Here is a 123,235-nt window from a genome sequence, read left to right as displayed (position 1 = left end):
GCAGTGCTCAAGGCTTTAGTCCTGGCCCTGCTCAGTGATCACTCCTCCTGCGCTTGGCGAGGAGACATGTGACCCTGTGGGGTGCCAGGCATTGACCCGGGGCGGCTGCCAGGAGGGCAGTACCCTGCCACCAGACTCCTCCCGCCTGTGACAGCTGATGTATCTTTACCATCGTCCACTTTCTAGTCACTCCGCCTTTCACAGAGAATTCCCTCGTGTTGGGCTCATCACTGGAGCATTGGTTACTTGGATGTGAATCTGTGTGGGGCTTGTCACCCATGGGGTTCCCTTGGATTATCTGGCCCACTTACGGGAAACCCCTTGATTCTATCAAAGGTCTTTCCCAGTCACCTCCCTCTGCGTGAAAAGCTTGCTGCCAGGGTTCTGGGATCTGAAAACAAAATGGGGCAGTGGGGGGCCGGGAGGGAGGTCTCGGATTTGTTCATTGTTATCCTGGCCTTAGTTTATCTCTCCTAGCTCAGGCCGGGAAGTCTGGTTTTCCAGTGGGAGGGAGCGGATCTCTACAAGGAGGTGGGGGTTTCTGCGTTCTTAGGGTGCCAGTCGCTGCCTTTGGGTGGTGACTTGTATCTACACTGCTGACAGCTCTGCTTTGCAGCTTTGAGTATTGTCATGCTATTGGGGTGTTTTACCCAGATCACCTGTTGCCACTCTTTGTACCTCCAACCCCCCCTCCCATTACTGGTTTCGGTAGGATTTCAGGAGGGACTAAGAGATGGTTGATTCATAGGCTTTGTGTGTGTGGGGGGGATACTTGGTAATGACAGCTTGGGCGGGAAGCGAGGGCAGGTGAAATACAGCCCATTACCCCTCTAGATTTTGGCCGCCAAAGGTCACAAGTTAGTTTACTAATTTATTACAGAATCAATCATGTTTATCTGCTGAGAGTGCTGGCGAGTTTTGTACTTTGGTGTGTGGGCACTCGTGCAATGGAACCCAGACTCCTCACCCCGGAGCCAGCGCTCCGGGCCTTTCGCAGAGCCCCTTAGAGCTCCCATCGACTCTTGAAGTGATGTGAGTTCCTTAGTGTGCGATTTGAGTTCAAACACTGATGTAGTAGATGTCTGCTACCAGGTGAGTCTGTCTCTAACCTCTGGGGTTCTGGGTTTCTTGTCTTACTTTCCTAAATGTGTGTATTAAAGGTTGTAAGTCTTTGTGGAAGGACAGTCCTCATTGGAGTTAACAATTGTGCATACATTTGTGTGGAATACCTGTTTAGGTGCCACTCAGATTGAAATAATTTGGAAAAATATCAGTTGGCTGTAATTATTAGGGCTTTTTATTTATTTATTTTGATGTGCTTGTATTTCAAGTTTGGATATGTTCCTTGGTGTTACTTTGTTATTTAGAAGCACTGTATGTTGATGGGGCCTGAGAGATAGTACTTGCACGTGCACGTGGTCGAGCAGGGCTCACTCCATGGCATTCCGTGTGGTCCCCTGAGCACTGCCAGGAGTGATTCTGAAATTGTCGAGAGCTATTGGTAATATACTAATTCTGTAAGTTTGGGTGGAGGGCTTTACTGAAATACCACCACCAGGATAACCTAAGGATGATCCCCAACTTGGTAAGTGGTTATTTTTTTGCAATGTTGAGAAGATACACACTTAACCTCTGGCAGTATGTAACCTGAAAGTCTGCATTGGTAATAAGGTTACAGTGTGGGGTGAGCTAATACCCAGTTATTCAGATTAAAGCATCTTGGCTGGATAATGTCCTGCAAGTTACCTACTCTGGTGAATTGGAGGAGGGATTTTTTTGTAGTGTGACTTTTACAAGGCCATTTCTATTCGAATTTGTATTTGGTGCCTAGTGTTTTGTTTGGCAGATAGGGTCTTAGCTATAGTAAAAATTTATTGTTGCTCCAAGATGGTGAGTGTTAAACATGTTTCACGGGATGTTTGCTTTCTACTTTTGTCTCATGGACAAAGGTACATGGTCTGTAAATTTTAATGCCACTCATACACTATCTTGAAAGGGGAAAAACCAGTTTCGGCACTGTAATGTGTACAAATGATAGCAGTGCTTTGGTGAGTGGGTTCAGGAGAGGGGGATGATGCAGATCGGGAATATGGTGACTTGTTCCTCTTATTTTGTTTGATTTTTTTGGGGCCAGATATGGCGGCACTCAGGGATCACTTCTGGTGGGGCTTGGGGGACCACATGGGGTTCTGGAGACCCAACCTAGGTCGGCCGTGAACTCGGGTCGGCTTCATTGAAGGCGCACCCTACCCCGCTCTGTTTCTGGCCCTTGGTGTTTTTTTTTTTTTTTTTTATTCTTTTATTGAATCAGTTACAAAGCTTTCAGGTTTTGGTTTTGTTTTTAATATTCTGCGTGGAACATACTCCTGTTGCCGGCATGTACCTCCACCCCTCTTTAGTCATTATCTTAACTCACCGTAGGAGGAACTGCTAGTCTGTTACTGATGTAAAAGACTGACACTTGTGTTTTATATCCCCTTGTTTTCCTCAACACTTTCAGACTGAAGGTTTATAATTTCAGCAATTTCCCATTATTGCAGCCCTGGTAAAGTCTGGGATCCAAGGAGTTTGAACTTGGCGAGACAGCAGTAGGTTCACTGGTACATGGTTTTTGTCCCCAGTAACCCCTGTGAGGGCAGACAGATGTTTCGTGGGTGGGAAGGGATGGAGTAGAAGGGTGTTCTAAGGAGACGGAAAAAGCACATTAGAAAAGGTGAAATGCTTTCTGAGATAACCTCGAGAACAGGGTGCTGTTTTTACAGCAGTCCGCATTGGCTTAGTTGTCGGGGGCTTCCTGTGTCTTCAGAGAAAGTCCATTTAGGTTTGCATTAGGAGAAATGGTGATCATTAAACAGTGATATAGAGGTTATTTGGTTTGTTCATCATTCTTTCAAATCGCAGTTACTTGATGTGGGCAGGTCAGTACTTTTAAGGTTTTTTTCTTTTGGTATTTTATCCCCCCACCCCCTTTAATCAGGCCTTATTGTGTTTGCACGTTAGAATTTTTAAAGGTTACTTTCCTGACTCTTAAAACACTGGGAGAAATTTAAAGAGGCATGTTAATCCTAGTCCCTACGTGTGACATTGAGTATGTTCCTGGAAGCCGCGCTTGAAAGAAATTGCCTGAGGAAAGAAACCATAAAATTCATAGGGCTTGTTTCATTACACTGGCAGTGAAACACTTGCCAGTCTTTGGTGACATAGGACTTTTAAAAGTAGGAGATGACAGTCGGTATTACGTTATAGTTAAGAGATTGGCTAAGGCAATAAAAAACTTGGAAATGCTCAGAAATTTGTTGTAAATTGCTATCTAAAGCATGCTACTGATCAATTAGTTTTATGTATACCTATCAGCATGTCTTCTAGTACCTGGTTGACTTGATTTTAAAATAACTTGATGTTCTGTATCATTTAATATTTTCAACACATATTCCCCAAGCAAATTCTGTCGGAACCCAGCGTTTCCAGTTCTAGAAGCCTACTTCTAGGACCCTACGGCATTTATAGTGGGCTTGAATGGGGTTTTCATTTGCATTAAATTTTCTTTTCTGAAAGATTACTTATGTTCAAATTATATGTAGTGCTTTTGTCTTATAATTAAACTCTTACAGCACTCTTGCAATTTTTGCACTGTCTTTTTTTTTTTTTTAAAGACCTCCTTTTGATGAGTATCTTGAAATAACAGGTCATATTTTAGTTGAAAAAAGTAATGCCACTACCATCATGTTAAAAATGACAAAACGGGCCCGAGAGTAGAGTGGCTAAAGTGGTTTCCTTGCATGTGGCCAAGCAGGGTTCAGCCCCCAGCATCCCCCAAGGCCTCCCTGAGCACAGCCAGGAGTGACTCTTGAGGGTAGAGCTAGGAGTAACCCCTGAGCACTGCCTGGTGCTTCCCCCCCCAAAAAAAAAAAAAAGACTAAACTTGTAAATGCTAGGATTCTTTTGAAAGTAAGTATGCATAATGGTGTTCAATAGTACGTTAAAGAGTCTCTAAATTTGACAGAAGAAACAGGGAGTGCTTAGATTTCTGCTTAGTGCTTAGATTGTGGTTTGCCATTTTTCTAAAAGATGCTGGGTTTTGCATATTCTAGGCTCTGCCATGATTCTGTGAATTGATAGGAATTTAGGAGACAAGTTGTAATATTTCCAGATTTATTAGAATGTAGCATTTAGCAGATTTTAAACATTTGTAGTAATACGTTCATTGAGGTACACCTTCAGATGAATGGTTCAGAGGTCCAGCTCAACCATTGATTGGCCCTGTGATGTCAGTTAACATAGATTAACTTCTCTTAAGAATCAGTTTTCCCAGGTATGAAACTTTTTCTCTGATCTGGGCATTCTAAGTGCTTTGGGATAAGAACTCAGATTATAGTGTGATCAGACACAGACTTGGAGACCTCATCCCACCGTAAGCAGAATCTTGAGATGGCGATTCTCATGCTGACGGCTGGTGACCAAAGCTTTCCGTCGTTGGGATCATGGAGAGGTGTGGAGGGCCTGTCCCAGAGGACTGGTCTAAATGCCCACCCTGCCAAGCTTGTTGGCAGCACACAGCCGCCAATCGTAATGAAACGTGGGCCCCGTTTCCAGCTCGCCTGAGCACTCCTGACGTTTGCTCCTATAATTCTGGTCTTCCCATACACTTGTGAAGCCCACGAAACATAGATTTGAATAAAAGTCGTGTAAATTTGCCGACTAATTTAGGAGGGTGAGATAAGCAGAGGGAGTTGATGGTAGGTTAAGCTGGTTCTAAAATCCAGTGTAACAACCCCTTTAGGGAACAGGAAATAGTTTTGTGGGGAATGGAGGAAAAATATATTCTCTAGTATTGGGATTTAAATTTCTGGTGGTTATATGAAAATCCAACTGGGTATATCGAATAGTTGAAAGATGATTTGGGATTTGGAAAAGAGGTTGACGGGCAACATGGGAGTGAATTAAAGGCACCCTGGAGAGGTAGGAAATGAAAAGGACTAAAGGCCGAACTAGTCTGCAGACCTCTGGCCTCAGTGAGGGAACTGACCCAGATGCAAGGAGGTGGCTTGAGCAATCCCTTTCCTCTGAGCACCCAAGACACTGGGCAAGTGCTGGTGCTTAAATTCCCTTACAAAATGGAAGTAATAGTACAGATGTCAGGCTGTTGTCAAGATTTACTAATATCTAACGTAACTACATACCTAAATCCCTCTCTTAACCTATGGAGTTGCAGTGATAAGCCAGTGTTGATTATTACTGTTCTGGAAGTTATTTTCTACCCCTGCAGACTGTTTAGGTAGATGTTCTTTTACCATCCCCCCCAAAAAACCTGGCATTTTAATTTAGGGTTTGTAGGGTTAGGAGAGAGTGAGTGTGAGTGTGTGTGTGTGTGTGTGTGTGTGTGTGTGTGTGTGTGTGTGTGTGTGTGTGTGTGTGTGTGTGTGTGTGTGTGTGTGTGTGTGTGTGTGTGTGTGTGTGTGTGTGTGTGTGTGTGTGTGTAGGTAGGACGGACCATTACTGACCCTTCTATAGAAAGCCATTCGTTACTTTTAACTTGAGTTACTGTTATCAGTGTTACAACTTTAGAATACATGCATTCTAAAGTGCAAAGCTGCTTTTGGTGCAGAGTAAGAACCCAGTAATATTTGCATAAATGAATGAGAAAATCTAAGGTTGCCTTCTTTATTTCTGCTCAGGTATTTCTGAGGAGGGGTAATTAGCACAAATAGCAGGGGAACATTTCTTGGGAAACAAGGGCTTTTTCCTGGCAATTTCCAGTAGTTTCTAAGAATGTGTGTCCCCCGTATTCCTTTTACACTATCTAAGTCTACCTAGAAAAGCAGACATTACATGGGGCTTAGTGCCTGGAGCTGAGGCACCCTGGTCCTTTGAAACATGCAGGGTAGATGAACGTGTGGAGGTGCGTTCATTTTTAGGTTTCTGAATCTGGTGTCCTAAGACATGAAAGCTAGGTAATACTAGGATAGTGAAAACTAGTGCTCCCTGGCCATAAATGTAGTTTCATATTAGGTAAATTTTGTGAGGGCTTCAAAAATAAGGGCAGCAAGACACATGGTTTCTTTTTTCAGTTTATCTTCAAATTCCTGTTTATATCCCCCACCAGAAACATCCTACCAGTCTGGCAAAAAAAGTAAAATGCAACTGATTTCTGTGCACAGTTAAGTTATTGTCAGATAAAAGTGGATGCAATAATAAAGGGATTTCATAGCTACATACCATAGACAGTGTCTTAGCTGTATGCTTTTGTGATCTTTAATAAGTCACTGAACTGTTATTTCTCCAACCCCTTCCCCCAAAAAAAACAAAACAAAACCTTCTCTGTAAAGAAAAGATCACTGGGCCTGGAGCACTAGCATAGCAGGTAGGGCTCTTGCCTTGTATGCCGCAGACCCAGGCCTGATCCCCTGAGTACCACAGGGTGTGGCCCCAAAACTTAATATATATAGAACACTTAGGTTGACTTACTAGTTTTTGGGGGCCATACCCGGTGGGAATGGGGGATCACTCCTGTTGGTGTCAGGGCCTGGACCAGGTGGGTCCCCTGTGCAAGCAAGTGCCTTTGCTCCTGTGTTTTTCATTTATTTATTTATTTTGCTTTTTGGGTCACACCCAGCAATGCACAGGGGTTACTCCTGGCTTTGCACTTAGGAACTACTGGTGGTGCTTGGGGGACCATATGGGATGCTGGAGATTGAACCCCGGTTGTCTGAGTGCAAGGCAAACGCCCTACCCTCTGTACTATCACTCCAGCCCCTCATTTTTTTTTCTGGCCCTGACAGTAGTTTTTCCATTTGTCACTGTAAGACAAGACACCCATTCCTAGAATACTTTTACATTTTTTTAATTTTAATTTTTGCTTTTGCTCTTTTGGTCACACCCAGCGATGCTCAGGGGTTACTCCTGGCTCTGCACTCAGGAATTACTCCTGGTGGTGCTCAGGGGACCCTATGGGATGCTGGGAATTGAACCTGGGTCAGCTGCGTGCAAGGCAAACACCCTACCTGCTGCGCTATCACTCCAGCCCCTCATACATTTTTGTACATTACACTTTTTTTTTCTTTTTGGGTAACACCCGGCGATGTTGCACAGGGGTTACTCCTGGCTCATGCACTCAGGAATTACTCCTGGCAGCGCTCAGGGGACCATATGGGATGCTGGGAATCGAACCCGGGTCGGCTGCATGCAGGGCAAATGTCCTACCTGCTGTACTATCGCTCCAGCGCCACATTACACTTTTTTGAAGAATCACATTTACATTTTAAGAATGTACTTTGTGAGGAGCGCAGGGGTCCTGAGCTGGAGGAGTGGGCGTGCTACATATGCACGCAAGGATGGCACTTGGCCGTCAGAGTGAAGACTAGTACTAGCCAGGGAGCCCTGTTCCTTGTCCCTTCCCCACGGCTCACTACATGAGTTACTTATTTTTGGTGGGGGTGCAACCAGCTCATTTCCAGCTCCCTGCTTAATGGTCACTCCTGGTGGTGTCTGGGGGACTCTTCGGGCTGGGGATTGGACTGAACCAGTCAGCAGTGGGCAAGGCAAGCACCTTCATTTCTGGATGACGTCTCCAGTCCACTAACATACATTTTTTTTTAAATGGAAAAATGAGTTCACATGTGATTCATTAAATAAATAAAAAAAAACTTAAATGAGTGCGTGAATTTGTTACCAACTACGGAGGGAAATTGGATCCTGTGGTTATTGGACGTCATTGCTCTCTGGTCACTGGAAAGTGTCACCTGACGGTGGAAAGTAAGTGGGGTAAGATAGCACAGGGCCTGTGATTTATTATGAGAAATTACATGGCTTTCTAGTTGTTTTAAACTTTACCCAAGGGTATGCTTTGCATAAAGTAGAATTTCTTTATTTCAAGTGAAAATATGTAGAAGTTAATGTCATCTGTAGAGAAAGAGAAAGATGAGAAATATTTCTAAGAATTTTTAAGCTTAGGGTGATTTTTGACTATGAAAATGGATTGAGTCAATGCAATAAAAGCTATCCTGTACTACTGAATTATAGTTAACACTTGACGTTCCTACAGTGGACATTACAATGACTGCCATTAACATTAGGTCCATTTTACAGATGAGAAAAGGGGCTTTTTTCTTTTTTTTTAAATTAGTAACTCGTCCCAAATCACTGAGTGGTACACGGTAACACTCTCCCTGGGCTGCCAAGTACAGGCTGGTTCCAGGGGAACTGTGCGTGTAATCTCAACCGAGGAAGGAGAGGTTGGGGCCACAGCGAAGAAGTGAGAAGAAAGAAGTCCCAGAAGTGGGAGAGGGAACAATGGCAAGCCGAAGGCACTGCAGAGGGCAAGGCGGCACTCCCACCTCCAGCGCGTCCAGAGAGAAGGCTTCCGTAACCGTCGGCTCCCAAACTCTAGAAATACACGTAACAGTTTATTGGTACCTGTTGGGGAGGGGGAGAAAGGTCAGGTTGGAATTATTTTTGTACTTAAAAGAATGATGATCATTAAAAGGAAAATTGCCAGAGTGACTGTTATCTTTTTATAGTGTTTCCACCATATCCTCTTAAGAATCTTTGTTTTCTGAGGTTCTTTGGCCTGAAATAAAAAAAAAAACACATTTAATGCAATGTTTCTATTTCTAGGTTAGTGGGCATATTTTAGAATTTACTAGAGTTATCTGGGCTGGAGCGATAGCAAAGTGGGTAGGGTGTTTGCCTTGCACGCGGCAGACTCGGGTTTGATTCCTCCACCCCCCTCGGAGAGCCCGGCAAGCTACCGAGAGTATCCTGCCTGCACAGCAGAGCCTGGCAAGCTCCCCGTGGTGTATTCAATATGCCAAAAACAGTAACAACAAGTCTCACAATGTAGATGTTATTGGTGCCCGCTTAAGCAAATCGATGAGCAACAGGGATGACAGTAATACATTGTTAGCAGAGTTTTCTAGAACAGGTTTTACTTCCTTTGATCAATCCCCAAAAGGCTTCATCATCCTTCACTGGAGAGATGGTGCCGGGGGAAGGTGCTTCCGTGTGATCCACCTGGGTTGACCCATGGCATCAGACTGGGTTCCGCTCGCACTGCAGCAGTGTGCCTTGAGCACGGCTGGGGTGTGGCCCGACTCCCAGCACCACTGCTGCTCCCCTCCCCACTGCCATCACCAAAGCCCACTTCTCACAGCTTTCCTAGGATGGTGGGCCACATGCAGGCCTCTTTCGTGCTGCATTCGGCTGAACTTGGGTTAGACTGAATGTTGTGCCATTGAACATCTGAGCTTCAATTTCCTTATCTTCACTCCATGAATTTTACTTAAATGTGATTCCTTCCAGCTACTTAAAGCTCCATCCAAAAACCTCTGTTCTGCAATACATCATTTACCTCCAAACTACTTAATTCATACCTACATTATGCAATTTTAATGTATTGTTGGTCTACAATGAAAGCTCCTTTGGTAACTACATAAGATTGTAATTATATTAATCTACAGTGTTATATTTTTTTACAGGCATTCATACTATAAAGGCTTGGGTCCTGGTACTACTCAGCTGATCACATGACTGAAGTATGACAGACTATAGGACAGACTTGTGTTTACACACAAGATAAACAGTTGATTAATCCCCAGCATCTGACCTATGAGAGTTAGGCCGCATAAATCATTATGCAGTCCAAAATGTTCCCACGGGGCCGGAGCCAGAGTGATGGTACAGCTGATAGGGTTTTGACTTGCACGTGGCCATCCTGGGTTCAATCTCTGGCATTCCGTATGGTCCCCTGAGCACTGCCAGGAGTGATTCTTGAGTGCAGAGCCAGGAGAAACCCCTTAAAATTGTCAGGTATGCCTGCCCCTATACCCCTCGCCCCCACCCACTACCAAATGCGTCTAGGTTGAGACTGGTCTAGAATAATGTCTGACATGTACCGGATGCTCAGTAAATACTCGTTAAAAATATAGCTCTTCAGTGGGGCTGGAGCGATAGCACAGCGGGGAGGGCGTTTGCCTTGCACTCAGTTGACCCGGGTTCGAATCCCAGCATCCCATATGGTCCCCTGAGCACCGCCAGGAGTAATTCCTGAGTGTAGAGCCAGGAGTAACCCCTGTGCATCGCCAGGTGTGACCCAAAAAGAAAAAAAATATAGCTCTTCAATTTTTTTTTCAAGGTGTAAAATTTAAAAAGAATTTTAACTACTTTTATTAAGAGACTGATTTACAAAGTTGTTCAGGCATACAATATTTCAGCACCGATCTCACCACCATTGTCGCCTTCCCCCCCACCAGTATCCCCAGGTTCCTTGACCCCTGGCCTGTCCCCTTGGCAGGCACATAACAAATTTATTTCATATTACTTGCTCCAAAAAAACTTAAAAGAAATGGCAAATAGAATTACCAGAAAACATATCAATAAAAGTCTATTTGTGATGATTGATTGCTATATGATTTCAACTTAGGTAAATAAATTCAAATCATTTAATGCAATATAGTTTATAGTCTCACAGAACTAAATTTTTGATAATGGCATCTAAAATATACTGTGTTCGGGGCTGGAGCGATAGCACAGTGGGTAGGGCGTTTGCCTTACATGCAGCCGACCCGGGTTCGATCCCCAGCATCCCATATGGTCCCCTGAGTACCGCCAGGAGTAATTCCTGAGTGCAGAGCCAGAAGTGACCCAAAAAGCAAAAATAAATAAATGAATAAAATAAAATATACTGTGTTCAATTTTATTTTGCATTTGAATCTTACTGTGGCAATTACCATGTCTACCCTGCCATAAATAAAACCTTTTGAAATACTCTGTGCTAATACCTTTTAGAGTCTTCATGAAATAGTCTACCAGTATAAAATTTAGTAAGAGTGAAGAGAATTAAGAATAAATGTAGGGCTTGGAGAAATGGAGGGGCTGGAGCAATAATAGTCCAATGGGTAGGGCATTTGCCTTCACTTAGTCAACCGGGGCTCGATCCCCGGAATCCCATATCGTTCCCTGAGCACTGCTAGGAGTAATTCCTGCGTGTAGAGCCAGAGCCCCTGAGCACCATTGGGTGTGGCCCCCAAATTAAAAAGATGTTGATTGTAAAAGTATAAATAAGGTTGCAAAAGTACAGTGTTTCATCCCAAGAAAGGGAATATTGGTTTTATAACAAAATATAGATATTGCTTAAGGGCCTATATTAATAAGTAAATGATTACAATAAAAATCTGATGAAAACACCTGATCATAGAAAGATACACATATAAATAAGATGTTAATTCATTTTTGAAAATGAGTAACTGCCCGTAGCAAGCTATGAGTAAACATATCTTTCTTGGGGCTGGAGCGATAGCACAGCGGGTGGGGCGTTTGCCTTGCACTTGGCCCACTCAGGTTTGATTCCCCAGCATCCCATATGGTCCCCTGAGCACCTCCAGGAGTAATTCCTGAGTGCAGAGCCAGGAGTAACTGTTGTGCATCACTGGGTGTGACCCAAAAAGCAAAAACCAAAAAAACAAAAAAAACCCCGTATCTTTCTTAGTCTAGTAATGGGTGACCATGAGTAAGTACCATACTCAGTGCCACATGTCGGGGAATCAGTCCTGTAGAGAAGCTCTTTTAATTCTTACAAAACTGGTTTCAGGGCTATGAACACCCTATGTTGTTTCCTGTCCATGAGACCCTATCATTTCTTCAAATCTGAGTGATCATCTAGCTGGACAGTATTCTTGGTTCAGTATTCATTTTGTTGAGCTTTTGCACCTTATCCCTCCATTTCCTTCTGGGTCACAGAGACTCACTTGCTAGGTCTGCTGTGCATCTTACCGGCTTTCCTTCGCTTGGTCTTTGCTCTCGCTGCATTGAATATTCTGACTCTGGATTTTGTCATTTTTAGTAACGTGTCTTGGAATTCTCTTAGCTGAGTCTATTTTCTCTTGGATCCTTTGGGCCTTGATCTTGGTGCCTACAATTCTCAACTTTCGGAACTTATTATTGATGATGTCTTTGATTATTTTATTGAAATCATATTTGCCTTCAGTTTTTCTGCTCAGCTTGTTATCCTGCTCTTCACAGCTTCTGTTGACTTTTTTTTTTTAATATCACCTGCCAGGTTCTTCATTTCTGCCATTTCTGCTTGAAGTAGTTTTCTCACTCGGCTCGTATTTTCTTGTGCTTTGTTAACGATCTGTGCCGTGGTTTGAGCTCACTGAGCACCTCTGCCTCAGTGCTACTCAGGTCACCGGTGCCAGTTTACTGAGCAGGTTGGAGTGTGTCTCCAGCGATACTGTTTTTGCGGATTGAACTCTGGGTGCTTCTGTGTATCCCCCCTGGTTTTCTAGTGTTCCTGCTGGGTTGGGGTTGAGTCTTGACAGTTCCCTGGCAGATGCTGAGGGGTGCGACTGGGACTTGATCTCTTTCTTCTCAGTCTTTGCTGAAGAGCAGAAAGTCTTAACTGGGCAATGGGTACTTTGCTGAGTGATCTGTGCGGCCACATCTGTGGAGGTGCTGGTATCGGCAGGAAGGGAAGGGGCTCAGCCAGAGACCAGCTCACCCTGAGTGGGGAGCAGCAAGCAGGTTGGCCCATTGGCTTTTCATTTGTTCATTATTCTCTGAAATGTAGGAAGCATTTGGTTCTTTCTTTCTTTTTTTCTTTTTGGGTCACACCTGACGATGCTCAGGGGTTACTCCTGGTGGTGCTTGGAGGACCATATGGGATGCTGGGAATTGAACCTGGGTCGGCCGTGTGCAGGGCAAATGCCCTCCCCGCTGTGCTATCACTCCAGCCCAGGTACTTTTTCTTTTAATTCCCCCCCCCTTTTTGAGGGGGACACACCCAGCAATGCTCAGGGGCTCCTCCTGGCTCTGCGCTCAGGAATTACTCCTGGCGGTGCTCAGGGACCATCCGGGATGCCAGAGAACGAACCCAGGTCGGCCGCGTTCACAGCGGATGTGCTCCCTGCTGTCCTATGGTGCTAGCCCCGCATGGTTCTGTCTTATTTTCTTTTTAAAATTGTTTTGGTTCTGAGGCCATACCCTGGGGTGCTCCAGATTGACTCTGCTCGGCAGTCACTCCTGCTAGTGCTCAGCCCGCAGGCTGTGCCAGAGCTCGGACCCAGGCCCTTGCCAGGGCCCTTTGTCTGGCCCGAGAAAGCACACTCGAGTTTTCTGTTTCCAGCCGTGGAATACAGGACTGAGCCCTTTCCCTAGCTGCAAAGCCCCATTCCCCACACACCTTTGCCTTTTCCTCGGTCTCCTCTTGATTTAACGACAGTTTTTATTACTATTATCTGAACCGTGGAATTGGCTCATACTGACTTTATCACTTTCTGGTTTCCCTGGAGCTAGCTGTTAAACCATTTTTTCCACTAAAAAAAAAAAATTGAATCAATGTGAGGTACCAGTTACCAAGTTGTCCGTGATTGGGTTTCAGTCGTACGATGTTGTAACGCCTGTCCCTTCACCAGTGCACATTTCCCACCAACAATGATTTTCCCCCATTTGTTAGTTTTTATTCTACCAACTAGTAATTAATCTCTAAAACCTCCCGAGGAGCTGAAAAGGTATCCTCCATTCTCTTCTTTCTAGACCCATGCTGCATGTCCCTTGAGAAGTACGGTGTGTCTTCAGTGTCTGGTTCTGTCCAGAGTTTTGTGACCCCGGTCAGTCTTCATGATGACGCCTACTTGCTGTTGCAACTTCTCTCCAGCACTTCCGGCTTTACTGAGGCTGGGTACTCAGTCTGTTTTCCAGGGTTCCAAATTACTGACATTTCCTACTGTTGGGGCTGGAGCACTAGCACAGCGGGTAGGGCATTTGCCTTGCACGCGGCCGACCCGGGTTCAATTCCCAGCATCCCATCTGGTCCCCTGAGCACCGCCAGGGGTAATTCCTGAGTGCAGAGCCAGGAGTAACCCCTGTGCATCGCCGGGTGTGATCCAAAAAGCAAAACAAAACAAAACAAAAAACCAAAATGACATTTCCTACTGTTGTCATTAAAAAAAAAAAAAGCAAGTGGTTTATATATTAAAATTCCTAATTATGCTCTACCTATCCTTTTGCTGGGGTGTGAGAGGTGACGGAGATGAGTGTGTGTTTGAACTGCCAGGTGGAAGCCCGCGGCTGCAGGAGAGGCTGTGTGCGTCTCTGAAACCGCGCCTCACCGCGGCTGGCGCTGACGGTCGTGTCGGAGGGACGAAGTCGGCAGTGTGAAACAGATGATTGTTGAAACTCACGAGCGCGCAGACGCATTCTGTAATCTTGACAGAACAAGAATTTTGAGGTGGTGTTCGTGTCAATATCTTTACACCAACCTGTCGTTATATATTACACTGAGATAGTCTTGGGCAGATAGTAGATTTGGCACCCTACGTGGTGAATGGGTACACGTCTCCCTGTTGAAGGTGGGTCTGCATCTTTGGGGCTGAGTATATAAATTACTTTTAATAGATTTTTTTTTTTTTTGCTTTTTGGGTCACACCCGGCGATGCACAGGGGTTACTCCTGGCTCTGCACTCAGGAATTGCCCCTTGCAGTGCTCAGGGGACCATATGGAATGCTGGGAATTGAACCCGGGTCGGCCACGTGCAAGGCAAAGGCCCTCCCCGCTGTGCTATCGCTCCAGCCCCCCTTTTAATAGATTTTTAAAAGTGATCCTCCCTTTGTCCCTTCCTTCCTCCCTCCCTCCCTCCCTCCCTCCCTCCCTCCCTCCCTCCCTCCCTCCCTCCTTTCTTCTTCCTTCCTAGCAGTGCTTAGCTCAGGGGTCACTCTACACTGTGCTCGGGATAACTCCTGGCGGTACTTGGGGGACCTGGGAGGCTGAATGCAGAGCATGGGATGCTGGGGTTGAGCCCAGGCAAGGTATCTCTGACCAAAAGGGTGTGTTCCTGCCAGCAGTGCTCCTGGGGCTACTCCTGGCTCTGCAGTCAGGATCACTTCTGGTGGTGCTCGGGGGACCTTCTGGGTGCCAGGCACTGAACCCAGGTTGCCGTGTGTGAGGCAGGCACCTTACCTGCTGTGCTATCTCTCCAGTCTTCTTGACAGAAAACTTATTTAGGATCCTACTTTCTTACAGAAAACTTACTGGCCTTCTTTCTTTTTATTTCTCAAGAACATTCAGAGCGTTTTATTTTTTTTTTTAAACAAAGAGATCGCGAGAATAGAGAGAAAATTAATTTAGTGAGAAAAAAAACCTGGGTGTGTTAATGATGGGTTTTTAAACATTTAATTTCTGTGTGAAAATAATGTGAGAAAAATGATAAAATACTTGAGTCAAACTCTGTCTTTTATTAAGCTGCTTCCACTCAACTTCCTCAAAAAGAAAGTGTCTTTATGTACTCATGAGAGTACATAAAACATAAACATAAGTGTAAATGGTTTGTTTGAAAGACAAAGCAGTAAAATGAAATATAATCTCTTAAATCGGAGAGCCCGGCAAGCTACGGAGAGTATCAAGCCTTTGAGGCAGAGCCTCGCAAGCTACCCATGCGTATTGGATATGCCAAAAACAGTAACAACAAGTCTCTCAATGAGAGACGTTACTGGTGCCTGCTCGAACAAATCGATGAGCAACGGGATGACAGTGATGAATCTCTTAAAATGGTTTTCAGTTATAAATTTCTGGGATGTTTGTGTTACGTCTTTCCCTGTAAAAAAGACAGACAAACATAAACTAGATTCGATGGTACTGTGATACTGTGACCCCGGAACACTGCCTCCACCACTTCTCATAAAATGTCAAATAAAATTCAACTGTGTAGCTCAACTTGGAAGGGGGCCGGCCGTGGGGCCAGGCGCAGAGACCCGAGCAGGCTGTGAGAAACGGCCTGACAGGAAGGTCCTCTGGCCTCTGCCCCGGGCTCAGCGCCTTCAGGAACAGCGGCCTTGGCTTCTGGCTCAGGAATGAGACCAGTGGCGTCACACGCGTTTCCCTCCCGACTCAGCAAGAGTCAAAGCTTCCCTTGACTCTGTCTCCCTTCAAAATACACCCCACAGCCAGCCAGGGCACGTTGACTGCAGCAACGCCATGGAGTCACCTCCGTCATTGCCATTCTTGGCGCCTTACCTCTGGCTGAAAACCCAGATGCGAATCATCCCGTTAACCTAAACGATTTCCTCTGTCGTTTCCTTTAGTGAAGACACTACAGCTCCCCAGCGAAGGCTTCAGCTCCTCTTCTGGAGCGTGAGAGTCGTTTCTGGTCAGTCCCTGAACCAGAGACCTTATTTCTCAGGTTTCCCCGTGCCACCAACGCCCTGCCCTGCTCTTCTCGGAGGATGCAAAGCGGTGAGAGTAACTCTTACGGGGCTGGAGTGATAGTGCAGCGAGTAGAACATTTGCCTTGCACACAGTAGACCTGGGTTCGACCTCACGCATCCCATGTGGTCCCCTGACTTCTGTCAGGAGTGATTCCTGAGTGCAGAGCCAGAGGTGGGCCCTGAGTATCACAAGGCATGGCCCAATAACCAAAAAAGAAAAACAAAAAGATAAAGAATAACTTTTACCAACAGATAATAAGAGTGTGAGTAGAAGTGATGGGTGTTACGTTTGGGCAGAAACTACCAGGCAAAAGTATTTTTTTTTTTTTTTTTTTGCTTTTTGGGTCACACCTGGCGATGCACAGGGGTCACTCCTGGCTCTGCACTCAGGAATTACCCCGGCAGTGCTCAGGGGACCATATGGGATGCTGGGATTCGAACCTGGGTCGGCCGCATGCAAGGCAAACGCCCTACCCGCTGTGCTATCGCTCCAGCCCCGGCAAAAGTATTTTCTTCTTCATTCCCTTCAACCACTGTTACTTGAAATTGAAAGGCAGTACTGGGGTCACAACACGGAAAGTACTGGGTTCTTGGGCTACTGTGTGGAGCTGGCCCACTAAGGCTGCTCTGTAAGAGCCTGGGACTGTTGTTACACAGTCAAAGACATCTACTGAGTGAAGCCATTGAGGATTCAAGGTATGTTGGTAAGGCTTTTGTTTTACTAACTAGCGTGGGAATGGTCAGCAGAATGAATTTTGTTATTACACAATTGAAATTAAAATTATTCCTAGTTATCAGGTACTGGGCAGTGGAAAAAGTGATGTGAGATGAGAAGAGAAAGACTAATGCAGAACAATATATAGTAAGTACATAGCATCTCACCTTCGAGACGCATTCTTTTGAGGTGACAGTGATGAGACTGAATCCAAGAGGGCCAGCGCCATAGTACAGCAGGGAGGGTATTAGCCTTGCATGCAGCCGGCCCGATTGCACCCCCAGCATCCCATATAGTCGGTCCCCCAAGCACTGAGCAATTCCTGAGAGCAGAACCAGGGATTAACCCCTGAGCATTTCTGGGTGTGACTCAAAAAGCCAAAACCGAAACTAGAGCAAACTAAACGAAACCCTGAATTCAGTAAAATACATAGGAGTTAAAGGTGCAAGGTTAGGGAAACGTCGGGAAAAAAAATCTCATGTAATCCAATCCCTTCGGCTGGCAAAATTACTTAGGAAGTGAAGGAATTTTTTTCAGGAAGAGCTAACTTCTTTACCTTTTCGTTTTTGTGTTTGGGCCACACCCAGTAGTGCTCAGGGGTGAATTCAGGCTCTGTGCTCAGGGGTCACTCCCGCCAGGCCCATGGGACCATCTGGGATGCCCGAGATGGGACCCGGGCCGGCGGTGTGCAAGGCAAACGCCCTCCCCGCTGTGCTCTCTCTCCGGCTACTACGCCCCACTTTACATTTGTGGATTCTCTGTAGTCTAGTCGCACCCAGAAGTGCTGAGGGTCGCAGGGCCACCCCAGCCGATGGTGTGTCGGACACTCTGGGGCCCTGGGGCACACTCGGAGCCTGAGACATGCCAGGCAGGTGCCAACCGGAGCTGCCTCCCTGGCCCTGCTTTTATAGGCTTCTGTGGCTTGTTAAAGGTCTCTGTCCAGATCTGAACGTAGATTTAATAATTAGGAAGCATTATATATACTTGTTTTCAGTCAGGAAAAATGCTTTAGATATCATTCTTTCTTTCTTTTTTTTTTTCTTTTTGGGTCACACCTGGCGATGCACAGGGGTTACTCCTGGCTTTGCACTCAGGAATTACCCCTGGCTGTGCTCAGGGGACCATATGGGATGCTGGGATTTGAACCCGGGTCAACCGAGTGCAAGGCAAATGCCCTACCCGCTGTGCTATCTCTCCAGCCCCTAGATATCATTATTTCTATTCAGTATTTTCAACTGGATACTCTAGCTAATGGAACAGTAGACCAAAAAAAATTGTAAAAAAGGAATATATTGAAGGCCAAAGAGATATAGGACAGAAGATACAGTGCATGCAGCCCACCTGGGTTCAATCCCTGATACCATATATGGTTTCCCAACACTGTAGGGAGTGATCCCTGAGCACTACTAGGTATGGGCCCAAAAAATTATATATGCATATATACATATATATTTTCAAGTAATTATTACATCCCAGAATTCTAAAAAAATGCAGCAACACTATAGGCGAATAATGTTACAACAGAGTTCAGCAAGATAGAGATAAAAGAACTCAATATGCAAAAATGACATTTATTACAAAAAAATTCCTATTTACTAAGAAATTTAAAAAACATGTACTATAGAAAATATACATTTTGTAAAATTCACTTTTTGTTATCTGACCATAACAAAAAGTTATTTATTTATTTATTTATTTTTTGCTTTTTAGGTCACACCCAGCAATGCACAGGGGTTACTCCTAGCTCTGCACTCAGGAATCACTCCTGGAGGTGCTTGGGGGACCATATGGGATGCCGGGGATCGAACCCGGGTTGGCCGCGTGCAAGGCAAACACCCTACCCGCTGTGCTATCGCTCCGGCCCCCAACAAAAAGTTATTTTTATCACTTTTTTTTAAATTTATTTTATTGAATCACCAAGTGGAAAGTTACAAAGTTCTCAGGCTTATATCTCAGTTATACAATGCTCAAACACCCATCCCTTCACCAGTGCCCGTATTCCACCACCAATAAAAACAAAAACAAAACAAAAACAAAAACAAAAAAAAAGTATACATCCCACCCCTCACCCCCCAGCCCCCCCCCCCCCCCGTGTGTGAGTGATAATTTCACTTCCTTTTCTCTTTACCTTGATTACATTCCAGATTTCAACACACAACTCACATTGTTGTTAGAGTTTCAAAACAGACTCACTATTTTTGTTGGAATTTATCCCCCCAAAATACAGCTCTATTGACAAGGAAATATTTGATAATAAGTTTTCCACTGATGAGAATGAAGAGATAAAACCGAGGCCGCGCGGTTTACAATTTCTGTATTATAGTAATTAAGTCCGTGGAGATTTAAGTTGGAAAATGAATCATTTCCCTTCCTGGAACAGCCTGTAGCAAAAGCTTAGTTCACAGTCTCCATACATGGGTGCAAGCACTTGCTGGAACCCCAAATCCTAAATTGTCTCTGGTTCCCGCTCATTCCACATCCACCGGCTGTGCAGAGGCATGGGCACCCGGGCCGAAACTTGGCCGGAGCCGAGCACTGGCCCTGGCTGGGACTGCCCCGGTATCCCGCGGCTGTTTCAAGTTCAAAGCACTTTTTTTTTTTCCGCGCCAAAAGTTCATACCTTCTCAAAGGACCCACAAAATGTCGGACACCACGCCTTCTCCCGGAGGGGAGAGAGACCAAGAAGGAAGGATATTTCCTCCGTTAGCCGGCGTGGGGCAAAAGCTTAGTTCACAGTCTCCATACATGGTTGCAAGCACTTGCTGGAACCCCAAATCCTAAAGCTGTCTCTGGCTCCCGCTCGTTCCACATCCACCGGCTGTGCAGAGGCATGGGCACCCGGGCCGAAACTCGGCCGGAGCCGAGCACCGGCCCCGGCTGGGACTCTATTTTTATCACTTTTAAAAAATTACTTTTCATTGTTGTTTTGTTTTTGGGCCACACCCAGCTGTGCTCAGGGGTGACTCCCGGCTCTGTACTCAGGAATCACTCCTGGCAGTGCTCAGACCATATGGGAGGCCAGGGATTGAGCTTGGGTTGGCCAGGTGCAAGGCAAGTGCCTTGCCCTCTGTACTATTAGTCTGGCCTAAAATCAGAAATTTTTAGGAGCTAATTTAAGAGTATTTGTGTATCTAGAGAAGTGAAAAGTTCTTAAAGTAGACATAATAAACATCAACCATAAAGGACAAGGCTGATATATCTGGGTGTGTAAAAGTCAGACTTCTGTCCTAAAAATGATACTATATATAAAGTGAAAGCTTAGGCACATACAGAAAGAACTCTTTTATAAAATATAAAAAGTCTCATAGAATTCAATACATCAATTAATTCTCTGTTCTAATAGTTATGTGCTAGCATTTGTTACATACTCCAGATAAGTTATTTTTAAAAATGAAAAAAAAAAATAACCCATTTGAGAAAAGCATGTCAATAGGAAATTCAGCGGAGAAATTCTATTTCCATTATTTTTTTTGTTTTGGTTTTTGAGCCACACCCAGCAGTGCTCAGGGGTTACTCCTGGCTCTGCATGCAGGAATCACTTCTGGAGGAGCTCAGGAGACCATAGGGGGTGTCGGGGATCGAACCCAGGTGAGCCTCGTGCAAGGCAGACGCTCTTACGCTGTGACATCGCTCCAGCTCCTCCAGCCCCTGTTTTTCTAAAGATCATAAATGACGGGCAGGAGACCTAGCTTGGGCCGGCTGGAGCACAGGCCTTGCATGCGGTAGCCCTGGGTCAGGTTCCTGGCACCACACGATTCCCCGAGCACTGTCAGGAGCTTGTCTCTTTAACCAGGGAGCCCAGAGTATCCCCGGAACACTGCTGCCTATAGCCCAGAAACAGAAAAGGAAAGAAACAAATACTTCCTCTTCTCAGTATTTTCATATCTATTTTGATGTTTTAGAATAATTCTAATAATTTTCATTATCATGGAAGAATATATGTAATGTTTACAATAACTGAAATGCATTCTCAAGAATGTATTTTGTTTTGTTTTGGCTTTTGGGCCACACCCACCGGGGGTCAGGGCTTACTCCTGGCTCTGCACTTAGGGATCACTCTGGCAGGCTTGGGGGATCATATGTACTGCCAGGAATCAAAGACTGGTTGGCTGGGCACAAGGCAAGTGTCCTACCTACTGTACTATTCATTATTCGCAAGAATATTAATAAGTATGATGAGAAAAACCTGTCATCCCATTGCTCATAGATTTGTTCGAGCAGGTACCAGTAACGTCTCTCACTGTGAGACTTATTGTTACTGTTTTTGGCATATCCAATACGCCACGGGTAGCTTGCCAGGCTCTGCCATGCGGGCGTGATACTCTTGGTAGCTTGCCAGGCTCTCCGAGAGGGGTGGAGGAGAAAAACCTACGGCCATTAAAAAATTTATTTATTTATTTTTGAGTTTTGGGCCACTCTTGGTAATGCTCAGGGGCTACTCCTGGCTTTGCATTCAGGGATCACTCCTAGCAGTGCTCTGGGGACTGAAGGGATGCTGGGGATTGAACCCAGCTCGGCCATGTACAAGGCAAGTGCCCTCCCCACTGTATTATCGCTTCAGCCCTATAAAACATTTCAGACCAAAGAAAAAGTATACCAAGAGACAGTTGCAAGAATGTTCATTATGATATTGTGGTATTGTTCATAACAAATGGATATTGGAATCTATATGAAAGTTTATTATATTCATCTGGAAACAGGAACAGGCATGAATAAATAACACTACATCTCAAGAAACGAGGCAAAGAATGCCAAAGGGAGCTTAAAGTAAGTAAAAAAAAGAAAATAAATCTGAACAGATATCAACAATATGGAAATTTAAAAACACAAACATAAGATCACTGAAACCAAAGGTTCGGTTTTGGGGAAAGAATTCATAAGATTGACAAGAGCCCTTGTCTAGACTCACAACACACACACACACACACACACACACTCGCATGCGCACACACACACACACACAAAGATAAAGTTCTGATAAAATCAGATCCTAAACGAAAGGGGGACGTGACCAGTGTGCCTGCTTGCCTGGGAGGCAGGAACCATCCTACTCTACTGTCTCTCGGACCCATCTACTGCGTTCCTACGTATAAACAATGGAGAAGAGAAAGAAACTCAGAACAATCCCACTTATGATTCCGTTAAAAAACAAAACAACGCAAGTATCAGGAATCAGTAAAGGTTAAAGATACTTAATTAAAATGATAAATCATTACTGAAAAAAATAAGATTTGAAGAAATGGAAACATATTTCTAGTTTATTCATGGGAAGAGTCAATACTGTTAAAATGACCATCCTACACAAAGTAATTTATAAATTAAATTCAATGCCCATCAAAATTCTCTTGGAAATCTTCAAGCACTTTAGAGCAAAATGCTTCTAAAATTCATATGGGATGATAAAACAATGCTTAGAATGGCCAGAGCAATTCTGAGAAAAAAGGAGACACAATCTCTGACTTTAAACCATACTGCAAAAAAAAAAAAACAAACAAACAAACAAAAAAACCCATACTGCAAAGTTTAGTTATCAAGCTGATCCATAGACGAAGTCACAGTAGAAGCCACAACTATGTGGTAGTGGAATAAAGACAGACCCTTAGACTAGTGGAGTGGGATTGAGAGTCGAAGGTAAACACGCCGGTGGAGGGATAGTTAATTTACAACAAGAAGGCTGGGCATGAAGTGGAGCAAGGAGGGCCTCCTTAACAAATCTTGTTCGAAAAACTGCTTAGCCTAACGGAGGGGTGGGGATCGGGATGTGTGTGGGTAACTAGACCCCTACCTCACACCACATACACAGTTAATTCAAAATGGATTGAAGGGCCGGAGAGTTAGTACAATAGGTAAGTCGCTTGCCTTGCATGCGACACAGCTGGGTTTGATTCCCAGACTTGTATTTGTGAGATATGCAGAAGAAAACACAGGGAGAAATCTCTATGACAGGCACCCTGGAGGAGACTACAGCCAGATACTCCACAGGCAAAGGAAATAACAGAAGTAAACAAACAATGCTACTACAGCAAACTGTTACGCTTCTCCACTACAAAAACAAATGAGCCCCCCTCTCCGGAAAAAAAGATTCTACTAAATGGGAGAAAATATCCTCACATCATATACCTACAAAAGGCTTATAGCCAAGTTAAACAAACACACACACACACACACACACAGAGATACAGACACACACATTGACAATAAAACAAACAAGCCCATCCAAAAACAGGGATTAGAGCTGAACACATACTTCCACAAGGAAGACATAAAGACGACCAACAAGTATGTGAAAGGGTTTTCCTTGTCACTGATTATCCAGGGAAAGTAAATACAACAAATGACATTGAGATATCAGCTCACTCCAGCTACAATGGCTTACAGAAGAAAGCCTAGAAACAATCAGTGCTTGTAAGTATGTGGTGAAAAGAAAGTTCTTACTCACTGCTGGTGAGACTATAATCTGCTTCGGACTTTATGGAAAACAGTGTTATATCTCTCAAAAAATTAAGAGTAATACTTCTGTGTGATCTAGCAATTCAGCTTCTGGGCCATGTACCCCAAGAAAAAGAAAAAAATACTGATTTTTAAGGATATATGCATACCCATGTCTACTGTAGCACTCTTTAATATCCAAGGTCTGGAAACAACCCACGTACCCAAGCAGAGATGAGTGGATAAGGAAATTTTGTTATATATACACAATGAGTCCCTCTCAGAGAGCCCGGCAAGCTACTGAGAGTGTCCTGCCTGCATGGCAGAGCCTGGCAAGCTCCCCGTGGTGTATTCGATATGCCAAAAACTGTCACTGTCATCCTGTTGCTCATCAATTTGTTTGAGCGGGCACCAGTAACGTCTCTTATTGAGAGACTTATTGTTACTGTTTTTGGCATATCCAATACGCACGGGGAGCTTGCCAGGCTCTCCGAGAGGGGCGGAGGAATAGAACATGGGTTGGTTGCCTGAAAGGCAAATGCCCAACTGCTGTGCTATCGCTCCAGCCCATGCCAAAAACAGCAACAAGTCTCACAATGGAGACGTTATTGGTGCCCACTCGAGCAAATCGATGAGCAACGGGAGGATAGTGCTACAGTGCTATTCACAATGGAGTACTACTCAGCTAAGAGAAAATATAAAATCTTAGTTCGCTGTAATCTAGGTGGAACTGGAGGTTTCCGCTAAATGAACTGAATCAAACAGAAAAAAGACAATACACAATGGATTTGTTTCCATGTGTAGTATAAAAAAGCAGTGCTGGGGGCTGGAGCGATAGTACAGGGGAGGATGGCCGGGGTTCGATCCCTGGCAGCCATCAGGTCCCTCAGACCCACCAGGAGTGATCCCTGAGCAGGGTGAGGAGTAAGTCCTGCGCATGACCAGGTGTGGTGCCCCTCCAAGAAAATACACCAACGAAGACATGCAAAGGAGTCAGCCATTCCCAGTGGAAGCGAACCCTAAGACTCCACAGCAGTCTAACGAGCTGGGGGTGTGCTGTGGTAGGTTGGGATGGACAGTGGGGTGGAGGGGCCCTGGGTCGGTGATGCAGGGGTGCTGGGATTCTGGAGGTGGGGGTAGTATGGGAGCTCAGCGAGTATAAGACAATAGTAATGCTATGGTTGGGGCTGGAGCAATAGCACAGCGGGTAGGGCGTTTGCCTTGCACGCGGCCGACCCGGGTTTGATCCCCAGCATCCCATATGGTCCCCCGAGTACCGCCAGGAGTGATTCCTGAGTGCAGAGCCAGGAGTAACCCCTGTGCATCACTGGGTGTCACCCAGAAACCAAAGGAAAAAAATAGTAATACTATGGTAAACCAGGGAACTTCAATGACATAATTAATAAAAACATGGAAAGGATACATGTTAAACACATGATGTCATTAGAAGCGAAGTCAATACATCAGAGCCGGGTCTGGGGAGAGAGCTCACAGGGCTTGGGGTGCATGCTTTGCAAGAGGTCCCCAAGCTCCACAGGGAGTGGCTCGACTGAGCTCAGAGAAGAGGCTCAGCACGGCCGGGGGTAGCTGGAAACCCAGCACATAGACCTTTATCATGTCATAAATAGCACTGGAACACCGTCATCCCGTTGCCCATCGATTTGCTCGAGAGGGCACCAGTAACGTCTCCATTGTGAGACTTGTTGTTGCTGTTTTTGGCATATCGAATACGCCACTGGGAGCTTGCCAGGCTCTACCGTGTGGGTGAGATACTCTCGGTAGCTTGCCGGGCTCTCCGAGAGGCGGAGGACTCGAACCCGGGTCGGCCGCGTACAAAGCAAACGCCATACCCGCTGTGCTATCGCTCCAGCCCATCATAAATATAAAAGATATAAAAGATGTAAGGGGCTGGAGAGAGTGCAGAAGGTAGGGTGCTCGCCCTGCATGCAGCGTTGACCCAGGTTCCATCCCTTGCACCCCATACGGTCCCCCAGCCCCGCCAGGATCCCCGAGTGCAGTGCAGACGCAGGAGTAAGCCCTGAGCTCGGGACATAAGAGATGTGACTTAACATTATATAGGTAAATGTACAGGCATGCTGTATATCAAATGTGGTGAATCGTCCAGTCAAAGCATGCGTTCAAGTAGCCCATATCGAATTCACTGTAACGGCTCTTCTGTGAGGGAATCGGTGGGCTGGGAACCAGGCAAGGACTCTGATTACGTTCATAAATTCATTCTTAAATGTTCCAAAAGCTTCTCAACATGTTAAAAATATTTATTAACTGGGGCCGGAGCCATAGTACAGCAGGTAGGGCGTTTGCCTGGCGTTCGATCCCGGCATCCCATACGGTCCTCCCCCGGCACTGCCAGGAGTAATTCCTGAGTGCAGAGTCGGGAGCAGCCCCTGAGCATCGCTGGATGTGGCCCCAAAAGCCAAACAAATAAAAAACATTTATTAATTGGTGTTTGTTTGTTTGTTTTGAGTCACGCCCAGCTGCGTTCAGGGCTCACTCCTGGCTCTGTGCTCAAGGATCCTTCTGGCGGAGCTCAGGAGACAGGAACAGGACCAGGAGGAAAGGCTGCGTGCAGGGTGCGGCACTGTCCTTCCTGCCGGGCCAGCCCCCGGCCCAGCTCCTTCTCTTCCAGAGGTACCAGCCCAGCCGCGCGGAGGGCGCCGGGGCCATGCACAGCGGGGCTGTGGGGGCGCCCTGGGCCAGGTCGGGGCTAGGGCCTGAGTACGGGCCCTGCCCGGGCCTTCCCACCGAGCTCTCTCCTGGCCTAGAGAGTTCTTGCTTTTAAGACCAATGACCCAAATCAAATGTGGAAAAATATTAAATCCTGGCAAAACGTCATCTAATAAGATGCTTTTTTTTTTCTTTTTGGGTCACACCCGGCGATGCACAGGGGTTACTCCTGGCTCTGCACGCAGGAATCACCCCTGGCGGTGCACAGGGGACCATATGGGAGGCTGGGAATCGAACCCGGGTCGGCTGCGTTCAAAGCAAACGCCCTACCTGTTGTGCTATTGCTCCAGCTCCCCCCCCACCTTTTTTTTTTATCACACCTGGCAGTGCTCAGAGACCACTCCTGGCAGGCTCTCCGAACGACGGTCGGTCACATGCAAGCAAACGCCTTACCTGCTGCATTATCGCCCTGGCCCTGATAACTTTTTAGTTTTAATAGAAGAACGTAATTTTCGCAGGATTCTAAAGCCATGGTCTCTGAGAACCATTTCCTGCTTTCTAATGGAACAGGGGCTACAGAGCTGTGCAGGGGAAAGGCGCCTGCCTTGCGCCTGCAAACAGAGGCTGCGGCTGGGGTTCAATTCCCAGCACCGGAGACGGTCCTCCGAGGACAGAGCCAGGAATAGCGCCCGAGCACTGCCAAGTGGCTGTGCAAGTTCCCGACTACAATTTCAAAGTATTTGTATGACTGTAGACACTACTGAGAGTAACTGCTTGTTATCAGACTTTATCCATCTACCGTGGTAATATTTTAAATTGCAGCTAGTTTTCTGCAAATCTGTCTCCGACAGTCGCTTAAAGCTGTAGCAAGTATCTTATTTTATTCTTTTATTCCTGAAGATGACCAGCATAATACCTTGTACGTAACAGGCCTTCCAAGAGCAATTGTTAATACATATTCAATGAATCTAAATATTTGGCCTGGCTTGTATTATCCACATTCCCCTGTTATAACTGTCATCAAGTAAAACTGCAATGCTAGATGTTAATGATTTATTTTACTAATTTTTCTTTGCACATTATATAAGCCCGTGTGACCTTAATTTGTTTCCTTTTATAAAAATAATGTAGAGGCTTGATTTGCTCAAATAAATTGTGAATAGGGAGTAAACCAGTGTTTATCTGCCGTAACAGTAAACCCACACCAAAACTCAGTTTAATCGGCATGAAGATAAACCAGACACGCAAATGAACACAGTTTACACCTCTGGGGGGACTGTTATCAAAGATTGGTCTTAACCAGGAAGGAAGCCCCCGCAGGGTGTGACACTTCTGTGCCCACGACCCGGGGTACTTACAGCTCTGGGGCCGGAGAATCAGAAGGCCCGGGGTGAGAATGGTCAACAGGCACCTGCTGGTGACTGCTTGCAGCCTCGCTGACCACGCGCTGGAACTGACCCTTCTGAGCCAGTGTTGGGCTGAGCTGGCCAACGAGCAGAGCGCTGGCCGCTGGCTCTGGCCCATGGCACCCCCGCCTGACCGCAAGCCAGCCAAGCACGTTATCACCACGGGCATGGACCCGAGGACAGCGTTGCCTGTGGGCAAGGGGGCGCCAGCTTGCTGTGTTCCCTGGGGGTCCGGTGAGCGTGACTGGGACTCCAGCTGCCGCCCAGGCCTGCCCTAGCGCCACCACTGGGGCCAGACCCGTGTGACCACAGACTCCGGGGACTGCCCAGGTCTGCGAGAACTGGGCACGGCCGCCACCATCAGGCACTTGCCTGCCCAGACCAGCTCGGCCTCAGCCTGGCAGCCAGTGCCCGGCTCCGGAGCGTTACCTGTTTCCCATTTAAAAGGGCCCAGAGGGGGCTGGAGCGATAGCACAGCGGGGAGGGCGTTTGCCTTGCACGCGACCGACCCGGGTTCGATCCCCGGCATCCCATAGGGTCCCCCAAGCACCGCCAGGGGTAATTCCTGAGTGCAGAGCCGGAAGTAACCCCTGAGCATCGCTGGGTGTGACCCAAAAAGCAAAAAAAAAAAAGGGGGGGCCCAGAAGGTCGAGTCCCGAGATTTAAACATCCCCGAGGTCACCTCTAGACAAGACCACTGACAGGGAACAAACGAGAGACGAATGGAACCCGGGGAGGAGAAGGGCCGCATCAGACCAGAGCTGCGCTGTGACAGAGCCAGGACCCACAGCAGGAAGGACGAGATGGACAAGTCCCGGGGGGCTGTGCTCCCACCCAGGCCCCTGCGCTGCCTCTTCCTGCAGGCTGCGTGCACATACACTAAATTTTTCTTTTTTTGGCGGGGAGGGGGGATGGGGGGAGGCAGGGCACACCCGGCTCTGCGCTTGGGAATCACTCCTGGCGGTGCTCCCGGGATGATATGGGATGCCGGGGACTGAATCCGGAACGGCCGCGTGCAAGGCAAGCGCCCGCCCCGCCGCGCTATACCTGTGCTACCCGCACACGAGTGATCACGAGCCCGCGCCCACGGCGGTGGGGACGGTGCAGCTGACTGAGCCCTGCAAGCCGAAGGCGGCAAAGGGTCAGTTCCTGGTGCGGCCGCCGGGGTTGAGGGCAGCCCTGCCCGCTCTGCTGTCCCGCGAGGCTTGGCATTAGAGCCCGCTAAGCCGGGGAGCCTAAGCGGCACTGAGAGACGGAGGGGTGAGGACCACGGCCCCTCCGGCGAGCACTGGAGCCGGGAGGGCGCAAGGCTTGCACGAGGCATCCCATACGGTGCCTCGAGAGCGGCCAGGAGAGAGTCCTGAGCGTGGAGCCGGGAGGAGCCCCTGAGCACTGCTGGGGGTGCTCCCAGAACAAACAGAAAGTGCTGCGTGAGCACCGCAAGCCGAGAGGGGAAACCCTCGGTGAGCACCGAGGCTGGGCACACAAGCACCGCCCCTGCTGGCACGGTCCCAGGAGACATCAACGCGGGGGCATCAGAGCCGGGGCGCCTGTGGCCCCGCGGAGGGAGGGCTCCAGGGAGGGCGGGGGAGTCCGAAACCAAACGCAACCTTCTGTTCTTTGTAAGAGACCCACTGGAGTCCCCCAGATAAACACAAGCACGAGGGGAAAAGCTGGGGACAATCAGACAGGCAAAGGGTGACCCCAAAGGCAACGGCAGTCACACGGTATCAACTAAAATCCATTTTGAGGTAAACGAAACGGCAGCAAGTGACAGGGCCTGGCCTTAACGATTAAGGGATCAGTCATGCAGAGGGCCTGACATGCATCACTAATGTAGAAAGCCAGATGAAAGCGTCCTGCTGACATGGTCTCTCTGGTGCCCTAAGTTCATTTTCGAGTGTTCTCTCTTCTTTTGCTCCCCTGTAAATTATTTGCTGAATAAGCAAATGTGTTTCTAAACGTTCTTATGCAAGCAACCAACCGCTAATTAAAGAAGTGCGTTTATTCGGATTGTTTTATAGCGCGATTCCTCTAGTATTTTAGTTGCCTTTCAAATATTTTGGGATAAAGCTGAGGTTTGGTGACAAAGGAATGCCTCAGAACGTGTATGGTATGTTTTTGCTTTGGGTTATTTTTTTTTTCTTTTTGGGTCACACCCGGCGATGCACAGGGCTCACTCCTGGCTCATGCACTCAGGAATCACCCTTGGCGGTGCTCAGGGGACCATATGGGATGCTGGGATTAGAACCCGGGTCGGCCGCGTGCAAGGCAAACGCCCTCCCTGCTGTGCTATCACTCCAGCCCCAGCTTTGGGTTATTTTATCTCCAGTAGTAATCATTTGGCTTAGTCAGCTACCTGAAAACCCAGGTGTGAATCACTTACCATTGCTTCAGTCTCATCTGTTTGATTAGTGTTGATATTCAGTCTTTCTTCAGTTTGCAAAACTTTATCGCCACTTTTGCTTTTTACATCATGTTCTTGAGTATTCAGTGTGAGTATTGAGCTGTCATCTTCATTGTTATTGCATTTGACCTAAATATAAGTTAAATATAATCTAAATTTTATTTTCCACTTGTGAAATTTAGTATTCGTAATAAATGCGTTGATAACATACCTCTCCTCTATTTCAGCATAAGGAAATGACTAAGGCTTTAATTGTTAAGGTTTAAATGATTAAACATTTCACTATCCCATATCAATCTTCAAAAAAAAAAGAGGGGCCAAGGGACAGGAGAGACTACATAAATGTACTCAATCAAGCATGGAGAGTACAGTGGGGAGGGCGTTTGCCTTGCACGCAGCTGACTTGGGTTCGATCCCAGCATACCATATGTCCTTGGAGCACCTTGAGGAATAATTCCTGAGTGCAGAGGCAGGAGCAACCTCTGAGCATCACCAGATGCTCCCCCTGAAACGCCCCCTACCCCCCAAAAAACAAATAAACCTCAAAACCAAACTAAACCAACAAATTAATATATTCAGTCAGCAGTGCAGGTGGTTATTTATTGACTTGTCTTTGAGGAAATTATTTATTGACTCATCTTTGTTCTCCACCTACTCATGCTTCCCTTCCCCTTAAGCCCTGGTGACAATTGGTCTTTTTGCCCTCTCCACAGTTTTGTCTTCTCTAGAATGTCAGATAATTGGAGTACACAGAATGTAGAGGAACATGCAATTAAGATTCCTCTATGTCTTTTCATGACTTGATAGCTCACTTCTTTTTAGTGCTGACTCAGAATCTATTATTTTGCGTTTATTATTTTGTGATTAATGAAAGAATATCTTAGTTGCTTCCACATCTGGCAGTCATAAATAACGCTGCTATAACATCTGAATGCAGGTCTTTTCATGAGCAGATGTTTTCAACTCTCTTGGATAGATACTAACTAGGAGAATGATTGAGCTGTATGGTTAGAGTATGTTTAATGATGTTATAAACAAACTGTCTTTCAAGGAGCCTGTTCCATTATCACTCATAATGAGAGCTTCTGTTGCTGCACATTCTTGCTAACACTTGGTGTTAAATTTTGGCCATTCTGATAGCTATGTCAGGGTATCTCGTTGCAGCTTAATTTGCAATTCCCCAGTGACATATGATGTGGAATATCTTTTTGTACACTCACTTAGTTGGCCTATCCTTTTGTTTATTGGCCTCACCCAGAAGTGCTCAGGGATTACTCCTGGTGGAGAAACGGGGCATAACCTAGGTGATGCCAGAGATCAAACTGGGTCAGCTGCTTGCAAGGCAAGTCTTACTTGCTTCATTAACTCTCTAGTCCTTGTCTATATATTTTTTTGAGGGGGAGGCTTTTTTGGGGTCACACCTAGTGATGCTCAGGGGTCACTCCTGGCTCTGAGCTCCAGGCTAACTCTTGGGGGGAATCACTGTGGATCGAACCTGGGTTGGCTGCATGCAAGGCAAATGCTGTACCCACAGTACTATTGTTCTGGCATCTAGAATTCTTTTTTTTAATTATCTTTTTTGACTTTTTGGCTCAGACCCAGTGATGCTCAGGGCTTTCTACTGGCTCTGCACTCAGAAATTACTCCTGGCGGTGCTCAGGGGACCATATAGGATGCTGGGGATCCAACCCGGGTCGGCCCCATGCAAGGCAAATGCCCTCCCCGCTGTGCTATCAGTCTGGCCTGTGTCTAGAATTATTTCTTGTTATTTTTTCCCCTGTTCTTTTGGTGATACCAAGAGGTGTTCAGGGGCTACTCTGGGCTTGGTGCTCAGGGTTTGCTCCTGCTGTGCTCCTGGCGACCATGGGGTGCTGGTGATTGACCCTGGGCCTCCTGCGTGCAAAATATGCACTGGCCCATTGAGCTATCCCTGAGGTCCTAGAATTCTCTTTAAAATTAGTCTCCCCACTTCCCTTCTCTTTGTTGTTTGTTGCTGTGACAGCCAGGAGTCATGCACACTATTGGTTAGGGTGCTTGTATGTTTAGTTGTGGTGCTTGGAGTCGGGGGGAGCACTTTTAATTGCGATGCTGGCATACATGTTCACCAGGAATCACACTCTCTTAGTTGTGATGCACACAGACATTCGGTTTCCTGTGCTTTGGGAACGGGTGTCACTGTGGGTCTCACACAATTTACTGCCCAGCTGTAGGACTTGTACGTGTTTAGCTGCAGTACTTGCTGAGAGTTACTATATGTGTGAATTCTTCCTTGTTTAAAATACATTTTATTGCAACAAGATGTCACAGAATTAAAAAAAATCATCTCAAGTTTTATACAAAACATATATATAAGAACTTATTTGCAGGGCTAGAGTGATAGCACGGTGGGGAGGGTGCCTGCCTTGCATGCTGGCATCTCTTAGAGCCCCCTGAGCACCAATAGGATGGATTAATCCCTGAGCACTGCTGGGTGTGGCCCCAAACCCAATATCAACATCAACAACAAAAACAAAAAAAAAATCAAGAATACATGCAATTGAAATACACATATTTAAGTGTTACGCTGCATTCCATAACCTCCTACAATGAAAATATTCCATTAGGGAGTGGATGTTTTATTTTGAACAATTGATTTTGTGTTGAAGTTTACAACAGCATGTGTCTCAATTTCAGGGGTATAATATTGTCACATCACCTCCCTCCCCAAGGTGCAGGGTCCCCCACCACCCTTGGATGTTGGACCCTTTCTCTCCACCCACACCCACTGGTAACCAAATTCTGTGATCATAGTCTAAAGGTTCATTTTTTTCGTTTACATTGTCTATTTCCTTGCTATATTTCTTCATATACCACCTGTCGGTAAGATCACCCGATATTTTATTTCTCCAGTGATTGAAATTTGTTGAGTAATAGGAAGCTTACTCTCCGAGTGTTTGAGTTTCCCTCAGTTTTCTTTTTATGGTGAATTTCCACCTTCTGGGCATTGTGATCTGGGAAGAACCTTGATGTGGTTTCAGTCCTCCTGACGCTGAGGATACGTGTTTTGCACTCCAGCGTGTGCTCTATCCTGGGCAACGCTCCGTGTGTGCTGGAGAAGGACGGGCATCCAGTTCTTTGGGTGTGAAGAGCATTTTCAGTAGCCATTAAGCCCAGTTCTTCTAACTCCTCATGTCAGACTCTTTTTTTCCTTGGTGACTTTCTGTGTAGTTGATCTGCCCGGTGGTGTTAAAGTCTCCGACTACTCTTGTTTTGTCAATGTTTCTTTTCCTGTCGTCAATACTTCTCTCAATTCTATTAGTAGTTGCCTTTTAAGCCTTGATGCCCCTTCATCTGGTGCATTATAGACTAATAAGTGCTAAGTGCTCCTGATGTATTGATCCCTCACTCGATATGTCTTAACTGTCCATATATGTAAATGCTTCCTTTGGGGGTCTCAATTCTACTACATTGGGCTGTGCGCTTGCTTCTATTCTGATACGATGCTGTGTTTTATAGCCACAGATTTATAGTCCAGTTGAAAGCCAGGGACCGTGATGTCCCCAGCCTTCCTTTATGTCAGGATTGTGTTTGTGGTTCCATGCGAATTTCAGTAATATGCTGTTACTCTGAAGAATGCCACTGGGACAGGTGTTGCATTGCACCTGTGTAATGCTTTGGTTCATTTTAATTTTTCTTTTGTTTGGAGGCCACACCTGGGGGTGCTCAGGGATTACTCCTGGCTCAGTGCTCTTGCCATCCTTCCTGGCAGTGCTTGGGGACCATGCGGTGCAGGAGCTCAAACTCAAGCCTCCTTGTAAAGCATGCACGCAGCCCACTGAGATACCACTCCCAGCCCCATTTAATTTGTTTTAAAAGGCTTCTTCATTCAAATGTGGTTTTTACTTTTTAATATGCCTTTGATTTGTGTGTGTGTGTGTGTGTGTGTGTGTGTGTGTGTAAAGTCAGGCATGTACAGGGAAAAAAAGAAGAGTTGTAAATATGCTTTCAGTGGCATGGCAGTATGGTGTGGGCTGAGGGCAGATTCTGTACTTCTGTGTTTCGGTCTTAATGTTTGAGTCTCAATCTGTTCTTCTCGACTACGAACTTGAGAAGTACTTTTCTTTCTTTTTTTCTTACAGGCAGATTTTTAAAAATTATTTATTTGTTTTTGGGGGTCACACGCGGTGATGCTCAGGGGTTTTTCCTGGCTCTGCACTTAGGAACTGCACCTGGCGCTGCTCGGAGACCATATGGGATGCTGAGGATTGAACCTGGGTTGGCCACACGCAAGGCAAACGCCCTCCCCGCTGTGCCATCACTCTGGCTCCTGATAAGTGCTTTCCAGTCCCTTACCTCTCCACCTCTTTGGCAGAAGGGTGTCTAGAGGCGCTGGCGTTGGCCGTCTGACTTCCCCCGTGGATTTTGCTCTGATCACCTGACCTCTCAGCCCCAGCAGCTGGAGGGAGTTTTCTCAGATTCCCACTTAGAAACACCTGGAGGACTCCGGGAGTTCTGCCTTCTCCTCCCCTCCCTTCTCCCCTCCCCTCTCCCTGCCCTTCTCTTCCCGCCCCTCTTTGTGCCGTCTCCGACCCCTGCCTGGGCTTTCTAAACTGGAACTTTCTCAAAGCGTCTGCACAGCTTGTCGATCACAGTTCAGGTTTTCCTCCCCAGTTACTGGCTGACGTAGAGACTTCTGCTCTTGCTGGTCTCTCTGTTTCAGTAAATTGTGATTGTATTCACCGATTTCCTTCTTCAGTCTTGGGGCAATTGACCCTACGATCCTGCTTCTGGGACAGATCTAAGAACAGTTGTTGATTTCCAGTCTGTTCAGCTTTTTGCTTACCGTAAGGATGGGGTGCTGACCTGCCGTTTCCTTAGATGCCGTTGTACTGGAAGCCATTGGACATCTCCTTTAAAATGTCTTCCCTTGGGTCACAGAGATAATACAGTGCGTAAGGGACATGCTATGTGTGTGGCTGGCCTGGCCGGGGACACATTCGGGACCACATTTCTGGTACCGAGGGGGGTCCCTGCCATGAGTGGTCCCTGAGCACAGAGCCCTGAGCATCACATTTGTGACCCAAAAAACCAAACCAAACCAGATAAAAATGCATTCCCTACACCTAAAGCTAATATAGTTTTATATGTAAATAGCCAAGAAGATAAAAACCAGTTCATTATCTCACACACCAGAATATACTAAGAGTTATGTTAAAATGATAAAATGGCAAGTCACAACAAATTCGGAGTGCAAAACAGAGTCAACGAGCCTATTATAAGACAAAGCAGGGGAAATTATTCTGTTAAAATTAGGATAATTAAATATCCATGTGGAATACAATGGACCCTACTTCATACTATGCATAAAGGAAATTTCAATTAGATTAGCAATTGCGTATTTTTTCAAAAAGTCCGAACAAAAAGCTTCCTGGAAGAAAGCAGGCTTTCTGCGGTGCTGGTGACTGAACCCAGGTCTCATGCTCATGAGACATACGAAGCTACCCTGGAAAATTTAGAATTTTTTTTTTTTTTGCTTTTTGGGTCACACCCGGCGTTGCACAGGGGTTACTCCTGGCTCATGCACTCAGGAATTACTCCTGGCGGTGCTCAGGGGACCATATGGGATGCTGGGAATTGTACCCGGGTTGGCCGTGTGCAAGGCAAACGTCCTACGTGCTGTGCTATTGCTTCAGCCCCATAGAATATATATATATAAATATATATATACTATATATATATTTTCCTCTTTTGGTCACACCCAGCGATGCTCAGGGGTTACTCCTGGCTCATGCACTCAGGAATTACTCCTGGCGGTGCTCAGGGGACCATATGGGATGCTGGGAATCGAACCCGGCTCAGCTGCATGCAAGGCAAACGCCCTACCCGCTATGCTATCGCTCCCACCCCCCCCCATAGAATATTTTTATAACAAAAGAGTGGAGAAGATCATTGAAGGCACAACATCATGTCCAGAAAGTGCAAATGTAAAAACATGACAAGTAAAACATCATTTAGGGCACCCCTGTAGTGAAAGTTGTCATAATAAGGTAAAAGACAAATGACAAACTGGAAGAAAATGTTTGCAAACTATGGAACAGAAGGAGTTGATCTCTACTACAGAATGAGATTCTATTTATCAATGAGAAAAGATGAATAACCCATAAGTAACCCATAAGTAAAGAGGTAAAGTACCTGAACAGAAACATGACTATACATATGAAAATATGCTCAGCTTACTTAACAGAGAAAAGGAGACTTAAACATATGTTATCATTGATTTGAATGAAAACAGTTGTATAATTATAGACCAGAATTTTTACTTTTTTTCAGTTTCATAAATGAGCAAAGATATCTGTGTGTATGTATGTCTGCAAAAGTGTGCCTGCATAAAGGTAATTATCGTATCATTGAGATAGTTTAAAATGTAGATATAATTCCGTTAACTTACAGTATAATCGATAAGCCAACTATGGCAGGATATAGTGGTTAAAAACTCGGTTAACTTTCAGCACCTGTACTGCAAACCATAGTGCCCAAAAGGAGAGAGCAAAAGCGAGTGCAAGAGGCGAGAAAGCAAGAGAGACAGAAAGAGAGAGACAGAGAGAGACAAGAGATAGAGAGAGCGAGATCGAGAGCAAGAGAGAGAGAGAGAGAGAAAGAGAGAGGGAGAGGGAGGGAGAAAGGAAGAGAGAGAGAGGGAGAGAGAGAGGGAGAGGGAGAGGGAGGGAGAGAGAGAGGAGAGGGAGAGGGAGAGAGGGAGGGAGAGAGGGGGGAGAGAGAGAGAGAGCGGGAGGGAGGGAGAGAAGTGCCTGCCATAGGGCAGGCTGGGGGTGGGGGTGGGTGGGAGGGAACCCGGGGACGCTGGTGGTGGGAAATGTGCACTGGTGAAGGTCTGAGGTTTGGAACTTGTATTACTGAAACCCGATCATAAACAACTTTGTAACTGTGTAGTTCACTGTGATTTAATAAAAAAAAGGAAAGAAAACCTGGTTAACAATCCATACTAGTAATAATCAGTTAGATATAGTGTCACCACAAGGACAGTAGATATAAGGGCCAGGGGGATTGCCCCATAGCTGGAAGCCTGCTTCCTGAGCAGAGGGGAGAAGGCAGATGGAATAGAGAAGGAATCACTAAGAAAATGATGGCTGGAGGAACCAGTTGGGATGGGAGATGTGTGTTGAAAGTAGATAATGGACCAAACATGCTGACCTCTCAGTGTCTGTGTTGCAAGCCATAATGCCCAAAAGGAGAGAGAGAGTATGGGGAATATTGTCTGCCATGGAGGCAGGGGGAGGGTGGGAAAGGGGGGGTATCCTGGGGATATTGGTGGTGGGGAATATGCACTGGTGGAGGGATGGGTGTTTGATTGTTGTGAAATTGTGACCCAAACATGAAAGCTTGTAACTATCTCACAGTGATTCAATAAAATAAAAAAAAAAGATACAGTGTCACAATAAAAACAAGCTTCCCCTGTAGTATCTAACAGTTTACTGAACACTTACTATGGACCAGGGACTTGTCGTCAAAATTCCCTCTCCTTTCCCCTTCCTGTTGCTGCTCTACCGGGCTGGGGTGCTGGGATTGGGAGGGCAGGGAGGTCACTTTGTTGTGATCCTGGCCGGGGGTCAAACACTTAATTTGACTTATTTCCTGCTTATTCCTGGTTCTGTGTCTGGCGGGTCGCTCCTGGAGGTTCTGGGGGACCAGGAACCAGGGCTCCAGCCTGCGAAGCATGTGATCATGCAGTTAACTTCTTTGGGGTAGTTCTTTCTTTCTTTTCTTTTCCGTGTGTGTGTGTGTGTGTGTGTGTGTGTGTGTGTGTGTGTGTGTGAGTGTGTGTGTGAGTCTTGGTGCTCACACGTTCAGGGCTGTGACATGCTGGAGGGCCCTTTCCGATCACCCGCTCAGTGCGTGGGCAGGGGGCCGGGGTCTCAGCCCGTGGCTGACTGCTTGCGAGGACGGCGCCTCTCCCCCACGAGCCCACCCTTGAGCCCACCCTTCCGCCCACAGAGGCACAGCGTGAAGTACTTCACTCTTATTGGGTCATTCAGTTCCCAAACCAGCATTCGACATAGCAGCACTCACTGATTATTCCTTCATTTAGGGTGCGAGGGCTTGAACCCTGGGGGTTGTGCCAACACACATGAACCCTCCACCTCTGAGCCAATCACCAGTCCTCAAAGTAGGGGCTGCGTGGGGGCCGCCCTCCTCCCCTTTGGGGTGGGTTGTTCTTTTTTTTTTTTTTTTTGGCTTTTTGGGTCACACCTGGTGATGCTCAGGAGTTACTCCCGGCTCATGCACTCAAGACTCACTCCTGGCGGCGCTCGGGGGGACCTAAGGGATGCTGTGAATCGAACCCGTGTGGACTGCGTGCTAGGCAAACCCCTACCCGCTGTGCTATCGCTCCGGCCCCTGGGGCGGGTCGTTGTTGGCATTCTGGGGACCGCGTGGCGGGGGGGTTCTCCCCAGGCAGGGCGCCTGCTTCTGCCCTCTGAGCTGTCTCCCGGCTGAAAGGATGATTCTTATCTTCTATTTTTAAATTAAAAAAAAAGAAAACTGCGCTTGAGAAAGTAATACATGGCCTGATATTACACAACTAGGGGCAGGAAAAGGCTTCAGACTCAGGAAGCTCGAGAGATGAGCCTACTAGCCACTGTGTTAGCAACTCCAGCTTGGGAATCTAAAAAGCATGTATACATTCATGCTGAGCATTTCAAACACGTGTAGGCAATGTATTCGGCTACTTCTATAGGTCACGCCAAACTGTGATGAGTGCTTACTTGAGTTGGGACTGGACTGAAATGATTGGAAGTGGTCATTTCACTGGTCACACCTTTGCATTAGCTTATTTTTTTAGAAATTAGCATTAATTTTTAAATAAAAAAATACAAACTCAGGGGCTGGAGCAATAGCACATCGGGTAGGGCGTTTACCTTGCACGCGGCCGACCCGGGTTCGATTCCCAGCATCCCATATGGTCCCCTGAGCACCGCCAGGGGTAATTCCTGAGTGAAGAACCAGGAGTGACCCTGTGCATCGGTGGGTGTGACCCAAAAACCAAAAAAAAAAAAAAACAAAACAACCAAACTCAGGGTGGTTGGCAAGTGACGGATCTACCTGAATCAGAACTCTGATCCTGTAGGTCATCAGGACCATGTGACTGAGAATGTATGATCTGTGAGGAGCTCTTTAGATGCAGAAAGGACGGTGTTGCCGCTTGCAGTGTGTTACCTCAGAAAGAACCCTTGGGACTGTTCCCTTACTTGAAACAGGGTCTTTGCAGGACTCAAGTTAAGATGCATGCTCAATCTGTTACTGTCATTATGATTATTTTGGGTCACGCCCAGCAGTGCTCAGGACATTCTCCCGGCTCTGTGCACAGAGATAACTCCGAGGGGGGCTTGGGGGATACCAAACTGGGTGGCAGGGCCTGGGCCTGGGCTGGCAGCAGGCAAGGTAACCCCCTGCCCCGTGCACAATGGCTCCAGACGGATTTTCCTTTTGTCCCTTTCCTTTCCTTGAAAAAGCGGTTAGTCCTTTCAAACCGAAGAGAATCATCTAAGTCTTGCTAAGATAATGCATTCAGAGTTCATTCAGTAACATTTGGTGTATATTTATATATACATTTAAAAAAAATCCCTAAATGACTTTTTTGATGTGTGCATTTTGTTAATTATAGTGTAAGTAAGTAATTCGACAACTTTTTATAAAAATTTCTACAGCTTAGCAGGCTCATCTATAAATGTTAAAGAGAAATTTCTTTGGTGGTGGATCTATTGTGGACCATTTAAAATGTGCATATTTTCACAGGGGAACGGGTTTGCAGGGAGATATTTTAGCTGTTGGAATCTTTGAATATGCAGAAGTCTGTATAAGAAAACGGATGAACTTAGCATCAAACATCCATCTTTGCTTATTTTATCGGGCCCTGTGGTGAGTCTACCTTACAGGGACTCCGAGCCAACCCCTTCCTTGTCACATCTCCTTCAAATGTAACTTGCTTCTAGCTAAGAAAAAAAAAAAAAGCCAAGGCAATGGGTGTCAGTTAGGGGAGTATGTCGCGTTCTGTCCTGTTTAGAAGAGTGGGGGAGAGGGTGCCCTCAGGGCAGAAGCTGCCCCCAGACTCAAGGGTTGAGGGTGACGCCCACCTCCTGCACCGTAGGGAAGCGAATTCTGCAAAGCCCTACGCGATCCTGCCGGCAGCCGCCGCCCCAGAGCGTCTACAGGAGAGCACTGCATGGTCACGACCTTGACCACGGCCTTTTGCAAGACCCTGAGTGGAGAACCCAGCCAATCAGAAGCTGGACTCTTGTATCACAGGAAATGTGTGGTAACAAATTTGTGATAATTTTTTTTTTTTTGGCTCTTTGGGTCACACCTGGCGATGCTCAGGGGTTACTCCTGGCTACTCTGCACTCAGGAATTACTCTTGGTGGTGCTCGGGGGACCATATGGGATGCTGGGAGTCAAACCCGGGTCGGCCTCGTGCAAAGCAAACCCCCTGCCTGCTGTGCTATTGCTCCAGCCCCTAATGTGTTGTTTTTAATGCGGGTTAGTTTGTTCAGTGAAAATGAGTGCAGGCATACTGGCAGCATTTTATTGGGGAGAAGCTCAGACATCTGCAAAAGCAGACAATAGTACAGTGACACTCATGTGCCGTCACCCAGTCTGAGCGACTGTGGACAGCAGGTGAATCTTGTTTCACCCACACCACGAGAGCAGGGCTCAGAATGATGTAATTTTGTTTAATGCCCTTTAGTTATGTTGATAAGGGAAAAAAATCCTAATGATTAACTAATGATGAAACTCATTAGTTAAGGACCTGGTTGAGGAGATGATTTTGTTATTTTTTATCTTGCTTCAAGTCGTAGTTTCTGAGAACTTAGCCAGATAAAATGAGGCTGTACTGACTCCCCTTCCCCCAAAATATATTATTTTATTATTATCATTATTGCTTGCTTTCAGGATTATTTCTGGCTCTGTGCTCAAGGGTCATTTCTGGCAGTGCTGGGGGACCATACGTGGTCCCCAGGAACCCAATCTGGGTCTCCTGAGTGTACGGGAGGAGCTCTACACATTGTACTATCTCTTCGCCCTCCCAAGATAGTTATTTACCTATTTATAGCTTCTGGGTCATACCCAGCAGTGCTCAGGGTTCACTTCTGGCTCTGCACTCAGGGTTCACTCCTGCTGGGCTCTGGGGGCCATATGAGGTACTGAGGATTGAACCCTGCTTGACAAGTTCCCTACCCACTGTACTATCTCTTTGGCTCCCCAACGTATTGTTTAAAATAAACCCTTACAGGGGCTGGATCGATAGCACAGCAGCTAGGGCGTTTGCCTTGCAGGTGACCAACTCGGGTTCGAATCCCAGCATCCCATATGGTCCCCTGAGTACTGCCAGGAGTAATTCCTGAGTGCAGAGCCAGGAGTAACCCCTATGCATTGCCGGGTGTTACCCAAAAGGAAAAAAAAAAAGATAAACCCTTACAGTATGTTATTTTAACGTGTAAAATGCGTTAACATGTGTCGCTAAAAGATATGGTGTCATTAAAAAATCAATACCATTATTACACTGAAATATTTCTCAATATCCTCAAATGTATACATTTATAGATAATAAATTTATACATAATAATTTATAAAATGTCTAAGTTTATGTATAAGTGTTCTGAGCTTGCCTTGCATGGGGGTGGCCCAGGTTTGATCCTGAAGTGTTTTGAGCCAGTTTCATCCAATATGAAGCTCCTCAACAGTTTTTCAACCGTTAAAAAAAAAATCAATCATAGGTGACAATGATCTGGGCTCATTATTTCATTAAGGATTGCAGAAGCAATGGTATTTTATGACCTCATCCCCATTTATTATTTTGGATACTCCAATACAGACCCAAGACTCCAGCCCTCCCCCCGCCCCCCCAACAACTATTTAATTCCTTTGAAGTACAATTCATGTAGCAAAGTCAGAATCAATGCTTGATCTCTCTGTCTCTCTCTCTCTCTCGCATGATTTTCGGTGAAATGAGATTAATCCTTAGCATCTTCCAAAACTGACTAATCAGGATTTCCCTCCCTTTGGCAGAATCTAGGAACTCACAGAGTCCAACATATTTGCCGTATTTGACTTGATTCACTGCAGCTATTATTATTATTTTCTTTTTTGTTTTTGTTTTTTGGGTCACACCCGGCAATGCACAGGGGTTACTCCTGGCTCTGCGCTCAGGAATCACCCCTGGCGGTGCTCAGGGGACCACATGGGATGCTGGGAATTGAACCCAGGTCAGCCTCGTGCAAGGCAAACGCCATACCTGCTGTGCTACTGCTCCAGCCCCACAACTGTTATTTTTTGATGCTCATATTCACTGGCACAGGCCAGTCTCCTCAGGTTGGCTTAAGCCTGTTGTCACAAACATCGGGAGTTTGTTTATTTATTGCTTTTTTGGGTCACACCCAGCGATGTTCAGGGCTTACTCCTGGCTCTGCACTCAAGACTTACTCTTGGCGGTGCTCAGGGGACCATATGGGATACCAGGGGTCAAATCCGGGCTGGCGCGTGCAAGGCAAAAGCCCTCCCCACTGTGCCATCGCTCCAGCCCAAGGGAGTTTAATAGTTTCCTCCTCCCTGTTGTTTCTGGCTTCTGTTTCTTGTTTCATCTCTGCGGTCAGGTCATTATCATTTAAATATAAAATTTATATGTGATAAATACTTGATTTTTTTTTGAAAGGGGCAGTGGAATTTGGGGCTACGATCTTTACCCTCAGAGGACACACGGCCATTAGACTATTTCAGGGGAGGGACTTTTCCCTCCGTCCCTCTCATCAGAGGCTCCTATACACTGGCTAGCGGTGCTTACCCATCTGGGTGGCGTGTGGCAGGACCCACACAGTGTGCTGAGACGCAGCCCGGCACACTGTGTGTGGCACTGGGCACTGTGTCAGATGGTGCTGCCGGGACCCCACTTGGCGTGGGGGGTGGCGCTGAGGACGGGATGTGAGGCCTCAGGTGCTGCACCCGGCTCCCCCGGGAAGTGCTCGGGGACCCAGAGGCCACTCAGGAGGTACTCCACCAACAGGGCCTGAGAATGCAGTGCTCTTCGGGCACCGTTGTTCTGGAGTAACCAGGGCCATCCAGCAGGGGCAGGGTACGACCAGCGATGCTTAGGAGACGGTGGTGCCAGTTTGGGTGCTCGCAAAGCACAGCATTTGGGACAAAGACTGTCCTAACGCTACCATGTCCTTAGCCCCTAGGAAGGACTCTTTTGATCTTGTTTTGGGTTTGATGCGGGCAGGGGCTACAGCCAGCAGTGCTCAGAGCATTCTGTTTCTGTACCCAGGAGTCACTCCCGACTGTGACTCAGCTCTGAGCACTGCCACGTGGGGCGGAGGGGGTGGGGGGAAGAGGCAAGTGCCTTAACCCCTGTATCATCTCTCTGGCCCCAGCTGTGTTTTCAAGTCACGTGAACTGCTTCTTAAGCCTGCTTGAAGTCTAGTTCTGCATTTTGGGGGCATATGTTTTTGGGGAGTGGGGATTGGGTTACACCCGGAATTGCTCAGGGCTTACTCCAGGCAGGCTTGGGGACAACAGGGGATGCTGTGGATCGAACCCTGGTCAGTCGCTTGCAAGGCAAGTGCCCGGCCTCCTGTCCTACCGGTCAGGCCTCAGGACCCTTGGGCTCGATCCCTGGTGCTGCCTGGTTTCCTGAGCGACTGTGAGAGCCAGGTGGAGCCCTGAGACCAGCCCCACAAATAATTTTAGTTTTATCTTTCCCTTTCCATTCCCACTTTTCACTATTTTCATGAGCAAATACAGATATTTGTATTTATGACCTTTCTAAAAAGTTGCACGTAAAATGTTAAGCAACAATTTGTGAGATATACTTTACCTCAATCTATTTGCTTATGAATATATTATACATATTATTCATTATAATTATATATAGCTCTCAGTTCTCAATAACCTTTTTACTCTTGATCAATACTTCAAAACTGATTTGTCCACTGTAATACAGAATATTTAAGAGTAGAACTGGAGGTTACATACCATATACTTCCCTAGTACTTGCTGGAAATCTGCCTCCACTACATTGGAAGGAAGATAATATTCTGGTGATAGCAAATGATTTCTCACAAAAGCATCACTAACCTGGAAAATTAATGAAATATTTAACCTATACAGATCATTCTAACCGGAGAATCACAGAGCACATGTTCATTTGAAGCAAAACATCTGGAAGAAACATGAGACCTAGAATTAACCACGATATTCCTAGCCTGTCTGGTGGCTAAGCGTCCTTTCTCCACCGAGACGCAGTTCCAGGAGACTGTGCTTCTACTCGCCCCTACCTTCTGGCCCGCTGCCGTACCACCTCACGGGTGAGACTGTCTCTGATTCTTTGGTACATCGGAGGACTGGAGGGCAAATGCAGATGTTTTAGCTCAGCTACACACGGGAGGGATAGTGGTCCACGACACTTTCTTCCACACCCAGCAACACCCAGCAGTGCTTAGGTCTTACTCCCACCTTGGTGCTTGTTGTTGCTCCTGGCAGTGCTTGGGGACCTTGTGATGCTGGGGACCAAAGCTGGGCCTCCTGAAGGCAAGGCCTGTGCTCAGAGGGCTGAACTGCAGTCCTACCCTCCAGGATATCAACAGCTGCTCTTCCTGCTTTCCCCTCAATAGAACAGTCCCAACAAAACGCCATGATGCTCTCTTTTGAACCCTCCGTGATTGTTAGAGAACAGCCAGGTCTCATGAAAGAATTCCGGCAGCTAATTGTGCTTAATGCTCTATTTTCAGAAGCAGTGGTAAAAAAAAATATGCGTTGGAAGTTTGTGTCATCAGATTTTAAAAAGGTGGTAAAGTCAGAGTTAGTTTGTCATAATGGCAGAGAGAAGTAAGATTCAGAGCATGTTAGTTCAGTGGCTAACAATGTATACACAGACTCCAGAATTATTTAAGCGCAATGGCAGAGTGAATTATAATAGTATGCCATGCTATTCTTGATTCTTCTTTGTGGGATTACAATTTGAGCTGTGAAAGCAAGTCAACACATTAAACAAAATATATGCCTGTTTCATGAATGTGACTAGGGAATAACCATTAGTAACTATTGTTAAAATACCTTATTTTTTGATGATTATTTTGCTTTGTTTTTTGTTTGGGGGCCATACTCAGCAATGCTCAGAGCTTATTCTTGGCTCAGTGCTCAGAGATCACTCCTGGTGAGTTTGGGGGACTGTATGATGGGTCAGGGATCGAATCCGGATTGGCCAAATGCAAGGCAAGCACCTTACCCGCTGTACTATCATCTCTCTAGCCCCTCCATGAATATCTTGATGAAAATATCTATCCTGAATTATATATATCTATAAATGCAATTGGAGATCAGAATCATTTACTTTGAAAATAAGAAACAAACATACTACTTGAATTAGAAAATTACCAGAATAATAGTTTAGTGCTCTTCTGTTGCTGAGATTGTCTTTCACCGGGTTTCCCTACTCTGGTAGGAGACCAAACGTGGGGGGATCCTGAGCAGGGATGTGCATTGCTACTCCAGGAGCACATTCACAAAGGGTCATGCACCCCTATGTACATTCAAGTATTCAACACATGGCATGTTGGTCGGATAAAACTCCCAAAGATTGTTTATCTCCTGGGCCCGAGAGATTGCCCTAAGGGCTGAGTACATGCTTTGTATGTGGAAGGCCCAGGTGCTGCTCGTTCCCTGAGAACCACCAGGAGTGAGCACAGAGCCAGGAGAAACCCCCAAGCACTGTCAGAGGTTACACAACCCCCTTCTCCCGCCAAGAGAGAAGGGTGCTTTGTTTTTTTAGATTTTTGGGTCATACCCGGCGATGCTCAGGGGTTACTCCTGGCTCTGCACTCAGGAATTACCCCTGGCGGTGCTCAGGGGACCACACGGGATGCTGGGAACTGAATCCGGGTCGGTCGTGTGCAAGGCAAACGCCCTAGTCACTGTGCTATCGCTCCAGCCCCAATGGTAAGTTCTGATTTAAAACAATTACTTAAACTTATATAAATTGATTCTTTGTTTCTCCCAGAAATATCTTTAGAATATGGGCCTCAATTTTTGGATCACTTATCTTTTATCTATGTGATTATTTGTAAATTAAATACATACTATTACAAAAGTATATCAAGTATTAGTAAAGATTATAGATTATTTTCATTTTACTTATTTATTTCAAAAGCTACAAATGTTGACACAATTCTAGAGTTGAAGCTGATTTGATAACAAAGCTCCCAATTAAAATCGAGAAGTATCGGGGCTGGAGCGATAGCACAGTGGGTAGGGCGTTTGCCTTGCACGAGGCCGACCCGAGTTCAAATCCCAGCATCCCATATGGTCCCCTGAGCACCGCTAGGGGTGATTCCTGAGTGCATGAGCCAGGAGTGACCCCTGTGCATTGCTGGGTGTGACCCAAAGAGCCAAAAAAAAAATAAAATCAAGAAGTATCGAGATCAATTTATTTATGTGAAAACTGTTATCCCCCAGCATGGGGTTGTTAAGCCTCGTCTCAGGGTTCACTGAGCTGTCTGCTGCTAGTCGAGCCTCCTGTGTTACTGCGTTACTTTGTTAAGTTTAGTTGGTGTCTCTGTTACTTCCCCGTCTAATCTGCTGTGCTCCTCCTGGGATTTCAGTACTGAGGAGTCAGGGGGCGTCCAGAGACTTCAGGATCTATGGTCTGGGCCGTTAGAGAAGCCGTGGAGTTGAGCCTGGGCGTGGCGGCAGTGATGGGGCGGGTGCTGATTCTTCCTGCCTCCTGAGGGCACCCCAGAGTTTTCGGCCACGGGGACCGATGTGTCCACGAGCTTTGGCTTCTCGGCTCACGTCTCCTCAGAGATTTACTTGGGAAGCGGCAGGGCAGGGCTGGCGGGTGAGCTGCGGAGAGGATGGTGGACTGTGGGCAGGTGGGCGTCTCTTTCTTACGTCTAAAGGATACTTATGGAGAGGGATCCCGGGAGAGCTCTGTGAGCTGTCTCTGCAGATCTTGCCGTGGTTTGGGGAAGCGTGGGCACAGACGACGGCCAAGGGGCCAGGGGAAGGCATCTGTCACGCCATCCGTCACTCTGCTTTACGAACCGTCAGGCGTCCACTTTGGGTTAGTGACACTAGAACTAATTGTCTATAAAACAGAAGCCTCCTCATTTTGTTCACAGAAGTTCTTAAAGTAGTGTAAGAAGTTACTTACGTTTTTAAGAAATGCAGATGGTGTCAGAGTGTCCGAGACCTTGTCTGTAGCGCACAGGTAAGTGATCCCATCGACAGAGAGAGTATGGTAGACAAAGCTTTGAAAAGAACAGTGGAGAAGTTAACTATCCACACAGAAGACTTGATCTCACTTGATCTCACTTCCAAACTCACCTCAGTGACATAAAGCCATACAAATATTTTACAGTCAGAGTTAGAAAATCTTGCATATATTAAAAACTAAATTATGCCAGAGTTTTACAAAATTTGAATATTTAAAATTACACCAATAAATATAATTATAATCACTGTCACTGTCACTGTCATCCTGTTGCTCATTGATTTGCTCGTGCGGGCACGCACCAGTAACATCTCCATTGTGAGACTTGTTGTTATCAGTTTTGGCATATCGAATATGCCACGGGTAGCTTGCCAGGCTCTGCTGTGTGGGCAAGATACTCTCAGTAGCTTGCCGGGCTCTCTAAAAGGGGCGGAGGAATTGAACCTGGGTGGGCCGAGTGCAAGGCAAATGCCCTACCGCTGTGCTATCATTCCAGCCCATAATTATAACAAAAACAAAAATTCTTTAAGATTCTATATGTTATAGCAGGTAGAAATAACTCACATTCCAAAAGAGATTCAAAGTTTGGACAAACAAATATAATCTATTATATTATATATAGTCACTGATTTCTACTGTCTCTATATTTTTAGTTTTAGATAACCATATTTAATTTGAAATTTACTTTTACTGTGATAAATTACATTTAAAAACTTACAACTTTTTTTTTTTTTTTTTTTGCTTTTTGGGTCACACCCAGCGATGCTCAGGGGTTACTCCTGGCTTTGCACTCAGGAATTACTCCTGGCAGTGCTTGAGGGACCATATGGGATGCTGGGGATCGAACCCGGGTCGGCCGTGTGCAAGGTGAACGCCCTACCCGCTGTACTATTGCTCCGGCCCCCCAAAAAAAACTTACAACTTTTAAAGTACCAAATATTTCCCATTTATATGTATACATATAAAAATATGTGAAAAAAACCATATATATGTATATATGTGTATATATCTATATATATAATATATGTGGGTGTTTGGTTTTGGTTCTTCAACAATACGAGATAAGGAATGGAAAAAATATGTAGATTAAGGAGTTTTTATTTACACTAAGTCGAAAAATGGATTGAACTGGGCTGCCATGTCTAAGTGCTGAGGCAATGAAGAAAGAAGCAGGTTGGTGACTGCGATAGAAATCAGGATGGTGGCTGATTTGGGGGAGGGCTTAGGCAACCCTCCGCCCCCCGCAGTGCTCAGGCATTACTCCTGGTTCTATGCTCAGGGATCACTCCTAGCAGTGCTCAGGGGGCCATGTATGGTGCTGGGAATCAAACCGAGTCAGCCATGTGGAAGAAAAACCCCTTCCACCTATACGACCTCTCTGGCCTGTCACGGAGGTTGATTTTGGACACTCAGAAGGAGCTGTGAATACAACAGGATATGCGACGGGGAGTTTTGGCGGGTTCTTCTGGGATCAAGGAAGCTGTTGCTGATGGAATGTCCCTCGTGAAACTTTATAACATATATATTTGTCTGATAGGTTTTTAGTTTGTCTTATTTTACAATACATGTGTTAGACCTCTTAAAAACAAGGAAGAATGTAAATAATATACATTCTCTGTTCTCCACCAGTTCCTGTAACTAGCAAAACGTTTTCAAAACTGCGTTAGGTCATACCATATAAGGTCCTTTGTTTCACTCAGAGTGATGGTCAATATTCTTTGTCTTATACTATGTATTTTCAAGTGTAAGTTTTATTTTTTTGTTCATGCATTTTTATTTTAATAGTTTCAGAAGGCAAACGGCATTTATCAGAAAAGTAAAAGTAGAAAGATTAGATCCTTTTCTGGGCGGGAGAGAAGAGGGTGTCTGAGAAAGGTGAACCAGTCCTTTTTAAATTAATGGGATATTTTGGATATATCCCCCAAAGTATGGATAAAATATGGATATTAAAAAAAAGTATGAAAAAAGTAAGGATAAAGTATGAAAAAAGCATGAAAGAACAGGGACACTTGTAGAGCCACCATCTAGTTAGAATGGTACAGACACAATGGACATTTCTGCGTTCCCTTTTTCAGTTTGCGTTTTCTTCCTTTTTTTTTTTTTTCTTTTTGGGTCACACCCGGAGATGCACAGGGGTTACTCCTGGCTCTGCACTCAGGAATCACCCCTGCGGTGCTCAGGCGACCATATGGGATGCTGGGGATCGAACCCGGGTCGGCCGTGTGCAAGGCAAACACCCTCCCCGCTGTGCTATCGCTCCAGCCCCTCCTCCTTTCTTTTGCAGAAATAACCACTGTCTTGAATTTAATATTTGCCATTCGTTATTTCCATAATTTTATCATTCCCATTCACGAATTTTTCTTCCATGTATAGAATTTTTCTCTGCCAGGAGCTCAGTTCTACGCATACACATGACGAATACTTTTCCACATCCCTCGTATAGGAGCTATTAGCCGGCGGAGTGGAGAAAGGAGGCCAGCACCCCCTTCCTTCCCTTCGCAGTGAGCCAGGCGGCGCCCAGCGTCCCCTACCTGCCCATCGGAGTGACGGACTTGGGCTCAGCTGTCAGGAGCACCTGTCGGAGCACTGCTGCTGCTGACTCCTGAGAGGAAATGGTCGCAAACTGTCAGTTTCTCTTAGTTCACAGAAGACTGCCGAGTTTTCATTATCCTTCTCCTTAATTTATTGGTATCCCGATTAGTTTACCAAGCAACACTGTTTCAGCAGATCTCGAGGGCGGGCATTCAAAGTACGTGGTAAGATGTGAGCTATTATGAAGTAGTCACATGAAGGAAACATGTATACTTACCTGTCACTGTCACTGTCATTCCGTTGCTCATCGATTTGCTCGAGCGGGCACCAGTAACGTCTCCACTGTGAGACTTGTTACTGTTTTTGGCATATCGAATACGCCACGGGGAGCTGGCCAGGCTCTGCCGTGTGGGCGGGATACTCTCGGTAGCTTGCCGGGCTCTCCGAGAGGGGCGGAGGAATTGAACCTGGGTCGGCCGTGTTCAAGGCAAGCGCCCTACCCGCTGTGCTATGCTCCAACCCATAATTACCTGTAGGTTTTAAAAATGCATATAAATGTGAAAATACAGCTGATAACTGGTTTAGATTTTTAGAGGGGATTTGGGCCACATCTGGCAGTGCCCAGGGGTCACTTCTGGTGGTGCTTGGGGGCAGTGCGTGATGCTAGGATTGACCGGGGTTGACCATGTGCAAGGCAAGTGCCCTACAGGCTGTCTGGTCTGAAACTTGCTTTAATCTTAATTCACATCTTAAAAAAATTTTCTTCTCAAGTTCTGTTTGTTTTTTGGGTCACAGCCAGGGATGCTCAGGATTTACTCCCGGCGGCCTTGGGGGGCATACGGCCTGCATGCAAGGCAAGCCTCCCCACCCCCACTCTCCTACCCCTCTGGCCCTACTCTCATTTTAATTTAATTAGTTAATTTCGGCCACAGTGCTGAGAACACTGTTTTTTTTTTTTTTTTACTTCTGGGTCACACCTGGTGATGCACAGGGGTCACTCCTGGCTCTGCACTCAGGAATTACCCCTGGCGGTGCTCAGGGGACCATATGGGATGCTGGGAATCGAACCCGGGTTGGCCGAGTGCAAGGCAAACGCCCTACCCGCTGTGATATCGCTCCAGCCCCAAACACTGTGTTTTGGGAGGGCAGGTTCACACGGAGACGACAACCTACGCGCCAATCACACTCCAGCTCAGCCCACTGGGCCCACCCCCCTGCACTCGGGGTCTGCAGTTCAAAGGTCGGTTGGGGTTTGGGTTTACCGGTTCCTGACTTTCTGTATATTCCACATCACGAACAAAACTATCGGTATCTTTCTTCTGACTTTCTCAAGTTCCCTCCGGATGGTCAGAAATGTAAGATTCTATCTTTTGATTTTTTTTTTTAATATCTGAGAAGTAGTCCATTGTGCATATATGCCACAACTGTCCATTCATCTCTGAATGTCCAGTCTATCGCTGGATATGTCTATTTTGGGGTTGTTTCTAGACTTCTGTTGTAACGAGTGCAGCAGTATACATGGATGTGTGTATATATTTACATATAATATTTAGTGTTTTGAATTCTTTAAATTGGTAACAAGGGGTAGAGGAGTAGAATTGTTGGATCTTAAGGTATATACATATATATGGTGCATATGTATATATCATCACTGTCATCCTGTTGCTCATTGATTTGTTCGAGCGGGCACCAGTAACGTCTCTCATTGAGAGACTTATTGTTACTGATTTTGGCATATCCAATACGCACGGGTAGCTTGCCAGGCCCTGCGGCATATGTATATATGGTGTGTATATATATATGCATATATGGTACACATGTGTGCATATACCATATATGTGGACATGGTATATATATGCACATACATGGTGTGTGTGTGTGTGTGTGTGTGTGTGTGTGTGTGTGTATGCCACACCTGACAGTTCTCGGGGTTTATTCCTGGCTCTGTGCTCAGGAGTCCCTTTTGCTGGGCTTGGGGGAACCGTCTGGGGTGCTGGGGATCACATCTAGGTCAGCCGCGTGCAAGGCAAGCACCCTACCTGCTGTACTATCACTCTGGCCCCCAATATATTTTTTATTTTTTGAGGAAGATGTATAATGTTTCTTACAGATGCTGAGCCAACAGTGTATGAGAGTTTGTACTTTTTCTCCACATGTTCACCAACACGTGTTTCTGGTCTTCGTTTGTTTGTTTCTGGTGCTCCTGGCTCTGTGCTTGGGGGTTGTTCCCAGGTGTCCTCAGGAGAGCGTGTGGTGCCAGGGATCACGCGATAATCCCTGTACACAGCACGTGCTGTTGAGCTTTCCCTTGGGCCCTGTTTCTGGTCTTAAAATTTTTTTTTTTTTTTTTTTTTTTTTTTGCTTTTTGGGTCACACCTGGCGATGCACAGGGGTTACTCCTGGCTCTGCACTCAGGAATTACCCCTGGCCGTGCTCAGGGGACCATATGGGACGCTGGGATTTGAACCCGGGTCGGCCGCGTGCAAGGCAAACGCCCTACCCGCTGTGCTATCTCTCCAGCCCCTTAAAATTTTTTTTTTTTTTTTAAATTTAATTCTAGCACTGGACTGGATCGATAGCACAGCGGGTAGGGCATTTGCCTTGCACACAGTCGACCCGGGTTCAATTCCTCCGTCCCGGCAAGCTACCAAGAGTATCCTGCCCGCACGGCAGAGCCTGGCAAGCTACCCGTGGCATATTTGATATGCCAAGACCAGTAACAACAAGTCTCACAATGGAGACGTTACTGGTGCCCGCTCGAGCAAACTGATGAACAACTGGATGACAGTGCTGCAACTGTAGCACTATGATTTGCAATGCTTTTTGGGGAGGTGGAGGATGGTTTGAGCCTCACCCAGTGATGCTCAGCCAGTTTATTCCTGGCTCTGTGCTCTGTCGGGAATCACTGCTAACAGGCTCTGGGGATCACATATGCCGTCAGGGATCGAACCCTGGTTGGCCACATACCAGGCAAACACATACTTGATGTTCTATCGCTCTGATTTACGATATTATTGATAGTGGTTTACGACAGCATTAATTATTAATGCATTTATTCCTGCGTGAATCATTCCAGCTCCACACCCTCCACCAGAGTGTCCGATACTCTACCACGGTGCCATTGTTCCAGTGTCTCCCCTGCCTCTTTGTTTTAGTTTTGGGGGAGGGCCACACCTGGCAGAGCTCAGGGGTCACTCCTGGCTCTGCACTCAGAAATTACTCCTGGCGGTGTTCTGCGGAGCATGTGGGATGCGGGGACTGAACCTGGGTCGGCCACATGCACGGCGAACACTCCACTCACTGTACTTTCTCTCTGGCCCCTTCACTGAGAGGATTCTGCACAATAGGTTACTACTCAGAGTTGCAGGAGGGAGAAAGATCTTCACCGACAAACAGCAGTGAAGGGAATTCAACTCCACTAAACTGACCTTGCAAGAAATTCTAAAGGGCTTCTGGGCTGGAGCGATAGCACAGTGGGTAGGGTGTTTGCCTTGCACACGGCCGATCCGGGTTCGATTCCCAGCATCCCATATGGTTCCCTGAACACCGCCAGGGGTAATTCCTGAGTGCAGAGCCACGATTAACCCATGAGCATCGATAGGTGTGACCCAAAAAGCAGGAAGAAAAAAAAGGAAGTCTAAAGGGCTTTTATAAGAGGAATTAGTATTGGGAATTTGATCATCTTTGAAGATTTGGTACAACTTACTTGTGAGATCATCTGCTCTTGGCTTTTTTCATTTTAGGAGACTTTAAGATCATTGGTTCAATTTCCTTTTGCCTGCCCATCTATATTCCCTCCAGATTCAGTTTGGAAGGTTGTATGATTTTAAGATTTTGTAAATTTCCTCTAGATCATTTAATTTATTGGCATAAAATTTTATGGTTGTTTCTTATGATCTTTTGTACTTTGGAAGTATCTGTTGTAATTTCCTTTCATTTCTGAATAAAATGTGTGCGGGGGTCAGGCCTAGGGCCCCACTCAGGCAAAACACACATCTGCTGCTGAAACACATCGGGGGCCCCTGCTTCTCTTCTTGGGGGGTACACCTGGCGAGACTCAGGGCTCACTCCTGGCTCTGCGTCCAGGGGTCACCCCTGCCGGGCTAGGGGTCAAACGCAGGTCAGACCCGTGCAGGGCTAGCTCCCTGCCCACTGTACGATCGCTCTGACCCCCCTCTGATTCTATTTATGTTTTCTTTTTCCTAAGTGATGGTAGCTAACTGTCAATTTTATTTATCTTCCTGAAGAGCTAGCTAGTAGATCTTGGGTGTTATTGACCATTTGTACTGTCCTTCAAATTTTCTATTTTATTTGTATTTGATATGCCAAAAACAGTAACAACAAGTCTCACAACGGAGTCGTTACCGGTGCCCGCTCGAGCATATCGATGAACAATGGGATGACACTGACAGATAGTGCTATATTTATTTTCAATTTAATAAAAAAATTTCTTTCAATTTGTGTGTGTGTGTGTGTGTGGAGCGATTGGGTCACAACTGGTAGTGTCCAGGGGCTGTCTCTGTGCCCGGGATCACGCCTGGGAGGACGCGGGGGACCTCGTGTAATGCCAGTGTGAAACTAAAGAGAAGAGAAAGGAAAAAGGGGGGCTGGAGCGATAGCACAGTGGGTAGGGCGTTTGCCTTGCACGACACCGATCCAGGTTTGATTCCCAGCATCCCATATGGTCCCGAGCACCACCAGGAGTGGTTTCTGAATGCAGAGCCAGGAGGGGTAACCCCTGTGCATCGCCGCGTGTGACCCAAAAGGCAAAAAAAAAAAAAAAAAAAAGGGAAATAGTGTTTCAGGCGTACAGCGTCCCAACAGCGCCCCCATCACTGGAGTGTCAGTGACTGTCCACCGACATGCCAGGGTCTTCTCCAGCTCCCCGTCTCTCCTCCTACCCGGGGATTCCTCTGGGAGACGCCTGGGCGGCCACATGGGATGCTGGAGAATGAGCCTGGGCTGCATATGTGCAAGGCCAGCGCTGTACAACGCCACTGGACGGAGAGGAGAGGGGAGGAGAGGGGAGGGGAGGGGAGGGGAGGGGAGGGGAGGGGAGGGGAGGGGAGGGGAGGGGAGGGGAGGGGAGGGGAGGGGAGAGGAGAGTTCCATCAAACAGAGCCAGGCTGGGGTGCAGAAAACTCTGGAGCGGAAAGCACCCACGTTTACGACCTCGGACTGCAAATCCCGACCCTCTGAGCGTACCCTTTGGGTATTTCTTTGGAAAAAAAATTTTTTTTAATAAGGTGAAAGAATAAAGACATAGGCAGACAGCTCACTCTGACAGCCAAAGCCAGCCTGGCCCTCAGACACGCCAGTGGCAGGTGTGGTACCGGGACGGTGTGTGCATGAAACGCTCCCGAGAACAGGACTGTAAATCCAACAAAAACACAGGGCCAGAGCGACAGTGCAGCAGGTAAGGCCTTGCCTTGCACATGGCCAGCCCGGGTTCGGTCCCTGGCACCCAAATGGTCCCAGTGGTTCCCAAGGTCCACTAGGAGTGACCCCTGAGCGCCCAGCCAGGAGTGAGCCCCGATCACTGCTGGGTACGGCCCCCAAATAAAACAAACATACCCCCCAAAGCAAAAAAACAGAAAAACCCCCCAAGCTCCTCCCCCCCAAAGCCACAACCCCCAAACAACCAAGCAGCTTGTCGAAACTGCCCCTCCCCTGGCTGACCCCGCTGACCCCCTTCTTGCAATCCCGCTTCTCTGCCTAGTTTCTTCTACCTTGCCCAATGCCCCTGCAGGCGTGAGGACAGCTAAGCCGACCCTGCCTACCCCGCACGCGGGCGGCTCGCGGCCCCTCGGGGTTCCTGCCACAGTCTGCCCACCACCTCCGCTCCTGCCCTCTCAGCAACTCCGGAACTCTCTCTCCGCCCCGTGTCCTGCCCCTGCGGGCCCCTTCCTTAGTTGAACCGGACCAGAATAGCCAGAAGAAAACTGGATCGTTCTTGAAAAAAGTCACAGCTTTTAAAGGAGCAATCCTGAACTGTTCTCCAGGTTCCCGGGACCAGCCGAACACAGGGCGCTCCGCTCACCAGCCTCTGCCCACTTCCTTTCTCTCTCTCCTTCCTTCCTTCCTCCCTCCCTCCCTCCCTCCCTCCCTTCCTTCCTTCCTTCCTTCCTTCCTTCCTTCCTTCCTTCCTTCCTTCCTTCCTTCCTTCCTTCCTCCCTTCCCTCCCTCCCTCCTTCCCTCCTTCCTTCCTTCCCTCCTTCTTCCCTTCCTTCCTTCCTTCCTTCCTTCCTTCCTTCCTTCCTTCCTTCCTTCCTTCCTTCCTTCCTTCCTTCCTTCCCCCTTCCCTCCTTCCCTCCCTCCCTCCTTCCCTCCTTCCTTCCTTCCCTTCCCTCCTTCTTCCCTTCCTTCCTTCCTTCCTCCCTCCCTCCCTCCCTTCCTTCCTTCCTTCCTTCCTTCCTTCCTTCCTTCCTTCCTTCCTTCCTTCCTTCCTTCCTTCCTTCTTCCTTCCTTCCTACCCTTCCTTCCCCTTCCTTCCTTCCTTCCTTCCTTCCTTCCTCCCATCACCATACTTGGCGATGCTCAGGAGTTACTCCTGGCTTAGTGCTCAGGAACCATATGTGATGCTGGGGGTCGGTCCTGGTTTGGCCACATGCAAAGCAAATGCCCCACCCGCTGGACTATCTCTCGAACCCTCGTTGGCACTTTTCTGACCTCACCCATAGCCCCTATTTCCAGAGTCACAGATGCCGGGCAAGCCACATTCTTGTCCCCAAACACACCTGCTGTTTCCTCTGCATGGCCCCCCCTGCCCGCTTCCCCTCTGGCCGCGGCGGGGGCTGTCACGGGGCTCCTAGGCGAGGCTCCCTAACCCCGTCCCGGTGCCCAGCAGGCAGCGCACTCGGGTGTTACAGGGAGTCTCCACCTGTCTCCTCTGAAATCCCTTCTACGTGGTTAGGAAAATTGACGGTGACGCCTTTGGGCGTACAGGGCCAACGCTAAGGGCCGTCCGCTCTCGCTGCCGCCTCTCTCACCCGTGTGACACGAGCACGTGTTAAACCCATAAGCTGGTGCAGAGAGCAATGCCAAGGGGTAGGAAGAACCGCGTCGGCCACCTGGAGCGCGTGCAGTACCAAGCCCGTCCCCTAGGCGGCGCCCGCGCGGCTCCAGCCCGGGATTCCCGGCGCCCGGACCGGGCGACGCGCGGGCGCGACCTGTCCTCTCGGGGGCGTGACCTCCGCGGGGCGAGGCCTAACGAGTCCGGGTCGCCCTGAGGGGCGGGGGCGGGGGGGCGCGACCCTCGAAGAGCCGAGGGCGGGGCGGCCGAGTGTCGCCGCGGTACCTTGTAGGAGCCGCCGGTCAGGGCCAGCTCTGCGAGGACCGCGCGGCCGTTAGCGACGCAGCTGTAGGTGATCGTCATAGTGGACGGCGGGGAAGGGAAAGGCTCCGGCCACGCCAACGGCCCGCGGCGCGCTGGGGACCCGCCGGGCTCCGGGCCGGGCGGCGCCGGGGGCGGGGCTCGGGGCTCGGGGCCGGGCTCCGGGCGGGGCTGGGGCGGGGCTAGGGCTGGGGCGGGGCTCGGGCTCCGGGGCGGGGCTCGGGGCGGAGCTCGGGGCGGCGCTGAGGGCGGGTCTCTGGGCTTCTGGGCGGGGCTCGAGCTCCGGGCGGGAATGGGGCGGGGATGGGGCGGGGATGTGGGCGGGACTCTGGGGTCAGGGGGCGGGGCTTGGGGTCCGGGGCGGGGCTGGAGGCAGTCGGGGTCCGGGGCGGGGCTTCGGGGGCGGGGCTTAGGGCGGGGCTCAAAGCTTAGGGGTGGGGCTATGAGCTCCAGGGGTGGGGCTTCAGCTGAAGCAGGAGCGATTGATTGGCGCGGGTGTGGTTGATTGACAGGAGGCGGTGCCATCTCCTGCCTGAGCAGAGCCTGTATTGAGACTTGGGCGAAGTTTCTGGAAAACTTGCTTTGACTGACTCAGGTCCTGCCTTCCCGGTGGGTCTTCTTTAAAAGTAGCTTCAGACCCACTTTGCTTCACGAGGCTTACCTGCCTGTGATTTATTTGCAGCCTAGTGCAGGTAAAAGAGTCCGTGATTTAAGAGACAACATAGTAACAACGTCTTGGTGGGCGCGAGAAGCGTTGGTGGGGCCGGGGCGATAGATAGCACTGCGGGGAGGGCGTTTGCCTCGCACGCGGCCGGCTCGGGTTCGATCCTCGGCATCCCGTATGGTCCCCTGAGCCCTGCACAGTTACACAATTGTTGCACAATTACGCAACAATGCTTCACTTACCGTAAATATGCGGTCGCCTGCCTCGCTAATAAATACATTCGTGAGGATTATTTCCTGGCTCCCAGCGGTGTGGCTTTAAAGCAGAAGTTCCGAAACTGTATCACCCACTTGGGAAACAGGGCTTTGTTTTATTTTAAAATGTATGTACTACGGTTTAGGCAATGGGATTGCAATAGTGTTCAAGTTGTATTGAACCGCAAGATCACTGCACAACCCACGGTCAAAGTGCCCGTGACCCTCCCCCCACCTTATTCCTGTCTGACATTCATTCCCTCCCCTGGGCCCCCGTTATTTGTTAATTGACATTAGGGTTTTAGCGCCCGTTTTTGGCACCACCCATGTATGTGCTGGCGACCCTCTGCTTGTGTTCTCGAGTTCCTTCCGGTCAAGCACTGCATTCCCCGCACTTCACACCTGCACCCGCTCTCGGTTCTGTGTTCCAGCGCCCCTGGCTTCTGATCAGTTGACACTGTCCGTGCCCTGATTTGCTTCTCTGTGTGCTGCAGGTGAGTGACATCTTCCTGCTTCTGCCCGCCGGCCTCCGTCTTTCATTCAGCATGGTACTCTCCGTTCCAGCCAAGTTGTCTCCAACGGCGTGGCTTTACTTTCCCTCGGGCTGCATAGTATTCTAGTTGTGTATATGTACCACAACTTCTTTTCTCTCTTTTTTTGGTTCATTGGTAACACCATTATGCTCATGGGTTAATTTTGGCTCTGCAGTAAGGGATTACTCCTGGCAGCCTTAGGGACATGGGGGGTGCTGGGGATTGAACCCGGGGAGGCTGTGTGCATGACAAGTGCCTTACCCACTGTACTATCCCTCTGGCCCCTGTAACGACAACTTCTTGATCCATTCATCTGTTGCTGGAATTTGGGTTGCCTTCATAACCTGGCTTTTGTTCTAAGTGTTGCAGTGACCATATTCATCTTTTTGTGTTTTGGGGGCCAATTCCTAGAAGTGGGATAGTGGGTGAAATGGGAATTCCACTCTTCTTCTTATCTTTCTTTTTAAACCTTCATATTGTTTTCTGTGGAGGCCACAGGTGACCTGACCAGCAGCAGTGAATGAAGGTTCCTTTTTGGCTGCCCTCCCTCCTCCCCTGAACTCACTGTTGTTGATCTATGCCATTCTCACTCTGGAAACACAGTGTTAAAGGAAGAGTGACCGGCAACCTTCTGGGGTGTATGTTGGCTGGTGAAGACAGGAAGTCAGTTAAACTTGTTTTCATCTAGCACAATCAAAATGGATTTGACAATCAGCAAAACTACTCTGGACTGTATCTCCTCCTTCTTGATTCATGTATTCTTTTATTTAAAAGAAAATTTTGAATCAGGTTGGGCATTTGCCTTTCACGCGGCCGACCCTAGTTCGATTCCTCCGCCCCTCTCGGAGAGCCCAGCAAGCTACCGAGAGTATCTAGCCCGCGCGGCAGAGCCTGGCAAGCTACCCGTGTGTATTCGTTATGCCAAAAACAGTAACAATAAGTCTCTCAATGAGAAGACGTTACTGGTGCCCGCTCGAACAAATCGATGAGCAACGGGATGGACAGTGACAGTTTCTTAACTGCTTAGAGGTAAAGTTTTTGTGTTATAGGTGGGGCAACTGAATATAAAGCACTAGTCACATTACTTAGATGTGAGAACATGAAATTTGTTGTTTCTGAGGTAGTGTTATGTATACTCTTGCTTCCAGTAATTTCAATAAACTGGGACACACTGCATCACATCTTACTGTGTAGTAAGTAGCGGAGCTGAAAGTCACGGGTCAGTGCCATCACAAACAGTAGTAATGACGAAGTACCTGGTGGAGAGGTGTGTGCTGGACCTATCCCAAAGCAGTGTCACTATAATATATTAAAACAGTCCTGTAAAGCAGGTGTGGTGAATTCGCTTTGTATAATCTTCAAATACCACGTCAAAATCTAATTTATAGCACAACGCTTTCTCTCGAGCCCCATTTTACAAGTGTCTGAATATCATCAATCAAGTCAATGCTGGGTTTTCTCGGTTAGGATTTCCACATTCTTCTATTTCTGTGTGGGGTGGCTTCTGTGAGCCTGGAACTTGGTGTATGGGGAAATTTGTATCTGTAGCCTACATCTTAGTAGAGTTGCTTCTACTGCTAGTACATTTGTCTTTTTCCTCCGGCCACCGATACACCTACTCCACTTGGAACCTCAGCCCCCCTTCAGGCATTCTGGTTCACTTTGGGCCACTTCAGGGCCCTGGTTGGCATAAGGAAACCTTAGACCTACTTTCTCGTGCTATTCTTCGGTGTGTCAGGACTCTGGCCAACATACCAAATTCTCACTGTATCGTTATGGGCGAACAACTCTTGCACCTTCTCTCACTCGGGAAACAAGTCCTGGATTTACCAATTTACTGGCAAATCTCTTACCAGCACCCCCATCACCTTTCATGCTCCAGTGTTGGCCCAGACTGGCTAATTGGTTTGCCTCCTTAGGACTCTGTCTTCCTTCATCCCATGGAAATAACCAGGTGGGGAATCTTCTCCACCATTCTACAGTCAATAACATTTCTCCCAATTTAGCATTACGTTGAACTCTACCATCCCAGACCTTTCATTCCATGTTCTTTCTCATCAGGAAAAACCAGGCTGCCGCCAAGTTGTTTTAGATCCTCCAAACTCTTTTGAAACTTCAACAGCTGCAATGAACATACATGTGCAGATGTCATTTCTACTGTGCTTTTTTTGCACCCCTGGGGTATATTTCCAGAAGTGGTATTACTGGGTCAAATGGAAGCTCAGTTTCTAGTGTTTTGAGGAATGACCATATTGTTTTCCAAAAAGGCTGGACCAGTCAGCATTCCCACCATCAATGAATGAGAGTCCCTTTCTCCCCAAATCTGTGTCAGCTCTGTTTGTTCTTGTTCTTTTTGATGTATGCCAGTTTCTGTGTTGTAAGATGATGCCTCACTATTGTTTTGATTTGCATCTCCCTGATGATTATGGATATTGAGCATTTTTATGTGCCTTTTGGTCATTTGTATTACTGTTATTATTTTTGGTCACACCCGGTGATGCACAGGGGTTACTCCTGGCTCATGCACTCAGGAATTACTCCTGGCGGTGCTCAGGGGGCCATACGGGAAGCTGGGAACCCAGGTTGGCCGCCTGCAAGGGAAACGCCCTACCCGCTGTGCTATTGCTCCAGCCCCTGTCTTTCTTTTTTGAGAAAATTTCTCTTTATTCTCCCCATTTTTCTTTAATGGGGGTGGGGTTTTATTTATTTATTTATTTATTCAAAAAAATTCTACCAGTGTCTTATATATCTTGGATATTAACCCCTTATCTGATGGGTAAATATTTTTTCCCATTTAGTAGGCTCTCTCTGTATCTTTGGTCACTGTTTCTTTTGAGGTGCAGAAGTTTCTTAGTTTAATGTAGCTTTTATTTATTTATTTATTTATCTATCTTTGTTTCAGATTGCTTGGTCAGTGGTGTTTCATCCTTAAAGATGTCTTTAGCTTCAATGTCATGGAGGGTTCTACCTACATTTTCCTCTATGTATCTTATGGATTCAGATCTGATATTGAGGTATTTAATCCATTTTTATCTGACTTTTGTGCCTGGTCTCAGAGAAAGGTCTGAGTTCATATATATAATTGAGTCTGATATGACAACATCTGATACTATATGTTGTATTTACTATGCACAGAAGAGCCTGTCAAGCTCTCCGTGGCATATTTGATATGCCAAAGAAACCAGTAACAATAACAGACCTCATTCCCCTGACCCTGAAAGAGCCTTCAATCATTGGGAAAGAGAGGCTGCTAAAATATCAGGGCTGGGACGAATGGAGACGCCGACTCGAATAAGTCGATGAACAACAGGATTACAGTGATACAGTGACAATGATATGTATATATATATGTATATATGCATATATATATATTTTGCATGTACCTGTCAGTTTTCCCAGCACCACTTGTTGAAGAGGCTTTCCTTGCTTCACTTCACATTTTTTGCTCCTTTATCAAAGATTAGGTAATCATATATTTGAGGGTCTGTGTTAGGATATTCAACTCTGTTTCATTGGCCTGCGGGTCTGTCTTTATTCCAGTATCATGCTGTTTCAGTTACTCCTGCTTTGTAGTACAGTTTGAAGTTGTGTTCCCCCATTCTTAATTACAGCCTTCCCTAGAAGCCCTGAAAGTTTCTTCCTCAAAGCATGACAACTTTCAAAAGTTTTTTTGGGGGCTGTACTTTGACTGTCCTGGTCGCTGGGATTTGTTCCCCACTATCTTTCAAGCTGGCCATTACTAGGATGTTAAAAAGTATCATTTTGCTGTATCTAGTGACTTTCTCATACAGCTCCTGGTACCTTATATTGATACTCTTGAAAGCCGATGGCTTCCTGTTGAACACCCGGTGCTGTGCTCTGTGTGAACATAGTGTCGGACACTATTGTTGACTGTTGGCGTAGGCTGTTCTGCTCTACACGGGCAGTTGTAGGAGAACCTCGGGTAGTTCTGAACAGGTCAGGAGTGGAGTTGGGAGAGACTAAAGGGACTTTGGAGTCCAGGAAACCTGGTCCTGATTTAGACTTTATTGTTGAGGAATATGTTGGAGCGATAGCACAACAGGTAGGGTGTTTGCCTTGCACGCGGCTGACCTGGGTTCGATTCCTTTGTCCCTCTCGGAGAGCCCGGCAAGCTACCGAGAGTATCTCGCCAGCACGGCAGAGCCTGGCCAACTCCCCATGGCGTATTTGATTTGCCAAAAACAGTAACAACGAGTCTCACAATGGAGACATTACTGGTGCCCGCTTGACCAAATCGATGAACAATGGGAAGACAGTGCTACAGTGCTATTTGTATTTATTTACTTTTGGGGGGGGTCATATCTGGTGATGTTCAGTGTTTACTTCTGATCTGCACTAAGGAATTATTCCTATTGGTGCTCAGGGGACCATACCGGACGCCGGGTCTAGAACCTTGGTCAGCCGTGTGCAAGGCAAGCGCCCTGCCCGCTGTACTGTTCCTCCAGTACTGATCTTTGTATTCACTGAAATTCATTTTTAAGGGTCATTTGAATATAATTCATAAAAATATGTGACATAAAGTTTGTCTCCTGTTAGTTACTACACAGTGGATAACTAAGTATTTCCAATCTTTTTTTTTTAATGCTGCATTTCTTGGTTTTATTTCAAACAATGCAAGTTTTAGCATTTTATGGTAGGATTTTACACTTGTCATTTACACAAATTACAAGGTTCTGCTTCAAGTCTTTAAAAAACTTTTAAAAAATTTAGCCCATGTGCAGCACAAGAATATGCAAAAGTACTTTACATTATACACACTTTTTATCAAAGGAGATACAAAATTCTGGCTTGTAGTTTTAGACAAATACCAGAAGCTTTAAACTAGACACAAAGGGTTAACATTAAATATAAGTCTGCACTTTGTGTTGTATTTCTCTGAGATGTGAATACTAAATTCTGAAGGGATTTTCCAGTTTTTCTTTTTTCCAATCTTTTTTTTTCACTGGCACTGGAAGTTTCATCTCTGCTGGGAACGGTGGGCCGGCGTAAGAGGGTACGTAGCTGCCCTGGGCCTCTGCAGGCCACGGGGATGTAGCTCCCGGCTTTTATGTCTCATCTAATGTCAGGGCCAGCAGAGGGAGCACGGAGCACAGCTTTGAAGGCGAAAGCAGACTAAGGCCGGGCCCAAAGAGTGAAAGGGCCACTCCACAAAGGAAGGGAAAGAGAGCAGGAAGAATGCTTCCTCACTCTCAGTCTCATCGGCCGCGTTCTCATTTGTAATCCGCTCAGGCTCAGGCAGGCCAATGCTCATCTTCTCGCTTGTCCCTCGCCCCGCAGCTCTGCTGGCCCTTCCCTTTCCCCGTGTTCATTATCTGGGAAGACCCGCAGTGCCGCCCTGCTCTCCGGGCGGGTTTCTCTTTTAGCCAGCCCAGCTGGTGAGCTCAGACACGGGGACCGGACCAGGGTTTGGGCCTTGGAAGAACACTCATGTATGCAGGAGGCTGGATTTACCCTCCCCACTAAATAAAAGCATTTGGGGAGATTTAGAGGAGGCGAGAGAGGCGGAGACTGGGTTCTTCTCTGTGAAGAAGTGAAGAGAGAAGGAGAGCTGGACAAGCAGTGTTGCAGGGAGAGGGCTTTAGGGGTAAGGAGAAGGCCACTCCTCCTTTTAGTCTTGCAAAAGCGAGAAAAAAAAACCCCACAAGCATCCCCATCAAATAATAGGCGGAAGAGATGAACAGAAACTTCCTCACAGAAGACGTACATAAAAGATCGCTGTATTACCGTCACTGTCATCCCGTTGCTCATCAATTTGCTCGAGTGGGCACCAGTAACGTCTCCATTGTGAGACTTGTTGTTACTGATTTTGGCATATCAAATACGCCATGGGGAGCTTGCCAGGCTCTGCTGTGCGGGTGGGATACTCTCGGTAGCTTGCCGGGCTCTCCGAGAGGGACGGAGGGATTGAACCTGGGTTGGCTGCGTGCCAGGCAGACCCCCTACCCGCTGAGCTGTCGCTCCAGCCCATATCAAAAGATATATGAAAAAAATGCTGTGCACCACTTATCATTAGGGAAATGTAAATCAAAACAACAATGAGATGACAACTCACACAGTGAGACTGACACACCTCCCGCAGAACAAAAACAATCAGTGTTGGCATGGATGTGGGGTCAACGGGACCCTCATTTACTGCTGGTGGAAATGTCGACTGGTCCAAATTATTGGAGAACAATATGGACAATTTTCAGAAACCTAGGAATTGGACTCCCATGTGACCCGGCAATTCTTGGCTTCTATCCCAAAGACCTCAAAACTATTTGGAAAAGACGTTTGCACTCCTGTAGTTTGCATTACCACACTACTCACAAGAGCCCAACCCCGGGGACAGCCTGACTGTCCAAGATAAAGTGGCTGGCTAAAGAAGCCGTTGTACACGTATGTGATGGGATAGTTCCCCCTAGAAGGAAAGTTGAAATCATGCGATTTGCTGCTCTATGGATGGATCTGGAGAGTCTCATGCTGAGTAGAGTTAGTCTGAAGGAGAGGCACAAGCACAGAGTGATCGTCTTCATATGCACAATATACAGAAGCACAGTAGAGGAATAACAAATGCCCAAAGGCAGCAATCTGAGATGTGGTCTTCAGGAGGAAGCTCACTGAAGGGAGGAACAGAGGGGGAACCGGATGAGGAGGCATTGATGGGGATAACGCAGGGCAGCGGACACCCTGGTGGAGGTGTCCGCTGGAAAGAGTGTGCAAAAACCTACGCTTGATGATACTGTAAACCGCAGTGCCTAAAGCTAAAATGGGGGGGGGAAAGCAGATGTTGACGCTCGACCACACAAGACGTATCTCCAATTGTTGTGCCCGAATTTCAGATCCCCGGTTGCGGAGACACTAAGTCCACACACGGTAATGCAAAAGGAAAGGAACTTGATTGCTAGCTCAGGCTGGGGTCCAAGTCTCATCCAGTGCAGCGGAGTCTCGACAAGGACCCTGACTCCAAATGGGATATAAGACATGTGGGATTTCTCAAATTCACGAACCTTTTTAACACTGCACTTTTGGCGCAAGTATTCCACGAACAAGTGCTGAAATCGCCTTGTTGAGTGTTTAGGAAATGCAGTCACCCTTGGAATATAACCAGGAAGCACTTTGAGGAAGGTTTTTCTTTCAAGTTCCTCCACGGTCCCCTTCCTGTTAAGGGAGGTAAAGAGAGGACGAGTGATGGGGGAGGAACAGAAGAAATAAAGACTCTCAAATCACACTTTCTGAAATCTCAAGTGGCCTTCACTTCTCTCCCCCGCGTTCCCCCCACCGCCCCTCTTCCCCCCCACTCGGCCCTGGGATTCTCTTGCCCCCCTCTGGGAGGGCCTGTTGCATTTTGAGCCCCTGGTGGCTGGGACTTATTGCCTCTTTCATGTGGTTCGGGAGAGATACACGAACCTTTATTACAAATTCAGCTCAAAATTCTCTGCCTGTGTAAGGTTTCCTGTTGCCTCCCGCGGTCCCACATCCTTTCTGTCTTTAACTTTTTCTCCTTTTCACATTGATCATCATCATCATAGCCAGTTGGGACTGTTTGCTGGGCCGAGGTCATATGATGCAGATTTTGTTGTGGAAGCTTTGGCTGCAGAATCTTTCCCAACCTTCAGCGCTCTGCACAAGGGGCTGGAGTGATCATACAGCCCATAGAGGGTTTGCCTGGCACGCAACCAACCCGGGTTCGATCCCTGGCATCCCATATGGGCCTCTGAGCAACTCTGAGGAGTAATTCCAGAGGGCAGAGCTCGGAGTAACCCCTGAGTATTGCCCGGTATGACTCAAAAAGCGAAAAAAATAAAAAAAAATTCTGCACAAGTGCTACTTCCTTTATACATCTCCAGTACCCCTGTCCTACACTTGCTTTGTTCTCTTTCTCAGTGATTGTGTATGATGCGGGCTGCCCATGTGATGATCTGGGGAGGCCTGGGGGCTACTTGCAGTGATCCTCAGCGAGGCTGTGTAGACGGACACTTAAGGGGTTGGGATCCACCAATGTGGGGCTGTTTGGGTCCGGTGTGTTGGGGGAACGCTAGGGCTGTCCCAGCGGTGCTCGGTGGCCGCCAGGGCTACCGCCAGTATTTTCCAGGGGACTGTGCACTGCAGAGGTGGGGTCTGGAGCTAACACAGGCGAGGCATGTGTGCCAGCCCTCGGGCCTATCTCCCTGTTTTTAAGTTACTTTCAAACAATATTGGTTTCAGCCATTAATTGCATCCAGCCAATTCTTTGTTAACACTTATGTTTGGGTTTTAAAGTTTTTAAGCTGATTATTTGGAATTTAGAGAGTATTCCTCTACCGAAGTGTGGCAACAGAGTCAAAGTGTATTTAAAATAGAAATAAAAACATCTCCAGTAATTAAAACAGTAACTCTAGTGATTAAACAAAGCAGGGAATCAATAAGATTGAATTAACTGGCTCGCATCTGTCTTGGTGCTGGTGTTTAAGGAAGGTGGGTTTAATTAAAGTTGGGTGAAGAGGTGTTAGAAACTAGTGAATATTCAGAATGAGCTTTGTTGTGCATTACCTAGAAGATGCAGTTATTCCCTCCTCCCTCCCTCTCTTCCTACCTTCCCTCCCTCCCTCCCTCCCTCTCTCCCTTCCTTCCTTCCTTCTTTCCCCTTTTGCAAGCATGAGGCCATGACTTCCTGGAGTTGTCCGTGTGTGCCAAGTGCAGGCTCTCTCCGTGCTGTAACTGTGATTTCTGGTGTACCACAGATGTGTATGTGTGCTTGTGTGTATATGTGTGTGTGTGTGTGTGTGTGTGTGTTTGTCCCTCTGTTGGTCACTATAACCAGAGTGTGCATGGCCTCTGTAATTAAAAGAGTGGGACCCCCGCTGAGCCTGTGTGCAGTACTGCAACTGAAAACATTGTGCGTGTTCCCCTGGCTGGTAAGGCACGTGAGCTCTGTTGAGCAAATACAACCAAATGTTCAAGCACCACAACTAAGCATCTGTGTGCGCCCCTCGTCATTGTAACAGTAATACTACAGGGAAGGGAAGAAAGGAAAACTGGCAGAAATTAACCGAAGCTTTGGCAACACAGAGATCACTGATACAGAAAAATATCTGGCTCTTAGGAAGACTGAATTCTGTGGCATTTTAACTTGCCCTAGTTGCACCCTCCACTTAAAAAAAAATGATACTGAATTTTAATTAAAAAAAAAAAAGACTGCTAACAAAGCAGACAGGTGACAAGAAAGGGTGATGAGGGCTTTAAAAAAAATGAGGAAGGCCTTCATGTTTGTTTTTCTTTTTTAAAAAATACTTTCTCCCAGTCCACCCTCCACTTTCCAGCTGTGCAATAACCTTAAAAAAATCACGGCCGATATTCTTGTGGTAGAGAAGAGTATATTTGGAACTCTCTGAAATTCTCTGTGAAATTCTCACTCTTACAGAATTACCACTGCTTGGCCAGAAAGACTTCACTTGCAAGAATGATTTTTGAGCTCACTTAGTTTTAAAACTCTCCCTCTAGGGGATGTTGTCTGCACTCATATTTATTGCAGCACGATCCACAAGAGCCAAGATTTGGAACCGGCACAAGGATAAAGATACGGTGATATTTGGTGATATTTATGTATCCAGTGACTTACGACTCAAATATAAACCTGAAGTTCCTTGCTATGTGGATGGCAGTTGAAGGTATCATGCTGAGTGAAGTGAGTCAAAGGCAGAAGGTATATACTGTAAAATTTCTGTCGTCTGTGGAGTATTAAAAACTATACTAGGGGGCCGGAGCGATAGCACAGCGGGTAGGGCGTTTGCCTTGCACGCGGCCGACCCAGGTTCGATCCCCGGCATCCCATATGGTCCCCCAAGCACTGCCAGGAGTAATTCCTGAGTGCAAAGCCAGGAGTAACCCCTGAGCATCGCTGGGTGTGACCCAAAAAGCAAAACAAAACAAAACAAAACTATACTAAAGGAGTAAGAAAGTTATCATGAGCAACAGGCCCTGAGAGTCGGTCCATAGAACTGAATTTGCTGAGTAGGGGTGGGGGGGCAGGGAAGAAGGGCTGTTGGTGGAGGGGCATCGCCCCAGTGGTGGTGGGTGCGCCAGGGCAGCACCGCACGCCTGAAGCATCCCTACTGACAGTCCCGTGCATGGCAGTGCCTGCATTTAAAAACAGAAATCCACGCCGAAGGATTCTCGAGTCCAGCTAGTCTCGCTGTGTCCCCGTCACTGCCTTTCACTAGAGTGGCCTCAGCGAGGGCTGAGCGCAGGTGAGTGGGGATCTTGTGGGGTGTTCAGTCAAGAAAGGATTCCCCCCCCCTCTCTTAATAACCAACAGAAAAATCTAGGGCCAAAGAGAGAGTATAGTGGGTAGGGCACTTGCTTTGCTTGTAGCCAGCCTGGGCTTGGTCCCCGGCACCCCTGATGGCTCCCCTGAGCTCTGCCAAGAGTGCTCAGAGCATGGAGTCAGGAGTAAGCTCTGAGCACCGCCAGGTGTGGCTCAAACAAAGCAAAATAAAATCTGTGTAAGAACTTACCATATTTGAGACCATAATAACTCACAATAATGAATGAGACATGTTGGGGAATTAGAACTACTTTATCCGACCTCCGAGGGGTTTGTATGCTGTATATCTGGTTACTTGAACTTTCCTGAACTCATTCTGTAAAGCTTTTATTCTTGGTCATTTTTGTATCTGGGCTGGAGGGATAGCACAGCGGTAGGACTTTCGCCTTTCACGTGGCCGACCCGTGTTCGATTCCTCCGCCCCTCTCGGAGAGCCCGGCAAGCTACCGAGAGTATCTCGCCTGCACGGCAGAGCCTGACAAGCTACCTGTGGCATATTGGATATGCCAAAAAACAGTAACAATAAGTCTCACAATGAGAGATGTTACTGGTGTCCACTCGAACAAATCGATGAGCAATGGGATGACAGTGACAGTGACAGTGATGTTTGTATCTGCTCTGTTGGTTGGTTAGCTAACGATCAGACAGATTTTCCTAAAACACATGGAACTCCTGCCTGCATTGGCGTCCTAACCTCTACCCAGGTTTTCCAGGCTCAAAAGCAGAGTTTCAGGAGAAGACGAATAGTAAAGCAAAGAAAGTTTATTCCATAAGTATGAGGGAGGAGAGAGAGGAGACAGAGGGGGAGAGGAGAGAAGGGAGAGAGCGAAAGAGAGAGAGAGAAAGAGAGAGAGGAGGGGAGGAGGGAAAGAGAAGGGAACGTGTTCTAGAGGGAACACTGGCTTTTGCAGAGCTAGGGGGGAGCGTTGTGAAGGACTCGCACATCCCGGGTTGGGACACAGGGGCTCCCAGGAACGGTACCTGCGCTGTGAGGCTGAAGAGGAAGGGAGGCATGCCATAAGGTACGGGGCGCAGTGGCACTCCCAAGAGTGAACTGGTGTGGGTGACGCTGAGACAGGGGAGGGGATGCCCGGCCTGTCCAGAGATGACAGGATTCTCCTGACCCTCCTTGGAGTCCCTTGATGGGATTTCATCGAGAAAGGACTGTGGAATCATTCCTGATGGGTGCCCAGTGGGCTTGAACTGGTTCTTTTCCAAATTCATCTGAAGTTCATTCCCAAGGGGCCCTTGCCTGCCTGTTTCAGCCCCATATCCAGATACACTCACGCTGAAGGCAAGTGCTTCAGTTTAAGAATTGAGCAATATATGCACATGTGGGGTATGTGTGTGTGTGTGTGTGTGTGTGTGTATGTGTGTGTGAGAGAGAGACAGACATGCAGACACACAGAGAGTGATAGTTCACAAAAATATGGGAAATATAAAGATGTAGAAGTCGCAGAACTGAATATCATAGTCTGATAATCAAGATTTGTATTTTTACATTGCTGACAACCGCAGAAATTTTGAGTCATATACAAAAACATTTATATCGGGGCTGGAGTGATAGCACAGCGGGTAGGGCGTTTACCTTGCACGCGGCCGACCCGGGTTCGAATCCCAGCATCCCATAAGGTCCCCTGAGCACCGCCAGGAGTAATTCCTGAGTTCAGAGCCAGGAGTAACCCCTGTGCATCGCCGGGTGTGACCCAAAAAGAAAAAAAAAAGAAAACACAAACATTTATATCTAGCATAAGACAAAAGACCTCCTATGTTTGTGTGTGGGGGGTGGGTGGGTATGGGTGGTCCTTCCCAGCAGTGCTCAGGAGGCCTGGGGCCCCGCCAGTGAGTTTCAGGCAGCTGGGCTAGTAGTTCAACGAAAGGATGATGTTGCTTCAGCCCTGTAGTATTGGGTCACCCCAGAAATTCTCAGAGGCCTTCAGGGCTTCACAGGGTGGTGCTCGGGGAGGAGGGGTGGGACGCGGTGCCAGACGTGATCTGCATGTGAGAAGCATGCAGACCTGCTTCCAGGTCGTTGCTGCGTAGGACTCCAAAACAAACAAACGAGAGTAATTCCATTAGAAAATGAACTGAGCATATGAATAGATGTTCTCCAAAGGAGGATGTATAATGTCCAATAAGCACATGGAAAAATGATTATAGTCTTCAGAAAATGCAAATCAAAATCATAATGAAACAGCTGGCCTGGTGGGGTAAAGTGTGGTTATGGGGATATGAGAGAGTCGAAAAGTCAGATAATAGCAAGTGTTGGTTAGAATATGAAGATATCAAAACCCAGATACCGTGGTAATGGGGGTGTGAAACTAGGCCGCGGCTGTGGAAAGTAGTTTGGCATTTTCTCAAATGATTACTGAAAGACAGAATTACTGTATGACTCAACATTTTCACTCCTAGGTATATACTCAAAAGAGATAAAAAAAAAACCACCATTTATTTACACAAAAACATATATCAAGAGAATTCATAAAGTCAGAGGTTGAAAAAACCAAATGTACATCAGTTAATAAGTGAAAAAACAAAACATGACATATACCTGCTACATGACATGCATATAATTTAATCTCAAAGGGAATAAAATAATAATACATGCTAAACCTTGTGAGCCTGGAGCCTAGAAATGAAAGAAACCAGTCACAAAATCCATATATATACATACATGCATATATATGGCTATATATATGCACACACACATATATGTCAGTCTCTATTAACAATTCTATTCATATGAATATCCACAAAAGGGAGTTCTCTGGAGACAAGACAGAGAACAGAGGTTTTTTTTTCTTTTCTTTTCTTTTTTTCTTTTTGGGTCACACATGGCGATGCACAGGGGTCACTCCTGGCTCTGCACTCAGGAATTACCCCTGGTGGTGCTCAGGGGACCATATGGGGTGCTGGGAATCGAACCCGGGTTAGGCCGCATGCAAGGCAAATGCCCTACCTGCTGTGCTATTGCTCCAGCCCCAAGAACAGAAGTTTTTAAGGCTGGGGATCATTGGGAAACAGGAGGGTGAGTTGAAAGATAGGGTGTTTCTGTTATTTCTTTATATTTTTCCCCCACTTCACTTAAACACTGTGGTTTGCACAGTTGTTCATGATGATTTGTTCCAGGCATTCAATATTCCACCCCAGTCCCACCATCCCACCAACTTCCCTCCCCCATTGTCTGTCTTTCCCAATGTTGTACCCTGGTCTTCGGGTCATGGCATGAACGACACAGTCAGAGAGACAGTAATGCAAGTGCAAAGGAGTTTCATTCAGTTAACGGGGGTCAACTCTCTCACCCACAAAGTGCTCTCTTGGTCTAGACCCCGACCTCCAAGTGCAAGACTATAGGTTCCAAGGTCGAGCAAGTGCTAAGATAACAGTGACCACGCAACAGTTGTCAGCGATTAGTCAACATTTGATAATAGTTTCTGGTTGTTCCAAAAAAATGGACATAGTGACAGTTAGTTTCTGGTTGTTTCAAAAAAAAAAAAAAGGACATAGTGACCCCTCATAACCAGTCAGATGTTCTAGCAGTTCCTTACCAGAAATTGCAAGTTCAGTTTCTGGGAAACAGAAGCTTGGGCCTCGTCAAAACCTCACGTCAGCTGAGGCCTGTCATGGCTGCAGTCTGGCTCTAGGTCTGGCTTTTGGGGACCTACCTCCAGCCACCCCGCAAGCCTGCCTCCGAGATGCCAGAGGCTGTGTATGCACTTCTCCTAAGGTCAGTCTTTTCTGAATAAGGTGCTTCAGCAAAAGATTCACTCTGAGGCCAGTGAACAGACAGGATTGCAGAGTCCAGACCAAGGAGACTTGGAGCTGAGTCAGACAGTCAAATCCTTTTAGACCTCAGCAGGGGAGAACAGGACTGAATGCGTTTCTCCCTCTAGAGTCAAATCTGTTATTAAGCTGTTAACTTTGCCTCGTTCTTTTTTTTCAGGAGGGCAGCCACACCTGGCAGGGCTTATGGGTGACTCCTAGCAGAGTGCTCAGGGGACCCTGCAGTGCCAGGAATCGAACCTGGGGCTTCCACATTCAAAGCCTGTGTTCCTCTCCTTTGAGCCATCTCCCTGGCCCTGGCCTGATTTTTAGATTTCATCCATCGCAGAGCAGAAATACCTGTATCGTTTGTGAAACTACCCGTGGATCATAAACATTCTTCGTTATACCAGTGAAACACACACGACGCTCTTCAGTAGCTGTCTAGTGCCATAATGACACCTTACCACAATCACAGTTTTTGTGGCGGCAAAGGTATCGTTACTGATGGGCCTGGATTCAGTGGGGGTGGGACCCAGGGACGGGATCTCGGCAGCCTCCCTGGGGCTCTGTCCTGCCTCTCCTCCAGAAGTCCAGCCAGGGCTTCCTCTCACAGTTCCAGGTACAAGGGTCCTAAATGCAGTTTAGCAAACCGGAAGTCACTGCCGGTGTCCTATCTACTAAAATCCCACTTGACTCAGAATTACGGGCCTGACTGAGCTGAAGGGTGTGTCTGAGCAAGTTTTCTGCAGTGTGAGAGCCCGGGGGCAGTCACTGTATGAAGCCTTTCGGGAGTGTTGCTTGTTCGGTTTCTCTGTGTTTGAAGTGGGAATAGAGTGATTCACATCCCAGCTAAATGCAGTGAAAGTATGTTGCATTCGTCACTCAAGGTGCGTGAATGCAAATGTTGGAAACCGCCTCCGCTCTCAATCACTGTCCACGGAGGAAACATTTTCACTTGGGGTGTATTTGGGGCCACACCTGGTGACGATCTGGGCTTTCTCCTGGCTCTGTGCCCAGGGGGCCATATGTGGTTCCTGGGATCGAACTGGGGCTGGCTGCGTGCAAGGTCAGTGCCTTAACCTCTGAACTCTGCCCCCCGCAGAGGAACACGTGCCTATGTTTGTCTGTTCCCTGACCAGCAGTGTCAGTTGTGTTTTACGTTTCATTGTGTGAGTCCAGGAAAGAGAGTCTGGACTATGGCTCAGTTTCTCAGATTGTCCATCTTCATATAGGAACCCTCCAGGGCTCTGTTCATTAACCAGGAATTAAGAGCTCTTTTCTGAACCTGTAAAGTTAGAAAATGGAGCCGGACAAAACTGAAATATTGTAGCACATAAACTAATTTTCGTATTGTCCACTTGGTGGTAGAGTTGTTTTTAGAAAGCAGTGTGAAGAGTAATGAGCCAAATAAAAGAGAAATAGAATCTCATGAATTTCTAGCTGTGAGAGAAATGCAGCATGCATTTGCAGCGGACATTCTTCTAAAAAGCATCATTACATTTAATAAAGTACACAAGATAATATAAACCAGGGTATGTACATTAATGTTACAGCTTTTTTTTTCCCCCCTTGGCTAAGGAGGCACGATAATTTCATTTTCTAACAAATCAGATGAAACGACTTGCTTTCTGGCTAGAGCTCAGTGCTCAGGGATGGGGATTTAAAGATGATCTTAATTTGATCCATCATAAACATTGAATTCTTCCTGCTCAGAATCTGTTCTGCTGATGAGCAATTCTGACATTACTCGGGCTCTTGTTAAAAATGCAGAGTGTTGGCTGTTACTCCGACCTACTGAATCAGATTTCAGTTGAACAATCTCCCAGGTTTTTGGTATGCATTACGAGAGGTACTGTTCTGCCCTGGAAAAGTGCAGGCTGTGGCTGATGAAGTACTAAAGGAAGAGAATAGGGCGGTATCAGCACTGGAATAATTGAACGGAAATTCACAGATGTATTCTGAACCTTCCGTTGCTTGCTGGAAACCACCCCAGATGCCTTGTTCCTGTGTAGCCGACTGTATACTGAAACCACCTCTAGTCCTTTTAGATTCTGAAAAGCAAGCAGGCAGGGCCGCGTTGGTTAAAATAAACACAGCAATCTGTGGAGACTAGGGTTCTGCTCCAGCCCCGCCAATGCGGTTACTGACAATGTGGCATCTGGCAGCACGGGAATCTCTTAATTTTTACCTTCTTTATCTGAAAAAAAAAAAAAAAAAAAAGAAAAAGGTTGGGCAAGTATATCCTTTGCAGCTTTTCTAAAAAATGTTGTGGCTTCAACACCCAAATGGAGAGAGAGAGCAAAAGGCGGGGTGGGGTGGAGGGGACAAGGTGGGGGTGGTGGGAGGGATGCTGGGACCATTGGTGGTGGAAAATGGGCACTGGTGGAGGGACGGGCACTCGACCATTGTATGACTGAAACGCAAGCATGGAAGTTTGTAAGTCTGTAACTTTATCTCACGGTGAGTCACTAATAAAAAAGAAATGTTGTGGCTTCAGGATGCAGATTGGGCTGAGGTGTAACTGGTGAACACAGGGAGGTCTGTACCCATTTTTATGCTGTCATCTGCTGGGGATGATGGAGGCTGGGTAATGGTTGTTTCAGTAACTGATGCTTGCAGGGGAATTAAGTAACAGGGACTGTTGAACACTCAGCACTATCATTTTAACTTGCATGTCATGGACCGTTTACATACATGTAAACACGTGCCTGAGGTAGAAGAAATGCCCAGAGCAGGAGTGCAGGCTGTTGAAAATGCACAGGCTTGATAGTGAACAGTTCTGGGTTTGTATTTGAATTTCCGCTGCATGTCACGTTTTGGGGAAAGTATGTTATCTGAAGTTGATGTCGGTGGGCCCCACGGGTGACTTTCGTGAAGCGGGGAGGAGAAAGACGGTCACTTTCTCTCCCACCGCCTCAAACACCCGGGACCCACGGTAACTGGGTTCTTGTCTCACTCGCGGAAAAGAATTTCAGGAGTAGACAAGCAGTGAAGTAAAAGATTTTATTCAGAGATTTCTAAGAGAGGGAGGAAGGGATAAGTGGAAAAGAAAAACCAGTAGGAGTAACGCGCTCAAGAGAGAACGCGGGCTTCTCCAAGGGTGGAGGAAGCCTCGAATGGGCTATTGGGCTGGTTTTTATAGGGTTTCTCCAACCTGCCCTCACGTGGGGGCTTCCTTCCAGGTGAAAGTCCGTTACCAGGGAGGCTGGGTCAGTCTCAGGATTCTCCCTCCTAGAGGCTTTGTTAATCTGTTTCATTGCCAAGGGCCTTTCCCTATCTACCTACCTACATCATATTCCCCCCTAGAGATTTCACCACCTTGAATCTTCAAGGGAAAATGGCTGAAGGTCCATCTTCTGGAGCTGCTTCATGCTGACAAAAGGGCGCTGGCCCTGCCTGAGCAAGGGGTGAAATCTCATGCTATCTTAGTTTTAGTGGGCCCCAGGCAATGAACTGGTTGGGATCCTGAAGTTATCTGAAAGAAAAGATCAGATCAATTAGACTGAGGAATGTCACTTTGAGATGATTAGACCCTAGAGGAGTAGAATATTGCCTCTGATCTAGCAAGAGCAGAGTGATCTATAGCTTTAGATACCATTCTGTCTGGGATGGTGAGACAAAAATTAAAGCAGCAGAAACCAACACAACATAATCCTACACCTATTGCTATGATCATAAAGATGGAAAATAATAGTTTCTCCAACCATGTCCATCCTCCTCCGAACCATGAAGAGATCCGATCCCAGAAACTTGGAGAGGAGTCCTCAAGAGACTGTACCTGCTTTTTCATATCATCCAGAAGGTCAGTCACATTTGCAGTGTAGTTTGGAATGTATACGCAGCATTCAGTTTTTATGACAGCACAGGTTCCTCCCTGAGCAGCAGTGAGTATATCTAAGGCCATCCGGTTTTGAATGATTGCCTTTCTCATTTGGGACATTTCTGAGTTAATTAGAGAAAGACTAGTATGGGTGTCACTTAATGCTTTTTGCATATACTTTGTCAGGGTTTCTATATGTTGAGCAACATCTTCTATTCCTATTTGTGGGGCAAAGAAAAAACTCAAATGATCATACCAGTGGAAAACTGACCTAGTCCAGCGGTGGAGCATATGCTGGTAATTAGCCGGTTTGTATGGATGGAGTGTTTGCACATGTCTGCCCTGCATCCAAGCAAAGCCTAGCGTACATCTGCCACTCCAGCCGGGGGGAAGCCAGGGCCATAAGTTCTGCCCACATAGCCAGTGGGAACCGTTTGGTGCTAGCCATCTAATCCCTGGCCTCCTTGTCCAATCTGTTGCAAACCAATCAGTGGCATGTAGGACTTGAGTCTGCTCACACATGAAGGGCTGGAGCCACCCCATGTCTAGGGAATGGGTGTAGTATTCAGAAGTTGGTGGCCAATTTTGTTCCCAGCACAATGGGGCTCTTTTACTTAGAATACCCGTTGAGGGAGTCATTCTCCCAACTTTTGAAGTAACAACCCTAGTGCTGTTCCCTGTTTTTCAGCTACATACAGAGTAAAAGGCTTTTCCAAGTCAGGTATTGCTAAGACTGGAGCTGCGACTAGTTGGTCTTTTAGGTTCTGAAATGCTGATTGACAACTCTTATTCCAGTTCAGGGGCTCAAAATCAGTTCCTTTTAAGGCCTCATAAAGGGGTTTTGCTATAATCCCATAATTGGGAATCCAGAGTCTACAAAATCCTGTCATTCCCAAGAAGCCTCTCAGTTGTTTCTTAGTTTGTGGTTCTCTGAGCTTTAGAATGATATCCTTCCGATCACTAGATAATGTACGGCCTTCAGGAGTGAGTACATATCCCAGATATTTAACTTTTTGTTTTACAATCTGTGCCTTGGAGGGGGAAACTTTATATCCTCGCTCCCCCAGGAAATTTAATACTTGAGTCGTATGACTAATGGAGGCTTCCCTTGTTAGACTGCAAATAAGAATATCATCCACATACTGTATTATAGCTCCATCCTTTAGCTGTAACTCTCTGAGTTCTTTGCTTAATGCATTTCCAAAAATGTGGGGGCTGTCTCTGAAACCCTGAGGGAGAACGGTCCAGGTATACTGCTGTGTTTTATTATAATTTGGGTCCGTCCATTCGAAAGCAAAGAGAAACTGAGAATCAGGATGCAAGGGAATACAGAAAAATGCATCCTTAAGATCCAGTACTGTGAACCAGGCAGTGTTACCAGGGATCTGATTTAGGATGTTGTATGGGTTAGGCACAATAGGGTGGATTGGAACCACTGCTTCGTTAACAGCTCTGAGGTCCTGTACTAGTCTGTATTCACCATTTGGCTTCTGTACCGGGAGGATTGGAGTATTGCAAGGTGACTGGCAAGGCACTATTAATCCATATTTTAGGAACTTCTCTATTAGGGGCTGTAGCCCTTTTCTGGCTTCAGGTTTAATTGAATACTGACGCTTATGCGGGTAATCTGCATTTTCCTTGAGACTGATCTTCACTGGAGATACTCTTAAGGCTCTTCCAGGTATTCCTTGATCCCACACCACAGGGTTTACAGTGTCTCTAACCTCAAGGGGAATGTCTGGGAGATCTACATCAGAACTATGTAATAGAACTGCTATGAAAATCCTTTCCTTCGAGGGGAAGAGCTGGAGGGTGCTTCCTAAAACATGCATTATGTCTCTCCCTAGTAGAGGGGTTGGGCACTCTGGGATGATTAGAAAGGCATGAGTAAAAACTATATCTCCATAGCTACAGCTTAATGGTTGAGTAAATAACCTTCTCACAGGAACACCCCCTATCCCTATTATTTCACACGAGTTGGCCGAGAGAGGTCCTGGAGATTGGCCAAGGACAGAGTAGGTGGCTCCTGTATCGATCAAAAAATCGATGTCCCTACCTGCTACGTCAAAAATAACCCGAGGCTCAGCCTTTTTAATCACCAAGTTGGAGTCAGGAGCCGATAGTGGCCTCAGGCCTCTTCAGTCTTCTTGCACTGGGGCCTCCAGAGCAGGGGCTGGCCTCTGCCCTCTCTGGGGCTGAGGACAGTCCCTTCTCCAATGGCCCTCCTGATTACAGTTATGACACCGCCCCCGCGGTGGTTGTAGATCTGGACATTGCCTTCTCTGATGTCCTAATTCTCCACAGTTGAGGCATTCCTTCCGGGACGGGTGCATCTGGTATCTTCTAGCTGAGATTCTGCCTCTAGGGTTATTTTGAGGTCTCAGGGTTCTATCGACAGCAATTGCTATCAGCTGAGCCTGTTCCTGTCGTTTAAACCGACCTCTCCGGACTCTCTCAGCTTCCTCGGCCTGCTCCCGATTGTTATAAACACTAGATGCTATTTGGAGGAGCTGGCTTAGAGGGGTCTGGGGTCCCATAGCTAACTTTTGAAGCTTCCTCCTTATATCGGAGGAGCACTGATTTATAAAATAGGAGGCTATCAAGACGTTTCCTGCCTCGGATTGAGGATCTATGTTCGTATACTTTCTCATTGCCTCAATCAGCCTACCTTGGAACTGATAAGGGTTTTCATTTTTCTCCTGTGTAACTTCCTTCAGCTTGTCATAGTTAACAGCCTTAATGGCACTCTTCATCCCTGATATTAAACAGTTAATCATATGATCTCGTCTTTTCCTACCTCCCCTAGTTTGATAATCCCATTCTCTAGATTATATTCAGGCCATGTGGTATTGCAAAGGTTGACAAGACGATCTTTGTTTAAACCACCTAACTGTAAACTCTTCCTATGTTTTTAATAAGCAACCCAGAGGGGAATTTTTAGGTATTGAAGTTGAGTTGCCCATGTTTCTGAGTACCAGCAACAACCTAGGGAAGGGAAAAAACCTAAGACAGGATGGTTCTTGAGCAAAAACTACTTTCCAGGGCTTTGCTTCAGCCTCTCCTGAGGGGACTCTAACCCCCCATACATTGGCTTTCTTTTGGCCTCTGCCAAGGGGACTCTAACCCCCTACATTGGCCTTCTTTTGGCCTCTCCCGAGGGGACTCTAACCCCCCATACACTGGCCTCTACTTTGGCCTCTTCTGAGGGGACTCTAACCCCTCCTATATAGGCCTTTTCTCAGAGGGTTCTTGGATCTGGACGTCTCCACCAATAGCCTCTGCTTCCACCACAGGCGTCCCTGGGTGTCCCTGGCACCGGGCAGACTCACAGCTGTGTGCCCGAGCCGAACCTAATGCTGTGGTCTTAAAGAAGCCCTGTTCCTTGAAAGAAGTTCTGCCTTTCTTAACTTGCTACATCTTCCCTGCTTTTTCCTTTTTCTTCCATCTTACTTTGCCTAGAGCTAAACATGCTGGTTTCCCTCATTAGCATTACAATCGACCTCTAGTTGATCCTTTGATCGGACTGTGACTGGGTGGGGAAAGGGTGTTCTACTAGGACATTGATCTGCCTCAGTTTTCCAGAATCTTCTCACTAGTGGGCTTCCCTCCCATTCCTCCCATAGTGAATGGTGACGCAAGACAGACAAAGGAGGGGTGCCTCTTTGCAGAGACCACTCAGATGCTTGCCTGGCCGGTGGAGAACTTAGCCTTAGTGGTTCAGCATTGTGACTTGCGACCGGCAGCTATGCCAGTGCCACCCTTGACCGTATGTTCTCCGTGGAATCGCAGGCAGCCCACTCGAGCTCCGTGACTTAGAGGGACTTTAAGAGTGCCAGGTCGTGGAGCCACAAAATCACGCCTGATAGGAGGACCTATCAGGGTGCTCATGCACACACACATTCACACAGAGGTTATCACATTCCTCCCTCATCCCCCCTAGAGATTTCCAAGGGAGCATACCTCCACAGCAGATTTTCCACGGATTACCTCCTTCCTCGCGGATTTCTTCACTGCAGTCCCTTCGTGGTCGCCAGATGATGTCGGTGGGCCCCACGGGTGACTTTCGTGAAGCGGGGAGGAGAAAGACGGTCACTTTCTCTCCCACCGCCTCAAACACCCGGGACCCACGGTAACTGGGTTCTTGTCTCGCTCGCGGAAAAGAATTTCAGGAGTAGACAAGCAGTGAAGTAAAAGATTTTATTCAGAGATTTCTAAGAGAGGGAGGAAGGGATAAGTGGAAAAGAAAAACCAGTAGGAGTAACGCGCTCAAGAGAGAACGCGGGCTTCTCCAAGGGTGGAGGAAGCCTCGAATGGGCTATTGGGCTGGTTTTTATAGGGTTTCTCCAACCTGCCCTCACGTGGGGGCTTCCTTCCAGGTGAAAGTCCGTTACCAGGGAGGCTGGGTCAGTCTCAGGATTCTCCCTCCTAGAGGCTTTGTTAATCTGTTTCATTGCCAAGGGCCTTTCCCTATCTACCTACCTACATCAAAGTGATTTGGTTTTGTTTTGTTCTTAAGTGAAAAATGGGTTTCATATAGTTATGTGTACCTCATCATAATTTTGAGGGACTAGTGAGAAAGTTTCTCTAAAGAAAATGGAAAATAATAGATGCTCAATAGGGGCTGGAGCGATAGGACAGCAGGTAAGGCATTTGCCTTGCACGTGGCCGACCCATGTTTGATTCCTGGCATCCCATATGGTCCCTCGAGCACCACCAGGCATGATTCCTGAGTGCAGAGCCAGGAGTAACCCCTGAGCATTAGCCGGGTGTGACTCAAAAAGCAAAAATAAAAAAAAAGCTCAAAAAAATGTCCGTCTCCTTTTCACAGGTGTATCCATATTCAGAATATTCAGAATAACTTGTACCTCTGCCTTTACCTTTGGGAACTTTTCTACTGCGATGCACTGAATGAACGGAGACACCACATATCTTTATAACTTAAAGAAGCTAGTAATCTATTAGGACAATTGTGATTGTTTTGAATTAGAATTCAAAGGATTCTAGGAGGAAGTGATTATGCACCTGTCTTGGACTCTTGCTCAACAAACATGAATTTCTCTTTAGGTCAGAGATCTTTCAGTATTTCTGTTTGCATGCTCTCTATAAGAATTTTTGGAAAAGGGCCAGAGAGATAGATCAATGGTCTGGAGCTTAGTTTTGCATGTGGAAGCCCCGGCTGGCACAGGCTAGGGCTCTGGCATCCCATGGCCTTGTGAGCTCTGCCAGCGTCACCACAGAGCGCTGGTCCTGAACGAAACACTAGGTGTGTCCCGAGGGCCCCTCCACACGTTTGTTTTCTTAGAAAGAAAATAAACAATAATGGCTCTGTACTCCACGTATAGTTTTATTTATTTATTTATTTATTCTTGCTTTTTGGGTCTGTTGAGACTGAGGCGGTCATCGAAGCCTTGGTCAAACAGGGCGTTCAAACTCAGTATATCAAAATCCTCTGCGAGCTGTATTGTGGATTCACCACCAGGATCTCACCATTCTACAAGGAAGTGATCATTGATGTAAAGAGAGGGGTGCAGCAAGGTGATACCATTTCACCGAAACTCTTCAGTGCCACCCTCGAGAACATCATGCGACGACTGGAATGGGAAGGAATGGGAGTGAAGATAGATGGTTGGCAATTACACCACCTCCGCTTCGCTGATGACATTGTTCTCATAACGCCAAACATTAGCCAAGCGGCACAAATGCTGGCCAACTTCAACCGCAAGTGTGGAAAAGTCGGATTGCAGCTGAATCTCAACAAGACGATGTTCATGAAAAACGAACTGGTCCCTGAAGCTCCATTTGCTCTCAATGGAATGAACATCTCCGAATGCAGCAGCTATGTGTACCTGGGTCGAGAAATCAACATGAGGAATGACTTGGTGCCAGAACTGCGCAGGAGGAAGAGAGCAGCGTGGAATGCATTCGAGAGCGTCAAAGAGGTTGTTAAGAGAACGAAGAACCTCCAACTCCGGGCACATCTTTTCGATTCCACCATTCTTCCTGCACTAACATATGCCTCAGAGACCTGGGCCCTACGCAAGCAGGATGAGAATGCTATTAGGGTATCCCAAAGAGGAATCGAAAGAGCTATGCTGGGAATATCATGTCTCACTCAAGTGAGAGAAGGAATCCAGAGTTCTGACCTCCATTGACGGTCAAAAATCAGGGATGCTGTCTCGTTTGCCAAGGCATCAAAAATCAGATGGGCCGGTCATGTAATGCGATTCAGAGATGACTGTTGGACTAGAGCTGTTACAGACTGGATTCCACGGGACTTCAGAAGACCTCGTGACCGCCCACCAACTAGATGGTCAGATTTCTTCGTCAAATATCTGAATGAATGATTTGAGGCTCTTACTGTTCCTGGAGCGAGCAGGTATCATTGGGCTACACTAGCTCACGACAGGGACAAATGGAGATGTTACTGGCGCCCGCTCGAGCAAATCGAAGATCAACGGGACTACAAGTGATACAAGTGATTTTTGCTTTTTGGGTAACACCTGGTGATGCACAGGGGTTACTTCTAAATCTGCACTCAGGAATTACTCCTGGTGGTGCCTGGGGGACCATATGGGCTGCTGAGAATCGAACCTGGGTCGGCCACATGCAAGGCAAATGCCCTACCCACTGTGCTATTGCTCCTGCTCCAGCCCCTCCACATATATTTTAAAATTGATGTCTAAAAATTTCATTATAAATTGGAATAGTTGCAAGGGATGTAATTTCGGGTGTATTATGATCATCATTATTAAGAATAAAGTTATAGGGGCTGGAGCGATAGCACAGCGGGTAGGGCGTTTGCCTTGCACGCGGCCAACCCAGGTTCGATCCCCGGCATCCCATATGGTCCCCCAAGCACTGCCAGGAGTAATTCCTGAGTGCAAAGCCAGGAGTAACCCCTGAGCATCGCTGGGTGTGACCCAAAAAGCAAAAAAAAAAAAAAAAAAAAAGAATAAAGTTATAGTTTATCTTAGAGTTAGACAAAAGTTTGTGAGAATCGTGCCAGGTACTTCTCGGGCAGGGTGGACTTAAATAAGAGCAAGAAGCTTATTTCACTTCATTGCAAGGGAAGTGTGTGACTTGTTACGGATTTATTTCTCACTGTTCAATATCGCATTTGGAGGGTGGGGGAGGCTGTTACTCCTTCTCCTTCCCCTTCCTCCTCCTCTCCTCCCCTCCCCCACCCCCATATGATCTTCTGAGCCTGCCGGTAGTGATCCTAAAGTGCAGAGCCAGTAATAAGCTCTGAGTACTGCAGGGTACTGAGTACTGAGTACTCAGAAACCAGAAGGTGGGAGTGGGGGGTGGGGAGAAGGAAAATTGAACGTTTCAGGCAATGTAACTGCTAAATGAAGAAAACGGACATTTTTTGGGTAAACAGTTTGGTGGATGAAGGGGAAGAGGGAATAAAGAAATACAAATAATGATGGAAAAGAGCAACTTTGATTCCTGTGCTCCCTGACTTTGGTCTTTAAAAGGTTTACTAAGGAGGACGGGGTGCTGAGAGGGGGAAGATGACATATGCGACTCCCTCTCAGTGGCAATATTGTAAACCACCGTGCCTAAGAGGAAAAATGGAAAGGAAAATTGCGTGGCAGGGAGCAGGCTGTGGGGGCGGGGGGAAGCCAGGGACGTGGGTGGAGGAGGAGGACTTGGTGTTAGAACACTAAGCCTGAAACTCAGCCAGGAACAATTTAGCAACTTTGTAATTCATAGTGATTTAAATATACCTACATAGTTTACTAGCTTCTACAAATCACTTTTGTTTGATTCTGCATTAAGCCACACCTTCTGGAGGTAATCACATCACATTTCACTGTATCACTGTTATCCTGTTGTTCGTTGATTTACTCGAGTGGGAACCAGTAACGTCTATTCCTCCCAGCTCTGAGATTTTAGTAGCCTCTCCGTACTCATCTTTCCCAATGATTGGAGACTCTTTCAGGGTCAGGGGAATGAGACCTATCATTCCTGTTTTTGGCATATCGAATGCCACGGGTAGCTTGCCAGGCTCTGCCTGTGCGGACGGGATACTCTCGGTAGCTTGCCAGGATCTCCGAGAGGTGTGTATCTATATCTATATCTATATCTATATCTATATCTATATCTATATCTATATCTATATCTATATCTATATCTATATCTATATCTATCTATACATATATATACATAATATATATTATACTATGATAAATCACATTTAGCAGGTTTTTTTACCCTTTGATATAGTTCTCTATCATAGTAGCTATAAGAGAAGCTCAGAATAGTCTCTAGTCAATGACCTCTGGAGGTGTTTCCCCTAGAATCTAAGATAGAAATAAATATAGTGCATTTCACTGGGCACTCTGAATTCTTATCACATAGCCCTAACTCAGGTATGTCATGAACCTTTGTAGATGTTCTCTTTTTTAATTTGAAGGATTCAAAGCCTTAATACGGAGCTAAAAACACCTAATATGTGGGTCTATAAGTGTAGCAAAGATCCCATGCCAACACTGCTTTTCTTACAACGACATCTCAGATTAGTGGGAACGGCATATCAAAAATAGTGGGAACAATTTGTATTGGTGGTAGGGATATGGTGAAAAAGGAACTCTCATCCACTGCGGGCCCAACCTCTGTGGAAAATGGTATGGAGAGTTCTCAGTAAACTTAAAATTGAGCTGCCCTACGACCTGTCCCCAGGAGAGAAAAGCATTCATTCACAGGGACGCATTATACCACTGTTTATTGCAGCATGAGTGCAGCAAACTCATTACAGTAGCTAAGATTTGGAATCAACCTAGATGTCCAACAACAGATCCATGGATCATGAAGATGTGATATATATGTATATATGTGCACATATATATATACACAATGGAATATTACGCAGCTGGAAGGAATATAGAAATAGAGCATTTTGCTGCAACATGGATGGAACAGGAAGATACATGTTAAAAGAAGTAAGCCAGAAGAAGGACAAGTGCAGGATGATACCACTTATATGTGGCATTTAGAGCAACTGGGTGAGGAAATGCAGTGGCTTAGAGGGGGATGCCTCGCTCATCTGTGTTGGTGGTGGGGATATGGTGGAAAAGGAACTGCAGAGTACAGGGAAGAGAAGGAAAGAAATAGAGTGAAGTAGAAGGGGAGAAGAGACAGAAGAGAATGTGGGAGAAGAGGAGAGGAGAATGGGGGTAGGAGTCAGGAGAACCCAGGTGCATTGGTTTTGCTAAGGAATGACAGAGCTAAATATCCAAGACACAGTCAACAACCCTGAAATCGTGAGACCTGAACTTTAATAACCAAATTTAAAAGGTGCCTGTCAAGATGGCAGGCTGGGGCTGGGGTGGGGGTCGGGGAAGGAGAGGGAACCTGGGGACGCTGGTGGAGGGAAGTTGACATTTGTGGGACTGGTGATGGAACATTGTCTGTTAAAAACTCAACTGTGAATGACTTTTTTTTTCTATTTTTATTTTTTTTTCTTTTTGGGTCACACCCGGTAATGCGTAGGGGTTACTCCTGGCTCTGCACTTAGGAATTACCCCTGGAGGTGCTCAGGGGACCATATGGGATGCTGGGAATTGAACCTGGGTCGGCCACGTGCAAGGCCCTACCCGATGTGCTATCGCTCCAGCCCCATCAACTATGAATGACTTTGTAATTCACGGTGCTTTAATAGAATTTTAAAAGGAAATAAAAGATGCCACTTGTATTTTTAAAAACTGAGTATCACACAGAATTAAGAAATATTTATTATGTATTTATTTGTCTGCTATGACCTTCTTTACCTGGGTAACATGAAGTGATTCTTTGTGTTATGTCAGTTCAGTAGAGGTGATGCTGCTAGGCCCGGACGCTAATTATTGCCTTATTTCACAAAGTACCTTGAGATTTCTCTTACTTCACGCTAGTGGCCCAGAGTTGGTGCAGGTCGCATTCACTCTCCAGATGAACAGGTGGAGGCTAAGAGAGGTTCAGTGACTTACTCAAGGCCACAGTGTGGAAAAGCTTGAACAAAAATATTTTGATATTTGCCCAGAGAGATCGTGTAGGAATTAAGGTACTTGTTGTGCAAGCTGCCAACCCCTGCTGGATGCCCAGACCAAACAACAACAACAACAACCCCCCCCCCCCAAATCACCTAAAAACATTTGACTTTATTGCTCTCCTCCTCCTAGATATAACAGTCTAGTAATTCTCTTCATTAAATGACCATTTGGGTAAGATGACTTTGGGGGAGGGAAGTTATTCAGTGGGTGGCATATGGTTTGACAATGTTTACTTACTATACAGTTTTATGATCTTGTAATCTAAGTGACCATTTACCACAGTTGATATAACTTGATAAATAGTTCTAGCCTGATGAGGGTGCTCTTATTCAATGCATACTTTAAAACCGGATGCTAAATCCACGTTGTAATTCCACATATTGATTAAATAAATGAGTGCTGGTATGACTATATTTCTCTTGAACTAAACAGAAAGTTTTAATTAGTTTATTCAGAGAACTGTAATTTTATCTCACCCCACCCCCATTCTGAATATACCATAGTGTAGGTTTAAAGCAATAATGCACCTTTCACTGATTGAATCGATTCAACTATGATTGAATACTTTCTCATTTTTTGGTTTTTGGGTCACACCCGGTGATGCACAGGGGTTACTCCTGACTCATGCACTCAGGAATTACTCCTGGTGGTGCTCAGGGGACCATATGGAATGCTGAGATTCGAACCTGGGTCGGCCGTGTGAAAGGCAAACGCCCTACCTGCTGTGCTATTGCTCCAGCCCCTGATTGAATACTTTCTGAAGGAAAGTATGGAAGCAAGATGGAGAAGAGAGCCAGTCACTGGTGAGACTCTTTAAGGGGTCTCTGACCCTCTTCCCCTGCGCCCATCTTAGCAGCACTGTGCAAGGACCACTTAAACATTCTCCGGAATGGGACCCTAGGTTTTATAGTAACTTGTCCAAACTTTTGGCTAACATCAAAACTTACAAAGTACATTAGACTAGTGTCTTTTTGGACTTACTGATGAAAAATTTTACCTTTGATTCTATTTTTGTTTTCCTACCGCACAGTTATGGACTTACTTGGGCAGTGCTTTTCTGATTGACTGGATTCCCTTTCCCTACATGTTGCGATCTCTGTGTTTGTCTGTGTGTCTCTTTCACATCACGCGAGCACACACACACACACACATACACACATTGAAAATGCTAATGGGCACCTGCTGCCCCTTCTTGGCTGGCATGCTTGCCCCTTGGTGCTGCTGGGCTGTCTCAGAGAGAAGACGTGCTGCAGGGACGTTGGTCCGCTATCTCTGGTTTTTGTCACGGGCACAACTTACCCTCTCCACACACTGCAGGAATGTTTTGTGGACCACCAGCACCAGTGGTTGAAAAAAAATCACTGCTTTTGATGACACCGGGACACCACATGGTCTGCTAGCCCAATAATCACGCCCTTGCTGGCCTCTGGACAATATGTTAGTTTATTAGAGCGCATTACCTCATGGTACATTTGTTTCCTTAAATGAAGTCGTTTCAGATATCGATGACTGCCACTTCCAAGCCTGGAGCTGGGGAGGTGACCTGAGCTTTAGGTCTTCAGCGTTTCCCTTTGCAGAGTAGGGCTCATTGGACCACCGTACTCAAAGTTTCCACGAGGAATTAAAAATGCAACTGGGGTTTAAAGACGCTGCAGGATTTTTCTTAGCATATGGTCGATTATCATTATTATTGTTACGGAGGCCTTCCCAACTGTGCTGGGGCCATTCCCACTGTAGCGTAGCCCAGCACTGAGGGGCTGGTGGCTCTGCATTCAGGTCCCATGAATTGGTGCTGCTCAGTCTTCAGTGCCGGAGGGACAGTAGTACTGGGGGCCCATGAGGGGTTGGGGTTGAAGTCTACTAAAGGGCTGCTCGGGGCCCGAGCGATAGCACAGTGAAAGTGCATTTGCCTTGCATGCAGCCAACCTGGGTTCGATCCCCGGCATCCCATATGGTCCCCTGAGCACCGCCAGGAGTCATTCCTGAGTGCAGAGCCAGGAGTAACGACTGAGCATTGCCAGGTGTGACCCAAAAAGCCAAAAATAGGGGGGGCGTGACCCACCTCTTCATGCTCAGCATCCCCAGTCCCAAACTCTACTATTAACCATCCTTGGTTCTAGGTCACAATTCTAGGGTCAGGGATTAGGAGGGGGGGCGGGGTGAGCACAGTTTTAGGAGCACTAACTTGGTATCAAGACCAAAGGAAAATGTCTAGGTGTAGACTTAAACGTATAGTCCGAGTTTTAGACTCAGAAACTCAGGAACTGAGTGACAAGAACTCAAAGGACACAGGTTCAGAATCCACAGGGAAGTTAGCAGTCATTCTCGGTGCCAGGTCCTTTGGCTGTGACAGGAAGCAGGGCTCAGGGGACAGCGGTAAGTCCCAGCAGCTCCTCCCTGCACTAGTCCAACAGAAAGGAACCTCCGGTGTCAAGCAGGTCGGTTCGAGTAAATTCAGATCGGGGCTTGCTGCCCTTCGGGTGACGGAGGGAGGAACGATCAATAATGGGCTCTGAGTGGTAAATTCAACTGTGTTCCACCACAGTTCTACCCGTTTTCCGCTCAGTTGATTTACTCTTTCAGAGTTTATTCTTGAATTTTATTAAAATTTTAAAAAATTAGACACTGATTTACGAAGTTGGTTGCAGTAGGTCTCAGGTATGCAATGTCCCCACCTTTAGTTCTGTCACCCTGTGACTCCCATCCTTCCACCAAGGATCATAGGTTCCCTCCCACCACCCAACTCCTGGGCTACTACATTTTGGTTTTGGTTTTTGGTCACACCTGGCAGTGCTCAGGATTTACTGCTGCCTCTGTGCTCGGGGGTCACTCCTGATGGTGCTTGGGGAGACAGATGGGGTGCTGGGGGATCAAAACCAGGTTGGCTGCATGCATAGCAAGTGTTCTACCCACTGTACTATCTTTATGGCCCCAAAGATACATTTTTTAAGTTAAGTTATTGTAGTTTGGATTTTATGCCTTCAGTAGCATTTGCTCTGGTTTAGGTATATACAGATACTTCTCTACGCCACAGACCCAAGACCCCCGACCCTTGCCCCTATGTTACTTCATTCCTTGTCTCCTTACGTCCCTTCTCCATCTCTCTCCTTCATTGGCATTTTTGCTCATGTAACCTAGAGCCAATGTTTGTTCACCTTTGATACCTTCTACTCCCTAGACATTTTCTTCTGAATGCCATAGATTAATAAGAACCTGGAATTTATTGTTTTTCTGATTTACTTTCCTTAACAGATGACCTCCCTTGTTTTGTCCAAGTTGCAGTGAATTGCATGATTTCATCATTCCTCGTGGCTGCGTAGTATTCCATTGTGTATATCACACCTTCATTATCCACTCTTCTGTCATTGAGCACTTGGGTTTTTCCCATGTGGAAAATTGGCTATTATACTAAGTGCTTCAATGAACATAGATGTGCATAGATCTTATTGAAAATGTTTGTGTCTTGGGAGTAGCTACCAAGCAGTGGGAGTGTTGGGTCATATGGGAACTCTGTTTTTTGAGGAGTCTCCATATTGTTTATCATGAGGGCTGAACTAGTAAAATTCCCACTAGCCATGCAAGAGTGTTCCTCTTAAGCCACATCCCTACCAGCACAGGTTGTTCCTATCCTTTTTTTGAGATATGCCATTTTCACTGGTATGGTGATATCTAATTGTAATCTTAATTTGGATTGCTCTAATAATAAGTGATGAGCACTTTTCCGTATATCTACTGGACTCATCTGTTTCCTGAAGTGTCAACTTCCTCTTTCCATTTTTTATGGGGTTATTGGACTTTTTGGTGAGTGCTGGATTTGGTGAATATTTGATTTTTTGATCTTTGTGAGTACTGTGTACCTTGAAAATGAAACCCTTTGGTTGACATTTTATGTGCAAATATTTTCTCCTATTCAATACAGTAAAGTGCCTCTCAGTTTCATCCTCTCTTTCTTTCGCCATGCAAAAGAACTTCAGTTCCATTTGTTTATTTTTGTTTTCTGTTGGTTTTGCCAGTAAAATTATATCATTGAAACATTTGAAATCTAGGTCTTGGGGCCTATGAATACAATAATTGAGGTATAAGTTAACAATAGTTAATATTTTATTTAAAAAGTTAACATTTTATTATAATTAAGGTAATGTTTTTAACAGCATTGTTAATATTTATGGTCTTGATGTATACATAACTTATTATTTTATTTTTAAATTACCAACCCCCTTGGTGTACTAACAAAAATATTTTTGATTGCAAGAGAAAACTTGAATAATTTTTATGGAGTCAGTTATAAGAGCTTCATTTGTAATTATTTATGTTTTGGGGTTTTGGGTCACACCCAGTGGTGCTTTGGGCCTACTCCTGGTTCTCTGTTCAGGGGTCACACCTGGAGGGACTCCGGGGACCATGTGGGATGCCAAGAATTTTTACCCAGGGTGCAAGAAAAGCACCCTGCTTGCTGTACTATCACTATGACTCCAGCAATAAAAGCTTTATTATCTGATTTTACAAGGCAGGTAGTTCAGGATTGGTTAATTTAGTAACCTTGTAATATTGTAGAGGTTATTCTATTTTCTGCTCTACAAATCTGGGTTTTGGCAGTATCTCTCCTCTTTGTCATAAACAGGTTAGTAATTCTGCATGTCACACGTCATGGGTGGCCTTGATTGGGCCTGGACCTTGGGACATAAGGATGATGCTTACAAATGAGTCATAATGACATGATTTCAAATTTGTGCCCTCAGGAGTCCATTATGGCCGTTATTATACAATATGTAACGCATGGGAACAGGTGCAAAAGGATGCTGATAACCGGACAAGGAATTGTAAACAGAAAGGATGTGAGGTCCAGGCTAATGACTTGCTAAAAAAAGGCTTCTGTAATCATCTAAACTGTTGGTGTATCCTGTAATATGTCTGATGAGGGGGTGGTAATAAAAAAAAATTGGGAAAAGCAGCTGTATTCTGATATGGTTAGGAGTATTGCTAAGGAATGGTTTTGAGGACGAGATGTTGAGAATAGCTCCAAATTTTGGGGCTCAGTGGCAGGAAGAGTGGACGTGCCATTTATCGAGATGGGAGATACTTGAAAAGCTTGTTGTTTTATAAAATAAGATGCATTAGGACTGGAGCGATAGCACAGTGGGTAGGGAGGGCATTTGCCTTGCATGTGGCCGGCCCGCGTTTGATTCCTCTGTCCCTCTTTGAGAGCCCGGCAAGCTACTGAGAGTATTCTGCCCTCACAGCAGAGCCTGGAAAGCTCCCTGTGGTGTATTCAGTATGCCAGAAACAGTAACAAGTCTCACAACGGAGACGTTACTGGTGCCCGCTCTAGCAAATCAATGAACAACAGGACGACAGTGCTACAGGTTGTAACAAGGACTCTAAATAAACCCTGCAAGGAGTCTGAATGGAGACTGAGAGAGCACGGAAGGAGAATTGGCCCTGAGATCAAGCACAGAGAAAAGGAATCAGGTAAGGGTAAAGACTTTTCTCCTGTCAGTTCAGATAACCTCCAGGTATTCTTGACTGCAAGTGTTAGAGTTGTAGAGCTATAAATAGCTCTAACACATTATCCCATCAAGCACAGGAAAGCCTAAAATGTGTTGACTTTTCATATATTCATGAACATGAAAAGAAGCACAGAAAAGTAATTCATTCGTTTAACATTTATTATGCACTTCCTGTGTGTCAGGAAAGAAACCCTCTACCCCTTAAAAAAGGCCAGTTGATATGTTGATTCCTCTCCTAAATATGCCTCCCAAAGAGCCCATTTTCTCTTGTGGTTTAAATGCCTACTAACTCATCGATGCTTATCTCTGAAAACAAGGGAAGCCCAGTTATTTGCCTTCCCTACTATTGTGGGCTGACGAACCTCTAGTGCATTAAACAGAGAAGACATGATGGTGTGTGACATCAGACGCCGTGTCACAAAAGAGACTATTCTCTCACTTGTATCATTTGTTCTAGAGGAAACTGGTTGCCAGATTATGATAAGACCCCAGAGGAAGATGAGTGAGTCTCTGGGTAAGAAATGTGACCGCCAGGGCTGGAGTGATAGTACAGTAGGCAGGGCGCTTGTCTTGCAAGGTGTCTGAATGGGGACAGAGAGAGCCGAGATGGAGAACTGGATGGAGCAGCTGACTCAGATTCGATTCCCGGCACCGCCTATGGTCCCCTGAGCTTCGCCAGGAGTGACCCCTGAACACAGAGCCGGGAAGAACCCCTGACTTCTGCCAGGTACGGTCTCAAACAGAAGAGACAAGTCAAACCTTGTTACAGCCTTGGGATTAGGCCCCGTAGCCCCCGCCAAGCCCTCAGATGAGACCGCAGCTGCAGCGACACCCCTCCAAGTGCAGAACCATTTTATTTAAAAGTATAGAAGGGGGGAAAGGAAGGGTGTGAAGGGGGTCTCCTGAGCAGGTCTCCCACCGACAGCTTGACTGTGACCATAGGACAGGCTCTGAGCTAGGACCAACTCGAAGCAGCTGCGCTTGTATTTATAACTCCAGGCACTGAGACCAGACATTTTTAATAAATTCTGTTTTCTTTAAAAATTTTGGTTTAAGAAATATGTAGATTAAAAAAACCCATAATCTCTTGAAAAAGAATATCCATCGTAGAAAAGTTCCAGTAGTATAAAAGAAAAATTCAAGCTAAGATCTCATTCCAAATGGTAGAGTTATGTCATCAGAGAGTAGGTGCACTTAATTAAATTTATTTATTGATTTTGTGTGTGTGTGTGCATATGGGTGCATGCCCAAGGATGTGTGGGGCCACATATAGCTCTGTGCTCAGGGGCTACTCCCGACTTGGTGCCGTGGGACTCCGGGTCCCATGCCCGGCAGGGTTTAGCGGGACCATTGGGGTGCCAAGATTCAAACCAGTGTCCTGGTGACAGCCGCGTGCTAGGCAAGTGCTTTGCCCTTTTTGCTAGCTCCCCAGTCCAGTATGTTCATCTTACTTTATTTTAATTTTATTTGGGCTGGAGCAATAGCACAGCAGGTGGGGCATTTTCCTTGCACGTGGCCGACCCAGGTTTGATTCCTCCATCCCTCTCGGAGAGCCCGGCAAGCTACTGAGAGTATCCCGCCCTCACAGCAGAGACTGGCAAGCCCCCCGTGGTGTATTCGGTATGCCAAAAACAGTAACAACAAGTCTCACAATGGAGACGTTACTGGTGCCCGCTCAAGCAAATCAATGAGCAACGGGATGACAGTGATACAGTGCTACAGTGCTTAATTTTATTTGGCCTTTGGGCCACACCGGCTGCACTCAGGGCTTACTCCCAGCTCTGCTTTCAGGGATCTTTCCTGTTGGCTCGGGAGACCAGATGGAGCACTGGGAATGGAGCCTGGAAGGGCCACGTGCAAGGCAGGAGCCCTACCCACTGAGCCATTGCTCCAGCCCCGCTAGGTCCCTCCTGGAGGGACTCAGGTGGCCGTATGTGATGCCAGACATCAAACCCGGGTGGGCCACATGCCAAGAAAGTGCCTTATCCAAGGACAGTAGATACAAGGGCCAGGGGGATTGCCCCATAGAGGGAAACCTGCTTCCTGAGCGGAGGGGAGAAGGCAGATGGAATAGAGAAGGGACCACTAAGAAAATGATGGCTGGAGGAACCAGCTGGGATGGGAGATGTGTGCCAAAAGTAGATAATGGAACAAACATGATGATCTCTCAGTGTCTGTGTTGCAAGCCATAATGCCCAAAAGTAGAGAGAGAGTATGGGGAATATTGTCTGCCATGGAGGCAGGGGGAGGGTGGGAAAGGGGGGGTATACCTGGGATATTGGTGGTGGGGAATGTGCACGGGTGGAGGGATGGGTGTTTGATCATTGTGAGATTGTAACCCAAACATGAAAGCTTGTAACTATCTCATGGTGATTCAATCAAATTAAAAAAAAAGAAAGAAAATGCCTTATCTGTTGTACTAATGTCCTGGCCCACTCTGTACATTTTCAAGTTGTACACCTGTTCCACGGCACCAGTAACGTCTCCATTATTCACCTGTTCCACAATCCTGGCACCCTCTTCCCCATCACATTGACAAAGTATGATTTATCTTTAGAAACCTGCGCATATCTTTGATAGGAAGCTTTTAAAAACGATTTTTCTGATCATTCACTTTTCTTCTTTTGAGAGTTGCTTGTACATAATGGAGTGCTTGTTGTTTGGTCACTGTCACTGTCATCCTCCTCAATTTGCTCATCGATTTGTCACGCTCATCGATTTGCTCGAGCGGGCACCAGTAATGTCTCCATTGTGAGACTCGTTGTTACTGTTTTTGGCATATCGAATACGCCACGGGGAGCTTGCCAGGCTCTGCCGTGTGGGGGAGATACTTTCGGTAGCTTGCCGGGCTCTCCGAGAGGGGCAGAGGAATCGAACCCAGGTTGGCTGCGTGCAAGGCAAAAAGCCTTACCCGCTGTGCTATCGCTCCAGCCCTGTTGTTTGGTATGCAGGATATCTTGCTAGTCATATTTTCTGAGTCTTCTTTGTGCTTCACTCTTCTTATAGGAAACAGATGCAATTACAATATGGTCATGGCTGGTGGGAAAACGGAGTCCTAGCAAAGTTAAATAAACTGCCCAAGGTCACTAGCTGGAAAGAGCAGAGTAGGATGCAAGGATACTAAATCTAAAAATACTGTAGAGTTCAAGTTAAGAGTATATTCCCTGCATTCTGGAGAAACTCAGGTTTGATCCCCAGCACCTCATGTTTTTTCCTCCCCATGGCCCACCACTGGGGAGGACCCTTAAGAATTCCCTGAGTCAAGAGTTCTTGAGTGTATGAATGAAAGTTCACTTTCTTTCATTAACTCTTTTACATTTTTTCTGTTTTTCTTGGCAGGAACTCTGTCTCATGACTATATTGCACCTTGTAAGAAACCCATTTCCTATCCTAAGTGGTGTTTGTCTTTACACTAGTCTGTTATTTGTCTGTATTTCCCACTCTTTGATACTCTCTTATTTTTTGGTGTTCATCTCTTATTCTCACCAAAGCAATAGTTAAAAATAGAACCCTGGATTATAAAATTGGCACTGGCCATTTGAGAAAAGTAGTAATAGTAATTTAAATACAGAGAGGATCTATTATATATGTAATAGAAGGTCTCACTAAGTTAATCTAAATATGAAAATAACCTCAAGGGCATTTGTCGCTTTGTGAACCTAGTTCACACTGAGTACTTTCAAATTGCAATTCCCCTGTAGGCATATTTATAATTGGAAAAGAAGGAGATGGGGTTTTCATATGTATTAGATCAGCATTTGGGGAAATGAATTTTTACTTCATCTACAACAAATGAATCTTAATCAGTTAAGTGGCTCTGGGCTAATGGATCTATACTGACTTCCTTCTTACAATATGCTTCCAATTTTTTTTCTTTTTAGTTTTTGGACCACACCGGGCAGTGCTCAGGGCTTACTCCTGGCTCTGTGCTCAGGGATCAGTCCTGGTGGAGCTCAGGGGACCCTATAGGGTGCCAGGCATCCCACCTGGTCAGCTTCCTGCGAGATAAACTCTCTCCCCGATATACTATTGCTCTGGCCTCAGGCTTCCACTTTATTATTAGTCCATTTTATTTTATTATTATGTTTTAAAATTTTATTTTTATAAAGTAGTGCACAATATTTGATTACATTTAATATTCGAACACCAATTCCACCACCATTACACCTTCCCACCGCCATAACGGAGATGTTTCTGTCTTGAGTCCCATCTCTGCCCCAAAGCAGACCCCACACCCTCCACTGGGAGTAGCCTTGAGCACTGCCAGATGGGGCCTTAAACCAATTAGAAAGTAAAGAGAGGAGGGGAGAAATAAGAGTATATGAGCATCCGTTCTGAAAGATCCTAGCATGAAAGAAAAAAAGGACCATGATCTTTATAAATGATTTGGATTCTCCTACCTGTGCTGATGAAATTCCCTCTCCCCAAATTTTATGTATGCACTTCCACGACTGTAAAAATCTTTTTTAGCTACATGTATTTATATTCTAAAACCACAAATTATTTAGTCTTGTGTAGTTTTCAGTTTTCGATACTGTCTATATTTTAAAATCAGGCTCTCAGCCCTCTGAGTTCTCTCTCCAGCTCCTCTGTTATGGAGGAGCTATCACAATTAGATTTTTTTTTTCTTTTTGGGTCACACCTGGCGATGCACAGGGGTTACTCCTGGCTCTGCACTCAGGAACCACCCCTGGCAGTGCTCAGGGGACCATATGGAATGCTGGGAATAGAACCCGGGTTGGCTGCATGCAAGGCAAATGCCCTACCTGCTGTGCTATTACACCAGCCCTGCAATTAGATCTTTAATTTACCTAGAATTGGTGTGAGACTCAGGAAATTCAGTGTAATTAAAAAAAATGCAAAATCCTGGTAAAATGTTTTAAAAATCATTTTTCCATGGAGCATTTATTGGCAAGTCTGTTTTACTCATTAACCCATAATACTGGCTTTGATATAAAAAATATCCATGACTGTGATATGTAATAATCTAATTGTACCAAGACCAATATCTTAAAGTCTTATTATTTTGGTGGGGGACCATGCCTGGCAATGCTCAAGGTTTACTTCTGGCTCTGTGTTCAAGGCTCTCTCCTGGTGGGCTCAGGGTTCGAGGGATTAAGCTTGGGTCAGCTGCATGGAAGAGAAGTGCCCTACCTGCTGTACTATAATTGCTTTTTGGGGCCATGGGTCTCCCAAATAAAGCTTTGAAAACTTAGGGGGCCTCTCCCCGTGACTTCAGCAACTGAGTTGGCACAGACCTGGGGATGAGGTGTTTCTTGGGCCCTGTGGAGACAGGGAGGCCCTGGTCACCGGGTGGTGCTTGGCTCCTCAAATATTTAAAAATAGACCCTACCGTGGGTTACAGCAGTCCCACTTCTAGGTACGTTTCCAAAGGGAGTGCAACACAATTTTGACAAGATACACAGCATTCTTTGCAATAGCTGAGATCTGAAAACAATCCAAGGTCTATCCGTGGATAAATGAGAAGCTAGACATGGTATTAGTGCATAATGGAACTTTCATAATGGATGAAGGAATCTGTCCTGTCATTTGCGATAGCACGAATGGACCTTGACTACTTATACCAAGCGAGGCAAACCAGACAAAGACCAACAACTCTATGGCATCACATATGTGAGGGACAGAAAGTCAAACCTGTGAAAAATGATAAAATTGTGCTTCTTTTTAATTCTTGGTCCTCTACATCATATGCTCCAGGATGGAAAAATACTCATTTTTTTCTTCTCTATGAGCAGAGGAAAAGAGGAAAAGGAAACTTAATTTTGTTTGTATGGGAGTTCCAAAGAGATGAGAATCAAAGGCAATTTGGGTCATTGAAGTTTTTGTCCCGATCTAAGGAGTGGCCGGGGTCCTGGGGCTTCAGAGTTAAATGTATGCCACACCCTGCAGATAAGTCTTTCAGGTAACAGTTACAGCAGTTTTTGGTGGTTGTTCAATTTCCCCACCCACAATGAAGGAGAGGTAAGGAGAGGTGAAAGTTTTTCAAGTGTTTTCTTTTTTTTTGGGGGGTCATACCTGGCAATGCTCAGGGGTTACTCCTGGCTCTGCACTCAGGAATTACTCCTGGTGGTGCTCAGGGGACCATATGGGATGCTGGGAATCGAACCCGGGTCGGCGGTGTGCAAGGCAAACGCCCTACCCGCTGTGCTATCACTCCAGCCCCTCAAGTGTCTTCGTGGACTTGATAGTCTCAGTTCAAAATGATCTATATGCCAGACTCCATGCTGGGATTCTGATTGTTATTTCTGTTTTTTTCTACTGTGGTATACACATGTGTAGTTTATATTTATTTGCACTATAAAACATATTTCTCAGAATTTTATCTGTGCTCATTCTTTGCAGGTTGGACTGCAGATTTAAGGAAGAATTTCTCAGGGTAGCCAAAGGTAGGAACACTTGGGATCTGTTATAAATTCTGAGGTTAACATTTTTCTATAAACTTCTATAAACGACATAAGTAGTTGGCATCTGGGCTGTAGTGAGGGCCAATTGTTGGCCACAAAATTCAGGGTTGATAGTTTCTCCTTTTGCTTAGTACCTGTTTTGAAATGGGTAATTTTTCCTTTAGAAGTTTTTTTTTTAATTTTTAAAAATATTCCATATGAATTCTGAAAATGGTTTGTTTTTGGAGGGGGCTTCCACTTATGAAGGACCATTTTCTAAGCGCGCCATCTTTTGGGTTGAATTTAGCTTCTGTTGCCCATGGATGAGACTCGACGTTTAGGGAAGCCCATGGCTCCAGTTTATTCAGTTCAGTGAATCCTTCCAGGTGAAAACCATCTCCGGTGCTTTTCCTTCTCATGTACATGGACTTGGGTGTCAAAATAGGTTATATTGGAATTAGGCTTTTCTCCTTTTTTCCGTGCCAGTGGCTCTGGGAACTTGGGCAACTAGAAATGACAACATTTCTTGGCCTTTGATTTTACTCGTATGCAGAATGGGATGATTATCTGATTTCATGGAGTTGTGAACATTAATACTATTTATAAGGATATCTGTCATTTTGTAGGCAGTCAGAAAAAGGTGTTGAGCATTGTTGTTACGTGGCCATTTTCTAGGGTTTCTTGGCCATCGAAGCAACTCTGCTTTTTAGGTTTCAAGGCCCTGCCCCTTGGCTCTTCCTAGTCTCAGTCTTAGGGACCCTGGATTACTAATGTCCCTTCTGTCAATCCATGACACCACCTCTGCCAGGGACTGGCGTGCTAATGGGGAATAGGATGCAAGATGGAGATGACCGTGGGGTAAGTTTTGTGTCTCCTTCTGTGGGCCGCTGTGTCTTGGTGAGTGCGGCAGTGTCTAAATGCTGAAAACATCATTTAGTAGTTGATAACCCCAGGCTCCTTTCATAGGAACTGATCAATAGAAGCATATTTCTTGAAGATCGTACTGAGGTCAAGCCATTCAGTCATTCCAGTCATTTGTGAAATTTATTTAAGAAGATCTAGAGAGGCTGCCAAAGGGTGCTGCCAAATTCAAGTTCTTATTTTTCTTTCTCTATCCAGTCCCACATAGGATGGCTCAGATTAACTATGTGCCAAAGGCTAGGGAGCTTATTGTTATTTATCAAGTCATTTAGACCATTAGCAAATATTAAGAAAACTGAAAATTCAAAATGTCACCATGAAGTCACTATTTTTCCTAATGTACTTCTTTTGGCTCATAGTAATGTTTGATGATATTCATGTGACTGCTTCATGCATTATTCCTAGTTATTCATTTAAAATCTAATTTATCTGCGGGGGCAAGGGTTTATTCTCATTTTTAAAAACTCTGACTCCATAATCCCTTAGACTTTTTCAAATGCAGATTTTGCTTTAAGTTTGGCTTCCAAATCTTTTCTAGTGGTACCATGGAAGCCTTTTAGAGTTGTGCAGGGGTCACATAATTATAAATTATACCTGTTATCCACTTGGATGCTTTTAATATTCCTTTAAAGATCTTGAAAGGGCAGGGAAAAATGCTCCACAGAGTAATAGCAAGGCAGTAATTTTATTTTGTCTTTATTGGATCAATGCAATTTATTTTTATCTTCTAAAGTGTAAGTTGCTCAAATTGTCAACCAAAAAAAAAAAAAAGAAGTAGACAAAGATAGAGAATCCAAAACTGACCTTTACTCTCACTTTTCCAGGATAATCAGATTCTAAGTATAGTTTCTAATCAATTTTCACCTCATTAGAAGCCACACATATTAAACCAGTTTGCATTTTTTGTGATTATCACTCAAACTTATTTACTAATTATTTTTCTAAATAGCAAGATAAATCTCCACTCAATCTTTCCCCTTCTGATAGTCCCATAAGAAATCATTTTGCTATTAGCCTGGAAACGTTCCAAAAATAGAGCAGCATGGTGGCAGTCTGCAGCGTGGCCTCCAGGGAGACATCAGATGTTGGTTCAAATATGACTTTTATGCACTTGATCCTGCATCTGAAAGCCAAGAGGCCGCATGTGCCCGCAGAGGTAGCTCTGAATAGGAGTGTTCTGTCTTTGTCAACTCATCGGCCTCTGGGGAAGAGCAATCTAAAAGCCATCACTGGGCTCCTGGGAATTTCCTTAATCTAGATCTTTTTTGGGGTCTTGAGATATGGCAGGGATAACCAGTTTAAAGCAAGCAGATGCTAAGCATGCAAGAGCTCGCTGCATGAGAGACTCTCGGCTGGGGAATTAAGAACACTTTCCCCAACACAAGTCATTAATCTCCACAGTGGCCTCCTGGAGTCATCAACAGTCGTCACCACCCATTTTGGCCACTGGGGACTCTGAGATTCCAACGGGCGCTGTGTAGGGCTGGCCCCCAGGTGGGGTCTGAAACACAAATTGGGAACCAGCCATCAAGCGCCTGAGCATAATCTTGAGCAAGGCACGCGGGGCCTCTGGAGAGACTGGAGGCAGAGGAGGGGCCACGTTTGGGACCCCAGCAACCGTGTCAGCTCGGTGTTAGCCGAAGCAGTGTTGATGCGAGTCACTGGGTTGTCACTTCTGCCAGGTCTGTAGTTTGGGTCTTTTCCTTTCAATGCTTGGTTCCTTCCCTGCCAGTCTCTTTTTCTACAACCACTCTTTTAATTCATTTTCTCAAACCTGAAATCATAGATCGACAGCCTTTTAGAACACAGTGCAGCTTCAGAAGTGGACGGCTTCTAACTGCTCCATAAATTGTGATAAGCTGGTCCAAGGTAACCAACTTATCACTGAAGACCTAAGCACTAGGGAAGAATTCTGTTGTACTTTTTTCCCCCCTGAAAAGTTAGGCTCCATACATGTATGTCATCAGAGTTTTCTGGATGAATAAGTAAGAATGAGTTAAGCATGTTGGGACAAGTGTTGGAAGACAAGTAATTATAGTGATGATCATTTGATTTTATTTAGGTAAGGCGCAAGAGATTTACTACTTTATCTGATGCTGATGGCTATACTAGTAGCTGAGAAATTTTCATTTACTAAGGCTCCCATTTTATAGTACAGAATTCTTAAAACTTCTTTTTTCCTAGTTTTGATTTTTATTATCTGCTTATTTATTAGCTTTTTGAGTCATACCTGGCAATGCTCAGGGGTTGCTCCTGGCTCTGCACTCAAGAATTACTCCTGGCAGTGCTGGGGGGTGCATATAGGATGCTGGGAATGGAACCCATGTCAGCTGCATGCAAGACAAACGTGTCCACTGTACTATTGCTTCGATCCCAATAGTACAGAATTTTAAGGGTCACACAGATCATTGAAGTGACATGCCTCATAATTGCCAATATTAGATTTTCCTTCCTTCCTTCCTTCCTTCCTTCCTTCCTTCCTTCCTTCCTTCCTTCCTTCCTTCCTTCCTTCCTTCCTTCCTTCCTTCCTTCCTTCCTTCCTTCCTTCCTTCCTTCCTTCCTTCCTTCCTTCCTCCCTGCCTCCCTCCCTGCCTCCTTTCTTTCTTTCTTTCTTTCTTTCTTTCTTTCTTTCTTTCTTTCTTTCTTTCTTTCTTTCTTTCTTTCTTTCTTTCTTTCTTTCTTTCTTTCTTTCTTTCTTTCTTTCTTTTTGCAATCACTGTGAGATAGACCCTTACAAAGCTGTTCATGACTGGGTTTCACTCATAGTGTTTAAACACCTGTCACTCCAACAGCATAATTTCCCAGCACCAATGTCCCCAGTTACCCTCCCCCCTGGCTCCTCCTCCTCTAGCCTGCCTCTAGGCAGGCACCTTTCTTCTCTCTTCCCTCCCCCCTCTCTCCCTCTTCCTCTCTCTCACTCTCTCTCCCCCTCTCTCTCCTCTCTCCCTTTCCCTCTCCTCTCTCTCTATGAATATATGGTAAATAGGAGAAATCACTGACCTCCTTTCTACCCATGAAGACTCTAAAAGTAATTGGCATAATGTCTAAGGGAGTATAGTCTGTGACTGACCAAGGTCACGTAATCTATTACGTAGTTGGTTTCTTCATTTGTAAAATGCTACTTACGGGTCCTTGTGAGGATGTAATAAGTAATGAATACGAGAGTGGTTAGGTAATGGTGAAGGATTACAAATAGTTACTTCCGAGTATGTGTGTGTGTCCTGAAGGAGTGAACCAGGGTCTCCTAAATGCAGGGCATCCTCTTTACCACTCTCCTTAAACCCTTTTACCATGGTGTTTTATTATTTTAAATTACATTATGTTTTTTTTTTTTTTTGCTTTTTGAGTCATACCCAGCAATGCACAGGGGTTACTCCTGGCTCTACACTCAGGAATTACTCCTGGTGGCACTCAGGGGACCATATGGGATCCTGGGGATTGAACCCAGGTTGGCTGCATGCAAGGCAAATGCCCTACCTGCTGTGCTATCGCTCAAACCCCTTAAATTACATTATGAAACTTGTCACACTAACATACCCCTTATAAACTACAAAAAAGGTCGCACTGTAGCACTGTTGTCCCATTGTTCATCGATTTGCTTTAGCGGCACTAGTAACGTCTCCATCGAGAGTCTTGTTACTGTTTTTGGCATATTGAATACGCCACGGGTAGCTTGCCAGGCTCTGCCATGTGGGCGGGATACTCTCGGTAGCTTGCCGGGCTCTCAGAGGGGACGGAGGAATCAAACCTGGGTCAGCCACGTGCAAGGAAAATGCCCTACCCACTGTGCTATTGCTCCATACGAAAAAGGTAGAAGGAAAAATGTGTGAAAAAGCAGGAAGAAAAGATCTACATTCATTTACTTGATCTGCTTGTATGCAGCTGGCCCAAAGATCAGAGTTGGTGTTTATAAATTCTCTTTCCACTACGAATTCCTTGTTTCCTTTGCACCTTAGTGCTTTGCCTTTTATTTAGTTCTTTGTCTCGGTGACCTGAAATTCCAAGTCTATGAGTACACACCTTTGATTTGGGTGAGTATATTGGGTGGCTGAGTCTTCTATTAATTTCACCGGTGCACGGGCTAGCACCCCCAGCCCTCCATCATTTAGGTCCACGTTTATTCCTTCATAGTCCCACGCTGAGCCAGTATGTCTGTTTCTGGACACAGACCCTTAGGTCTATGATTTTGTCTTATTTAGGGAAGTTTCCATGTAGTACTCCCAGTAGCTTGCCAGGATTCCGAGAGGGACGGAGGAATCAAACCCCGGTCGGCCGCGTGCAAGGCAAATGTCCTACCCATTGTGCTTATTGAGTCAAACCTAAATTTAGGATATTCTCAAATTACTGCTTTCCCACTAGTACAGTGAATGAGGTTTCAGGCCAAATCTTTGTGAATACAATTCTTGAGTCAAAACATTTCTAGCTTTTTAAGGTCTTTTTTTTTCCTCTTTTTTTTTTTTAATTGAATCACCATGAGATACAGTTACAAGCTTTCATGTTTGAGTTTCAGTCATACAATGATCAAACACCTGTCGCTCCACCAGTGCACATTCTCCACCACCAATATCCCCAGTATCCACCCCTTTCCAACCCTCCCCCTGTCTCCATGGCAGACAATTTCCCCCATACTCTCTAATTTGGGGCATTATGGTTTGCAATACAGATACTGAGAGGTTAACATGTTTGGTCCTTTATGAACAACTAAATTGATTTCTAAAGTGATTATCATGTTACACAATTGTAAGCATAGTCGAAGTACACTTTTCTCATATTAGATTTTATTCATTTTTTGTGGGGGTGTGATTATTCTTAAAATAATTTTGCCAATTTGATAAGTGACTGGTGCTGTCTATAGTTTCACTGTCACAAGTGGACATCGTATATTTTCATATTTATTATCTGTTAATGTATGTTTATTTAAGTGTATACATATATATTTAGAATTCTCGTGCGTGTCTAAGTGTGTAAATTGCCTATTAGGCCTTTTACCCAATTCTTCTTGCCATGCTAAATGTTTCCATAGTATATAACATAAACACTCTTCATCTTAGTTTGTCATTTGCCTCTTAATTTTATTCATGTCTTTAACATAGTCAGTCAGATTTAACAATAGTTTCTTTTGTGGGCTCTGTTGTGCTTGGGAAGATTTCCCCCAGCTGAAGGGGAATGTTGATGGCAGGTGGAGTCCTTTGTGAGACTGCAGAGGGAGGTAAAAGGGTGAAGAGAGAATAGCTAATTAAGTCCAGGGCAAACTCTAGAATCCTGACAAAGACCCTGGAATCCTGTCTTCTACCTCTTTCATTTTACAGATGAAGGAGCAGGGGTCCTGGGAGAATAAGAAATAAGATGGAAGCAGAAGGTTACAAATAGCATTATCCTATGGAGGGCTATATTAAAATTTTGAGAAAATTAATTTAGTGTTGATAAAGAGAAAAAAAAATTCCATTTCTTCCTGTATTCTTTCTTGGCAACCACCTCGGAATAAAGAATTAAAAATGCCCCTGGAAGCTGATTACATCTTTACACATAGAATTGATGGTTCTCATTTCTTTTTATTGATTGTGTAGCATTTTCAAAACCTGTATGGATGTCATGGTGCTTACCCAAAGCAAACTCGCTGCAGCAATCATCATCCATCTGTAATTGTTAACAGTGTGTACAAATTAAACTGGAGCTATTTGGAACTAAAAAGGAAGATTAGAGAGACAGTGCTCAATATATGGTAGTCATAGGCTCAAGTACATAATGAAGAGTCCCAGAGCAAGTCATGCATCTATGGAACATGATGCAGGACTGCCAGATTTAGCAAATAAAAAATATAGGACACCCCAGTAAAATCTGAATTTCAGGTAAGCAAGGAATATAATACATATGATTACTGAAAATTTATTCAGTGTCTTTTTTTTTTTAAAATTCAAATGCATTGAGTCATCTGGAATCTTATCTGGTAGCCTCAGCAAGAGGGACCTTTTGTTATACATAGAGAAGCACTAAACTCACTTGCGTGCTTTGTACGGGGACTGGTTCTTTTTCACTCCAATTATAGTGGTTGGCCGATCAAGGTGTTTTTCAGGAAAGATCAACTAAGAATCTCACTTTGATGTAAAAATAAAATAAGAAGCAGAGACATTGTGTTTGTTTCTAAGAATTTCACATTGATGTCAAAGTAGAATAAGAAACAGAGATAATTATGTTTGTTTCCTAGGGCTCAGAACAATTGAAGTTGATTATGTCTTGGTTCTGGAGGCTGAGTGTGTGAATCAGGGTGTCAGTCAGAACCCCCCCCCCCCCCCCGCTCCTGCTGAGATCTGTGGGGGTCCTCTCTTACCTGCTTGGCTCTGGAGTTGGGTAATGGGGGCATGTTCCTTGGTTTGCAGGTACCGTGCTTCAGACTCTTCCTGTCTTTGCACGGCATCTAACCCCGTGTCTGTCTTCACAATTCATGTTCTTTTATGACATCAGTTACACTGGAGTCATGACCAGGGTGGTCTCTTCTTCTCTTTTTGCCTTTTGGGTCACACCTGGCGATGCTCAGGGGTTACTCCTGGCTTTGCACTCAGGAATTATCCCTGGTGGTGCTCAGGGGACCATGTGGGATACTAGGAATCAAACCCGGGTCAGCCGCATGCAATGCAAACGCCCTCCCCGCTGTGCTATCGCTCCAGCCCCAGTTTGGTCTCTTCTTAACCTGAGAACACCTTAAAAGTTATGTTGCAGGGGCTGGAGCGATAGCACAGTGGGTAGGGCATTTGCCTTGCACGCGGCCGACCCGGGTTCAAATCCCAGCATCCCATATGGTCCCCTGAGCACCGCCCAGGGGTAATTCCTGAGTGCAAAGCCAGGAGTAACCCCTGTGCATCGCCAGGTGTGACCCCCCAAAAAAAAGCAAAAAAAAAAAAAGTTATGTTGCAGAGGCAGGCCCTCTAGGGGATGGGAGATACAGGCTGAAAATAGACTCTAGACCAAACATGATGCCTACTTAGTACCTCTGTAGCAAACCACAACACCCAAAAAGAGCGAGCGAGCAAATGGGAATGCCCTGCCACAGAGGCAGGGTGGGGTGAAGGGGACAGGGTGGGGGTGGTGGGAGGGATACTGGGACCATTGGTGGTGGGAAATGGGCACTGGTGGAGGGATGGGTACTCGATCATTGTATGACTGAAACGTAAGAATGAAAACCTGTAAGTCTGTAACTTTGTCTCACGGTGATTCACTAATTAAAAAAAAAAGAAGAAAAGAAAATGGAATCCTTATACAGCACAAAAAAATTATGTTGTGAAACAAGTGGGGACAAGAGAGGTGGCAACCTCAAGAGGGGAGTCTTCTTTGTCCATCTTGGTCACCAGGGAATTGCCTGCAAGTTATGGCTGACCTGAGTGTCCGGCGAGCACCTACATAGTGTGGCCTTGTCTGTCATCTGCTCCTGTGGTGTCGTCAAACCGTGCCACTTAATCTCCACGGCTCAGGAGTTTATCCCGCTGCCTGAGGATTTCTCAGGGTTTTGTGGGCTCAGGCTAGAGTTGAGGAAAAATATTGCTCTTCTCAGGAAAAGGAAGGTCTGTCCTAAACGCTGCCCAGCCCATAAGCCGCCTTCGCAGAGAAGAATTTCAGGAAGGTGGTGGATAGTGAAGTAAAGCGAGTTTATCAGGGAAATATGAGGGAAGAGAAAGAGTAGCCCCCCCACCGCCCACCCCCCGGGAGAATGCAGGCTTCTCTAGAGTGGAGAGACCAAGTGGTCACACCAAAGGGCTGTGGGCGAATTCTCAAGCTGGATAATGTACACACGAGAGGGAAAGAGGGCACACATCCCAGGCCAGATTGGGGAAATGCATGCCTGTTCCTTTGCTAAATTAGTTTTTACACAGTTTTCCCAAGTTGCCCCCAAAGTCTGTTGCTAGGGATATTGTCAAGGGGAAGAGCTAGGAGGTAGAAGGTCTTCTTTAATATTCTTTTTTAAAATTCTTTTTGCTTTTTGGGTCACACCCAGCGATGCCCAGGCGTTCCTTGTGGCTCTGCACTCAGGAATCACTCCTGGCGGTGCTTGGGGGACCACATGGGATGCCGGGGATTGAACTCGGGTTGGCCCTACCTGCTGGACTATCACTCTGGTCCCTTCTTTAATATTCTTAGTCTTTTCTTCGAGCAGCCCAGAGCCTCTCCCTCAGACGCTCCAACTAATGTTCTTTTTTTTTTTAAATTTTATTTATTTATTTATTTATTTATTTTTGGGTCACACCCGGCAATGCACAGGGGTTACTCTTGGCTCATGCACTCAGAAATCATTCCTGGCAGTGCTCAGGGGACCATATGGGATGCTGGGAATCGAACCCAGGTCGACCGAGTGCAAGGCAAACTCCCTACCCGCTGTTCTATTGCTCCAGCCCCCCAACTAATGTTCTTGACCTGGAGTGCTCCATCGCGAAGTTTTCCCCAGATCCTCAGAGAGATACTGTGTTTCAAAGGCCGTCATGCTTTTGCTCTGATTTGGGTTCCAGACAAACTCTTTCTTGATACAAATTACCATGCCTCTCAATCTCTCTATCTGCAACATTTCTATTTTGAAATAAGGTCATTTTCAGAGGTGCTGGGGTAATAGGACTTCAGAAAATCTGTTTTGTGTGTGTGTGTGTGTGTGTGTGTGTGTGTGTGTGTGTGTGTGTGTGGTGGGGATACAATGTATACATGTATACTTTTATTTTTGCCTAATGTCCTTGATGATATGTTAAACACTGGCAATCAATTTTAAGGGTAGTGATTTTATTATTTGCCACTTTTGAGTGCAGATACTGGTTGTGTAATCAGCTCCTATTCAGTGGTTCTCTGCTGGAAAGATTTCCAAACTTCCACATGGGATCCTGGAGTTGGCTCGCTCCTTTGATCTGCAGCCCGTCCTTGCTGAGGGACCTACAGAGCTCTGGGGCCACAGCAATTTGTATTTCTCTGGAATAAGGTGAAATGTGGGCTGGAGCGGTAGCACAGTGGGTAGGGCATTTGCCTTGCATGTGGCCGACCCGGGTTTGATTCCTCCGTCCCTCTCAGAGAGCCCGGCAAGCTACCGAGAGTATCCCACCCACACGGCAGAGCCTGGCAAGCTCCCCGTGGCGTATTCGATATGACAAAAACAGTAACAACAAGCCTCACAATGGAGACGTTACTGGTGCCTGCTTGAGCAAATCGATGAGCAATGGGATGACAGTGACAGTGACAAGGTGAAATGTGCTTAAAAAACAGTAGTCATTGCCATGGATTGTCGGATGTGAGGTACAGTGAAGACCATTTAGAGTCTCAGAGGAATGCTTCCCCGCCACTTCAGGGCACTTTAAGGACAAATGTCCCAAGAAGGGTGGGACACATGTGCAAAGACCTTCAGAAACTGTTGCTTTCAAAGCTCATAAAAGTTTTTAATTTTTTATTGATTTTTTTTTCATTTGAACACTGTTGTTTACAAAGTTACTCCTGGTGTACTTGTTGCAGGCGCTCAGTATTCCAACCCCGATCCCACCGCTAGTGTGACCTTCCTTCCTCTAGTGTCCCTATTTTCCCAACCTCCCTCCAAGACCATCCCCTCAGCAGGCACAAAATATTTCATTTTATTTGCTTATTACAACTAGATGGCTAATGAAAATCACCAAAAAAAATACTTGAGTAAAAGAGAATTTGTGAAAATTGTTCTTTCTGACGGTGGAGACTCTAAGTCCTTGTCTGGGGGATTACCAGGCTGTTGTCGCTAGACCCTGTGCGCAACTGTCTTTGTTTTTTTTGTTTTTTTTTTTTGCTTTTTGGGTCACACCTGGCGATGCACAGGGGTTACTCCTGGCTCTGCACTCAGGAATCACTCCTGGCGGTGCTCGGGGGACCATATAGGATGCTGGGAGTCAAACCTGGGTCGGCCACGTGCAAGGCAAACGCCCTACCCACTGTAGGGTGGTTTTTTTTTTTAATTTTTAAAATTAAAAATTTTTTTTTTTTTAAATCACTCCAGCCCCAACTGTCTTTGTTCATTGAGTTCACTGGCATCTGTGTTACTTCCCCATCTACTTTGGGCTGCTCCTACTGGGATCTCAGCACTGGAGCATCTGCAGGTGTTGCCCCAAGCTCCAGAAACAACAGAACATTTAGCTGGGCGGCCAGTCCACGTGGCCACTGTTGTGGGGTGTGGGTGTGACTGCCCGGGATGTCTGCCCCCAAAACAGTTATTTTGAAGTGTTTTGGTCAGAACGACTTTTGGGTGGCAGAGAGTTTGTAAAGGGGAGCCGCACGAGCGGCAGCGTGGCCAGGGAACCCTTGGGTATCAGCAGTGATGTCAGCGACACGGGGAGGACTGGGGCAGCCCCAGGCTCTCACCGGAAAGGAGAGCATCCTTGGTTTTGGTTTGTTTGTTTTGGGGCCGCATTCGGTTGTGCTCAGGGTCTACTCCTGACTCCTGTGCGGTGGTCAGGGGACCACATGTGGTGCTGGGTATTGAACCCGGGTTGGCAAGCATACAACCCACTGTACTATTGCTCCAGCCCTGGAGAACATTCTTGGAATGATGATATGAACATTAAAAAAAAAGGATTGTCGGTCTTTGAAGCCTTATGCGAATATATCCATACTTGCAGCTTTCCATTTCTTTCATATGTCATTTTGAGCCTGCGGTGTCCCGAGGACAAGACCCTGATTCTGTAACAACAGGGCGTTGTGCCAGGGATTAAACCCAGGTTGGCTGCCTGCAGGGCAAGTACCCTAGCCACTGGACTAGAGCTCGCGCCCCTGATGGAGTGCCTTTTAATTTTTTTTTTTTATTTTATTGAATCACTGTGAGATAGTTGCAGGCTTTCATGTTTGGGTTACAATCTCACAATGATTAAACACCCATCCCTCCAGTGCACATTCCCTACCACCAATATCCCTGGTATAACCCCCCTTTCCCACCCTCCCCCTGCCTCCCTGGCAGACAATATTCCCCATAACTCTCTACTTTGGGGCATTATGGCTTGCAACACAGACACTGATAAGTCATCATGTTTGGTCCATTATCTACTTTCGGCATGCATCTCCCATCCCAACTGGTTCCTACAGCCATCATTTTCTTAGTGATCCCTTCTCTATTCCAGATGGAGTGTCTTAAGACAAAGGCAAACTCCTCATTCATGTCTGCAAATATCCCATCCCATGCATTTCCTTTTATGTATAAGAAAATAGTATATTTACACTCTTTGGAGGCTAAAGATGAGTAAGAGAAGCTGCTTTCTGAAATGGACTTATCTCGGATACGTTTGTGTTTTCCATGTCATTTTCTTAGGCACTAGTTCTTATTCACTAATGGAGAACTGCACTGAAGCTTTCAGCCTGTGACCAAGGTTGTGTCTTTTCTTGCCAACCCTGCCGTAGTAGACCCGGAGATGCTAGGGCATTGTCAGGATAGGAAGGTGCTTGTCTGGGAGGAGGATTTGCAAAGCGATGGGGGGGGGGGGGTCTTTGTCCAGGTCCTTGTGTGGTTGTGTTTTAATGTTGAGCCACTGTTTGGCTGAAGTGCCTTCATCATTATCCCCCTGATTTATCTTTTCCTGTGGCACTAGTGTGGCTCCTATAGGGCAGTGCCAGCCCGCCCCAGCTCAGAAGGCTACGGAGATACGTGCAGTCTAAGTTCCTCAGCAACTGCTTAGCACCTGGAATTTGGTCCACTCGGAGGCTCTTGCCTTCCTGGTTCTCCCTGTGCCAGTGCTCAGAGCCAAGCCATGGGTCTGATGCTCTGTGGTGTCCTATCCGGGCAGACCCGATGCTCAGATTTTCTACATCGCCTGGATTCCACTGTCCAGTGACCGCTGGACTCCGACCCCTTCCTGTGCCTCATTCTCTCCACTCTTTCAGGCTGTGGGGCCAGTCTGGTTCTTGTTAAATTGCGTTGTTCTTGACAATGCTTCCCCCGAGGGCCGGACCTCTGCCTCCTGTTTCCAGACTCTGGTTTGCTTGTGTACATGTTGTCGTGTGAGTCTCTTTGTGGAAGTACAGCTGCTTATTTATTTTTACCCACCCCCAGACCTGCCGCCCTCGCTGCTGCTGCTGTTATTTGGATGAGCAGGAGGAGGGGAAACCACACACACACCCGACTGGGGAACTCGCCTTTAGTTGACGTGCTCGGGTCAGGGGTGAGATGTTGCAGCCCTTTGGTTGTGGGGTTTTCACACATGGTGGTCAACGGTTGCACTTCAGATCGGTGAATCACATCATATCCTTTAGGTGTGGTGCTTGCTAGGGGTCATTCCCCTTGGCTGTGGGATGCAGTCACCTGACTGGGATGGCCGGAAGTTACTTGCTGTGTAGGGGATCACAGGTAGCAGAGTCGCCAAGCTTAAAAAGCAGTGCCGCCAGGATTGTACTTTGTGCATGTGGCGGCTCCGGGGATTGAACTTGCGACCTGATGTTTGTAAGGCATGTGCTCTAAACCATGTTGCTGTTTCCTCCAGGCTCACAGCTACTTTTGTTATCCACATTCTGAGTTTACCTTTCCCCATGTTTTCCTGGAATTTTTTGGTGTCCTTGTTTTTAACCACTGATGTTCTTTCAAGTGTGTCCAGCCCACTGGATGGGTTCTCACCTGGTTTGCAAGGAAGTTGCTGGTAACATTAACCCCTTTCTCTCTGTGCTGTTGGGGAAGCCCACCCATCTGACCCTGAGTTCTGAGACATAACAAGATTGGCCCACACAGAGCCATTTTCTAAGTCATTATTTTTGTCTTGAGAGTGTTTACACATCCCGATATTGGAATTTTTTTTCGTCCCCCTTTCATTTCTGCACTGTTTGTTCAGGTTTGCGGTGGAGACAAACTATAGGAGATGCTGGAAAAGGCACCTGCTGATTAATGAGCGCGTGATGGGAAGAATAAACACTTTGAAGCTCGTGTAGGTGGGAACAAAATCTAAAGCCTCAAAAAAGTGATTGCTCAGGCTCAATCATTCATGGGAGAGAACAGAAGAGCGTGATGAGAATCTGTCCTGCTGACCTCAAAGCCCAGGGGAAAATACCAAAAGTGACAGCTAATTGATGCAGCAGGAGAAATACTTACAATCTTCTTTCCAGCCAGGAAGGACGTCACTGTTAAAGAGGAGACACTGACGGGTTTCTCCCTTTCTACGTGGCTCCTGGCTTTATTATGTCCTGGAATGTTGCTGTGAAGTAGGGGTGCTCCACAGCCGGTGATTATGTGGGAGCGAGGGGGTGGGGGGCAGTTTCTTTGTGAATTATCCGGGCCATGTGTGATGCTGACCCAGACCAGTGAGCTCGGAGGCTTCTCTCGGGAGACCCCTGGGTAGGCAAAAAACACCAGATGGGCCGTTAGAAACTTGCTGTGTCACTTGGTCGTGTTGTAACGGGAGGAGCCAAGTACTCAGAGCCCGGCCAGCCCCGAGGCTTCCTGGGACTACCGCGTCGGCCCTGGAGCTAAGGTGCTGCGTTATCTTTACTTCTTGGAAAACGGCTTTATCATTGGTTGGCAGTACTTCTAGACGCTCGGAGAAACAGCCTGTGCGTCACTCGCCACACACACACGCCGAAACCCCTCTGTAAGGTGCTGCCGCCTGCCCTTCCGCTCACTCAGCCTTCACTGACTCTAGGAATTACGTTTTTCCCCTTGGCAGTTAATTCGCTTTAGTGTATAGTCCACATGTGAGTGAAGCTGTTCAGCGAATTTCCCCCTTCATATTAGCATGATCTCCTCAAGTTCCATCCATTTTGTCCCCAAAGGTATGATTTAACGGCAGAGATGAAATATATAATTTTCTTGATTATGTGTTCCACGTTTTTTTTTGTGTGTGTGTTCCACTTTTTTTTTTAATGTTATCGCTATTGTTCTGTTCAATAGTGCCAATGTTGTTTGATACTGTCAGTGAGTTTTCGAGTTCTCACTCACGAACTCTGAACTCTGAACTCTGAACCCTAAATGAACGGTTTGAGGCTCTTTGTGTTCCGGAGCGAGCAGACGCCATTGGGCTACACTGGCACGCGACAGGGACGAATGGAGACGTTACTGGCACCCGCTCGAGCAAATCGATGAGCAGTGGGTTGACAAGTGATACAAGTGAAGTGATACTGCCAGTGATGCTATGCCACAGCCCCACCAAAGCACCAGGGGCCCCTCACCCTTATCCTGTGGCCCTGTCCCATGGGCACTTATCCCAGAATTTGTTTCCATGAAGGATTGTCTAATCCCTTCCTTTGCTTTTCATGTTTCCCACGTGAACTCAAGCATTTGGTTTTGTCCTTTTCTTTGGACTCACTTCACTTAGCAGGTCACTCCCCAGGTTCCATCCAAGCTGCAGCAACCTGCAAGGTGTCACTGTTTCCCATAGAGGAGTGGCTACTCCAGTGTCTTTATCCAGTTATCTGTCAATCCAGGTTTAAAAAATCTATTTAGGGTTATTCCATATTTTGACTAATGGGAATAATGCTGCCACGAACATAGGGACACAATAGCCATTTGAATACTATTTTTTACATTGAAAAATTTTAATTTTATTAAAACACCACAATTTACAAAGTTCATAATCCAGTTGTTTCAGGCTTACAGTATCCCACCGTCAATTACACCACCAGTGTGACCTTGCCAGCAGTGTCCCCAGTATCCCTCCCACTGTCCCGCTTGCCCCTGTTCACGGGTACGTAATGAATTTATTTTGTATTGCTTGTTACAACAATATGGCAAATGAAATTATCAGAAAATAGATCAATGAAAGTCAATTTGTTAATTGACTGCATATGATTTTAATCTGTGTAAATAACAAAATTAAAAATCATTTAATACTATATAATATATTACTTTTTCTCATTTACATAAATATAATTTCAACTCTGGCATAATGTTTTTTTCTTTTTTACTTTTAAACTTTTTTATTGAATCACTGTGAGACAGACCATTACAAAGCTGTTCATGATTGGATTTCAGTCATACAGTGTTCCATCACCCATCCCTCCACCAGTGTCCCCAGGTTCTCTCCCGTCACCCCCCTCCCCAAAAATATGAATTTATTTTTTGCAGTTCAGAATCTTTTTAGTTTGATATAGTCCCATATGTTTATTTATGACTTTTTTTTTGATAATCAGGTTTCATTGAAATGCTTCTGAGGTCAAGATCTTGGAGAGCCCTATTAATGTTTTCCTCAGTATTTTACAGAAACATGTGTGATATCAAGGTCTTTAATACATTTTGAATTAATCTTTGTATATAGTATAAGGTAGGGATCTAATTTCTTTTTTCTTTTCTTTCTTTTTTTTTGCATGTGGATAGCCCGTTTTCCCAACATCATTGTTGAAGAGTCTTTCCTTGCTTCACTTCATGGCTACCTTTATTGTAAATTAAATGTCCATACTTTGAGAGTTTGCCTCTGGACCCTCAATCTTACTCCTTTGATCTGTTTTTCTTCCAGTACCATGCACTTTTGATTACTATAGCTCTGTAGCAAAGATCAAAATCTGGGAATGCCAGGTATCACATCTTTTTTACCTAAGAATTACTTTAGCTATTTGGGGAGTTATATAGTTCCCATCAATTTTAGAAGTATTTGGTCTAGGGACCAGAGTGACAGTACAGTGACGTGAATGACCTGGGTTCAATCCCAGGCATCCCATATAGGTCCAGGGCTCAGCCAGGAGTAATTCTTGAGTGCACAGCTGGGTGTGCCCCCCGCAAAAAAAAAAGACCCAAAAAAAAGTGTTTGGTCTATGACATTATGAATGTCATGGGAATTTTGATGGCTATTGCATTGCATCTACAGAGGTTCTTAATCTGGTGGAAATAAGAAGAATTTTTTGAATGAGTAGAATGAAACATACGGGATTATAAAGAAAATACATCATATTGAAGCCCAGTTATCACTATGTGTTAGGTAAAACAGCTACCTGGCATGATTTTGAAGTAGTGACATGTATGATTCCTTATTACATATTTGGTAAGGAAGCAGCAACCACATGATGTGGGAGGCGTAGATCAGGACTACTGATGATAATGAGGATATTCCGAAGTGCTGCTCACATTATCAGGGAAAGAAACCGAATGAGAGATTTGTGAATAAAATAGTGTTTTATTTTAGAGTCTAACTTCACAGTGTCCTGGTAAGCAAACCCTCGTTCTCGGGTAGGAGGACAAATGGGCGATAAAGCAGCCACCGCAGACCCAGTCTCCCAGGCCTTGTAAGTGGCAAGAGGATCTATAAGGCAATTACGATGTGACCGTCGAGACCAGATTCATCACTTCGCCTCTTTATGCGTCACTTTTTTTTTCTGTCACCGAGTGAGATACGTTGGCTCCATGCGCCCAAAGGTTGGATGTAGTGAACTATGTCAAATTAAATATGTCACATGGCCCAGATCCTTAGAAGCAAAGTCAATATTTAGTAGGTGTAATTTCATCAAGACGGATGTAGGGAAAATTAAATGGGAGAGATTAGTTTTCATTATTCATGGTTCTTTCCCCAGTTATTTTTCCCCCTCAGTGATGCTTTTCTTAATAAATGTTGTCTCATGTTGATAATTTCTGAGATCATCAGAAAAAGAATATGTTTTTTTCTTTATTAAAATGTGGTTTATTATATTATTATAAGTAATTTGGAATTTTTGTTAGTTGAAAGATACTGGAAAAAAAACCCAAAGGGGAAAACTATCCTTAAAAAAAAACCACCCCTAATATTGTCTGCCTTAGAAGCAGGGGGAGGGTGGGAAAGGGGGGTATACCTGGGATATTGGTGGTGGGGAATGTGCACTGGTGGAGGGATGGGTGTTTGATCATTGTGAGATTGTAACCCAAACATGAAAGCTTGTAACTATCTTACGGTGATTCAATAAAATTAAAAAAATTAAAAAAACCCTAATTCCTCAATTTTCTAGGGGAGCTACATAAATTAAGTGAAATTTGTCCTGTTCCTCATATCTCCCCACACAGAATAAGTGCAAGTGTGAAACTGAGCATTTTAAAGACACCTTTCTCAGCCTGGTACATGTGGGCATATGTTTTAGATATGAACAAACATAGGCAGGTATGAATTATGTATGCATATGTCTGTGCCTTTGTCTTTTTGCTTATGTACGTGTGCATTTTATTGATCATTATAGCCAGCTGTGATCACTGTCACTGTCACTGTCATCCCGTTGCTCATTGATTTGCTCGAGTGGGCACCAGTAACGTCTCCATTGTGAGACTTGTTGTTACTGTTTTTGGCATATCGAATATGCCACGGGGAGCTTGCCAGGCTCTGCCGTGTGGGTGGGATACTCTCGGTAGCTTGCCGGGCTCTCCGAGAGGGGCGGAGGAATCAAATCCAGCTTGGCCACGTGCTAGGCAAACGCCCTACCCACTGTGCTATCGCTCCAGCCCAGCCAGCTGTGATAGCTTAATTTATTTATATATTTTTATTGAATCCCCATGAGATACACAGTTACAAAGTTGTCAAACTCTATCTTGGATGCTTCTCATACCTCTTTCTTTGTTTACTTTTTAAAAATTTATTTATTTTTTATTTTTTAATTAGTGGATCACCATAAGGGTACAGTAACAGATTTATACATTTTCATACTTGTGTTTCCCTCATACAATGTTTGAGCACCCATCCCTCCACCAGTGTCCATTCTCCACCACCAGTGAACCCAGTATCCCTCCCACCCCCCAATCCCATCCCCCTCCCCGACCTCCCACTTCTGTGGCAGGGCATTACCTTTTGTTCTCTCCTTTTGGATGTTGTGGTATGTAATAGGGGTCATACCCCCTTCTTTGGCACGAGCAGTCTTTTATATGTGGCACTTCCATTCCCTGTGGCCCTTGGGTTTTGAAGAACTGTTCTCTGACGTGGTTAAGGCTGAGCAGAGCAGGGCTGGGGTAGGCACTTGTTAGAGAGAGACAGGGTTGGGAGGGTGTTACCCAGGTTGGTTTACTCCACAGTCTGTCAACATTTGCTTCCTTTCTCGCCTTCGCTATACGGTGGGGAAGCTAAATTTTCCCAGCAGTGGGTGGCCCCATGACACTGTCCTGCCAGTAGAAAGTAAACTGAAGTCTCCTGAGTGTTTTGGAGACTTTTCTTCCCCCGATGCAGATTCTGCTGCTGCTTTTGTCTCACCTGCCCCAGAGACGCGTTAGCTGGAGGCCCTGGCTGCCTTCTGACCGCCAGGTGACGCCAGATAAGACTGGCCGCTGCCTACTCTTGAGGATTATTGGAGCAGAAAACAACCCTGAGTTCTTGTGAGCTGAAGCTAATCCAGCCATACGTCGCTAAATGACAGGCGTACTGTCCTGGAAGTATCTCACCAGGGATCCATTCTGTAGTTCTACAGGAGTAACTGCGCCAGTTCTGATAGGGCCTAGTATACACCTCGGCTACACTGGGCCACCATCATCTGTGTGACCCAACACCAGCCAGGGAGTCCTCACCCCTGCTCTGGGCTCACCCCTGCTCTGCACCTAGAGGTCATGCCTGGCAGGGCTCAGGGACCAGGCGGAGTACCGGGGTCAAACCGGCCACATGTAAGGTCAGCACCTTACCCACTGCACTGTCTCCTGACCCTTAACTGGGTTTCTGTTACTGCCCCAATGATATAATGTGTGTCCAGGCTGGAACAACCTGTTCTTTTCCGTGGGAGCTACAGGAGGGGACGTCTCTTTTCTAAGGTCAGAAGGAAGGGCCCGGACTCCCAGCAGCCACATCAGCTACCCCGGAGAAGGGGTTCATCTGGAGAACAACACTACAGAGTCCCAAGTCTCAGAGAGTGTGGGAGAGCCTGGTGACATCCTGAGACTTCCTGGATTTAGTGTGGTTTTTCCTTCCCTGGATTGCTCAGGGCCTCCCTCCCTCCCTCCCTCCCTCCCTCCCTCCCTCCCTCCCTCCCTCCCTCCCTCCCTCCCTCCCTCTCTTCCTTCCTTCCTTCCTTCCTTCCTTCCTTCCTTCCTTCCTTCCTTCCTTCCTTCCTTCCTTCCTTCCTTCCTTCCTTCCTTCCTTCCTTTTTTCCTTATCTCTCCTCCCTCTTCCCCTCCTCCCTCCTTCCCTCCCTCCCTCCTTCCCTCCCTTCCTTCCTTCCTTCCTTCCTTCCTTCCTCCCTCCCTCCCTCGCTTCCTTCCTTCCTTCCTTCCTTCCTTCCTTCCTTCCTTCCTTCCTTCCTTCCTTCCTTCCTTCCTTCCTTCCTTCCTTCCTTCTCTCTCTTCTCCCTCTTCCCCCCCTCCCTCCCTCCCTCCCTCCCTTCCTTCCTTCCTTCCTTCCTTCCTTCCTTCCTTCCTTCCTTCCTTCCTTCCTTCCTTCCTTCCTTCCTTCCTTCCTTCCTTCCTTCTCTCTCTTCTCCCTCTTCCCCCCTCCCTCCCTCCCTCCCTCCCTCCCTCCTTCCCTTCCTTCCTTCCTTCCTTCCTTCCTTCCTTCCTTCCTTCCTTCCTTCCTTCCTTCCTTCCTTCCTTCCTTCCTTCCTTCCTGTATAAAAATAAAAAGAAAAGGCGCGGGCGAGGGAAGGGACGCCTCACCGCACCGAGCCAGGCACAGGGCCTAGGGCAGCAGCTGTCTCTCCCGCCACCCGAGCTCGGTAGCCTCCGGCCGCTTCCCCCACCCCGGGGAGGTTGATGGCGAAGATGTGGCAGGCGAAGGAAGGAACGGAGCCATGATGGTTGGTCTCACTTGCAGTTTATTCCAGTCTTCCCTCTATACACTCTCCATCCTCTCTACACCTGTCCGCCCTCTATACACTTTCCGCCCCTCACCTTCTCTCCGAACCCCTTTTATTCATCATGGCCCTTCCAAAGGGCGAAATACATTGACGTCACCAAAGGCACCAAAAGATCTTACAGGAAGAACGTTGAGGCAACATAATTCTCTTGTATCTGCAGGCCCTTAATCTAGGCCCCCGGAAAGAAGATACAAAAGCAAAACCAAAGCCTTCCTTGGGCTGAAAGCACTTGGATTTAGATCCCAAAGACCAGGCTGGGCTGCAGCAAGAAATCTACATGTCAATTACAAACTAGACAGCACCTGAAATTTACATTCCAAAGACTAGGCTGGGCCAGAGCCTGGAATCTACAAAGTCAAATCAATTCTGGCTAGCACCTTAGATCTGGGTCAAAGATCAGCTAGGTTTCTGTGACAAAAGGTTTCTGTGACAAAACTCCAGAAGGCAGCTGGAAAAGGGGAAATATTCCAACACTTCCTTCCTTCCTTCCTTCCTTCCTTCCTTCCTTCCTTCCTTCCTTCCTTCCTTCCTTCCTTCCTTCCTTCCTTCCTTCCTTCCTTCCTTCCTTCCTTCCTTCCTTCCTTCCTTCCTTTTTTCCTTATCTCTCCTCCCTCTTCCCCTCCTCCCTCCCTCCCTCCCTCCCTCCCTCCCTCCTTCCTTCCTTCCTCCCTCCCTCCCTCCCTCCCTCCCTCCCTCCCTTCCTTCCTTCCTTCCTTCCTTCCTTCCTTCCTTCCTTCCTTCCTTCCTTCCTTCCTTCCTTCCTTCCTTCCTTCCTTATCTCTCTTCTCCCTCTTCCCCCCTCCCTTCCTTCCTTCCTTCCTTCCTTCCTTCCTTCCTTCCTTCCTTCCTTCCTTCCTTCCTTCCTTCCTTCCTTCCTTCCTCCCTCCCTTCCTCCCTCCCTCGCTTCCTTTTCCTTCCTCCCTCCCTTCTTTCCTTTATCCCTGCCTCCTTTCCTCCCTTCTTCCCTCCTTCCCTTCTTTCCTGGGCCACACTGGGTGATGCTCAGGGCTTACTCTTTAGCTCTGCCTTAGGGATCACTTCGGGCAGACTTGGCACAATATATGGCACCAGGGACTGAATCCGGGTCACTGCATGCAAGGCAAGGGCCTATCTGCTGTATCATCACTCTGGACCTCCAGGGTTGCTGCTTATAACCAATTGCCAAAATGTCCTATGTATTAAGTAGTCTGTTGTTTTCGCAGAATTCTGTGAGGTGGTGGGTAGTCAGGTAGGAAGCGCGATGTCACGCTTTCTCTTTCTCCTCTTCATCTCTGTCCCTTTCTCTGCTCCTGAATAGGTCTTGAGCTCGAACCTTCTGGATCCATAACAGAACTCTGATCCTTAACGGAGTTTTGCTTCCTAGAGGAATAGGCTGAGCCATCACTCCCGTCTGTTCTGTGCTGAACTTTCCCGAACTAGCAGTCTTTAATGCCAGGACTGGGGAGACGCCCTGTGTTCTGATTTCCCAGATAATGCTTTTTTAAAAACCGGTTCAAGCAGTTTCCATTTCTCCATAAACAGTGAATATGTTTACAGAAAAATTATTCTTAAGAAGTACAATGAGGGGCCGGAGCGATAGCACAGCGGGTAGGGCGTTTGCCTTGCACGCGGCCGACCCGAGTTCGATCCCCGGCATCCCATATGGTCCCCCAAGCACCGCCAGGAGTAATTCCTGAGTGAAAAGCCAGGAGTAACCCCTGTGCATCGCTGGGTGTGACCCAAAAAGCAAAAAAAAAGAAAAAAGAAAAAAAAAAAGAAGTACAATGAGGGGTAGGAGCAAGAGTGCAGCAGGTAGGCTCTTGCCTTGCACTTGGCTGACCTGGGTTCAGTCCCCGGCATCCCATATGGTCCCCTGAGCACTACCATGACTAATTCCTGAGAGCAGAACCAGCAGTGACCCCTGAGCATTGCCCAGTGGGGCTAACAAGCCAAAATAAAAAATATACAGTGAGTATTCCATTTATCATATGCTTATTTTTTTTTACCGGTGATATATGCAATATATGTCTATTACAGAAATGCCAGAAAATAGAATAGACAGAAAAGATAGTGATCACAATTCAGAGAGACCAGCTGGTGGGTATCTTTCATTGCTTTTTCTTTACATATGTGGATATGTATTATGTAGTTTCTATATAAATGTATCTAACAATACATTATATTTTTTAAAAAAGTTGAGGTAGCATGGTTTACAGCAATACTATTTTAGACGTACAGCATTACTATGCCACACCTATCAGTAAAACGCCAGCATCCCGCGCCACTGTCTCTGTGTCCCTTTCATCTGCCCCTTCTTTCCCCTCCCTCCACCTCCCTTGGGTAAATTCAGTTCTGTTGACAGTCTTAGGGTTTCTTTTCAGTGGTCTTTGTCTATTCTCTTGCTTTGTTTCTCACATAAAAACGAGAGCATCTGTTTTTTCCCTTTCTCCTTCTGACTCACTTCACTTAACATGACACTTTAGTTCCATTTGAGTTGTAGCAAGATGCAAGATTTCATCTTTTCTTATAGCTACGTAGTATTCGTGTGTGTGTGTGTGTGTGTGTGTGTGTGTGTGTGTGTGGTGTGTTTATCTGGGTTTGTTTCCATATTGTGGCTGTTTAGATCTTCAGGGAACATAGATGTGCTTATGTATTTTCAAGTTAGTAAATTTTACAGCTACCATTTTGTATTTAACATATTACAAATGTATTCATACTTTTTATACACAGCACTTGTTTTGCCTAGCTGCATAATATTTTATCTGTGCTGCAATATGCTGTAACAGTATTTTTTTAGCATGCTGTTCTGAGAATCAGTTATGGAAAAATAAAAGTTTTAAGCAAACCAGTATAGCACTGTTGCACTGTTGTCCCATTGCTCATCGGTTTGCTCGAGCAGGCATCAGTAATGTCTCCATTGTGAGACTTGTTGTTACTGTTTTTGGCATATTGAATACGCCACGGGGAGCTTGCCAGGCTCTGCCGTGTGGGCGGGATACTCTTGGTAGCTTGCCGGGCTCTCTGAGAGGGGCGGAGGAATCGAACCCGGGTCGGCCACGTGCAAGGCAAGTGCCCGACCCGCTATACTATTGACAGTGCTATACTAATATAAATTGTAATAGTTATTTGTATTTGATAAGCTAGAAACTTTTCATTCATTCTTCTAATCTCTCAGATAAAACTTTTATTTTTTCTTTGTCATTTATTCAGAAGAGATCAAAATCTTGAAATTGGGGGTGGGCTGGAGAGATAGTATAGCAGGTAGGGGGTTTGCCTTGCACATGGCCACCTTGGGTTTGATCCCCAAGGCCAGGAGTGACCCCTGTGTGTAGGTCCAAGCAGCACCAGATGTGGTCCGGAAGCAAAACAAAATACAAAAAGAAGCTATTAAAATTGTGAAATTTGTGAAACTTTTCATGCTCCAGAGCATGGGATTTAATTTTTGCTGCCCTCAAGAAAACTCAAGTGAGATGTTACTAAATTTAAGCCATCTTGTGTCCGGAGGACAGGTGAGAATGATTAAAAATTGAACTCACCCTCTAACTTCTTTATGCATGCTTGTCTTTTTACATTTTTAATAAGAGATGTGACCACCACACACTGTGAGTGGGCAAATTTCAGACACGTCAAACCTTCTGACACTGCGTAATGACTTTGGCTGTACAGAGAATAATGTCACCTGGAGGGGCTGCAATAATGAGCAATTTCCTTATCAATAAAAGATGAAATCAGTCAATGCCAAGGTCTGAATTGTTAGGCAAGCTGGCCTCAAGTCCCTAGTGGTCACTGGAGTGTTTTTGTATTTATCAGAGGGTAATTTCATGTAATGGAGGTACCGAAACTGGGCAGGTAATTTAGGAGTTGTCTCCTAAGGAATGTCCTTTGCTTGACGGTGAATGCCTGGGATTGGATAAGAACTAGCTGAATGTCAGAACGTGGGTATTGAAATAAGCTTTAGTTAAGCATCCGCATTTTAATATTAGTTCCAGAGAAGCCAAAGCACACACGCAAGACAAATAATATAGGACTCTGTTTTTGTGGGGCTTGAGACAGAGGTGCCCTTGCACATAAGGTGCTCTTGCAGATGGCCAACCCGGGTTCAATTCCAAGCTTTTGCTGTATTAAAATAATAAGTTCTCTATTAATATTTTATACTTTTAATAATTTACATTGAGGGAATATTGCTATAACATTATGTAATTTTCATGTACACAGAATTGCAATTTGGCGTCTATATAGACTGTATCTCCTTTTGTCTGTCTATTTTCGGGCCACACTTGACAAATGTTTAGGGATCACTTCTGCTCAGGAATCACTCCTGGCTGGTCTTGGGGGAATATATTGGATGTTGGGGATCGAAATTAGGTCGGCTGTATGTAAGGCAAATGCCCTCACTGTGCTATCTCTCCAGCACCAACATAG

The 123,235-nt window shown here is 46.1% G+C and overlaps 1 protein-coding gene across 4 annotated transcripts; it reads right to left on the bottom strand.

Moving 5' to 3' along the window:
- Nucleotides 1–2,275: 2,275 nt before the first annotated feature.
- On the bottom strand, nt 2,276–57,069 carry LOC129405113 (vesicle-associated membrane protein 7-like). Of its 4 annotated transcripts, none has more exons than XM_055140537.1 (5): nt 56,923–57,069; nt 49,625–49,695; nt 47,034–47,130; nt 29,816–29,965; nt 2,276–8,412 (listed from the first exon to the last, which is right to left on the bottom strand). In XM_055140537.1, exons 1-5 carry the CDS (start codon nt 56,998–57,000, stop codon nt 8,383–8,385), a joined length of 426 nt encoding a protein of 141 aa, XP_054996512.1. In that variant the 5' UTR covers nt 57,001–57,069; the 3' UTR covers nt 2,276–8,382. The 4 variants fall into 4 exon arrangements, 3 of the variants coding, with proteins under 3 accessions (XP_054996512.1, XP_054996513.1, XP_054996514.1); XM_055140538.1 differs by lacking the exon at nt 2,276–8,412 and adding an exon at nt 15,486–15,584; XR_008630334.1 differs by lacking the exon at nt 49,625–49,695 and having other exon boundaries at nt 56,923–57,053.
- Between the last annotated feature and the right edge of the window lie 66,166 nt (nt 57,070–123,235).

The sequence above is a fragment of the Sorex araneus genome, chromosome 5, assembly GCF_027595985.1.
Source record: "Sorex araneus isolate mSorAra2 chromosome 5, mSorAra2.pri, whole genome shotgun sequence".
NCBI classification, from domain to species: Eukaryota; Metazoa; Chordata; class Mammalia; order Eulipotyphla; family Soricidae; genus Sorex; species Sorex araneus.
The sequence above is the reverse complement of the archived record's forward strand: the minus strand, read 5'-3'. Positions and strand labels throughout refer to the sequence as shown.

Excerpts from the sequence above, each read along its gene's own strand:
- LOC129405113 (XM_055140537.1), bottom strand. The coding sequence starts at position 57,000 with ATGACGATCACCTACAGCTGCGTCGCTAACGGCCGCGCGGTCCTCGCA. Across the intron at positions 49,696-56,922 it reads TGACCGGCGGCTCCTACAAG|GAGTCAGCAGCAGCAGTGCT; the intron begins GTACCGCGGCGA and ends ATTTCCTCTCAG. Across the intron at positions 29,966-47,033 it reads CATCTGCATTTCTTAAAAAC|GTCAAATGCAATAACAATGA; the intron begins GTAAGTAACTTC and ends ACTTATATTTAG.